Source organism: Argiope bruennichi, chromosome 11 (assembly GCF_947563725.1).
Source record: "Argiope bruennichi chromosome 11, qqArgBrue1.1, whole genome shotgun sequence".
Classification (NCBI taxonomy): domain Eukaryota; kingdom Metazoa; phylum Arthropoda; class Arachnida; order Araneae; family Araneidae; genus Argiope; species Argiope bruennichi.
Genome location: NC_079161.1, coordinates 40,540,293 through 40,661,315, shown reverse-complemented (window position 1 = coordinate 40,661,315; position 121,023 = coordinate 40,540,293). Strand labels below are relative to the sequence as shown.

Sequence of the window (121,023 nt, the reverse complement as noted above, 5' to 3'; positions counted from 1 at the left end):
AATTTTTGATTGTTTGTAATAATAAATTTTTATGATTTTGTATAACCACAAGTATTATTTTAATAAATAGGACACAAGAAAATGTGCTACTTTTTTTTTTTTTTCTTCTTAACACCCCCAATATAGGGTGATATTTTTTAGGAGTTTTGGGAATACAGTAGAAATGTAGCAGCAGGGGGTCTACCGAAAATAGTAAAACTTTGAAAGTGGTCCACGAGAAAAAAAAGTTTGGGGACCTCTGGTCTAAACACCTCCTATCTAGACACGTTTTAAAGTTTATGGGAAAATGCTTAGTGCTTTATATCTAGATATCTCTCGCACGTTTTTAATGATGTGCTCGGTTCCAAGTTGCTTATATTGAGTTGTTTGATTTTAGATTTCATTTAATCTTTGCTGTTAGCATACGCATGAGCCTTTTCAATGCAAAAACAGAAGCGATAACTCCTATCGCCGAGCATTCACATTTTGTTTCGGTTTGGCGGTGTTGACAGAATGCATCGCAAAGGATTCTCCTCTTTATCTGTTCTCTGGAGATTTATCGCCACTTTCTAACTTTTAAACTTGTATCTCCTTCGGTTCACTTTTAAAAATAAACTCTGAAGTGTGCGAAGAGGGATTTTTATTTCAGCTTCTGTGAAGATAAATTTAATCTTTATTTATGCTAATCTTCGGAGCATAGAACTTATTTATGAAACGAGATAAGCAAGTTGGTTCTTTTAATATAACGAGTATGAAGATTCTTTAAAAGAGTCTGCGCCAACGAACTGGTTAACCAGCAAGACTGTTCTCCCATCGACTTCTTCATATATTTATACAGATTAGGAGAAGCAAAAAGCATAAGCATATTGATTGCTTCAGAAAAGCTAAATACTCCAAAAACATTTGTTAAAAGCCATAGATCAGAAAATGTATTGTGAATAGGTTTCAAATAAATGAATTATTTCTTGATATTTAATTCATGCAGGCTATGTTGGTCATCTCTTAGTGCCTATAGTGCAGGGGTGAGAAGATTTTTCCAGGGTATGGGCTACTTCTTATTTTTTAAAGGTGTTGCTGTCCACCCACTCGCATAGGTGTGATGAACTAAAAAAAGGTATACAATATTTATTATAACTTAATAATAAATACGGAATATGGAAGTACCAACAAACATAATAATAAAGCAAGATAAGATACAAACACAATAATAATATCCCTAAATATAATAATATCAAATGATGCATTTAATATCAAACAATTCAAAACACATTAAAAAAATAAATCATTTTCATCTAAAGTTAGTGCACGTAGTTATATTTAGAAGAAGACAAGCTACATACTGTCCGCCGATCTTGAATATCTCGGTACATAGTTCCTAACTGCTAATCTTGCAGTGGATCCTAAGTGGTCGTCTGTGAGACGGGAACTATATGTTGTCTTCATTATATCCACCGTTGAAAATGCAGATTCACACAAGTAGATAGAACCAAAGAACGGTGTTAAATGATATGTAACATTTTTCAATTTGATACTTTACTTCGTCCATTAGATTCCAAAAGTTATTCTTAGAATCTGAGCAACGTGTTTTTAAAATTATACCATTTTGATAATGAAAAACTTCGTTTTTCTTTAGAGATAAAGAGATTATGTAATATATTTTTTCAATTATTTCTTCCACATCAACATTGCCAAATAGATAACATATGACTGTAACAATTGGTTCTAGTCTACTAAATTCTTGAAAACGTCCCTCGAATTCGGAGTGTAGTTTTATTATTTCATCATAATATTTCTCTTTGTTTAATGTACCTCCTTTTTTAAATAACTCGTCAGAAATATTTTCGTTGGTGTCCCATAAATATGTTTCTTTTAGTATGCGCATCTTAGGTCTTAGTAAAGGCGATCACCCCAAAATATCCTGGCGATCCACTAATCGATCGCAATCGATTTAATGCCCACCCTTGCTATAGTATCATTGGCAGAAAAATTTAGCTGTTTAAGAAAATTTAGCTATTTCTTAAGATCAATGAACATCCAAACTGGTTCATGAAAATGATTTTCGGATTAGCATGGCTACTGTATTATACTAAGCATACCATAAAATTCATCATGTGAAATAAACTAAGAAAAAGATAAAATCCTTAAGAAATAAATGTTATAATAGTCTCAGTTAATAATGGGTATTAACAATAACTAAATCGAGAATAGTAGATATAAATATGTGGACATTTTTATGTAAAATTTTCAAACCATTTATTAAACTCATTTTCATAATCTTCTGTATTTATTTTTACTTTCTCGTATATGCAGTAAGGAGAAAATCTAGTTATCATCGAAAAATTCAAACTCGACATTTTGACAAATCTCTACTTTTTAGTGCTTAAAATTCATTTTGGATGACCAAAAACCCTTTTTTGGAAAATGTCCCTTTGTATGTCTGCCTGTGACAAAGATAAGCCAAAACCTCTTTGAAATAGACATTTGGTATTTGGTATACTGTCTTTGTACCAAATTTGAAGTCGTCTGTCGAATTTAATAAAATCTCTTCAGAGAAAATCCGTCAGTTTGGCGCTTCGAATAAAAGTTAATACGATAACAATAAAACGACAGATAAGATTCGGTACAGAGATTTAACATCTACAATGTAGACACCTGTCAAAGTTTGGGAAAAAACAACAAAGAATTGAGTGTCTGTCAGTCTGTACTTTCAGAAACATGTAAACGCGATAACTCGAAGACGCAATGACTTAAATATATCAAATTTGGGATGGGATTTTGTGACTAAAAGTACACGTTGGTGTCAAATCTTTGTTTCAATTGGTTGATGCAAACATATCTAAAACTCAAATTCGATTTTTGGATACTATTAACGCATGCCAAGGATTAAACGCCAAAAAAACTCGCCAAGGATAAAACGATAGATTCAGTAAAAATGCTAAATTCGCGCCAAAAAATTAATATTTCTTAATCGAAGCCAATGTGTGCCAATCTCATATAAGGCGAAGCCAATGTGTACCAATGTCATATAATATCCCTGGCATGACAAGTTTATTAGAGAATATGTGAGAAAGTTTTGGAGAGACCACGCCCTCTGATTATTATTATTAAAATTCCCAGAAGAAGACGCTTGATAAAATTTCCACTTAAGCAACACCCTCGCAATATAAAGAAGAATGTAGGATATAAATGGCGAAAATAAGAAGAGGGTGGGTTGTTGCGCATTATATGTAGTGGAAAATTCCACAATGAATATCTCAATGGCTAATGAAGGCATTTAAAATCATTTTTAGTGAAAGTTGATATCATGCATTTGTTCTTGTAGAAGCTTCATAATCTTCAGAATTTGTGAAACGAATATTTTAATTTGAGCAATATTTTTGGTCGACAAATTTTTTAAGCTGGAGATGGTAAAAGGAAAGATTTTTGTTGAGTCCCAGGTTGGGCATCGTTGTTCTTCCATTGTTCTATCTGGGAGATGTGTGAATGTGCCCTCCTGTAAAAAGGGGTCGTTCAAGCGAATGAATGATGCGTGAGTAGCAAAGAGTTGGCCCTAGTTGGCGCAACTATAAAAACAGGAGACGCTCCCCCACCGGCTTAAAATCGCTGTCTTCGTAACAGCGGGCTTGTCCCTGGAAAGTGCCATAAGAAACAACAACAACAGAATTTGATTTATGATTTGATCAAATTCTTGTTTTAAGTGTAAATAATGGTTGAATAAGTTCATGGAAAATTACCAGAAGGCCACAATCATTTTTTCGGTAATATCAAAATAACGATACTTTTCAAGATACATATTTAAATTCGAAATTAGACTTGTGAGGAAAAAAAAAGAATTAAAGGAGATTCGAGCATTTGGTCCTAACATTGCGGCATGGTAATGTCTTAGACTTGATTTGTCTATTTTTATTTTATTTTCAAAATTTACTATTAATTATATAGAAGCGATTCATTTATTAAAATAGTAAAAATTATTTTAAAATTTTTTTATATCTATTTTTAAAAATTTATTTTCTATACAGAAAGAAATATGCAGAAATAAAATTGACTTCAATGAAAAGCTAATTTTTAAATTTTAAAGAATTGTTAAAATAGTTATGATGCAATTATATGCTCTTAAAAATTGATGAAAACTTTAAAATTTTGGAAAACCTTTCATAGTGAACACTTATTAGGCAAGAAGTAAATATCTGCTAATTCTAACGATCTGTTACTAAAGTTCCGTTCTTTGCACAATTTTTAATAATGCATTGCGTACTATGACATTTACAGATATTAAACAAAGTTCTAAACATTCTAAATTTCTTCCTGATTGTTTCCTTGTTGAATATCTGTTTAAAATACAAGCAACATTAAAATTGCTTTTTTGGGGGTGGAAAATCTTTCTTAATGACTTGCCATTACCTAAAAAGTAATTAAATACTAAATTTGATACCTCGCCGTAAAGTTGGGGAATAGTGAACCAACCTGATACTTTGTATCACTACACATAAGTACTAAGTACTCGGTATCAAATTGATGAAAAAAGTGTCTCAAAATTTACGCAAGATTTGAATTTGCCACCATTCATGCAGTAAAGTGCTAGCAACTTTATTAAAAATAACATTTGTCAGCTGATAGTTTAGGGTTAGTAAAAAGGGAGCGTTACACGATAGAACAATGTGTTAACGCAAGATTTGAATTAAATAAAAAACAGTTTTTTTCTTTAAATTGTTATATTTTTATTGAAAATCGTTAAGTTAGGATAGGGTTATGTATGGAATAACACATAGAGCAAATGTCATCCAGATTTTTACCGGCACATACGCACTATTTTGTCAAAATTTTCCATGACTATTTTGCATAAATGTGGCTGAATTTCGTTGAAGCAGTGTTGAATTTCATCCTTCAATGCATGCGTGTTTGTGGGCTTGTTGGCATAGACCTTTAACTTCAAATAATCTTATAAAAAGAAATCCCTTAGTATTGAATCACACGACCTAGGAGACCAATTTCAAATTTTTGTACTGTGGCTACTAGGCTTTCATTATTTTTGAAATATTGTTCAACAATGAAAACACGTTATTCAATTGTGTAACGCTGCATTTTTACTAACACTAAACTATCAGCTGTCAAACGAATTTTTTTTATAGAGTTTCCAACACTTTACTGCACGAATGGTGACAAATTCAAATCTTGCATTAATTTTTGGACACCCTTTATATTGTGGCAGTGACCCGAGTTGATATATCAACTTGAAGTACTGTCACATCACCAGTAAGGGAAGCAGCTCTCCCACAGAAGCAAAATCCTTATTTGGAATCATATTCGTATCTGTATTATGTACCAGCCTCAGCTAGGGAATGGTGATAACGTATCAACTCGATTCAAAATATCAGAGTGGTATTTTTATTAATTATATATCAATGCCAGATTTCCAACTAGACAGACTAGGTGGCTGGCTAAAGCTGATAGCCTGAAAAGTGTCCTCAACCAACTTGATTAAAAAATCTGTTTCTTTAATTGCTAAATAAATCATCTGTAAAAAATACAAGTTCTATGAATGATAAAACACTAGGGCAATATTACAGTTTATAAAATTTAATTTGTCAAAATTTCACTACACTCACTTATTACAATTTTTATGACATCAAACACCTGCTTCAATAATATTGTGTACAAACATGGATGTCGGAAAGTCTTGAGTCATATAATATAATATATAGAAAAGAATTTTTGTTTTTCGTATTTTATGCGCTGCCGTACCATTAATCGGATTGCGATAAAACTTTGCCAACTTATTGCTTACACTTGCGTGAAGGTTACTGGCATACCACGATTATTATATCTAATATATAAAAATGAATTTTTCTTTGTTCACATTTTATGAGCGGCTGTACCGTTCATCCGATTGCGACAAAACTTTGCCAACTTATTGCTTTGAACATAGAAAATCCATGTTTTTCACATGACCCATTGTATGTTGGATGCTCAGGAGTCGGACAGCCATGAAATTTATCTGTTTTTGCTAAAGATGGAAAAAAAAACATCATTTACCTTAAAGCCTTTGAATAATAAAGTAAAAAAAAAAATAGAATAAATATTATTTATACTTCTTCTTTATATATCATTCAATTTCACGCCAATCCATGCAAAGTGTTTTCTGGGATAACACTTTTATTACAGAGTATGCGAGAATGTTTTGTGGAGACCATTCGCACTATTTATTCTATTAACTTTGAAAATATGTATCATTTAATGAGAATTCTCCTAATGTGCACTGTCTATGGCCTCAAAATACCTCAATCCGCCTCTGCATGATGCTAGTTGCCGGAGTGCATTAGCGGCATTATGCATTATAATGTTATCTGACTACTTATATACATCATTTCTTACCATTGTATAACTTGTATTGCCGTTATCTGGAGTAATTTCTAATGAATTTGTTTGTATTTTCTACTAATATTTATTAAGTATACAAGACTGATGAGATTTTTAATGCATAAATAAATGTATTTTACTTTAAGTACCTTTCTTTATTCGAAATAAGTAGGTGACTCCAACAACAAAATTATTACAAGTAAATTAATCGTAAGCAAATAAAAATTAAATTTTAGTTAGAATAGAATGTTTAGATATAGCCGATATAAAAAATGTACTTTTGTTTACAGACAATATCAGGTACAAAAGTATCAAGAACAATCGAGTATCAGTATCAACCTGTACCTAATACAGCGAAGCAGGGTAGTAACCGAACCCTAGTTCGGACTCCAATGATCTAACCTGTAGGACAATTTTTGATTAGTTTTAATATATGATAAAATTAAACAGTTTTTGTATTATACCAGTTTTTCTATTATCTTATTAAAACAAAGTGTAAAAATTATATCAACAGCTATCGTACTGTATAGGATGGTTATTGAATTTGTTGGCAGACGAATTACACAAACCGTTTTGGCAATGGAAGAAATAAAAATGGTTGCTTTTAAATGGTTGTAGTGAAATAAAATCAAATAAGTTAGAGCAAGATTGTTTAAATGCATTTATAAGTAAAAGAAATATTATTATATTTCTTTGAATATAGAGCTTTTCAAGAAAATATACGTATAACAAAATTAATTCGTTTTACTTTTAAATAATATCGCTAGAAATCATAATTTAAGTATAATGGAAGATTTTGTTACTTATCAATGCTATTACACATACACAAAAATCAATATTTAATTTTGTAACTGGAAAGTATAACGTTATCAAAAAGTCAAGGCATAATTTAATTTATTTTTTTGCTGGGAATGTTAATAGTTCTGAATGATTATAATTTATTCCTTTTTGATAATTAATTAATTTGTTATGATTCTGATTGCTTATTTTATAAGCCTACATAATATGCTGTAGTCTAGGGGGAAAAAAACTTAGGGGCACCATATATTTCAGCTAACACACATTCTTTTCTAGAAACAGAAAAGAAAAAAAAATTAACTGTCTCTGAAATTTACAAGAGGTATACTTCCCAATCCGTTATTCACTTTTTAGTATCAGAAACCTTGCAATGCGATAAGATTGAACTGATGAGTAAAAGAAAACACAATGGCATTGCTTTGTTGCTCTAATCAGATTAGACACATCATTCTCAATAACGGAAAAAGAATTTTCTTGATAAAAAACGAAATACGATTTATCATCTAATTTGAAACAAAATATAAAAAATAAAAGCCAAAAATTTCACCACGCTTAAATCTTATTAACAAAAAGACACGCTTAAATCTTATTAACAAAATGTTTATTCGTTTCCGTAATAATTTATTAGCAGACGAATTTTCTTTCAGTTATGATAAGTTTTTCTAGTTTTATATATAAAATAAAAAATAATTCAATAGAAATTACGAAGATATTTTCTATTTTCTTATTATGTTCTGAAAGTCTTATTATGTCTTTCTTATGTCGTTCTTATTATGTCTTCGATTTAAAAGTATAAATAAAAATTTCGCCAGAAAACAAACCCATGATAAAACTTCAATAATAAAATATTTATTCTTTTTTACTTATAATTTATTGACAGACGATAATCATTACAGATTTTATTTAATTTTTTTTATATATTTAATTAAAAGAATTTTATAAATGTGCAAAATATTATATATTTTTTAATTTTACTTATTTCCTTGAATGCTGCCCTTTTTATACCAACGAAAATGTATACATTTTTAGTTATTGGACTTATTTATAAGATTGCCTATTCTTTTTAATAACAATCAGACGATTATATTTTTCATGCATTAAATTAAAAGATTTTACAGAGAAAAAGCTTTCCTTTTTTTATATAGAATTCAACTGATATTATTTAAAACATTATATAAATTTCTAATAAATGCATTTATCGCCTGAATTTTTCTTCTTTTCAACAAGGATGATATAAGCTTTTTAATCATTGCTTTTATACACATCCATATTGTTTCTTAATCCTCAAAGAATGTTAAACGCATGTATTTGTGTTAAAAGTATTGTATTTACAATAAAATAACTTTGGAAATTGGAGAAATAACATGATAAATTGTGTCTTATATTGCTGAAAATAATAAATAAACAACTGAAAAAAATTCCAAAGTTAAATTCTTTTTATAATTCCCCTGTCCTATTATCATTAGTAAAGTAATGACCTGGGAATAAAGCAAATTGCTTCGAATTTCATTATTTTAGGCCAATTCTTGGTCGTTCCAGGATGCAGCGTCCGCTAATTGAAGGATCTTTTCAAAATAGCATGTAATCTGGTGATATTTTAAACTTCATAAATCGAACTAGTTTTAATCGCAGATAAATGGAATTTTTTAAAATTTAATGTTAGTATGTTAAAAATATTTTGCTAAATATGACTAATGGAGTTGGGGAGACCTATAGAAACTTAGACATCATAATGATTTTACCTACCCATTTATTAAGTCGTGCACAGGCTAGTTCTTTTCGCCCTTTAGGATATTTTTTCCTTTGGAGGTATTTGTCTATCCTTAAGTGATTAAGAATTAGATACTGGGCTACGATTAGAGAGGGCACACACTAAATGTTTGTTAGTAAATAAGTTAGCTTATGCAAACAGTTCAATACGGTGCCACTGAGATAATCTCTCCAGATTCCAATCTTTATTTATTCCACATTGTCACCAGACTTAAATAAATATTTTAGTTTGTCAGAACCAGTTATTATCACGCTATTACATAAAGATTTTAAGGAGAACCTTCACTCTATGATTAAACACAGTATGATCCCTTAGATTGTAAGCAAATAATCAAAATGCTATCTTATTGTTAACCTGAATACCTTAACTAACTGGCCGCGTGAATTATTGCTGACCATTTGCTGTTTTGTACTTTGCTTACTGGACTTTCCAATCATCATCTTAAAATGAAGTTTAAGTAGAATGTATCTTGGAATTTTTCCACTCTTATCATCCATGTTGCCCCGCCATTTTAATTAATGCATGCTTATTTCAGAAGAGTTACTTAAAACATTTTGGTCTTGAATAGAGATTAATGAGATGATTAATGAATATTGACAGCAAAATTCAGTTAAAATAGAGGGGTTCACTGTAGTGAGTGTATGCAGAGCGGGCCTTCTGTTCAAAGGGGCCTGGGTGCAAGAAGTCTTTTGGGCCCTAATTTTTTTGTGAAGCAAAAAAAAAAAAAAAAATGCATACTTATTTAATGTGTGATTTTTTTTTAATACATCACTTACTTCAGAAAAATTACAATTTTTTGCAATTTCTTTTTCGATGCTTAATACAGCAAGTGCATTTATGCGTCCTGAACACATGCTTGATCGAAGATAATTCTTTATTAATTTTAATTTGCTGAAAGAGCGCTCGGCACTTGCTGTAGTAACTGGCAACGTAAAGAAAAGTTTTAACACAGTTAATACATTTAGAAATAACTCATTATAATTATTATTTAGTATGCATTGTAATATGTCTTGTACATTATTTACATCTCTTTCATTCAAAATCAAATCCCGTAACAAGCAGATTTTTTAGATTACATTTTCATCTACATCTGTGTTATAAAACTTTACAAAGTTTTTGGAACATTTCTCTAATTCATATTTTGTGTCTTGTGACAAAGCCTGACAACAACTAAGCAAACACCTTCAATATCTCTTAATCTCTCACTTAGAATACATTTCATTTTTTCTGGCATCTTTGTGGTTCCTAAGGGTTTAAGACTGAAATCATGTATAAAGCTTAAAGAATATATGTATTAAGAAGGTATATAAATTATTTATACTATCATTTTTCAAAATATTAAGTTTTTCATGTATAAAACAGATTCCTAATTAAAGATGAGTTTAACAGAGAATGAAAAAAGCCACAAAATACTAATTATATTCAATACATTCCATATTATTAAATTTTAACAAGATGAATGATTGCATTTCACTTTCCAGGTTTTGAGAATTATTTATGCCACTTGAAGCTTCAATTCTGTTTCTGGATACTTTTTGCAGTAATACACAATAATTAAAGGTTTGGTCAGACTTAAGATTAATGTCCAGTTACTTGCAAAGCATAATAAAATCATGCCAACTTTCTGAAACTCGTCAACAGTCAATCAAATAAGAATGGTTGACGGTGTACCGAGCCTGGACTTATAATAGTTAAAAAATATAGTTTATACATAATAGTTTAAGTTATAATTTATAGTTATACATTATAGTTTATAGTAATTATAAGTGCAAACTTTTATAGTTTGCATTTATAATAGTTTTTAAAAAATTTTATAGTTTGCATTTATAATAGTTTTTAAATAACTCCATATTTTGATGAATCAGCACGTTTTAGATCTCCCAGAATCTGAGAAACTTAGATTTTTAAATATAATCATGCCTATGAGTGAACACAATTATTCAAAAGCGTTTTCAGCTTGATGGATGGAATTTTACATATGGTTTCTACTTCAGATTTTTAATTTTTTATCAAATTTTGAAAGAAATGAATTCAAAGAAAATTTGTCAATTCGGTAGTCCGAAAGTAATTTAACACGATAGCAACAAAACGAAGAAGGCTAAATGAGTAATATTTGATGTATAGATTTAACATCTGATGATATCGTGCCCTCGTTACAACGAAAAGAGGAGTTCAGTAGCTTCTGAGGGTAAAGACTCCTGAACATCCGAAGGCAGAAGTCTGACTTCCAGCTCATATGAAGATGGCACTCACACACTCGCTTGCACAACCCCTTTTTATGGAGGTGGGCTCTTTCACACACCTCACAGACAGAACACTAGGGGAAGAACAACAATGCCCGAACCAAAACTCGAAGCCGGGAAGACGCGCTACCCCTGGGCCAGGAAGCCGGCGATTTAATATCTAAAGTATTTCAAATTTCCATAGACCATCTATCTATCTGCTTCGTTCACAAGCTTGTAAACGTAGTAACAGCGACTTAATCTGATAATTGATCTTATTAAAATAGTTTGGTATGGAATTTTGATTTTCATTTGGTTTAAATGAGCGCCCAAAATGCATATTCGGTTTTCTTCATTATTCTATGAAGCAGTAAACGCTCATGTAAGGGATTTTGAAAATTGGTGCTTCTTCAGTTGATGTTTTTTTCTGCATTAGTTTCACGGGAATTTTATCTTTCAGCATATTTTGCGCATTTCTTTTCTTTTTTTTTTTTTTTACCTTTCACTTCCTTTGTTTAACTAATTACTAACTAATATGAGATGGCAATTTACCTCTAATATAGCACAGGGCAGAAACTTAATTCTTAACATATTATGTAAAAAGGAAATTTGTTTTTAATTTTACTGAGCACATTTTTTACAAATTTTAATCAATTTCAATATCGATCGATAGTATTCGTTTTAAATCCCTCATGAAAAAATATTCGATTTAAAACCCACATAATTTAATTAAATATTAAATCCCCTCTTTGCTCCCCTCTAGTATTCTATGCTTGATTATTAGATTTATTCCATTGTTAACTTAGTAATAATCATTGGTTATATTTCAATTGTTATTGGATGCAGAAGGTTTCAACAATCACTCTTATTATTGTTGTTAGCAGAAATATTACTGTTTAATATCAAACAAACGCACAAAATATAAACAATATAATAGATGAAACAATGAATCCACCTTCTGCTGCTCTGTTAAGAATCATTTCTCTTTTTGCAACTGATCGTTGTGTGACTTTTTTTTGCTGAGCTATGCTTAGTGCGTTTTTTGAACATTTCAATGAGGCTACGGCCATCATTGGATCGTCTTTTGGATGATCTGGGAACTGTTGAAATATTACATGTTCCCCCACTTACCCTCAATCGGAGATCTGTTTTTCGATCCCGATTTGGATCAAGATGTTTATACACCATCTGATCCACCTGCGACTAGAGTGGAATCCGTCCCAGTGGTTCGCTCCTACACGGTATTTAGGATTTGCCAGGCTTTAGAACTTCCAGCGAAACTGGCTCCATCTGCAACCCAGAAGTTTGATATCCCTGTTGTAGAATCCTATACGGTCTACAAGCTGTGTTCTGCTCTGGGTTTGCCTGCACGGATGGCTCCTGTCGGAGTGCCAGTTGTAGAATCCTTTGCGATCTACCAGTTCTGTTTAGCCTTGGATATTCCAGTGAGATACCGGTCGCAGAAGGACGCAGTTTAACATCAAAACTGTCGTCGGCTGCCCGATGCAGTTTTCAGATCAGAACTGTCTTCGGATGCAGCGATGGACGAAATATAACCCACGAAAGTAGCCCACCTCCACGTGGTGTTCCCTGGGCAACGGTGCAGTTCTCTGGAACTGCATCGGCTAAGAGGCTACTTAAGAGTGAAAACAAATAAATAATGAACTTATTATTTAATTTGACAAAACTAGACACCTAATTTTTGATTTTGCGTTTTAATGCCACGAAATTTTATTACAAGCATCAAATTCAGGGCATGCAGAATGTGTATTTAAGGTAACAACAACTGCAATGTTTTTTAGATATATGTAAGAATTATTTTTTTTATCACAAAATAAATATAAAAAGAATTTAAAATATGTATTTGACAAATAATTGTTGTAGAACACACACATACAGAAAATCAGTAGCGTTAACAGTCATAAATCTGTTGGGGGAATCTTATAATGACTTGAATTTGAAAAATTATAGTGACAAAAGTTTACAAATTCATATCGTAATTCATTACAAATTCATATCGCCATATATTTATAACCGATTATGACAAAGTAGATTAAAGGCCTTATGGTCAGAGCAGGCCTTCTCTTCAAAGGGGCCTGGGTGCAAGAAGTCATTTGGGGCCCTAATTTTTTGTAAAGCAAAAAAAAAAAAAAAAAAAAAAAAATAGCAACCTGAACATACATTATTAATGCATATTTATTTAACACGTGATTTTTTTTCTTGCTAATACCTCAATTACTTCAGAAAAATTACAATTTTTTGCAATTTCTTTTTCGATGCTTAATACAGCAAGTGCATTTAAGCGTTCTGAACACATGCTTGACCGAAGATAATTCTTTATTAATTTTAATTTGCTGAAAGAGCGCTCGGCACTTGCAGTAGCAACTGGCAACGTAAAGAAAAGTTTTAACACAGTTAATACATTTAGAAATAACTCATTATAATTATTATTTAGTATGCATTGTAATATGTCTTGTACGTTATTTACATCTCTTTCATTCAAAATCAAATCCCGTAACAAACAGATTTTTTAGATTAGGTTTTCATCTACATCTGCGTTATAAAACTTTACAAAGTTTTTAGAACATTTCTCTAATTCATATTTTTCTAAAATTGTTATATCAGTGAGTAATTTGAAATCAGAAATACTATTTGGTATACTTTTAAATCCATCTTCTATTTGTACAATAACAGTATCAATTACATTATTTTATTTTTATTTTATTTATTTATTTATTTATATTATTATTTGCTTCAGGGAAGCTTGAAACGTAGAGATTCGTCAAAAGCTCGAGTTCGAATTTTTTTGACAGTTGCAACTTCTTTTCTTTATATAGTTCATGTACGAGAAAGTCAAAAAACAAATTCAAAATTCTTCCAATAAAGGAAGCATTGCTCTGAATTAATTTATGGGCGGCGCATGCAAAACAGCGGTGAATTATTCGCATGTTATCAATACAATAAAATCTAGAAGAAAATATGCACGTTTCTCAGTTCTTATCAGTGTGTTATCAGCTATTTCGATTCTTTCATTTTTTTTCTTGAATGCATACATCACTGATTAATAATCACCTACAACTATGATGATGAGGCGAGACGGAGTTTATGCCTTTCCTCGTGGTTGACAACGTGTTAAGATTATTTGAAATTAGCGGAAGTCTATCCTCGAGGATTTCGTGCAATTACACCAGGGATTCTCACGTGTTTTAAATTTTGTAGCGTATAAATAAGAAATAAAATTATATGTCTCATCTTAAAAGCATTTTCTTCAAATGAGTTTGTAATTGAAAAATAAAACATTTTAAATTTATATTAACCTCCTTTGGTTACTAACTATTCGCCTACTATCTATATCAAGGGTGGACATTAAGTTAATTGCGATCGACCAATGGACCACCAAGACATTTTGGGGTGACCGCCTTTACTAAGATCTAAGACGCGCATACTAAAAGAAACATATTTATGGGACATTGGACATGGGACATATTTATGAGACTCTTTATCTCTTAAGAAAATCGAAGTTTGCCTCCTTCAAAATGACTTAATTTTAAAAGCATGTATCTCAGAGCCTAAGAATAACATTTGGAATCTAATGGACGAAGTAAATTATCCTAATTTATAAAAAGTTGCATATCATGTAACATCGTTCTTTGGTTCTACCTACCTGTATGCACCTACATTTTCAACAATGAATATAATTAAGGCACCATATCGTTCCCGTCTCACAGATAGAATCTTGTGCAAGATTAACAGTTAATAATTATGTTCCGAGATATTCAAAATTGGCGGACAGTATGTAGCGTAAGTCTTTTACTTAACTATAACGACGAGAACTAACTTTAGACTAAGAGAATTTATTTTTTAATATATTTTGAATTTTTTAGTAATAAATGCCTCATTTAATATTATTATATTAGTGTCAATTATTATTATGTTTATAGCTATGTAGGTAAGCACATATTCCGCATTTATTATTAAGTTATAATAAATATTGTAGACCTACGCCACTGGGTGGACCGCAACACCTTGAAAAAAATTAGAAATACTCCGTACCCTGAAAAAGCCTGCCCACTCCTGATCTGCATTTTTATAATAATTGAAAAAAAAAAGAAACATTCTTCCAGCCACATACATTGTGACAATTTCCCCAATTTTCATGTTAAATTAATGTTTTCCTATCAAATCTGTGCAGCCCTTCTCTTCGATATTTCTCTGAGGAATTTCACATATATTACTTAAATACTCATTCTCGCTTTGAAAAATCTTTAACGGAGTTTGCTAATCAATAAATAAAAGATTTAATTTCGTTTTTTGTCTCTTTTTATTTCATATGAAATCTCATGGCTTCTCAAAGTATCATCAAGCATCACCTGTCTCTTCCACATCCCTTTTCGAGAAATATTGCAAAATAAAACTTAGACAAAGCTCCCAAACTCAACAACTGACATGATTTCGACATTTAGCAAGAGTAGCTAACCAATTAAAATGTTCTACCATTATTATGCAGTCATAATTCAAATTAATACTTTCTTCCATTCTGAGAAAATGTAATAAATCAAAATTCGTCGACACGACTACATTAATGTCATTAAATAATTTATTCATATCGATCAAGATTTATTAACTACATCTTATTACGAAAAATATTATAAACGAGTAACTACAACAATATTAGTTGTACAGTAATAATAGAGATTTATAGTCTGTTCACTATATTTCAAAGAGACGAAATCGTTCCAAGTGTTAAGGCTGGAGCCTGTGACAAAGTTTTATTTTGCAAAATCTCCCGAAATAAAGAGGAAGAGGTTAAACCACTATTGACTGATTCATTAGCATTCATATGAAGTAAAAAAATTTGAAATCGGTTCAGTGGTTGGGGCTGGCGAACTCTGTCGCAGTATTAGATAATGCACAACGAAATTTCGTTTCTTCCATTTTTTTTTTTTTTTTTTTTTCTTCTTCTGAAATTGGAGGGTGGTAGAATGCAGGCGACCTTTGATCGCATATCTAGGGATCATGAACTAATACGAAACAATTTTACTTTTGAAAGGTTTTATAATCCGCTAAAACAATTATTGGAAATTCTATAATGATGGTCTCAATGGCAGTTGCGATCGCCACAATAGGCACCAATTTAATAGAGAAGAGGGAGAGCCATACGTATATATCAATGTATGTATAGAATCCATGTATGTTTTAGAATAAGATGAAAACAAATGTTATCACTTTGCATTTATTTAAATCATTTTTTGGAAAAAGTATACCACCAAAAATAAAGTAATCTATCTTACTGGTACGTATTCCACAGTATTAAAAACTCTAATTACATAATTAAGAACGTTATATGTTTAAATTCAACAGTGTGCAGTTAGATTTGATATCATCAGCAAGTTGTTAAAACATACCAAGTAAAAAAAAAAAAAACCTGTATTAATATAGTATCATCAACGTCAAATATGAAACTAAAAAAAGGGCATATTAAAAAATATTTTGTTTATATACCAGCATACTACACATATATCGATACGCATTACTTTTTCCATTAAAAGGATAGTATTTTAAAACAAAAATGCATTAACTCGCATTTTTTTTTATATGATAATGCTTCAATTGGCATACTAATTTCCAACAAGAGTGGAAAAAAATCTTGCTAAGACTCTACAAGACAGAGAGATGGACAAAGAACTGTCAAAGTTGCTTATTTAGTAGAAAGTACTTAGTAAAAAATGATAATAAAGTTTTTTAGGGTCATATTTATATTTTTAACTAAAAATTACTTGAAAGTTTAATATTTACTCGTTTACTAATAATCTGAATAATATTAAATCCTATTATTACATGAAAACATTTTTATACCACTTTGAAATTTAAAAAGAAGTTTTCAACGTTATCAATTCTACTTCTAATAAATTTTCAAAATATTTTAAGTATATTTTACAACACTATTCGTTGACTTAGTAACTGCACATTGTGGCAATATTAAATACATCTCTTGTGTGTACTGCATCATTGCTATAAAATTAAGAGTCATTTTTTAAAAATAATATTAAGGAGAGGCAAATCAAGCCTACAACATTATCATCCTACGTTGTTTCTGAATGGAGGTTAATTTCCTTTAAAATTTACTTTTGACCTAGTAACTTTTATCAATACATCGACGATATGCGTGTTCCATGTGACTGAACAACACGTGAATGGACTTCTCGCTCTTGGTTTTTTTTTTTTCACTGAATGTCTTATATTTATAAATTCCGTATTTCTTCAAACGATTTTTTTTATTTGAAACACACACACACACACAGAGAGAGAGAAAAAAAAAAGGAAACCGTCAAATTTTTTGTGAAAAAGTGATGAAAGAAGAGATTTTATTTTTAATCCTGTAATTTATGGTGCAGGTTTGGAGTGCTAATTTATTATCGAATATACTTACAAAAATCCTCGTGAAATGTTTGAAAAAAATTAAATTGTTACATTGCATCAAAACGGGATATAGTTAGTTATATGGCTTTGTCGTAGAATATTCTTCCTAATTTAAAAAAATAATTTGCAAAAAAAAAAAAAATAATAATAATAATAATAATAAATCTGGAAGCATCTAAAAATGTTATTTTGATGAAAATTTCATTTGAAATTTATTTGTTCAAAATCATTGATAATTTCAAGAAAACTTCAAGAAAATTCAAAAATGCAAAAAAAAAAAAAAAGATCTTGTTGAATGATATTATCAATAAGCTCCGCTTTTTATAATAGGAACATTTTATAAACATTATATTTTTAAATATTAGGAAGAAATTAATAATTTTAAATAAATAATAATTTAATCCGTAAGCATACTTAACGTTAAATTGATTAATTTATAAATATCGGCAATAAGCTATTTTATCCTCTCTTGTAAGAATTATCAATTAAAACCTCACGATACCACAAAAAATGTTAATGAATACTTTGACCTCACTGTATGTTTTTAACACTTAAATTGATTATTATTTATCAAATTAATCATTAATTATTGTTATTATTTTAAGATAGTACTGTATCTAATGCTGAAAGAATTACTGACTTAAATTCTCGTAACCTTTTTAATTGAAACAAAAAAGCAAATGTTCCATTTTCTGATCTCAAACCATGGCGAAGGGCCTTTATTAATTATTAATTAATCAAATTTATTAACAAATTTAACTAAATTGAATGAATTTCTTTTCTAAAATCGATCTTTTAATGTACCGTTATAAGAAAAAGCATGACTCTTTAAAGATTTAAAGTTAAAATGAAATTTTTTTGTAATTAAAATTAGATTAATTAAATGGAGTCAGCTTACGTAACATTACGGTCACATGATAACCGTGCGCGCACACATTTCTAAAATCAAATTACACTGTGTATTACATTATACATCTTTTTTAAAAATCCTGTAAGTAAATTTTTTGCATAAATTCTTATTGTGTTAGTTTCTGGATTTAAACTCAAGCGCGTTGCAACCATATTAAATACTTTTTTGCATGTATGTTTCCATAATTATAAGCTAATTTTTAAAAATAATGTAAGGATGCACGAATCAATTTTAAAACATTATCACGCTATAATTTTTCAGGGTAGAGATTCAAAATTTCATTACATATTTTTTCAATTAATAGTAATAATTCTGTACTTACAGATATATCCTTTCAATTGAAAATTCAAATACAAGCTTCAATTCTCTACTCCAAAATATCCAAACAACTATGCATCTTCAATTTTAAATTCTGTGAAATCCGAGGAAAAAACCTTTTATACGCGCTGCATCTCGTAATTTCAGCCTCATTGTATGTATCTGCTTATTAAACTGGTGTAGAAATTTGATGAGCTAAAAATAGATTCAGTCTTCGATGTATTTTGATGCCATATTCAATCATTTAAAAATCGAATAAACTATGAGTTAGAACAGAAAATTTTAGAATAAGTCTGTCAGAAATTTGAATAATGGTACCACTTTCTCTCTCGTAATTCATTTACGTTTTCATTATCCTTAGCATTAAAACTTAGAAAGAGTTTTTTTCAAGCACATAATCGTTTTTTATTATGTTATCATATTTCATTAATAATATGAATAAAATTTTAATTTCTTAAAACTATAATTTTACTCATTTTATTATTAATTTATATAAAAATTTTCTGAATTTTTTTTTTGGGGGGGGAAAACATTTTTACCAAACCGGATGTCGGAATCTTTAAATAAAATGTGCTACAAAGAATACGGATTTTCAATATCAATAATAAATCTGAAGACATATTTCCTATAAAGTTCTAATTTCAAGTTGAGAGCTCTCTTTCGTCTATTTCAATATAACAGTTACCAAAAAGATAAAAAAATATTTTTAATTCTTTGAAAATTTTAAAGATCAGTCTTTAGTATAAGTTAAAACTCCCTTTTCTACAGTTTCAATTCCAACCTTTTGAAATTTCTTGATTTTTTTTTTTCTATTTCGAATAGAACTCAATTATTACTTTTAAAAAATTCAAGAACAAATAGCTGATTGTAAGAAAACCTGGTAGGTTTCTATAACTTTACTATTAACTCAAAGAACATAAAGAGTTAGAAGTAAATTAAGAGAAAAATAAAATTTTTCTTAAAACGATAAAATCAACGGTACGTGGAAACACTTGCTTACGGATTAGTTTCAGTGATTAAAATACTAATTTAATATTTTTGTATGAAACTTTAATTTTCTTGGATTTCACGTCCATTTAATGAATGATTCTGAGATTTTTTTTTTTCGAAAGTCTGCCAATAAAAATGATGGAAAATTAAAATCGTTTGGCATTTCCAAACCAATTATAGTTCTTAACCGAAATAAGATGCAATATTGTGTTTAATCTAATGACGCAGCTATTCACTAAACAAATTTTATTTGTTCTTGTTGCTAAGTTCAAACAAACAATAACAACACCTGGTTACATTTCATATTTTTTTTGTCTGGTTTCTAGAAATTTCGCAAGGTAAAAATGTCAAGTAGGTACTGTTTCCAAGAGAAGTCTCCCTCCTCGAAAACAAGCCGCTTTTGGTATGGCTTCTGAGCGACCACCTTATTTGGTGTATCGAACTATTGTTGAGGCCTTGAGGAGCTGTCCGATAGCATCCCCTTTAGGAAGTTTTGTGACGCTCTCCCTCCTGGGATAAACCTAATATGGAACATTAAAGGAGATAAAGAAACAGATTTCGAGTCGCATTGCTGACAAAAGACTCGAATCTTATCAGAATACATAATGCGAGGCATTGGAAATAAGATAAAATATCTGATAATAGTGTGAGTTTTTTTGCAGATTGCGAAGGAATTAGAAAATATCCATGGGCGGATTATCGGGTTATTTTGAAAGGTTGAGAAATTATTTGACACTAGACAAATTGTCGTTGTCTCAGACATTTATTATTCATTTCGCAAAATGATTTTGAAAGCAAAATGGCTATCAATCCAAAAATCAAAATTTTCAAATAAAATCAGCACTTTTTTAATGAACAAAAAAAAATTATTGATTAATTAATAGGATAAATACAAAACTTAGAAAAAAATTATGAAACACACATCAGGACATTTTGTAAAATTAAGACTTTTAAAATTATATGAGTCACAGATTTATTTTTTAAGAGCATCAAAAATCGTTACTGGATTTGTACAGCGGTTGCGTGTACAAATTGGACCAACAAAGAAGATTAACGATTTTAAAACTAAACATGTATCCTATTAAAGTTATAAAAGAACATTGAGCTGACTGGAAAATAAACAGTGTGAATGAAAATTGCATTTAAATATTCAGTAAGTAATAGTTAATTTCGAAAATTAAAAAATGCAAAAGATATATTGATGACCAAAATTTCATCTAAATATCATTTTCGAATATTAAAAATATGGATATTTTGCTGATTAAGAATTAATCTAAATGAATATCGTTTTCTTAAATTGAAAAAATATTTTAATAGATTTTGGCAAGATAGAATTCATTTTATATAACTTAATTATCGATATTTGATATTTGTGTTTTATTCCGATTTAATATTTACAGAATATTTTTAGAAAAACAAAATTATTCTTAATCTGGCAATAAAATAAATATTTTTTTCTAAAATTTTCTCTTTTACATGGATGACTAACAGTTACTCATAATGCATCGGATTATTTTCACAAAAGAATAAGAATGCAAGAAAAAACTGTTATATAATGTTCGGTGGTATTTTTGCTTTAACAAATGCATGTACTTATTTTTATGTTTATAGTTTATATCAAATGTCAGACTGTAAAGGGCATAATTTAATTAATATGATGCAATCTTTATATGATTTTTCGGTACCTATTTATTGAGGGAAAATTCTCTTTCTCTGTGGTTAGAATCATGGCGAGTTAAGCCTATTCGGCTGACAGAATTGACAAAGGTATCCGCCCTTTCTTTCTTACCAGGGTTTTATTTCGATTTCCATTAAAATAAATATCTAGTTGTTGTTTTCATTATTAATTCAGTATGACATTTTTCTTAACTACGAATAAAAATTTTACATTATTTCTAGGTAGACTTCTGTGTTTATCCCATTCTTTTATAGTTGGCCTAAACTGTACCATCATGATTGCAATACTTATTCCCAAGCTAATTTAATTATAAGAAATAGATCTTCATTGAGAAGCTAATTAGTTACTTTGCTATTGCCACCACTAACTAAGAGTTTGAATGGATCAAAAAATCTATTTAGTTTCTATGGCGTCATTTATTATAACATCACATTTTGAGACTACACTGTGGCTTTATTTTAAAACAGACTCTATAATTTTCAATAATTACAGAAGTCAATAATTACAATAATTCAAACAAAAAATCTATTCGTTACATTTTGCACCAAATTTTGCTTTTTACGAAATAATTTACTGAATTTTTTTAAAGATGATTAATGAATTAGAGACATATTTAAATGATTTTCGGAATTATTCTATTGGGTCATTTTCTCTTAAGATATGTCAAGCAAACATGCATCATCACATCAAGAAAATCCCTTTTTTCTTTTTCATTCCCGCAGTTTCTTCCTTTCTACAATTTAAAAAGTAGAACAACGGAATCTGGATATAAATTTCTACGATGAGTATTCATTTCTTTTTATCATGGCATCGTCACCCAAATGATAGCGCTATAATGTGAGTAGAAGTGGAATGACCTGATACGCCTACACGGTCTTTGATATTCTATTTTTTCATCCTCATATTTTGATTCCTTTTTCTTAAATCGTAATCGGAATTATAGAATTTGAGAAGAAATTTTTAATCCATATTTTAGAAGCTTCAATTTAAATTCTTTTTAATGGTTGAAATAACAGATTTTTTTTTTTTTTCAATGGAGTCGATGTACATATATATTACAGAAGTAAATGTTCAACTAAACTTGAAATCAAATATGCATAAAATGTGTTCAAACGGTGCATAAAAAGGCATCTTTTGGATATGCCTATATACTAATACCTTTATCATCATTACGTTTCAATCTACAATTACATTATATGATGTATCAATAGTACTCAAAATGAATGACCGAAATTCAATGATTTCTATATCTGAAAAACTAAACATGAAATTGACATTACTGACTGACATATAGTAATACTATTAAAAAGTTTAATTAACATCGAGTTGCAGTGTTATTCGGGGGGTCATTTCGGAAATGAATTTGTAATTTTGAGCCATGATTAGATAATGCTATTCCCCTTTCAAAATTTTCACATGACATCAGCGGGCGGACATCTGCCACCGTTTCACCTCTTATCAACACCAGACGATTTAGTTTTGAAATAACACGACGCGATTTCCGCTGAGTCGGCACATAATTTATCGTTTGGATCTTTTTATTCTGCTTTCAAATGTTTTAGCCCACAAGTTCGAAACTTACCTTCATCTTCTCTAATAAGAACGCTTCAGTTTTTCGGTGATTTGACTGCAGTGAAACAAGAGAGGGATTCTTGTGTATTCCCCCCCCAAATGTATCATTCATCATTTATTACTCATTTCCAATCGACAGGAAACCGTTAAAAGTTGATCACGTGGTTTAGATTAGTTAGCTTTTTTTTTACTTAGTTCTGAAATACGAACATGTCGGGTTTTTTTTTTTTAATTATTTGTTTCTAATTCTATTAAAATAAAGAATAGTCTTATATTCACTTATACTCTTAGTTTTATTATAAAAACAACTATATTTTATTCCTATTTTAAACTACGAAGTTGCCATAGTTATTCAATAAATTACTTTTTTCTTAGAATTCATTCAAGTATTTATAGAATAGTTCTTTTCTTATTACTGAGCAGACGAAAAATCTCCTTTTTTACCGCCATTCCATAATCTTTGCACAATTTAGAAAACATAATTGGGCAATTTTATGATTAAAATATGTTTTTTTATCATGATAACTCTCATAAGCTAACTTATCATCTTTGAAGTTCATAATACGACATACATGATGAAAAAAATAGCTCAAAACATTCTACAGGTTAGATTATTGGATCTAAAACTCAATTCTTGGGTAGCAGAAATTTAGAAATAAAGAATTTTTCAAAATTTTAATAAAATTTTTGATTAAAAATTAATCAAAACTTTAAAGTTTTCCTCAATAACATATTATTGTTATGAGAAAGCTTCGGAGCATATTATTGCACAAAACTCAATTTCATACATACTTTTTGAAATTAAAAAAATGACCTTTTAATCGTGCTAATTTTATTTTCACACATTTAAAAAAAATTTTATTTATAAATTTTATAATGTTATTTATTTTTTAATTTTATAAAAAAAATATGTTAATTATTTATTTATAATTTTCATTAATACTTTTCATTGTTTTAATTTTTGGATTTATATGCATTAGAGCTGTTATGATATTCAATATATTGTTTGGCAGGTTATTACTGCTACATAATTAAGAGTAAATTTTTATATATATATATATATATAAAGAGAGGCGAATCAAGCTTACAATATTATCGTCCTACGAGATTCGAATCATTTTTAAAATGCACTTTTATCGATATACCAAAGATATGTCAAATCTATATGACTGCGTTTGTTTTTCCGCTTATTTTCGACAGCTCACTTAGAATTTCTTTACAAATAATTTTATGTTTGCATCACTTCTTTGGTCTCGCTATTTTATAATCTACCACCCTACATTAAATAAATTAAATATTTCCTTTTAATCGGTTGAAAAATAATTTCTCCTTCAAAAAATATTTCGCGAAAAACTTCCATTTACAGTTGTCAGAACAATTCGAATTAGAAAGAGATTGCGCCCGTTAAATTATTTTTATTCAAAATCGCACGTTGTGAAAATAAAATTTGTTACTAATTTTATAGAATAATTACGATGATAGAAAATTAAAAGATAAAATCGTTTTCATCTTTTAATCACTAAATAAAATGAGCGAAATGAGAAGAGAAGAATATTTCAAACAGAATTTTACTTGGTGAGATATCTTCTGGCAACAAGCTGTAATGTTTCTGATTTTCTCAAATCATGCTTAATTATTACTATTTTTTAACTATTACTAATTATATTTTTGAATATGCTTAAATCTAAAAATATTTATGCAGAACATCATTGTTAATTATTTCAACTTTAATCTCAAAATTCTTGTCTATACTACTTATTCAATCGAGAATTTTCCCCCAACTCCTTGTTACTAATGGAATTTAAACTTTTTAGAGACATTAATCTTGGTGCAAAGCAGCACTTTTGAACTAAGACGAAAATCAAATGGACGATTCAGATTTATAATAACAATTAAGAGCCGATATGTCTATGATATTGATGGATAATTTTCAAAGATGTTGCCGAAAATGTTGCGAAGACTTTTTTTGGAGCAGAATTAGTGGTTTTCGAATGAAGAAAAGAAAGAGAGAAGATTCTAAAGAATTTTGTAGAAAATCTAAGTTATCTTTTTGGAAAAATTCAGCTAGGACATCTCTTGTAGAGTGCAAAATCGTTTTGGTTTTATAATTATTAAGCAAAATCTCGTTTCTAATTATAGTTTATATCAGCAGTGGGTATTAAGTTGATCGTGATCGACCTGTGGACCACCAAGATATTTTGGGGTGACCACCATTACTAAGACGTAGACGCATATACTAAAAGAAACATATTAATGGAACGTTATATTCTCTTTATCTCTGAAGGGAAACGAAGTTTTCCCCTTCAAAATGACATAATTTTAGACGCACGCAGTTCACAACCTAAGAATAACTTTTGGAATCTAATGGACGAAGTAAAGTATCCTAATTTTAAAAAACTGCATATCATTTAACATTGTTCTTTGGCTCTACCTGCCTGTATGAACCTGTATTTTCAACGGTGAATATAATTAAGGCACCATATCGTTCCTATCTTACAGATGGCCACTTAGAATCCAGTGCAAAGTTAGCATTTAATAATTATGCACCGAGATATTCAAGATTGGTGGACAGTATGTAGTAGTATGTAGCCTGTCTTCTACTAAATATAACTACGTGAACTAACTTTAGATAAAAATGATTTATTTTTTTTAATGCGTTTTGAATTGTTTGATATTAAATGCATCATTATATATTATTATATTTATGGTTATTATTATTATGTTTGTAGTTATGTAAGTTAGTACATATTTATTATAAAGTTATAATAAATATTGTAGACCTACGCCACTGGATGGACCACAACAGTGGAAGAAATTAGGAGTAACCCTGCCCTGGAAAAGTCTGCCCACTCCTGGTTTATATTCTATGGTTCCCTTCCAGTTTGTGCGTATATATTCGAATCTTCCTCCAGCGGAATGTTAATTATTCTCTCCTCGGAAAGAAAATCAATCGATTTCGGACTTAGCTTATCTCGCCCGCACGTGCTCCTCTCGTGAGAGGTTTGAATGATAAGAAGGGGATGATAAAACGGCAACAAACCTTATGGTGAAGTTCGTTTGCACTTCATCTGGCAAACACTGAAGGAGGAGGAACGTAGCGAGCAATGAACTTCACGCTTTTACTTTCTTTATTAACAATGCAAAGCTACGCATTTATTTTCATTCAAATTGCTAAATGAAATTGTTATCCTCATTCTTGTTAAAAAATAAATATTGTAGAACGATATCGCTATAAGTGGGTGGGATACAATTCTTATTATCTGCTAAATTCAAGAAGCCTAAATATTTAGTTAGGCTTTTCAATTCAATGAACTTTACTTTCTAACTAGTATTTTAGCTTATTTAGCATAGCTAATTCGAAAGATTTGAAAATTGAGCCAAAACAATTTTCTGAGGCACTACTAATCCCACCTGAGTTCGCATTATCAAAGTTTCGTAATAAGGAGTTTCGCAACAGGTGGGAGGTGCAGGGATTGCGCAACTGTTAATCTCTCAGTTTTATAACTTATATTTTAAATCTTCTTTGTTATCTGAATTTGTCATGATCACTTATGATTTCTGTATAGGAAAAAAAATTTCATTAATTTAACATTTACAAATTATCTATATTTGGAAATATCTATTTCTGTAATAACACAAAATGTCTTTCAATATTGTTACGACATCTTCATGAAATTTAGAATACCAAACAACGTTCTGAAATTTTTTTTTAAATAATATTTTGCACTAATAGGGCCAGATGTAATTGGAGATTTTATATTCTAGATCAATCAAGAGCTTCATTCAGAAGCTATTAGTCTTTGTTAACTTACAGATATTAAATTAAACAGAAAGGCATCAAAACATCTATTTATTTTCTCAAAGAAAATAAACTAATTTTAAAGAGGTGTTGCCAATTAGGCAATTGAAATATTATATGTAATCTCGTTTCCAACAGTCTCTCTCTTGTTGCAATGAATTTTGCAAATTTTATTACATTGTACATTTTCTTTCTTTGTAATGCAGTCGATTTTACAAATAATATGCAAGACATGTGAATCTGGTGAATGTTAAATCTGTAATCTAAGATCAAATATTCTATTTTTGATAGAACATGTAATTTTGATGAGGGTTTGAAGTCTCAGGTATAGTTCTCTGTTTTACTATAGAACAGCATTACGTTATTTATATGGTACAACATTAAATTATAAGGGGATTTTGGGAATGTATATAAACAAATTATGCATTGAGAATGAAAGAGAGTGAAATTTTTGCATCTTCCAAACGTTAGGAAATATATGCATACATTATTTACCTAACTACATGCTTTTATTATCTACCTAACTTTATTTCAAATATCTGACGGATTAACGGAAATTTGAACGATTAAACAGTGATTTGAGAACGTAAGAGAGTGAGATTTTTGTGTTCTTGAATTCATTAGGAAGTGGATAAACTTCTTCCCCACGAATACCTTATCTACCTAACATGCATACTTTCCATCTGACTTGGATAAATGGAAACGTGGGCGAGTAAGTGATGTATGTTATGAAAACGATAGAGAATGAGATTTTTGTATTCTTAAAATCGTAAGGAAATTGATACATTCGTTCCCCATGCATACTTTATTTACCTAACATATATGATTTTTTTCAAATATCTGATTTGGATTAAGAGAAACGGGGACAAGTAAACAATTATTTTAGAAAGAAAGAGAGTAAGAATGTGCCGTTCTTAAAATCGTTAGGAAATAGATATACTTGCTTCTATGAATTAATAACCTACCTAACATAATATTTTATTTTAAATATCTGACTTACAAATAAGTTGGGAAAAGTTTTGATGTGCTGATATTTTATTACTTTAATCTGATACTTAATTTCTGTACAACAAATACAATTATTATTTGGTTCTTCCGAGTTTGTTGTATTCATTTCTGAATGGAATTTTTTTCAAAGTCAAGGTCAAAATGAATTAAAACAAAAAAAATTCAAAATATGCTCTTTTCATGAAAAGCAAATTAATAGTTATTAAAAATTCAGTTGGGGGAAAGAAAAAATAAAATCCAGCGGGAGTGGTCTCTCTGAAACTTTCTCGCATACTCTCTATAATAAAGATGTTATATAAGAGAATGCTTGGCTTGGCATTGGAGTTCAATAGTTGCGAAATATTAACTTTTGGCATGAATTTAGTATTTTTACTGAATCTATTGTGTTAGCCTTGATGAGAGTTATCTGGCAATTATTTCCTGGCATGCAATTAATGGAATCCAAAATGCGAATTTGTATTTTAGATAAATTTTTCACTGCCGATAGAAACAAAAATTTTACGCAGAGCAACACTTGTAGTCGCAAAATCCTATACCAAATTTGATATATTTAACTCATTGCGTTTTTGAATTATCGCGCTTGTATGTTTCTGAGAGTTCAGACCGACAGACAATCAACCCGTCGTTAGATTTGGCTCAAAATTTGATTGGTGTCTACACTGTAGATGTAAAATCTGTGTACCGAATTTTACTCTTCGTTTTGAAGTTATTGTGTTAACTTTTATTCGGACAGCGGGACTGACAGACTTTGTTTAAACGCATTTTGTTCAAGATTTGATATAAAGACCGTATACCAAATTTCATCCCTCTAGCTGAAAGCATTTATTTTTATCACCGACAAAAATTTTCCAAAAATTGTGTTTTTAGAACTCACGGCAGTTTAAATGGTTCATCAAAATCTCGAGTTCGAATTTTTTAACGATTTCTCTATACTTGGTTTCGAAAAAGTAAAAATCATACAATTAGAAATTTAAGAATATCAAGAATTAGGCAATGGGGGAATGTTATTAAGGATACTCTTTGTTTTATTGTATTTATATCAACACCTGGAGCTTTTTTGTTTGGTCACTAGAATTTTGATTAAAAAATATTCTGCATTTCAATATAATAAAAAAACATGTTTTTTAAAAATCTTGTTTACTTTTACTATTTAAACATCATAATAATGAAAAGTAAGTATGCTATCTATAAACCTCAAAGTGCGTGATGAAAAAATCTTTGAAAACGCGTCATATTAACGATCATAAGTGGTCATACTTCATGAGTAGTCGATTCTTATTAAGGAAAGGACAAACAAAATTTTATTAGATTTTTAATTAAAAATTATTCAAAATGCAACGTTTTTCTATAATATTATTTTATATTATTACACAAAAAAAACCTATGAGGTAAAAAAATAAGCATTGCAGTTTTTACTTTTTCGTATGCAAAAAGAAAATATTGTAATCGTCAAAATACTCGACCTCGATATTTCGAAAAATCCCCATGTTTCACCTCCCTAAATCCGACAAACAAGTCTTCGGAATGGTGTTTATTTATTTGTGAACACGGTTACTCAAAAATACTTTGAGCTAATTTGGTATATAGTCTTTACACAAAATTTGTTGACTTCTATAAAATTTTAAATAAAATCCATTCAGAGGATGTCTGTCAATCCGGCTGTCCGAAGTACAATAAATACAAAATGAAGACCGTTACATCGATAAAGCTCGTTACACAGATTTAATATCTAAGGTGTAAATTCATATCAAATTTGCAGTTAGATCCATCCAGGAGTTAACCGTCTATCGGTTTGCATTTTCAAGAGCATGTAAGCGCGGTAACTCAAAAGCGTAATGATTTAAAGAAATCTGGTATGTAATCTTGTGACTACAATTGCAGTTCTGTGTCCATTTTTATTTCAATCGATTGGTAAAAATGTGTCCAAAATACACATCCGGTTTCCTGCTGTTGTATTGTAGTGAATAGCTTATAAGCCAGTTAACAACTACGCTCTCCGAACAATTGCTTTTGTATCATGGTCATGTTAATGGACTGCGAAGCGCAAGGTCCCAGGTTCTATCCTCGCTCATCACACTACCGTAACATTGGTGACCTCGGACAATGAACCTTCCACCTTCGTACAGCTTGTTGTGGCGCCATCTACCCGCAACCAAAGTCGTCAGACTCACTTGACGCAGCAACAGCAATCACTTACCCACACACGCTCGCCATAACGCTTGGCGCTACTGGAATGGGTACAGACGCATTAGAATCAACAGCTAATACATCACCACTCAACTCTCATATCGTTCGTCTCACCTCCAACTCACTGGAGGGAGAGTCTGTAGTGAATAGCTTATAAACCAGTTAACAACAACGCTGCCCTAGCAATTGCTTTTGTATCATGGTCATGTTACTGGACTGCGAACCACAAGGTTCTAGGTTCTATCCTCACTCATCTCAATTCACCACAGTGTAAAAGACACATCACAGCGATTAATCGTTGAAGGTTAATAACCTCTTTTTACTTTATTGTTCGCCAGTGTCATTCGATTAAAAATACACAAATGCGTTTAGTACAGGATATGCGAAAACGTTTTGGGGAGACCAGCTTATATCAATTTTATTATCGTAAAAATTTTCGCTAATTTTAACAATTTTTCCCAAGATATTTTTCAGCATATTTTACTACAATACTTTTCATTGTTTTAGTAGTTAGATATATGCACACGGGAATTTCACCAAAAAATAAATCTTTTTTGAGACATTAACGCTATCATAATTAAAACAGTGATGTACTGATGTATCATAATTAAAACTCCGAAACAAGTCATAATATTTATGCATTGCCATATTTAGAACTAGCAATTAGAATACCTTTTTTCTGCAGTTTAATGCTTCCTTTTTAAAAAAAATCTGAAGGAATATTGTTGAAATTCAACAAAGAAAAGCAGAACTAAAATTAGTCCTTCATTGTATTTGAACATCTGAGAGACACGTGTTTAAGTGACCGAAGGTTATTTTTGTTCAATTTTGCGTGCTAAAGATAGGCACTTCGTAAATATAAATAGTTGGAATTCTTTTTTTTTCCGATAAGAATTGGATCCATCTGAGTGCCAAATGCGTTTCAAATAAATATTATCTACTTTGCATACAAAAGATACTGATGATTATTTAATTGCGTTTTTTCATCGAGGAATTCAGGTGAAGGAAAATTATTGACGAAGCTCATACATTCCTTTTCAAACGAATTTGCTGTATTTGAATGGCAACAAGTACAGAAGAATAACAAAACCTCAAGGAATAAGATTCAAGTTTTATCTTGCTGGTTAAATCTCGAACACGTTATATTTCAAAACATATCAAACATATATATTTCGAACATGGTTATACTTAATTTCTGTTAAATCGTTTAGATATAAATTCATTGTCAAATTACCAATCATTAAAGATATGTTTTTTTTTATGGATTACAAATGTTTTGTAGACTGCGTACATGAATCTTTCTAATAGAGACTGACTTGGCATAAAAGCGCTATTAAAAATGTAAATGTCAAAATCAAAAATCAAAGTAAATATTTGAAGAAAATTACTTGAATTGCATTTCAGTAATGAAAAATATTGTTGAAAATATACTTAGATATTAATTAAAAGTTATTTAAATAACTGGTGTTATGAGGACGAATTTTCCATTGAAATCAGTCTTAGTTTTGTATAAAAAAATTTCTCGAGGTTATAAAAGGAAAATTCCAATATTTCATTTAAATTTTTAATTGATTAAGATTCAAATTAATATTTCGAAAAAAAAAATCCCTTTGAATTATATATTCCCATCCTCTTAAATATATTTGACCAGAATTAAGTAAATTTGGAAGCAACTCTAAATGCCTTGTATAACTCAAACGCACACACTTTTTCCGATATTATTTGGGTTGATTGTAGGAGATTAATTTACAATTATAGTTATGTCTATTTATTACTGGTGGATTTTTTTTCAGTCTGTATTCAATTATATTTTATATCAAATATAATTTTAATTATTAGTGCAGAATTACTTGTCTGTTATCCTGCGCTAATAATAAAAGAGAGGATGTACGTGCGTGTGTGTAATTGAAAGAGAGAGAGAGGGGAGGAGGAGGTATGCGATGGTGCTCTAAAGGGCAGATCATTTAACTTAGAATTAGTAAATGTGGTGCAAATATATTTTTGAAGGTGAAAATGCGCACCTTGGCACGATTTTTTAAAAATTTTATTTAGAATTTTATCTAAGTAAAGATTAAGCGCCATTTGTGTGTGTGTGTGTGTGTGTGTGTGTGTGTGTTTCTTGATATTACATCAGTTTATTATTCAACAAAAATAATTTTCATGCCGTTTAAAATTTAAAAAATTATTTTTTAGTGATGTCATTTTAAGAGCCATGCAAATTTTTCCTAAATATTAGCAACTTTTAAAAAATTGGGGTTTTTTTGTCTAATTTTTAACAATCAATTACATTATTGCCTACTCAGCCGAATTCAATTCAATTGTTTTCATTCTTTTAGGGAAATCGACAATCTATTTCTAATTCTTCAAATTTCCACACTAATGGATAGATATAGATATGGGTAGGCTTATATAAATTTAGCGTGTATCAAATCAACGTGAAAGACTGAGTTTTGAATTCCCAATCCTTCATTGCCAATAACGCTACTTTATCACCAGTCCATTGTGGCCCTCAAGTTCTCGCAAAATTAGGTTCCATTTCCTAATCACAGATAAATTTTAATGCATGTACGAAGGACAAGATGATTTCTGCAGTTTGAAATTAAGTAATCCTGGATATTTATTAGTTAAATGTGTTAGGAAGAACTGTTAAATAATAAATCTTGCCTTCCCTAACACTAAAAACACACACAAACTCACACACATATTAAAATTGGAATAAATATATTAAAACGTAGATACTTGCAGCCGAAACATATGAGTTGTGTCGGAACATTTAACAATATTAAAATGATTTTTTTTTTAGAAAATGGATATTGCAATTGACATTCTTTAACATTGAGAAAAACTACTTAATTCATAAAATAAATTTAATGTATCATGAAAACGATATTCGAAATTTTCCGGAACCATCTTATGACCTTATCTTCGGAACCATCTTATGGACATGTTTTCATTTTCATTTTTTTTCTTTTGGTTTTTAGATAGAAAACTATTTCAATTGTAGAGAATTTGCTGATAGAGTTATTAATAAAAAGTAGCATGATGGTATTAAGATAATTCATATTTTTAAACTATGGCATTGGTATATAAAATTTTTTTTAGGTTCCAGTGTTTAATTTTCAATAAAAAAAAATTATGATACAAAAATTATACTAGAAACATTAGTACTAAAATCGTAAAAGTACAATAAAACTTATTTGAAATTTTTCTAAAGAAATCTCAATTCTTTTTTGTTAGACAGAATTCCTTCATATTCAGGATATTCCATTTTTTTCGCAAAATGTTTTATTTGCTTATCAAAATTTCCTTGCAAGCTCCCCTCCCGAAATAGTTTAAATCCATAGAATAGACTTGAAAGCAAATCCTCTTTGTACTATAAATGATTTACTGTTAATCGAAAATGAAAATTAATATAAAATGAATTGATTCATTGATTGCGAAGCTAATTTCTGGGAGTTAATGTCTGCAATCACAAAAGGATTCTATCAAATAAACTAAAAAAAGTTAAGAAAAAAAAACCCCGAACTTTTTACTATTTTTATAATTTGATAATTTTCTTTTGTTAATAAAACCATCGCTTGCTGTTAATTCGGAATTTAAAAAAAAAAGAAAGAAAGAAAGTAAGAAAAATGATTAATGTGAAGATTTAAAAAAAAACACCTTACAAATATTTTAAAACAAATGCATTATTTAGAATTCTGTTTATAATGGTAAGTTTATGACATTTAAGTGTCATTACATTTTTTTTTTTTTTTTTTTTTTGTAGTCGAGTCTTGCAACTGCAAATTTCTGGCTCCAAAACTCAGACTCTACAGATGTCCGAAACCAATTCAAATATCTACTATCTCACTAATGAAGTACAGTAATTAAGGTTTATCTAATTTGTTATTGAAATATTAAATATAAAAAATAAATCATTTTATGCTTAGCTGGCTAAAGTTTTAATGCCGATAAACTATTCTAGAGCGACAGTAGTTAAATAAAAATAATTTAAATGCAATACTTGGACTGAAGAAGAAACATTTTCTGTCTCCGTATGTACTACTTCCGTTTCCCTCATGCGCCCTTCGTTATGAATGTAAACAAACATAAATTCGTACATGTGTTGCGATGCTTTAACTTTTGTTTCTTAATTAATTCATCATGCAAAATATATCTGCTGAAAAATAATCTGCTTTTTTAAGCAATATACGTGGAAGAACTTGAGCCATTTTTCATCACTTATAACGAATGAAAAGTTCTAAAGAAAAGTAAGTTTTATCACAATTATTAATTCATCGACGAACACTTCATTTACACTTGCAGATTTCAATGTCCGTAAATGCTATGCATTTCGATATTTTTTAAATACTTTTTTATAAGTAAATATTTTCCAAGAGCAAGGAATACGTCTGATTCAGTGAAGAAATCTGCTTAAACTAAAATTTTAAGTAAGAGGTCTTCTTATCGGAAAATGGAATTGATATTATCTTATTTATGACGTCAAAGATTGTGATTGATGATGTCATCGATTAGATTTCTTTTTATTCTGCAGCCTGCCTGAATGTGCCATATTGATGACAGTGATCACATTGTCAACGGTTCCACCATGGAAGTTATCCAGACTGTAAGTTGAACATGCTGTTTCTCTTTATAGTTTGGAATTCTACTCTGTTTTGTCTCTCGATTTCTTGATTTTTAGTAAGTTATTTTTTATTATATTTCATATTTAGTAATTCCATATTTATTTTTAGTACCCATTTTTAAAGTCATTTTTGGCTGGCTCTGTCAGTGGAACATGCTCAACACTTCTTTTCCAACCTCTAGATCTAATTAAAACCAGACTTCAGAATTCTTCAAAAAATGGGTAAGTGTCTCAAAAACTATATATAAAAATGTAATCAGTAAAATCATGCATATAAATAAATACCCGAGTGCAGAAAAATGGAATATAAACCCATTTATTCTTTATTTTGCTCATTGCCAATATTATTAATTTCAAACCACAAATAAAGCTAACAATAGTGTATGTGTCTTTCATGGAATACTTCTTATTTCATATCTAAATAATTCTTGTATCATAGATTTAGCTTTCATAAATTTCTTTTAAATTAAATTATATTTAAATTAGAAATTATGTGATTATAGCATAGATCTGATTTTAATATTGATGATTATTCCATTTAATGAAACATAAAGATCTTCCAATAATTTGCATTTTTAAACCTTAAATCCTCGTATTAAAAAAGCTCTATTTGATATAGAATTCTTGTTTTGGAAGTCACAGAATCATTCATATAAGACAATTCACTTTTCCCCCCCCTTCCTCTTGATTTTGTAAATTGAATGAGATAGTGTTGCTTGTTTGGCAATGATTATTTTTTAAATTATGTGATATTTAGCTATTTTATATATTAAATAATATAAAAATATTATTGTTATTTGGTGTTATTCATATAAGATTTTATCCTTTTGCTTACTAATGACTTTTTCCTGCAGGGCAAACAGACATGGTATATACCATTTAGTTGTGCAAGTTTTGAAAAATGAGAAGATGATAGGGTTATGGCGTGGTACACTACCTGTAAGTAAAAATTATTTTATCATTATATTATTTATATTGTTCAGTTAGATTTATTGTCAAATAATACTGATTTTTATTTTACAAATCAATTTATTTCCTAAGACTTAACAACTATTGGTGATTTCTGAATTAAGCAATTTGGAAAGTAAACAAGTTTTTAATTAGTAATAATAGCTTATAACAAAATGTCTATAACACATGTATTTTCATAGTTGACTTAGTAATCAGTTTGCCAATCTTAAATTGTGTCATCCTGACCAAAAAATGTAATACATTTTATATTCTTTTTTAATATCAAATATGAAGAAGTGGTGCAGAAATATTATAACTTAGGCCTTATTTATTTTAACCAGTAATGAAAATTAAGTACCACTAGTAGCACTTATTTCACAACCTCACTGTTTGTACTGATGTTGAAAATAAAGTTTAGTGTTTAAAAAGATAATTATATGTATAATTATTTTAATAGAAGCCATTTTTGTTGATCATTTAAAATAATTTATATAAATATCTATTTCTTTCATCCTGCTTTAAAATATGATTGTTTGCAATAAATAATGTTTGTTTCAAAGATAAATAATTAAATTAAAAGAAAAAATTTGTTTTAGTCCGTCATGAGGTGTGTACCTGGTGTTGGAATGTATTTTAGTTCCTTGCATTGGCTGCAAACAAATTACGGGTAAGCTTATTGTGTTTTAGCATTAATTTTTTTTTACCTATTATTAGTCTGTAGTATTATTTTATTGTGATATCTATAAGTTATTCAAAGAATCTTATTTAATTATTGAGATATTAAAATTAAAAATATGTGTACATAAGTGTCTTAAAAAACAAACTTATTATTAACTCTTAAACAAACTTACTTATACTTAATCATTTATAACTCTCTTATTGCTTTTATTGTTCAAATGATTCTTGAGAAACTTATGAAAAACTTATTTCAGTTTTAATCTTTATTTTCAGAAGCTCTTGACTTCACTTTAAAAAGTAATTTTACTTTTAGCATAGAAGTTTAAGCAGCTTAAAAAATAGTTTTAAGTTTTTATTGTTGCTATTATTATTATTAATTTTTTTTTTCAAAAGCATATCTTATAAAATAAAAAGTACAATTATTTATCTTTTTCTTGTTTCAATTTCATTTAATAATTACTAATGCCATAACTTATAGCTGACTACTGTATTATATTTTAACCATATTTGAAATTTTGATTTATGATTAATAAATCTTGCTATATCAAAAAAAAAATGAAAAAAATTATTTTATGTCATTTTTTATTAATATAAAACTTTTATGATTTTTTGAAATTGTTTAAATATATACTTATCCTTTTTTCAGTTCTAAAGACCCTTCCCCTATTGAATCGATTTGCTTTGGAGTTCTTGCTAGATCATTTGCTGGGGCTACTTTGTTGCCTGTGACAGTTCTCAAAACAAGATATGAGGTATTTACTAAATGCTTTTTGTATTTTTAAGTGATACAATTGTATAGATACTTAATTATCTATCATAGATATTACTTTCAGATATTCAATACAATATTTAGAATGAAAAAGTCATTAATAAGTTGTATGCAAAAGACATTTCATTATTTCAATCACACTTTTTTCATAGCATCATTATGTGTGTTTTTATTTTAGACTTGAAAATATATTGGCTAAGTTTGTTTCAGGAAACAAAATAAATCTAATTCAATTAAATCTCACCAATGCTACATATTTTTAGTTTTCACTTGCTCTCTTTTTAAGCAAAAGTGTTTTTATAATGTTAGATTATTTGATTTAAACCATTGATTTTGAACTTGCAGAGTGAGAATCATTAGGAAGATATATCATACAGAAAAGAGAGGGTTAAAAAATGAACCACAAAATAGAAGGTAAAAAAAATTCAGCCAGCTAATTAATACATTTTGTTAATATAAAACTAAATGTATAAAATAAAATCAGTTTGATATTTATTATTTAGAATTCAAAACTTTATTGTAAAAGACATTAAATTCAGTAAAAGCAATGGAAGGGTATATGAAAGAAATTGATATGCAATATCGACTCGAGCACTAAAAATGATTGGCTTAAATATTTTGTTTTATAATAGAAAAATAAAAAAATTATACAATGCAATGTTTTAAACCAGTAGCAGAATCATTATTTTTTTAGATATTAAAATACATCTAATTATATATTTCAGTGACATTGTTTATTTTTTATTTTTAGAGTGGAGTATATGCCTACAATAGCTTATCTGAAGCCTTATGTAAAATTTATCGATTAGAAGGAAGAAAAGGTCAGTTTTTTTTTAAATGAGTTTCTCTCTCTTTATATTATTTTAAATTAATGATAATTTTCCATTGAATGCAAATTCTGAATTATAATTTATTTATTTTTAGGTCTTTTCTCGGGTTTAGTTCCTACTCTCCTCAGAGACGCCCCCTTTTCAGGAATTTATTTAATGTTCTATACACAAACCAAAAAAATGGTGCCTTCATGTGAGTTCCATTGCATTTTCTCTGTTTTTACTCATACAAATATTTTGTTTTTCATATAAAAAGTGTATGTTCAGTAATTTGTATATGAGATAAAATGTTTATAAAATATCATTCAGATTAACTTTGCTAATATATATTCAAGTCTACTTTTTTTTTTTTTGATAAATAATAATACTATTTATATATTTTTTTACTTTGTACCTATACTTGGATATTTAAAAAAATAAAGATTTTTTAAGTGCAAAGAATTTTACAACTTGTATTTTAAATAAATTGTATTTGACCATTCAATCTAATAATGCTTTTATATTTTTCTTTTAATTTAAATCATGTAAAACATTTTTTTACAATATTTAAATTTAAAAAAACTGTTGTTTTTTAAAATGTATTATAATTATTTTTTAAAATTATGTTTCTTTTTAAATTTTTCCATATATATATGCTTTTTTTTGTTTGCTTCTTTTGGGCGTATTTTAATTTTACAAATTTCTTTACCAACAGCTGTTCGTGAGAATGTTTTAAATGCGCCAATCAATTTCAGCTGTGGGGTTGTAGCAGGAATATTTGCTTCAGCCATAACTCAGCCTGCTGATGTGATAAAAACTAAAATGCAACTCTATCCCCAAAAATACAATACTGTTCCAGTAGCTGTTACTTTAGTTTTCAAGGTAATTGTTTTATTGAACATTCTGTTGTATTTCTTGAATATAATAATTCCTCTATAACAAAAGTGTTTTTTTTTTTTTTTTTTCTCCTTCCTCTCATACAGCTGCAATCTTCACTTTACATTACATTGTTGACTTATATAAATCTGTATTCAGATTTTTAAAAATAATTTAATAAGTCACTCATATTTGGGGGAAACAGCAATAACTTTGTTTCTATAGTTCATATCAAAGTTTAAAACTTTTTTCCATTTACAATCCTTTTTTTACGAGGCGAGATGGGTGGACTTTTTATGATTTCATTTTAGTCAGACTTATTCTGCAGCAATGCCAAAATTAGTGTATGAATAAAGAAAATAAATTTTTAAATATGAATAGATTAAAAAGAGTTTTAATTTAAAATATTTATAACAAAACACAGTAAAATCTTGTGAGTTATAGTGATTTTCCTGGCAGACACTGTAGAATCTGAAAGAAAATTTAGAAAAAATTTCAACTATAATTTTTTTATACTCAAATTGACTTACTATTATGAAAAACATTGTTTTATATTGACTATAAAGTCACAAAACACAAGCATATACAAAAGAAGCCATTGCTGTATTAATATTTATATTATACATATTTCTATAAAGGTGGAAAGTTTTTAACTATCTAGGTTAGGTTTTTTTTTTTTTTTTTTTTTTTTTCACTTCAAAAAATATATAGTTTATGTTTATATGTATATTTTCTTGAAATTTTACAACTAGTATTTTTTTTAAAAAGATTTTGGAGATTTAATTAAATTTTAAAAAAGGTTGCTTTATTCTATTGAAGTACTAATATATCAAGCATTGAATCTACGAAAATAAATAGATGCTTGGAGTTAAGATTATTTTAATTAATTAGGATGAAAAATTTAAAAGTTTTTTTTTGTTATCAATAGACATGAACAGTAAAGTGTCAGAATCAATCTTATGAGTAATTATTGTAGTGCTTCATAGCAGGAGCTTGTTGATTTCAATTGCCTTGTTTTATATATATATATATTTTCTGGATTGTAATTATTTTTAGTGTTTTAAATTAAAATATTAAAACAATGATTTATAAAAAGGAAAATAAATATGTTTACTACTATTTTTAATTCAATGAATACATAAATTGTGATTCTAATATTTAATAATTAAATAACACTTCAACATTGATGATTATATTTTTTACTGAAAAAAAAAATGCATTTCATTCATGTTTGATGCAAATATAGTATATGTATAAAACCAACTGCAGAAAATTTTATTCCTTAAATGTTTACTTTTTGAAAATAAAACAGCATGTATAATCTTTTTCAAACAGCAAATGCTGTGCATTAAAAAAAATTCTCTCAATAAATATTCCAAGCATTTTAAACAAGAATGTAATAGGGAAAGAATATTTGCCTTTGACTTTTTGTCGATAATTTTTTTTATTTCATCATATTATTTCTTTTATATAGGATAATGGCATTAGAGGCTTTTTTATTGGAATGGTACCTAGGGTAGTAAGACGAACCCTTATGGCAGCCATGGCATGGACTGTCTATGAGCAGGTTAGTTATTAATATTATAATTTTGCTGTTAATTAATGTTACTTTACAATCTAATGATCAATTGCTATTCCAATGAATTCTTAAGGTAATAAATTGGTTTGAAATTTTAAGATTTCTTTTAAAAAGCATTATAATTAATTAAAGATCCAGCTGCTAAACATGTATGACTTTGCTCCTTTTTTACTATTTAGTAATTAATAGATATTTTTTCAACTTATAAAAGTAAACATAAAATAACCGAATTTATATTCGATGCTGTTATATATGTTCAAAATATACTTATTATATGTTCAAAATATACTTTGAATATACTGTTAGTAAAAAGGTTATAAAATATAACATACTGTTTCATAAAAATGTTTTAAATTATGAAATATTCTCAATATCATCAAAAATAAATATTTTTTTATTATAATACTTATGATTATTAACAGATGAATAAAGGATATAACATTTGTTATGTTTTTAAATAAAGCAAATTTTTAATAAAATTCAATAACTTATTTGTTTTGAATTTTGTAAATTAGTTTAAAATTTTGCAGTTGTTCATATTAAAGCTGTTGTGCTTATTTTTATTGAGTACTTCTGTACCTGAGATTAAAATCGTAGGCTGCAATTACATTATTTTTATGCTTACATCTGCATCTTATATTCAAGAAATATTTAATTCAGATAAAAAAATTAAATTTCATTATCTTGATTTTAATGTTAAGAATATAAACTTTGTTAATAGTTTTTTTTATGCTGAATCATATTCATTTTCTTTTTAGGTCATAAAGTATGCAGGATTAAAATGAGTTATACAAGTTAGATGCTTGATGATAAAACTTCTGTTGGAAACAGTGCAGATTATTAGCCCGGCAGCAGCTGCTGCTATTGTTCCTAAAAAGAAAGTTCATCAATTTTCTTGTTGGTTCAGAACCAAATCCTTGTTGCTGTGTTTTGTAAATGAATATTTTTTATCCAGATATTTGGATATGCTAGTGTAACTATATTGTAAGAATCAGATTCTGTATATGCTAATAAAAGGCTGTATGTTTTTAATTAGCCAAATACAAGAGAAGAGTTGATGTGCAACCATTACAATTTTTTTTAATGAAACTGATATTGAAATTATATTAAACTGAAAACTGATATTAAATTATAATCTTTTGTTTTACATCTAAGGAAATCTTTTTTTTTAGCCAAATAATCCATTTTCGATCAATTAAATTTTCCGTATTTATGTTTCTGTCTTATCAAAGATTAGATGAAGAATTATGCACTTCAGTATCAGAGTTTATAGATATTTTACTTTCATTGCCACCGAAGAAAATGTTTTGCATTAATAAAGCAAATATATATATATTTTATAGAAAATTAACAAAATCTAGTCACTATTTCAAAAGTGTATTTTTAATATTCTAAAGAATTAAAATGATCGATATATTTTACAGATATTTTTTTAATTCTCCATTTCTTTATAATCATTGCTTTCAATGAAGAAAGGAATTAATTCCAAATTTTATTTGGATGCTATTATATTATATGGAACTGATTCCATATAATGCATTCTGAAATATAGCTATTTTTATAAAGTATTACAAAAACTTATCATTGTATTTTTTTGAAGTTAAGTATTAAGTTGTATCATTTGTGAAATCTCAAGAATAATGTGAATATATATTGTTAACTTTATTATTTATTCTCTTAATAACAACGTCCAAATAATAAATGAAATATGGAATATTTTTGGAATGAATTCCTTTCTTCTTTTGTATTCATTAATTTTGTAGTTGAGTTGCTAGTGAATACTTAGCATAAGTTAATTCTAAAATATTCCAGCATAAGTTAAAAAAAATTTTTGCCTTGTTATATTATGTCTTCACATAAATACAAATAATTATTTCACAAGAATGGATGAAAATATTGTATTGCAAGTATGTATTGAATTCTTGTGTTACATTTTGTTATTGTGCATTAAAAAAGAACATTGAAAATGTGGAATGAAATGCATTTAAAATATTTTATGATTTCTACTTTTCTTTGAAAACATCTTGTGATATAATATTCCATTCCAATTCTTGTAATCAAAAATAATTAACAGCTCTGATAAATATGTCTCACTCGTTATTGCTTCAAAAGTAATTATTCTTCAGATGAATTATAGTGTATTGTTATAAAAAAAAAGTAAAATCCTCAAAATGTTATATAACTGTATATTTTTATGACTGTTTATATATTTATTGTTATGCTGACTTTTAGCTTTGTTGATATATTTATTTTTTAAATAAACTTTTTAAAAAATTCTCTTTTGTCATCTTATTTGATAAAATATTTAAGAAGTTGTAGCAAGTAAAAAATTTTTTTCGTTAGAAGCAACCATTGAAGGATGATGTGGATATCTGTATTACTATGTATTGGATTATGTTTTGAATTACTGGAAAACTATTAATAATTTTATATAAAAAGTAGTAAAAAATTTGGCTCGATAATCCTTTGGAATGTAAATCTATTTAAACCTCTAATTAGGAGCGTGCTACATTTTATTTATGACATTTATTGTCCTGAAAGATATAGGAATTATTTAGGACACTTAGTGCCCTAAATACATATAAGAACAAAATGGGCATTTGAGATACTTAAGCATGTTCAAGTGTTTATCTTGTAAATTAATTAATTTAACTATAAAAAATTTGTGTATTAAAATTTAATATACAAATCTAACATATTTCATGCAAAATATTAATAATAAGTTAAACTTGTACACTGAAATAGCAGATTTTGATTAATATTTCTTTTGTATAAGTTTGTGATAAATATCAGAGATTAGAGATACAATCATAAAATGCTATCACTACTTGCATGTGATTTTGGGAAATAAGCAAGTTTTTAGATTTTTTAGAGATACTGTAAATAGAATGCTACAATAAGTTTAAAAAAATATTAGAAACTTCATTTTATGTATAAATTTTTTCTTCCAGAAAATTTAGAAATTTCAGACTTTTCTTTCTGATTCTTATCAAATTAATTTCAAATTTGTATTTTATATAAAGAAAGAAACAATACTTTGAAAAAATAATTGCATTTGAATAATAAAAATATACATATGTTGAAGGATATCTACCATGTTTTGAATGGGGAGGGATCGTGTGCTTATTTTTAAATATATTTTAGCATGATTTAACAAACTTTTTAACACATATTTAATAGTTGCACGAATCTTTCCTGAATTTTCACAATTATATATATATATAAGTTTCAACACTAGATTACATTGTTGCCTTGAAATTCAAAGAGTTTTTATTGTTTCATTATATGTTTAAATGCATGATTTTCTTCCGCTTTTGAAAACCTTAGAAGAAAGATTGTTTAATATTTTTCAATTCATGAGACAAATGTAAAAAATGGAAATTTTTAACACAAACTTTACTGTATATACGGATTCAAAAAGTTCTATTGAAGCATAAGAAATATAAATTCTATCAGCCATCCTTTAGTACTTAAGTGCCCAGAGATATTCCATTATTTAACAAACAAGGGTAAGATTATTGCTTTTTGTTGGATTTCTGGACATGCAAGAATTTTGGGCTTCCAAAACTGCTTCACTAGTACTTGACAATTTTGTTCCTTTAAATGCTGCTCTACAGATTGTCAGGAATTTAATGGTGAAAAACTAGTAGAGTATATGAGATGAACAGCAATCCAACAAATTGCATGAGTTCCATCCTTCTGTGAGACATTGGAATAGATTTAATTTATATAGGTTTTTAGATGTTATATTGACTCGTCTGAGAATTGGTCATACCACAGTTACACATAAACATTTACTCTGTTCAGAACCTCTCCCTTGTTAAAATTGCCAGTGTATTCTCTCAATAAAATACATTTTAATAAAATGCCCAAATTTTGACATTTGCAGTCTCAACCATTTTGGTAAAAAAATCCCCGTAAAAGACTTGGTGGGAGAAGATCCCATCAATACCTCTTTCTTTTTCTTAAAGATATAGGTATTAACAAACTCAATTGAGCCCTATTTTATTAGCATACCTTTGGAAAATCATTTAAAACATGTTTCATACAATTCTTTGTTCCTTTAAATTGTCAATTGAAGGATGAAATTGCTCTATTATCTCGTGCTTGGCACAACATAGTTAAATATGGCTCTTGCACCAGAAAACACAGTTAAACCAAATTATGCAAGACAAATGAAAAAGTGAAATTTCAATAGTTCGTCAGTTAGAGGATTGATGAACCAAATATTTAAGCTTTTAATAATGCTATGGTGTCATGATACTGGCCTCCATTAGAAAGGTTCATACACACAATCAACGGAACTTAGATTGTGCACTTAGATAAAACTTAGAACTTAGGCATAATATAACATGGCTTTAATGTCAGATAATTTGGCAAAATTCTGGATATGAAGTTATATCTAAATTATTTACATGAACACAAATATAACCAATATTCTCAACGAACAAGCAGGTCGTCTGGCGCGACTAGTGCATGATAAAAGTGTAAAAATTATTTTAAATCAATATTAATAGAGTGACGCATACAATTCAGCAAATAAGAACTGGCTTTTAGCCGTTTAGAACGTGCTCCCGCTGGTGCGGCGTGGTGTGGAGAGGGGTGATGGTGCCAGCTCAGGTGTCGTCCTCATCATCTGACAGCGGTTCAAAATTACAAGGTCCATTCCAAAATACCCCTAGTGTTGCTTTAAAACAGGATGTTAATATAACTAAACTTCAAACTTTAACCGTTTGCACTAATTACTGATTCCAGAGGCTGCTAGAATGCTGTCTACTCGTAGCTCAATTCAACAGCGCAAGCTGGGTAGAGCAGCCTGATCACATGCAACAAAACCAGAGGTTGCAAAATTAAATTTAAGCAAGTAATTTTTTCTTAAAGTTTTTGTGCATGAAGACACAAACAGCAACTATTGTTATCATTAAAAATTTTGACATTAATATTTTGATGCATTTTTACATTTTAGACCTTCGCAAGTCCAAAAACACATTTGGCTTTTCATTAGTAAATATGACTCGAAAATATAGTCTGTTTCAAATATGCCTTTCGTATATGGCCCTTTCATTACATTTGCAGATTCTTGTCAGTCGGTTAGTGACAAGTCTGTTTGTTCGCCCATACTCATGAACACAATAACTCAAAATCACAAACAGTTAAATGAGTAGTGGACATTAAGTCGATCGCAATGGACAGCCAGACCAGACCACCAAGACATTTTGTTGTGTTATGACCTAAGATCTAAGATGCGCATACCAAAAGAAACATATTTATGGAACATTATACTCTCTTTATGTCTTGAGAAAAATGCGAAGATTTTCTTCTTCAAAATGACAATTTTAAAAGTAAGTAGTTCAAAATCTAAGAATAACTTTTGGAATCTGATGATCCTAATTTATAAAAAGTTGCATATCTTTTAACATCGTTCTTTGGCTCTACCTACCTGTATGAATCTGCATTTTCAACGATGAATATAATTAAGACAACATATCGTTCCTGTCTCACAGACGGCCACTTAGAATCCAGTGCAAGATTAGCATTTAGTAATTATATACCAAGATATTCAAGATTGGCGGACAGTATGTAGCCTATCTTCTACTAAATATAACTACAAGAAACTAACTTTAGATGAAAATGATTTATTTTTTTAATGTATTTTGTATTGTTTGATATTAAATACATCATTTGATATTATTATATTAGTTGCAATTATTATTATGTTTGTATCATGCTATTATTATTATGTTTGTAGTTATGTAAGTAGTACATATTCCGTATTTATTATTAAGTTATAATAAATATTGTAGACCTACGCCACTGGGTGGACCACAGCACCTTAAAAAAATTAAAAGTAGCTCATACCCTGGAAAAGACTGCTTAGTTAAATGAATGCAATTTAACAAATGGTTTCATCAGCAGTCTGCATCAAACTTTGGAACAAATTCAACAGATGTGTGATTGTATGTCTCTATCCTTTCATAAATATTGAACACTGTAACATGAAAATGCAGCTATCTATATAAACATACTAAAACTGTAGATTTGTATCAAATTTTGGTTTCACTCAGCAGTAAAGGAGACATCAAAACTATACTTTAAAATGCAAAATCCATTATATTGTGTTAGTGTATATGAAAATAAATGGAAGAAAGTAGACAAAGTTATTTCTAACTGGACCTTGGTCCTCTTTCGTTCAGATCTGCAGTTAATTTATTATATTCTTTATTATATTCTTAGATTCTTCTTGTGCAAGGCAAAAAATTAATGGAATAAAATATTTTTTTGACATACAAAATAAAAAAGACCCCCAATGGAAAACAAGGTTAAAAAAACAAACTTACACATAACAGCTTTATCATATCAATATTACTAGATTGTTATTTCAATATTAAATTGTTTCTCGGGACAAATGGAGCAAATAAATAATTATGTCCATTTTAAAAATTTTTTCGTCTGTGCACAAATAAGTATCTCAAAGACCATAATTACAAAAGACACTATAGTTTTAAACCCTTTTTATAAAATAATATCCAATAATTAATTAAGATAATTTAAAACATCATATGTCCCTGTCTTTACTACTAATAAAGGTGAGTGTACTTGACCTACAATTACAAAGGAAAGTGGAAATGTGCAACTCAAAAAGATTTGAAATTTTAAATGTGTTTTCAATTAATTAATTAAAAAATAAATACATTTGTAGTGTTTTTCCCCATGACAATTTCAAGCTTTAATTTTTTAAAGCAAAAAACAAAGAAAAATGTACTAACTGTTACCAGAAATGTAAGAGCAAGGACCATGTTTCTGCATCATCAGATTCCAAAAAATTTAAAATAATTTTGATATTACTCTTTTGTTACAGGCTAAAAGTAGAAGAGGAGGTGGGTTTCAAAGTTGAACTTTTTGTGCGAGTCTGATATAGCATTTATAAAACTGAGAAAAAAGAAATCTCATTTGTATACCATAACATAGTTACATCAAGTTGCACCGATATGACTGAAAGCAAAATCAGTTGATTTTAAATCACAAGAATTTAAGACTATAAATCACAAAAATTTCATGTTTAAAAGTTGTCATATGGTAGATTATGGTCACTTCAGTGTGAACACTCAAGGTATTATCTAAAAGGCATTTTTTAATGTATTATTGCATCCTCAAATTTTTTTGACTTTTTGGAACAAAATAATATACTTCTGTATTAAAATTTAGTCATTAAAAAGTCATAAAATGATTTTTTTTTGTCAAATTCTTAAAATTTTTAAAAGAAAATAAATTTAGAAAATTTAGACAAAAACAAGAGAATAAATCTTGCATTACATATCCAGGGGTGTTTGTGGGACCCCAAAAAATCCCCTGAAACTTTTACGTACTTACTACCGGCATTTTGGAGTTTCGAGAAGGGGGGGGGGGGAGAAATGAAAAATTACAATTATGAAGTATTGAATGACCTAATTATAAAAGTTCAATGAATTATTTATTTTGCAAAATTAATAACCATAAATTTTCAAACATATAAACTACTACATTTTATGCAAATATTTTAAATTACCTGAATTAATTCTTTTAAAAAAAATTATCTAATTTCTGCTGCTTTTTTTTATTTTCTGATGTTTGTGGGCTTGTCTTTCTTTTGTGGTGAACTTCATAATTGCAGGAAGGTTGGCTTTTATTTTCCTCATTTACAGTTGAAGAAATTTCCTCGAGAACAGCACATGCAGAGGTAGAAGCAGTTTGCTTTTCTGCTAATGTAGAAGGTTTTTCAGAGACTTTTATAGGTGACTCATCTGAAATACATGTTTTTAAGTCCTCTTGATATGTTTTCCAACTTCTGTTCATATTCTGTAAGAGATCTTTGTGAATTGGATCAGTCATTGGATTTTCTGAGCCATATTTTTCACATGAGGTTTCTTTAGAAGCCATTAAATCATATTTAATAGTCTGCACTGCATCTAGGGAATCAATCTTAAGAGAGGTTCTATAGTCAGTGACAAGTGTATCCATTAAGTTGAATGCACTTTCCACTAATGGGCCATGGAAGCAGCTAAGGCAGGCTTTGACCAATTTAGCCAATGTAGGATACTTATAATCATTTATGAAATCATCTTTTAAATTAAAAACTTTAGACCAATATTTATCAATTGTACACTTGACTTGATTTCCACTTTCATCAGATGTGTAGAGCATTTCTTTGGTGATATCAATATCACTCTGGTATAACCTTATTTCAGCTTCTACTTTTGACTTTTCATTATCACTAAAAATATGGGACATAAAAGATGATAATTTTTCAAAAGCTAATATTGTACTGGTTTTACCTCTTAGCTCTGGATCTAATGCTGTAAAACTAATTAGATATGAATTTTTAAGGGGTAATTTCTGTTTCATATGCTGAAATTTCAAAGTGAAATTCTCTTGCGTACATAAATAAAAAAATATTTCAATAAGCGAAACGAAAAATTTACACGTGCATCAATAAATGAAACGGAAATTTTACACAGCGGAGAAAAAAAAGTTGCGAAGCGATCAATGACAAATAGCTAATACAGCGAAAAATCCCCCTTCTCTACTTAATGGCGCCACGCCAGGAGAGACCTTTGAACCCAAAGTCACGTTATCGCACATCTGGTCGAACGAAGTCTCTCCCTTTTTTTTCTGCCGCGCCTACTTGCCGAAAAGAATCCAGAAGAGAATGTCCGAAAACCGGGGGAATGAGTCATAACTCGCAATAAGGAAAGAACAAAAAAGAAGTTTTTCCCCCCTTTTCACGCATTATCACTGCCTTTGGAGAAAGAAAGGAAAAGTTTTCACCACACACACTGACCTTGCGTTTTCTGCTTTCAAAGCAAACAAAATTACCCAGATCAAAATGAATAATTCATTATTATTCCTACTTCTTTTTGAACGACGATCCCCGGAAATTCCGGGTATCGAAGTTCAAAATCCCCGGAATTCCGGGGTTTCCCCGGAACACAAACACCCCTGCATATCTTTCATCAAAAAGATTTAGAAATTGTTGAATTTCATTACATTTGCTTTTTAAATAAAAATATTCAACATTATTGTAATTAATATATAATTATATTCTATATATTACTTTCAAATCTATAAAATAGTTTAAAATTTTGTAAGTCTAATTTTGTATAATATATCATAGAAATCAGAAAATAAAATAAAATTTTGATAGGTAGGGCAGATTATAGAAACAATTATAGGTATTTGGCCACCTATATCTTGTCTATACATTTATACATAATGAATATTATCTTTTTGAAATCTTAAAAGGTCTTAATTGCTTCTAGCAAGCAGAATATCTTTATCTAGTAATTAATATCTAATCTTTCAAAATTCATTGTTAAATATGCTCAACATATTATTGGCAAAACAATTACATGCTGCATATCTGCCAAATTCTCTTAGGTTATTAAAATTATAGAGCTTCATATTTTAAAAACTCAGTCCTCTTGCTTTCTTCAATTTTACACAATTTGCTATGTTGAAACATCCATCACCTACCAAAATTATTCCTCTTGTAATGGCTAGTTTTCTTTTCCTGTACTGTCAACAATGCCCAAATAACAGCTGTTTGTTTATATGCAACTTAACTAGTAGCATCTCTAAAGTGGGTGGGTATGCATCCCTGGCCATGGGGGAACCATTATCAGAAAACATAAAATTTGGAAACAATTAATTGCATTAAAAAAAAACACCTTTTTTTTTTTTTTTTTTAAACCAGATTCTTAAAATGGTTTTGACCAAATAAGGAAGAACATGAATTAATCCGGGTTGTGAAACGGACTGTAGAATGTAATCCTTTTCACAACCTGGGAACAAAATCAAGCTAAGTTTCTCAAAACAAAATAACGAAAAGAAAGAAAAAAATCTTTAACAAAGATTTGATAATCAAAACCTCATTTCCAAAAAGTTAAGGTTCTTTTCAAAGATTTGGATTCATTCAGGAAGGATGGTGTACTTGGTTATTCTCAAATCTTTTTAGAAAAGAAGAAGAGAGAGAAGTAAGAAAATCTTTTTTAATAAATCCAAATGATATTTCATAGTATTTATATTTATTTTATTTTCAAAGATTAGGGAGTATATGCTTACAAATAGGGTGAAGTTTTTAAAAAAAATTTAAGTTATGAATCTTTATAATGTCTGCAGACAAAAAACATATATAATTTTTCTGTTTATTCATATGCTTAGGATTATTTTCCAACTGAATTAAGTCCATTATTTATAATTTATCTTCAATTTTTTTTAAGTATAGGATCAATAAACTACATATTTGTTTTACATTTTTCTGATGTATTAAAATATTCTTATAAACAATAGTTTAAATTATTGTTTAAGTTTTTTTTAAGTGGTTAGAATGATAATGTATCAAATTTTCTGAGAAAATTACATTAAAACCTTTCAAAATAGTTTATAGAATTTGTCCTTTAAATATTTTTATTGTGTCCTTATGATGCCTTTTAGATCAAAGAGACACTTATACAAATATTCTACTAATATTGAAAATATTATATCTGGCCAGGTTTAAAACTATAAAATTTGACACAATGTTTTTGATATTGGAAATGGGTATCTTGATGCACTTTGTTTAAAACTTTAAACAAAATAAGAAAGTAAGAAGCAAGCTCAAATCTATTTCATTGTTTCATTAAGTCTTCTAAGGTATAAAATTCTATTTTAAAGGTGAAATAGATTGCTACATCAGAGATAACTTTTTTAATCAAAATTTCATTTTATTATACAAAAAAGTAGTTTATTTATATTAGAATTTATTTCTCTCTCTGCATCATTTGAAGTAATCATCACTTCATGATTGTATTCATCATATGATATTTATTGAGTGTACATGAATTATTTAGATTATCAAACTTTCTAAAGTTATAGATATTTTTAACTATGCATTTCATAAGCAAGTGACAATTTTTTCTTATTTTAAGAATGAAAAATGTATGTAATCTGTTATTCAGTTATGCAATATAGGTGTTAAATATGTAATTTTTAATCGCATAATAAATAGAATAACTGTAATAAGCATTTGAGCTCTATGGCTTTAATGGCAATATAAATTTATTTTTGCAAATAAAAAAATTGACTGGCTTTTTCTCTTATGTACATGTTATTATGAATATATAATCATGTACAAATTTGATCATATTTGGTAAGCTATGTAATTTTAAGCAACAAATTAATTCAGATAGATATTATGACTTTTTATTTTCTAGATGCTTATAGTTCTGCATCCCATTAGGCAAGAATTTTACTTATTTCAGGATTTAATTCAACTTTAATTAATTTGTTTTCAATCTTGCATATAATTTAAATATGTACTTTATAATTAATTATGTGTAATTATTGTATTTAAATTAATGCTAGAGCAAAAATAAATAAACTGTAAAACAAGAAGTATATTTTTGATTTTGCTTGTATCAATATATAATCCAAAAATTAATAAATTGGAAAAAGAATGCATTTATTTTCTATTTCTCGTTATATTTTTGTAGCAGGAAATGCTTCAGTGTACTAAAAATTAAATACATTCAATAACTAAATTAAAATTGGTTAGCAGTTTAAAATCAAAATGTTTTATGGGTACTTTTCCATTAGCTGGACGCAAATGTCGCCAATTGAGAACCAAATGCAAATTTGGCAATTTTACGCTTGTGCCCGGTTAACGGAAAAGTACAGTTAAAAATACATATTACTATTTAGGTTTCATTGAAATTTGTCTTAGTGCTACTTGTGTGAAGTTTCAGTGGAAAGGAGGTAGAGGAATCCAGAAAAATAAGAAAAGCAGTTTTGGTATTTGTTTTATATGCCAATATGATTCTGAAGTTATTTTCAATAAGTACTAGACTTTTTACCTGTTGCTATTTCTTCTCAGGATTGAAAAGGGTGAAAGAATTTTATTGTTTTCATCTCATTCTGCATCCGTTTTAGCATGATAATTGTTCATACCAGTCTGATGGTATGAACAATTATTATTATTTTTTTTTAATCATTTTTTTTGTACAATTTTTTTAAGCTGGGGAAAAAATGAATTCTTTGTGTTTAAACTTCCTTTATTTTACAGTCCCAATACTCAAGATTTCAGTTTCTGGTTCTGATCTTTCTACTTTTGCTTCTAAATTCTTTAATTTTTGCCCAAAATTTGTATAAAATTCAAAAAGATTTAATATATTACTACAATACCAACACCTAAAATGCCATTTTGTTACTGTTGTTAAAAATAGTTTGTTTCTGTTTTTCTTTAAGGTATTTCACTGAAAATAACTCCATTTTAATTATTCATTATAAAAATGACCATAATCATGATAATAATAATAATATTATCAAATAAGTGAAAAAATAAATTATTTTAAACATACTTATAAGTAAATTATCATTTCTTTTCACCAAACAGTATTTCAAAATTTCAGGTATTTTTAACTATATTTTAAAATAAAAACAACATATATTTTCTTGAAATTGCTGTTGCCAAATTTCTTGAAAGAGATGGAAGTGTTTATGAGTATAAGTAAATATTTTTTCCTTAATTTGTGGTTAAGTGTATAAATAAATTTTATGTAATATTATTGTAATATTTCTTTTTATTTAAATATTTGATTTTGTTATTAGTATATTGTATAATGACTTAAAAGCTATGCATACTGCAGATCTTAAAACCCTAAATATATAGTATTAATAACTATGTCACATCTAGAGAATAAATTTCTATTAGTTTAATAAAAAAAATTTCTTTACATGTAAAAAAATAATAATAAATGACAGAAGGAAAAATTAATTATTTTCTTATATACATATCATTTTATAATTTAAAATTAGTTTTTAATTATACATTAAATTAATACTCAAATTCCAGGTTCCTGAATCTTGTAACATGAACTTGCATATTTGGAAAACCTTTAAAAAGTGACTTAGTGCGGATAACAAACATCTCAGCATAATGTAATTTTTTATGTCCTCAGATGTTATAGGTAATTTAGTAAATATAGATGGTGCCCTAGGCATGACTACATTTTTTCATATCGTATTTCATTTTAAAAAATAATATGAACACATTAACGCTTTGTTCAAATGACATTGATAAGACTGGCATCCAGAGCAGCAATTGCCCTCTTGCTCCGTGGTTGTTATGCAACTACCTGTACCTCCTGTATATTGTCTCCTAACTTTAAAAAAAAATGTAATTATACATTAAAAGAGCCGAATACGCTTCCTAGGTGGCTGTAAGTGGCTTGCATTATGGAACCAGAGTCTTGTCTTTTTAAGATTGCTTTTGGTCTTGTTAGTTTTATTGTTTCCTTCACCTAGTGTTTTCATTTGAATTTTATAAACCTTCTCATATATCTTAATTGATTCTTCATAGTGTTTTAATGTTTCTTCTGGTTTATCCTGTGATATTAACTTGGCAAGTGTATTTCTTGTGTATGCAATATCATTCAATGTATTCAATACATACTCATGCTCTTCATCCAATATACTTTTTTGAATAAAAAGAAGTTTTTCATATATTTTGAATGCTTCATTATAATGTTGTATTGCCTTTTCTCGATTTCTTGATTGTTTCAAACCTCCAAGCTTATTATTTATATATGCAACATTACGCATAACTTTTAATATAATTTGCCCAGTTTCTAAAACAGCTGGATGTGTCTCCCACTTTTCTTGTGCTTGAATTTTTTTAACATTTTCATACATATTAAGTGCCTTTTTATAATCAGATAATACACTTTCTGCTTTTTTTATTTCTTTAAGGGCTTTCTTTTCATCTGATAACTTGAAATGACCAAGCCTATTATACATATATGCTATTTCTCGCATAGTTTTCATATTATCTTGGGCAGTTGTTGCACCAGTTTTTATCCCATAAACTTCTTCATAAATATTCAGTGCATTCAGATAATACTGTATCACTTCATTGAATTTCATTTCATAATCTGGTGACCCCTTTTTTGGCAACAATTTCTGTTCTGCTTTAGTTAAACATTTAAGCTCATTAGCCATATCACTTCTGATTTTTAAAATATTAAGGTACTTTGGAGATAATTCCAAAATTCTTTTATATGTTTCTGACTGAACAATACTGTTATAATGCTGCTTATTTAAATGAAATCCAGGTAAATCATCATTTGATAAATTAAGTGTAATTTTTATCATTTCATAATATAAAGTCTTATAAGTATCATATGCTTGATTACAATCACAAAGCAAATGATATGTATATGCTAAATCACTTAAAGTTAATAAAAATTGAGGTAATAGAATATTATTATCTAAGCTTTTTTCTAGATTTTTTTTCATGCCATCCAAGATTCTATATGCACTATAATAAAAATCTTTTGCTTCATCAGCATTTCGTTTCAGCTTTCCAAGCCTGATTTTGATTCGCACTATATTACGCGTAGCCTGAAGAATATCTAAATCATTTGTCTTCACTAATTTCTTAGTAATTAATATTTTTCGTGCATTCTGTGCACCTTTCTTGCTATCCAAAAGTATAAGTGCTAAATCAAGTTTATCTTTATTGTTTGTATTATATAATTCATTAGCTATATTATTTAATAATTTTAGCACATTTTTAATTAATATAACAATAGCTGTCTGATCAGCTGTTCCTATTTTTTTGCAAAATGCTTTCAGAATCCCTTCTGTATGGTCAGGCTCTTCAAATATAAGATGCATGTTTTCAATATTTATATCATTATTAACAATTTTATCACAAATATTTTCATATAATATTGGTTTTATGTTATTTTTATTGAAATTTTTATCATTAGGCTTTAGTATTCTTTTGAGTTTTTCCCCACTAATACCTTCTTTCAATAACTTTTTTAAGTGCTCCATGTATGAATCTTTCTTTAACAAATTCTCTAATGTTTCTAAGAATTCTTTATCTGTAATAATATTTTTGCTTATTAGTTCATCCTTTGATAATAATCTAGCAACATATGGCGTCATATAATTTATTTTTAATATTTTTTCAATAAAAATTTTACTTATACATCCATTCTCATGTATCAAATAATCTAAAAATACTTCATCATTGAAGGCTTCTTCTATGTTATTAAACACAAGGCAATATTGAAAATATGTATTGTTAAACACCTCAAATATATTCTTGGTAAATCGATCAGTATTTATCGAAACTACTTTAGATTTGTCAGTTTTTCCACTTGGAATCAAAATTTTTATAATTTTACCTTCAGGGATACTCTTAAATTTTTGTTCAAGTAATCTCTTACCACTTTTTAAACTCTTCCTTTCATTAAACTTACTAATAATTTCTTGATTGGAGATATTGGAATGATGTTTTTTAATAATCATAAGTGCTAGTAATGCTTTAACTACTTCATGTTCCCCATCAATGCTGGAATTATCGACATTTTCTACAAAAGATTTGATCATTGCATTGAAATCATCTTTTAATATTCCATAAGGACCTCTCAATTTTTTTAGTAATAATTCTTTTTCTTTTTCATATACATCTTCTATGTCTGAAATTCCTTCTCTTTTCATACTAAAAAGGATTTTTAGAAATTTAAAATCTTTATATATTTGTCTTTTATCGTTAGCCCTTAATTCCTTATATCGTGCAGGAACATCACTTCCTTGGTGTTTTTTCGCTCGCCATTGGATTGCTTCTTCATTTTCAATAATAGACATCAACTTAATATACTCATGTACACAATTTTCAAGATCAGCTTCATTAATTTCTGAATGAACTAAGGCAGAATCAACAAACTCAAAGCTATCTTCTTTATTTATATCTTCTTTAGCAGCAAGATAGATTTTTTCATTTTGAAACTTTTGCATTAAGCCCTTTAAGTTTTTATCAATTTTTCTTGCATCATGATGCCCAACTTTGCATAGTACTGAATGCACTTCCAGACTGTAATAGTATTTGAAAAAATAAGGTGCATATTTGCGCATAAAGTCTTTCAATTCAATACCTAGAAGTTTATAGTTATCCCCAAATTTATAAAATGTGTGCAGAAGATCTCCTCTGAACCACTTAATTTTTCCAAGAGGTTCTGCAGGCTTCTTATATCTCAGATCTATAAAAGGTATAACATTTACAACAAAAGTGAACATAATTTCATTTGCTTTTTGTAAATTTAACCTATCGTTTTCATAACACACTTTTGCAGTAGCATTTTTAAAAAATAATAATATATACTTTCTCAGTTGCTTTTGTGTAATAATATTGCCTATCAGCACATTTTCATTTCTATTTTCGAATAAATCTGTAAGTTTCTTGCAATCACTTTGATGAAGTATCTCTCCTTTAAGTTTTAAGTATGTTTGTTCTGCATACTTTTTGAGTTCCTGAAATAGTTCTTTTATTCCATCAACCTCTTTCAAATTGACAATTTCCTTAAAGTCAGCTGGTTTAATTTCACTATAAGCATCACGATGGAATATTTTATTTGTGCGTATATATTGCACACATTTAAGATCATCAAGGTCAATGATTCCTTGATCCACTAGTTTTTGTTCGTAGGGCCAAAGTTTTGATTTTGCATCTGGGCAACCTGAATCTTGTAATATGGGATCTTGTAATGCAAGTGTTTCAAGAAAAAACAAAAGAATGTTAACATTTTGGAAATTAAATTCTTGCATTCTTAAACGTTGCTTATTCAATCTTTCTAGAAACTTTATTAGAACTTCAAACTTATTTTCTATCTTATCTCTTCTAGATAATGCTCTTGCATATTCTTCTCTTATTGTCTTTAAAAGATCATCAGTTAATTGAAGATCCAACACTGCAGCTATAGGATCCTTTGATTTCTGTAATGCTTCATTGATAACTCTTGCATTTTCTAAAGCAAATATCCCACAATTATACCAATGATGTTGTTTAATTTTAAAATCCTTGATATTTTTAACTTCATCTTTCAATGTGTTACTAATATTATATGGCAATTCCTGTCCAAAGGAATCAATATAGTAGGCAGAAAACTGTTGCTGAAAGTAAGTAATAACTAATGTTACCCAATGGTAATTATTTAAATTAATAATAAACGTTAGAGATTGCTTTTCCTTTAATATATCTTTATAATGATCTAGCTGAATTTTAAATTGTTCATATCCAATGACTTTAAAAACTACATTACCACCCTCTCCACACCATCCATATTCAATTTTCGCAATATTGACAATATCTTCCTGTTTCAATAACACTTTATAATTACGGTTGTCCAACGTGTCTTCAACAAATGTAAATTCAGATATAAATTGGTCAGCAGGTTCCCTTGAAGAACTAGGCTGATGTTCACGAACCATTTTAGCTAACGCATATGTAACTAAATAATCGTAAATTCATCTCTAATATTTACTGTATCCTATACAAGAGCAATACACAATATATCAGTCAAATTCATAAAACTTGATTGATATTTGACCTACGTAATCATAACGTCAACGTCATGCGAGCCATTCCATGATTAAGCACGTCATTCCAATAATCTTTATTCCGCCTTTGTTTTGGGAGCAAAGAGAGATGCTGATTGTGAACTCTGAAGTTGCGTAATACAAAAGATTTCTTAAATGAACTTTCATATTTAATAAGTTTTTAAAATATGCTACCAGAAAAGTTTTATTGTTTACATAAGGCGATCGTTCAGCTAAAAGATACTTTGTATATTAATTAATTGTATTACAAGTACCGTGACAAAATTAAATTATATCCTATTAATGCAGAAACCTAGCTAAATTTTCGTATTACTGGTAGGTCGTTCATTTCGAACTGAGAGAACATCTGACACCGGAAAGTGAACGATTTTCCAGATGAGACTAGACAGTTTGGAATTGTGTATTCGGATGAGTGAAACGAATGAACGAAAAGGGAATGTTCTTGATTCCATTTCCGTTGCGGTATCGTGGTGGATCAACCGGGACCTCTCCCGAGAGAGGAATGAAATCGATTTAAATTATTTTGCTGAATCAACTCTTTCTGTAAATATAAATGCTTCAACTTGATTTTGAAAAGTGTTTTCGTCAAGAGACGTTTCGGAAGGATCCGTCTTAAACTTCGGGCAGTGCAGTTGCTTATATAAATGGCTTAAAAATAATATTACTTTGTAAGCGATAATGCATAATAAATCCAAATGTGTTTAGTAATTATTAAAACTAATTTTTAAAATAATAGAATACAATCCCTCGTTCATTACAGATAACTGTCTTTTCATGTGTTTGATTTTGCTTTCTCGTTTCCCCCAAAAATGTATTTTTTATATAAGCTATAATTTAACTCTTTTATTTCTATCCCCCATCAATTCTTCGCTGTCTTGTGTAAGGAAAGAAAGACTTTTATTTATTTTCAAACAAAAAAAAATTATTTATTTAAAAATTGAAAAGTGGGAGATATGTATTAGTAATGAAAAATTCCATAGAACGTTCGCTTCCTCTTCCACTTTTTCTCATTATGTCTATACCTGTAGAAATAGTTTCTTTTTTAGGTTAACTTTTTTTAACTTATTCTTTAAGTTTAATGAATGGGTAGCAGATATTTCTTACGAAAAATTACAATTAAATATTATTTTTACTTGGCTGGTATTTTTATATTAATTCAAGAATATGAATATTTGACACACATCTGATAACTTAAAAAAAAAACAAAAAAAACATGACCAACCTTGATTATTTTAATTATAAACTATCTAAAAATAAACCAGTTGAAATGTAAATTTGCATCAAAGATGGAAACATGTAGAAATAATTTCAAGATAAAATTACAATCTTTTCATATGATCTATGTCATACATTTACTTAGAAACAGATTATTCTTCCTTTCACGCAGTAGCTCATTCAAAAATTTCATTGGTAAATTTAGGATTATTACTCATTAGTGAAATCCATATACTGTTCGTTTCAGTATTCTGAGACCACCACTTTTCGACGATTCTATCTCAATAAGGGGTGAAACGTGGAAGAATTAGCGCATTTCCAGAATTCGCCATTTTTTTACCTTAATTTCCACCCTATTAAATACTTTTCCTTTAAACTTTTTTTTTTTGAGTGAGTATCATATCGCTTCTGGCCTTATTTTATTTTTATTCAGTCTGCGAGTAATCCAAGTTTATTTTATTAAATGTAAACATCTCTTCCTTTTATCTTTCTTCTTACCTCTATTTTGACTCATCCTAGCGCATGCGCAAAAGCGCAGAGGGTTTTAGAATCCGTTGGGATGTAATTTTGCAAGGGTTTACCGGCTTTAAAATTCTACTCATCACTTTGATTCGTTCTCTTTTTAAACGAAAACTGGAGAAAATATAAAAGCCATCTCTGCTACTAAGTGAATACGGTCCTTTTTTTCAATGCTAAGTTAACTCATCAGAACAACAACTCAATAGTTTTCAGTTTTATAACAGTACTAGTTCTATATTGTGTAACTTATAATCGTAAGTTCAATCTTGGAATATTTTTAGAAGATACATATAAAAAAAACTCTATCTATATACTCACTTGCGCATGCTCTTAAATTAAAGGTAAATTTTTCAAATTAATGGATGACTTTAAAAAATTATCATTATATTTTGTAAAGCACACAGAAAATAGCAGTCATTGAATGTCTTCTCATTCATGTTGCCTGAAAGTTTGGGAAAGGATCCATATTTCATTCTTACCATCTAACCACAGGTTAAAATTTAAAAGGCAAGTTTCAAAATAACTGCACGGAAACCAAAACATAAATAAAACTAGCCAGACAGTAATCAGCAAGAAATTTTATAAATGCAACTGTAACCAGATGTAATTTTTATTTAAATGTAAAATAATTTATATAACACAAAATGAGAAGCAGTATTTAGTATTTGGAATATTGCATTACCTCAAAAAAAACAAAAAAAAAGTTGATTTAGTCAAAGGAATTTTATTTCAAAGCTGTATGAAAAAGATTTAAAATTTCTGATAGAAAATTCATAATATCGATCCGGATTATTACCAATAATTTTATACCATAGAAAAACTTTTTTTTTTTTTTTACTTCCTAGTATAGGAAGTGTAGAAAAAAATATTGTAATTTTCAAAAAATTCCAAAACCGCGAGTTCGAAAAACACAATTTTTGACACATCGGTCTGTCCGTCAAAAAGATAACTCGAAAATGCTTGGAGTTAGACTAATGAAATTTGATATATGAACTCAAAAATGTTTGGAACTAGACTACTAAAATTTGATACATATATTTTAGATTAAATTTGCAGATTTTTATCAAATTTTAAGTGAAATCTATTTCGTGGAAGTTTGTCTGTCCGGCTGTTTAAATATAACTAAAAAGAGCAAAGAGAGCTAGATAGATGAAACGTTGATTCAGATTTAACATCTAGTGTTGATATTTATCAAATTCGGATTCAAATCCATCAAGTTGACTTTCTATTAGTATGTGGTTTCACAAAGTATGCAAACGCAATAACTTAGATATATGAAATTTGATATGCGGTTTTGTGATTATAATTACAGCCCTGTGTCAGATCTTGCTTTTAATCCATTGGAAACAACACAAAAATAAAAATTACGACTTTCGGGTACCTATTGCTAGATGCTAGGAATTAATAGCTAAAATAATTTTAGGAATTAGATATTATTTATTGAGAGTGACAAATCTAAAACAAATGCAAGCAAAAAAAAAAAAAATGTGTGTGTGTGTACACACATAATCAGATCATAATAACAAATAATCAGATCCACGGTGACAAAAAAAAAAAAAAAACTATTGTCAAAGAAAGCTCCAAAGAAAATTCTGGCAAAGCTGAAAATTGCAGAGAAATATTCCTCAAAAAAAAAAAAAAAAAAAAAAAAAAAAAATAATAATTACAGATTTCAATTTTTTTTTTAACATTTAAATTTTATACAAAAAAATTAAATTGCTTTTTGTACCAAAGTGACTAATGCTCAAAAGAAAACTATGAAATGTTAGTAATAGTGTAAGACCTGTAAAATAAAAGGGGACCAGTAATATGTCCAAGATATGTTACAAAGGTCACATAGCTTTAAAAAAAAGTTAACTAAAATACACTAGTAAGGCATATGTACAATAAAGTACTGGCTTTCCTTCGTGTTTGTTGTCTTAGATACATTTAAATTTATCCTAGATAAGCATATTCTATTGATTTCTTATTTATATAAATATTTTGAAATGAATATAAAAGCTAATTGAGCTGTAGGTTTGATAAATTTTATTGTGCATTGATTATTTAATTCATATTTGTTACATTTTTTTTCTTCGTAAATTATTAATAAAGGTAGTTGGTATAGAAAGAATAATACTGCCATTATTGTGTTTTTTAATTTCTCAAAAGTTTCATTAAGCTTAATATAAATAAAAAAAATAAATCATGTTATTAAAAATTATATTATACATATACATAATATTTGATAAAAAAATAACAGAAGATACTTAATAGGAAAAAAAAAACTTTATTGAACAAAACAATATTTAGCAACACAAAAATGCAAGAGAAAAAAAGCAGTTTACACATAACAGTATTACCATATTGAAACTTCAGAAACTATTTCAATATAAAACTGTTTCTCTGGACTGAAAAATACAATTCATCCAAATCTATTTTACAAACTAAGGCGATAAAGTTAAATATGCCTGTTTCACATATTTTTTTTCCAGTGCACAAATAGGTACCTAGAGGACCATAAATACAAAAAGCACTATAGATACATGGTCCCCTTTCAAACCCTTACATAAAAATGGGATTTTCTAACATTTCTACATGAACAAAATACAAAGCATACTCAAAATGTAATACAGGAAAAATATCAGCTAAAAATCATATGTTATGACACATACATACATCATCCACATTCAACACAAAAAAAAAGTTAGTACAAATTTCTTTGTTTTGTAGAAATGAAACCATTATCTATATTACATTTACAATCTTGATATGTGAAGTGTTTTGCTCTGTCTTCCTATGATAAAATAGGAATAATTAACTGAATTGATTTTGGGGATGCATATTTTCTTATAAGTATTTTCAAATAAAATTAATGATATTTTTTTAGTCATGTTGTGTATGACATTATCCTTACTCTCCAGAAGTAAAATGTAATAAAATATACATAATTTTATTACTATTTTTTCACAATGACAATTCTAAAAGACATATAAACTTTTCATTTTATCAAACATATAAAAATTTTAATATTATTCAGAATTAATTAGGAGAAATGAATTAATGATTTACCAACAATTCATTTCTCAGTTTAACATCATAATATTTTTTTTTTCTATAATATCATTGCAGACACACACAAAAAAAGAAATAGGGTAGCAGTTTTTGATAGTTAACTTGCATAGGGTCATTATGAAATACCAATTCTATAAATCTCAAATTTACAGAAAGCAGTAAAATAATAATAACAATCTATGTATACTAATTTACAAAGTCTTATAAAGGTGGAATAAATGAATATGTTTTTATTGTATGAACATCTTAATCTATTATACTACACACATATGTGTACTTGCAAATATCCCATGTCCAAAACAAAGGTCTCAGACAATGTAAAAGCTATGAAATTATTTAATTTAAAAAAAAAACAATTGGGGGTGGGAATATTTAATTTATTCAATATAAGTGTTTTTTTGGTGGTGGTGGGGGGATCCGGCATTTCATAATGTATGTATCTTTTAAAAAAAGGGTGAAACTAACATATATTGTGCTGTGACAAAAAATGATAAAAATTGTAATGTGTAAAACAAAGATGTCATCAACTTGTTAGAAATAAACTTATGAAATTTTGTCAAGTTCGAGAAAAATTTTCAATTCAAAGCTGAATAAACATTATACTCAGTATTAATTAAATATTTTGCTCATTTCAAATAAAACAGATTACAAGATACATATCTGTTTCACTATTTCATATATTTTTTTGAAAAACTAACATCCAGAGTAGAATTAAATCTATTGTTACTTAAAATATTAATTAACTGTATCAAAATGTTTGAATTTTAAATTTATTCCCCAAAACAGAGCATGCAAACTTGATAGGTCTCCCAATTTATATGAGAATAGTTGAAAGGAGAAGCTGTATCTAAAAATTAAAAAAAAAAAAAAATAATAAACATCTGTATTTTCCAAATAAAATTAATTTCAAAAATATATTTGGTTTCATTATGAGGTGTTTAATAATTGGAATAATTGAATGATAAATCCTTCCAAAATTTCCAATATTATTTTTATAACTAATCATTAAAGTAATATTTTTGATGACTGTTAAATTCAATATGAAGTAAAAGAAAAAGCAAGTTCATAATGCTGAACAGTTTTTATGAAAGAAAAAATACTTCTAGCTTGTATTATTCAACATACAGCAAAAAAACTTTTGTTCAAATCTGAGCAAATAACACTTCACACCTCTACTTATATCACGAATATGATGGCAGTAATAGCTGAGTGAAGACAAGACACGAGTATTTGTGAATTTCCCCAAACTTTCACTACATCTTTGTATATACGGCTATAGTTCTGCGACAAAGGCAACACCGTAAGGCAACAAAGCAGGGACAAGCCGTCAACCCAAAAAAACAGGGGGAAAATGGCAGTTCCATGAGCTGGTTAACTTTGTTGAAAGAAACAAACACACACACATTACATTCAAACAAGCTTCAATCACTGTTGTTATCATACAGACACAGGAAAAACTTTGTATTGGAATATTTTTTTACACAATTCAATTTAACAAATTTGCAATTAATATACAATGTAAAGTTCGAAATGAGACACCACTGTTAACAATGACACTCACTGTCACATCATCTAATTGCATCAATATTTCAAGAAAACAAAACAAAAGAATAAAAATGTTATATTAAATTAAATGATTTACAGAAAGTAATGTTCTAAACAGAGAATACAGAACTTAAGTTGTCTTATATCTTAAGGCAGGTAATCAGGGAAAGGCTATCAAGATTTTAAATCAAAGCTATTTAAATTTAGATGGAATGTGTCCATTTTGTGCTGAGCAACAATCATTAACAAACAAAAGATTATCACAAATTAGGAAAATAAAAATTAATGAGCTTTCCTTTAATCTTACTTTTATATATAATAAATAAATTACGAAAATGTAAGGTTTATGATATGACTTTACAAACATAAAATAATATCAGAAAATTTCTAAAATAAGAACAAAATCAAATTTAATTCAACTACAGACAGATAAAAGCAGAAATGAAAATGAATGATAACAATTTTAAATGATGCACTCTAAAGTGATGATATTACATGTTTATTTAAATAATATTAACTAACGATACGGGAAGAGAGAGAAAGGGAGTTAAATTTAAAAAATGCTGAAATGCTAACACATAACATAGAATTTATTATAATTTGGAAACAATATATTTATAATCCCTTATCATGTAAAAAAAAAATCAAATTATACCTTATGCAATTAGAGATCATGTTTAAAAAAATTTAATTTCATCACTCTGAAAAAAATTTCCTGCACTAACTAATTTGTAAAGAAAAATCCATTCTTATTATGACAAAAACTGAAACAAAAAGAACTATCTTTTTCTTTCTTCCTTTCTTTTGCAGGGGTTTTCAGAAAGTGAAAAAATCTCAAGAATTCATTTCAAAGTTGAAAGGAAAAAAACAAAACTAAAATTTAAAAAAAGAAAAAGAAAGCTATAGAATATTTGATGCTATGAAGACCATGAAGCTTCATCCCTGATCTGGTTGAGTTGGTGCATGGTGTGGTAGACAACAGAGGCGCTGATCAAACCATAGTCAAAAAGATTGCAGAGATGTAAGAGAAAGTTCCGGTACAGTCTCTGGACCAAGATTGTTTTCCCATGTTCTTCTATAAACATGGAGCAGGCAAGAGGAATCTGGCAGTCACCCACAAATCTACAAAAGAAAAGAGAACTCCCCATTACATTATACAGAACCACTTGGATTATGTGTTGTCAGTATATTTAATTTTTAAAATGCAATGTATAAAAATTTAATTGATTGAGAAAAACGATTCAGATTTTTGTAGGGGTTACATTCCCACTAGTGTTGAAAGTAACATTTTTACATTGAGGTGGAACATGGTCTGAAAAATGATTGATGCAGCAGAAATGAAATGATTTTATTAGATAGGGTTATTAGTCCATGTTTCCAGTCATATTCATAAGAACTTTTCTTCATGAACTCAGTTTGGGACTGCCCAATATCTATGAATCATTGGAATTTTGCAAATAAAAACAGAAAAATGACTGTAAAGAGAAACATTCTCATTTTGAAGTGGTCATTCGTGATTTTCCCACTCATTAGGGGCGGAATGTTATGGAAGATACTCTCATAAGGTTTTGAATCCATAGTCTAGTATAAATTTCGGCATATTTAATGATAGCAAAATATGCTGGAATTTATATTTTTTAAGATTAAATAACAAGCATTTTAATTAATTTTTTTATTATAGCTGAAAATAAGACATTTCTTATCACATATGAAAAAAATGGTTTTATTTTTATGAAAAGGGCAATTTATACATTTTATTATGTACTGTTTTATAAAATTTATATGTATTAGGCTAAGAAGGAGAGAAAAATGCCCCAGTCTAGATAAACAGTCAATGATTGTCAAGTGCTGTACTAAGAAGCTCTTCTTTTTGCATACATTCATCCCAAAGAGGTTAATATCCTCAATTCACTTTTACTGAATCATCAATATTCTAATATAATATTTGTATTCACAACACATATTTTTGCTAAACAATCAAGTTAAAGCAAGAAATGAATGACATTTTTTTATTGAAGACATACAGAGAAACCAACTTCCAATTCATGTTTAGAAGATAATTTATAAATTGGTAAGAGGCAGGTAAATACTTCCAGTAGAAAAATTGCCCTAAATGAAGTCAATAATTATATTTTCTGCTGTTACTGCTGAAAAAATAATACAGTCTAAATTTATATAATTCCTTGGCCCTGTAAGTTATACTTAATAAAATACTCTTGACATCCTTAACATTAAAAAAAAAAAGTAATTATCTTTTGAAATTAAAACTGTGTAAGTTAAGAGACTTCAAATTTCATTTTTCAACATCTGCTTTCTAAATAGTCAAAAATAGTGATATGTTTACAGAAATTTTCAAAATCTAAAAATTGATAGGTCCAATGCAATGAGTATGTAGTGAAACAATCCAGCAGGCTCAATAATAGATAGTGACATTTGCACCACAAAAGCAGCAAATCGATAATAAAAATCGTAATAGTACAAAGCACTCAAACAGAACTCCAAAGAAGAAAGGACCTTGCACAACTCTGAATCAAACAGATATTCGCCATTGCCTACACATTTGAGCTGAAATCCAACTACTAATTCACTCTCTGCTCAACTCACTACTAATTTGATTATACAACTGACAATTCAACACACAATTGATCAACTAATTCAATACTGAATACCTCCCACTCTATTTTCCGATTCTTTATAAGTTTCCACAACAGGACACAGAAACTTCTAGAAGGATCTTCATAATTCACTTCCTGTTGATTCTACAATCTTTGCTTTTGTCACCAAGACAAGGGGAGTCAATGATCTGGCATATGTTTAGCATTCTTTTAGAGATTATCTGCATAACTGTCTTCATTACTACTGAACTAATTGCACAGGGAAGCAACATTAAAAATTTGTAACTGTATCAAAACTTCATAATTCAGAAGAAGTAAGTGGAATTATTTTTTATTTAAAATACTAGCATATTAAGAATATCTTAATAAATATGAAAAATAGCACCATACAAAACTCAGAGTTCCAATTTTTTTTTCATTGGAATATTTATTTATTCAGACAATTCAACAATGTCTTTACATAATTTCTGCAACTAAAAACATATGCCTATCTTTAATGATTTAGAAATTAACTGCTCAGCCACTTTAAAAATGAACAGAATTCTGTTAGTTTTTTAGCTTTTAATATTTAAATATCAATCTTGAAAAATTTCAAACATATAAGGTCATTATATTTAGCAACCCAGAAACGTAATTTCATGTACTTAATTACAATCACTAAATAATTAATTGTATAATTTTCAATGTATAAACATTAAGAAATTATGAATCTCTTACCCATGTTTCATGATATGAAGGTTCCACATTTTCATTAATTCTTTCTCTCCTTCATTGACATCCGTAAATTCATCAATCATCTAAGTTAAATAAAATACAAATAATTATAGATTTCAACTTTTATTATTTTTACAGCAAATTTCTGTGAGGAAATTCATAAATAGTAAACAAGAATTCTCTTCTGCAGTTAAATTTAAGTAGAAACTTGAATACTTAAAAACATCATATACACAAACAAGAATAATAATAACAAAAAAATATTCCAAGTTTTCTGATATTACAATAAAAACATAAATAAAAACTCTCTCTCTCTCTCTCTCACACACACACATGCACAAATTCATCTTTATCTGAATTAAATAAAATACAAATTCTTCTGTGGTTTTCGACCATCATTATTGCTACAGAAAATTTTAAGAAGCAAATATACACTTTAAAAAAATCCTTTTTAACAGTTAAATGTTAAGGAGAAATTAAACAAAAAATAATTATGATCAATTAAGAGCCCCTAAAACATCATGTGTACAAAAAAATTGAGAAATAAGTAAATAATAAATAGTATTCCAACTTCTCTTATGAAATTCGTGTACTTACATGCTGTGTTTTTATTCTTAACCATAGTGGGTCATTTTCAGATTCACTGTCAATATCTATTTCCTGAGGTCTCACAGACAAGCAAGTGGCAGTATGGTAGTACAAGCTTAAATGGGAAAACAATCAACACATAATAAAATATACATATTAAAAAACATTCATACATGAAATAATTTTGCAGATACGTAGCCAAAAAGAAGACAAATTTGGAATTTAATCCAGTTTATTTTTCCAAGAGAGACATTATTTGTGCACAGGGAGAAGCAATAACATGTATACTTGTTTGCATTCCGACATATGATCAAAGTGTTTGAAATTTTTCCCTTAGGGATTTTAATAAGAGATTCTGATAAGGTTTTCTTTTGACACGTTTTGATTTAGAAAAGGGAATTTTAGGTATCTTTATAAAAGTGCAGTGGGAGTTAAGGATCTTGATCCTTTCACTTAGAGCATGAGAAATGCATTAGACATCAGTTTTTTTACAGTATGTGCTACACGTACATAAAGTTTAAATGTGCATTTTTTAAAACAAAATAATAGTAAAAGTTAATTTAAAATTATCATTTGACAATGAATAAGTTTTCATTGTATTAAAATGATTATATATATGACTAACCCATCACTACAGGATAAAAATCAATTAAATAAAACTTTTCATTTCTGTCAACTGGCTTAGAAGCCAAAAGTATTCAGATAAATAAAACTGAATACATATATTCTTTCTAGAAACAAGTAATGTTGCTTATATGATTACAATGAATCATATAGAATTCTCTCTCAGTCAAGGAAATGTTACATATAAGTAGAAAAGGAAAAGTAGTTTTTCAAAAAGAAGCCTCGGATAAAAGTAAAATAACCATGATTAAAAAGTTTTTAAAAACATTTTTATATCAGCTTTTTAAAAGAACAAAAGGCATTTATATTTCAAAGAACTTTTTAGAAATTAAAAATAATAGTAATAATAATAAATTATATGTTAAGTTTTGGATGCAAACGGTTTAAAAATTTACACAAATTCTTAAAAAAAAAAGCTTTAATAATATGCAAAGGAAGTTTATGAAGAGATTTTTAAAAAATATCTAATAAAAAAAACATTAATTATATATTACTATATTTTAATTATAAAAATGAAAGGCAAATGCAAAACTGAAAATAAAGTTGAAATTTTGTCCAATAAAGTAAATGCTTTTTTTTACAGTAAAAAAATTCTTTGATCAATATGTGTTCATGCATTGATTTGACATTAAAATTCTGAATTTTTACAAGGCTCAAAGTTTTATTCTACCATTTTGGTTTAAAAAACACCCAGGTAAAAAAAAATAATCCAATACTAGTTTAAGCTGCCAAAATTTTCTGCAATACCTTATTACAATGCTTGGAAAGCTATATTTATATAACATTATTTAAAATCTTATTATTGGATTACTGCTATAATTATCATTCTTAATTCACCAAAAATGTACATAAGACGAACAGTAAATTAATTTTTAATAAAATAAAAAGAAACACACCGATTGTGACCAGAAATGTAAGAGCGAGGGCCATCTGCTTCTGCATCATCAGGTTCCAAAAATTCAGATAAACTTGGTGTTGGTCTTTTAGGACTACAAAAAGAAAAGGAGTTAATACTCAAAACTAAAGATTGTGTATATGAAATTAAGGTAAGAAAAATCAACCTTACCGACACACCATAACATGAGTAACAGGATTACGTCGAGCTGGACCAGTGCGACTAAAAGCAAAACCAGTTGAATGTAAATCGTTAGGATTTCCCACATAGGAACCATCATATGATTCATTGATGGACACGTCAATACGAGCACCCTTGGGATGAGGCTGAAATGCATTCTTCAATTTATAATTGTATTTTCAAAAACTTTTAACTTTCAAATAATACTAAATAATATAATTTTTACAATCATATTCAATCAGTAAAAAGTCATAAAAATTTGAAATAAATTTTCTTAACAAATTTGAAAAAAATTTAAAAAGAGAAATCATGCCTTTCTCAGTTTTAGAAGTAGAAAAAAATAGAGAGAATAAATCTTAAGTTATCAATCATGTATCAAAATATTTAAGAAATTATTGAATTGCATTTCATTTTTTTTAAATAGAAGTGTTTATCAGTAATAATATTCAGTGAAAATTCAAACAATGTATAATTAAATTATATATTTCTTATAAATCTAAAAGGTTTGAACTTTTACAAATATTTGCTTATATGTCATATAAACCAGCCAATGAAGAAATCTTACAACATAGTTAAAGCAAAATCGGCTGTGGCATAATTTGAGATGCTTCAGCAAACAGTAGAGCTCTATACAATTGACTCTGCACCATGGGCACTGGAAATCATCTCGTGCCTCAGTTTGTTGTCTTGTGTTGTTATTGTAGAGGAACTGATAGAAAATACGCATTTTATTTGGTCTTTCCTGTAATGGGAACTCGGGATTCACATCTGAAAAGTACAGAGACATAAATTTTCAATGAGATTATGAAGAAAAATGATTTAATAACCATAACGGCTAAACAGATTTTTATAAGATTATTCTTTTACCTAGACAAAAACAAAAGCAAATTTTTTAGAGTTGTACAGGATTTTATTTAGGAAACAAACACATCTGATTGGATGTGTTTGTGGTGAGGATATAGTCTAACATTCCAAGATGGGGGTGGTGGTCAAGAATAAAGTCTTAGGAATGGAAATTTCTTGAAGGGTTAGGGGATCAATACAATACACTGAATTCATTGAGACAAAGACATTTGGGATTAAACTCTGCCATTATATGCTGTATGACTTTATTTTAAAGACAACATTAGAACTGACACTTTCAAAGTTTATAGCTATTTTATTTTGAACTAAATAAAATGAAGTATTAGAGCAAATCATTACTTAAAACCTCCATGACTGCCAACATTAAATTTATCCAGAGCTTTAATAATATAAAATAGAATATTCTACATATAATATAATATGTATATATATAATGATATTTTAACTCTAATTTCAATTTAATTAATTCCCAAGGTTTTATTTTAATTTAGCCCATAGTAACTTCATTCTAAAATATTTTCTTATTTCCTGATCCAATTCCATTGTCTCTACTTAATTAATTCAAGAGAAGTTTTGTAAAATTGCTGAATCGGCTAAAAGCCTAACTTTCTTACACTCTGCCCAATAATTCCCAAGGTTTTATTTTAATTTAGCCCATAGTAACTTCATTCTAAAATATTTTCTTATTTCCTGATCCAATTCCATTGTCTCTACTTAATTAATTCAAGAGAAGTTTTGTAAAATTGCTGAATCGGCTAAAAGCCTAACTTTCTCACACTCTGCGTGAAGGGCTAGAAGCACATTCTTTTTTAAAAGATCCCTGTGTACCCTGCCTCGTCTGCGCAAGTAACGAAAATCCCTATCAAAATCTCATTGTATATAAGCACTATGGAGAAATATTTTCCTTATCAATTTCTCAGGTTATATAAGACCATGGATAAAATGTTCAAGAGCTTTTCCCTCATTTCTTCTGTGTTATGTGTTGCTCGTCGCTCCTGCTTGTACATAATGCATGCTTCTCCTATATAAAATAAAACGACATCACGAAATCAAGTCTCTTCACTGTCTTCGAAACTGCATTCTGCTTCACATAAAATAAGCCTTATATATATATAGAGAGAGAGAGAGAGGGAGAGAGAGAGAAAAGAGAGAGTATATTACAACTACTTTGATAAAATATAATTATTACATGTATCTTGACTGTACAAAATATATTATCCACAATTCTAAAATTCATTCTCAGTTAATTGATTATTCATAAATTAAGTTTTCTTAAAAAGTTTTTAAAAAAAGATTGGATGCATAAGGCTGCAAAAAGATGGATTATGAAAATATATATATATATATATATTTAATTCTTTCACCTAATCAGTTTTAATGGAATTTTTTTTCAATGAAATAATCATATATAACCTGATAAATTGTTGAAATGCAATACATCCTATGGCAGGATTCTTTCTTTGCCTAAGGTTGGAGATTTGATCATGACAGCCCCCCTCCCCCCAAGTATCCATCCCTGGATGGAAATTGAAACTGCAAAATTTAGCTCTGTTATAAAAAATAAATAACAATGCTGTTTAAATAAAATCCATATTGAATGAAGATCATCTAAGAGCAAATGTATCAAAGCACTCAAATTAACTTCACAATGCTGAAAGGAAAAGTAAATATACAATTACTTAAACTTGCCTTTTAAACCATTTGGACAAAAAAGCTCATCCATTTTTGTAGCTGGTTGAGGACGATCCACAATACCATTTACCAGATTATCTCTCCACTGGAGATGAAATGTAACTAAGGGGCCTTTCCCAAACACATCAATGAAATTAATTGACTGTAAAAAAATAAAACAATAATGGATTATAACTCCTCATTTAATTTTGATGTAACATATTAACTTAATCTTAACAGTCTTAACTTCACATCTTAACAGTTATCTTAGTTTAACTGTAAATTAAGATCTTCAGTTAACATACAAAAATATGCAAGCAGTATTAACAAGAGATGTACATCATAATTTCCTTATGCAACTTTATGAAAGGGGGGAAAAGACGGAAAGCAAATGCTACACATTGAAAACAAATTATTTACTACTCAATATGAGTGGCAAAGCTTATTAATAGTTAGCTAACCAATTAGCAAAGAGAGATAGGTATATACTAGATAATGTTAGATCTAGAAAAGATCATATAAATTTTGATCCATGCAGAAGTGCACCTTTGTGCAACTTTAATTAAATTTTGCTGTTTTACTTGTGTTTCCATTCAAATACATGAAAACATCAAACATTTTTAAAATAAGGTATGATGTAATATATGTATTTCACATCTTCTTTTAAAAATCTATCAATTAACCTCTTTTACGATTACTTTGACTGCTATTATGTTGTAGTTTTATCTCTCACTTTAACAAATCTACAAAATATTTTCAATAAAATTGGTAATTTGTAATTAAACTATTTTTTTCTTTTATGACTTTTGAGCAATCTTTTAAAAGATTTTTCATTTTTTTAATTACTGTTTTAATAATTGCTTTCTAAAAAAGATTTATTATTATTATTTTGTTCTTATTTGTTTTGCCAATATGAATTCCACTTTTCTGACCATATTCTCTATTTTTCAATTTCTTCCAACTGCAACATTTTAGCATATATCATTTTATTTTCTATATAAGATGTCAAAATTCTAGACCTTTCTCTTGATAACTTCTATGTGGTTTCAATATCTCTTCAACTTATTTATTTAATTTGTTTATTTTCTGAGTCATTTCACATCAAATAAAATATTAAGAAGTTACTTTTATTTGGATAGGCAATATTACTCACTTCTGGCTGAAATACTTGTCATATATGAAAAATGGCACACAAAAGTTTTGAAAATTATGAAAATAAAATTACAGTAATTGAATCAAATAGTAATTATTGTATTAGAACATTAATAATAGCATAACAATGGTATTGTATTATGGATGCTCAACAGCTTTAGTAAAGCAAATAATACTGTATCAAAATCTTATATCTTTAAAGAACAATTCTTGCATATAGATATTTGTGTATCTCAGAAATAATGTATATCTATCAAATTTTATATTAAGATAAGGTTTTGCTTTTAAAGTTCATCTATATGGGTGCTTTTTCTGAAAAAATGCAATTTTACACACACACACAATTTTTTTTAAAACTAACTATTAGAATAAGTTTATTCAATTTTCACCTCAAAGTGTGAGCAGTGCAGTATAGTATCAGAACAACACGGTTGGCACATGTGTTGCAGATCCTCAGTCTGAATCATGCTTTTTGCTTTATTTTTTATTATGTATTTATATTCAATATTTTTGTATTTTAAGTTTATCTATATAACTGTCTTTCCTGAAAAAACCCAATTTTACATACACATGCACAAAATAAAATATTTTTTTATAAGAGAGCATTTATTAGCCCTATTAGAACCTTTTTCTATCTGCACTCATGTTGACAATGTCCTATACAGAGCCATCTCGGACCTCATTTCATCATGTAAAACTAAGAATAAGTTCAAAAATATAAGTGTTGATAGATAAACTGTAAACAATAATATAGCAAACTGTTCCAAATAACGTGTTAAACTAAGTGCATTCATAATTTTTTTTATTTAAATGTCCAGTTCAGATATAGGTAAGATTGAAAAATATCCATATGTAATCAGTATGTGATTCGTATCTAAATATTTTCACTAAAAAATTTTTTTTTAAAAACTGCCAAGCTAAATTTGGTCACCTTGGTACTTCTAAATTAATACTCGACAATTCTTTTACACATTATTTTAAATGTACAGCCTAGATTATTAATGGTCAACCAACAGTTAATTGAGGAAAAGTTTGTGCCTCCCTCCCTTTAATGCTTTCTAAATTACAGCACACAAAGCCATAAAAACTTAAAATTCAAAAAAAAAAAAAAAAAAAAGATAAATTAAATAAAAGTTATTTCATAAATAATCAGATAGCGTTCAAATACATTATACAGAATCCCCATGACGTTTAAAACTATTAATAATGATAAGGATTTAGATATTCGAATTTACTGAAAAACTTCGTTTTAGAATCAACATATAACCTGTTTAAACTGAAGTTTACCTCATATTGTGGTAAAGTCATATTTGTGTTCGATACCTTCTCTTTGCCTTCGGGAAAAGTTTCCCATGATGAGAGCTTCTTTGGAGAATTTCTCTGTCCGAGATCCTGTAGAACAAGTTGATATTCACCATCTGTTAATAAACATCTTTGGTGTTTATCATATACAACAAGTTCTGCTCCATAATAGTGGATGTCATCAGATGAATTCTTCATGCTTTTTCTTTTCTTCTGTGCTGGTTCATCCACTTGGGGGAATAAAAGGACAGCAGATTAATGTTTTCCCGTAATTTTAATACAAAATTAACTGTATGCATTAATTACAGAATTTTCAGAAATCCATAAAACTTTTCTTATTTAATTACAGGTGGTTTTTAAAAATATGGCACTGTAGAAACATTTAATATGATTTTGGTTTTTAGCACAATGGAATCTCAATTATTCGAGTTGATTGAGAATGTTCATTACTTTGGAAAATTAACAATTTAATTGATAGGGATTAAATTAATACCCTTATTTCTTTTCTTTAAAAGGGGTTTTCTAAAACTGCCCATTTGAAATTATGAAATAATCAAGCCAGTAACCCACATATCCAATGAGCTATTTTTTCTTGGAACAATAATAAACGCACATCAGAAAAATTGTTTAAAAAAAATCCCAATCTAAAATGAAAAGTAAAATAATTTTTTTTTTTTTTAAATTCAGGAACTTTACAGATTTACATTATTTCCTTTGACTTTTTTTAATGATTCTTTAAGGATATTTTCCTAAAAGAATATTTATCCAGCTCTGTTACATGAAACCTCACTACATTTTTTAAAAAATGAATTAGCTTACATCATTATTGAAATATTTAAGAATGGAAATAAATTTTTATTTATTTTTTGCCTTAAATAATTTTTTAAGTTATAAATGATCAACTACCACAGATAATAATTTAAAAATCTTCACATTATGAAAATCAATTCAAGTGCCAACAATTTTTCATATGTTTGCTGATTTTATCAGAATAATAATAATAATAATAAAATCTACTTGATTTTCTATTAGCAACTTAACTGAGAGAAATATTAGTTGACAGAGATCTAGCTAATTGCTGCTTTATTGTAATTATCTTTAATAATTGAAAAAAAGTGGCAACAATGAGGAAATTAAGGTAAATTTTATAAAGCATTATTTAAGCATATGAACTTTATTTATTCCATTTACTCTAATTGAAAGGTTTTATACATATATGTTCTTTAAAGGGCATTTTAAATAAACCTTAAATACATGATGCTTTCAAGCTACTTACATACATCAGAGATGTCACCATTACAATATCCATTTACTTTTGTTTTGTTAACAGGGCATGTGACTCGCAACAAAAGTACATAAGACTTGACTAGATGTCCATTACTGAGATTAAAATTGTCATTTGGAACAGAAATGGCAGTGACTTTGGCAGGAGGGTTTGTAACATCGGGGTTCCTGTGTACATCACATTTTCCAACTAAGAGAAAAGAAATACATAATCTGCTTAGTAATTCTCATACTGAAGAATAATTAAAAGTGAGTAAAATCAACAAATATCTACAAACATAAATACAAGATGCATATTTTAGAATCTCCACAGGAGAAATTGAAGAACAGTTGTACAATTTAAATAATGATGATGACATTTTTAAGTGATATTTTCAAATTTTTAATTAAATTCCTTAATCAATATGAAATTGTGATACTTTCACATGGATTTTTAATATCATGTCTGATTAGATCAATAACAGAAAATAATTTTAAGTCAAATTAAAAATTATTTTTAAATATAATTTAGATTAATATTTTACTGAAGTAGTATTTAAATGATTTTGACCAATTTAATTTTTTTTTCATTCTTACACATAAAGCAGAGAAGTTTGATTTAAGTAATGTGAAGTTATTCATCACATCAAAAAATTACTCTAACATCAAACGGTTAGAATAACATATTTAAAATTTTGTTGCCATTTTACTAAACCAATTTTCTTTCAATTTTCCTTTTTTTCCTTCCAACACGAATTCTCAAAATCCATCTTTTAGGACTAGAAGAATTTCTGCAACATACATTAGTGCCAAGCTGTTGGATTTATTACAATAACTTACAAAATGCAGAATATAGCAGAATATAGAAAAAAAATAGCCATTTCTCTTTTCGAAATAACCAACATCTAACCTGATTTTTTTCATGTTTTCAATAGCACATATTTAATTAATTTTTCTTAATTATTTTTAATGAATATAGTTTCTTTGGTATTAGTTTGCTTCTAATAATGCTATAAAAACTCACACATCATCATTTTTCAATTTAAATCTATTTATGGAAAGCAGATTCATTCATAAACTCACCAGATATTTGCATAACAGGTGATGACACATCTTTCCTTTTTTTATGACATATCTTTAGAAGTGTAGCTTCTACACAAACTGTGTCGCCAGGGCCTGCAAGAAGCAGATCTGAATAAAAAGTTTTAATTTTACAAAATTACTAATTTTTTACTGATACTTGAAAAAGGAAAGAATATTTTAGAGAAAGCACACATTTCTAATGTTTTGAAAAAAAAAAAAAAAAAAAATTAGCATCTGGAAAATAACTCACTTACCAGGTGAGACGAAATACTTCAATGAAAAACAAGCAGAAAATTTAAATTAATTACTTTATTAGATTAATAGCAACTAAATATTTTCCCTTTCAATAAAAGAAAAAGACGATAAAATTTGAAAACAAACAAAAATTAAAACAAGAATGATAAAAAAATATAAGAAACAAATAAAAGATGCATTTTTTAAATTTTTTTTCCTTCTAGTAGGAAATTCTGCTCCTCTTATTTTGAATACTACCAGATAATTAAAATTTGCTTTATATGGCAATATTATTAAAATTTGTAGTTAATATTAATAACTTAACTTCAAAATATTAATAAAATTTGAGACAAATTATATTTTAACTATAGGATTGAAATGTTGAAGAAAGAAAACTGAATGCTATTAACGAACATAATCAGCACAGATTTGCTAATATATAGGAGGTTAAAGAACAGATTAGATAAGATAAAAAAAAAAAAAAAAAAAAAAAAAAACCTTACAAAAAAGCATTTGATATATACTTTTGAATATTTAATTTTGATTTATTCCATCCTGGGAGGCATAATTTGTACAAGAAATGACCATAAAAGATGCCCTATTCTGCATCACACACAAGAGCAGAAAAGATCAAAATTTCCCCCTTTACTTGTTTTACAATGAGATTTTGATAGGGATTTCTTTTACACATTAAGATTTAGGAAAGGGAAATATAGGTACTTTTAAAAGAATATGGTAAGCATTAAGGATTTTTGTCCCTTCACTCAAAGTGTGAGAAAATCTGAAGTGAGCAGTTTTATAGAGGGCATGTTAAATGTAATTAAATAAAACAATGAAATTAGATCAGGAAATAAGAGAAGAACCATTTAGAATGAAGTTAATATGGTTTAAATTAGATTAATAGATATAATTACATATTAAACACCAATCTTTAAATTGCATTCTCAGCCTTTTCCAAACCATTACCATTTAAGAAAAACATTTTGCATGCATGCCTGTTCCTCTATGTTTCATTCTCCGCCATTCTAACTGAACATCACTGAATTAGTATAAACTAATAAAGCTGACTATTTTAAAATCATAATCAAAAAAGCTAGTTACTGCTATTCCTCCAAGAAAACATCACATAAAAAAAGTGTAAGCACACATAATTACTCACTGCTTATAAAACTGAGATTTAAATCATATAAATAATAATCATATCACTACATTCCAGAAGTTCTGGAATTCATTAAATATTTTCCAAATACAATTAATAATGCCATTTTCCATGGAACAACGGTAATTATTATGGGAAAATCAGTCTAAATATTTTTCATACAGCTCAAATATCTAGTGCACGTACATATTCATGTTCAAAGGCATTCAAAACTTCCTCTATGAGGAAAGTCAAGGTGTCCATTACAATAAGAAGGAAGCTTACAGCTCTCCCTTATTGCATCAAATTAACTATCAAAACATCAAATATTACCAGTATAATCCTCTGACAAACTTTTTTTGTTCTGTTTGTTTTTATAAAGAATCTGCTAAAGGGACGACAATTGTCAAATGAATACACACAAAATAGTTATTTTAAAAGAAATACAAATATACAGGTTCTATTTGTATTCATTCTTTTATAAGAAAACAACATCCAAAACTTTTTAAATACAGTAGTATAATTTACAGAAAGATATCTGCAAACTTAGAATCAGAAAATATTTTTTTATGTGCTTCAAACATTTTTAATTTATTTAAAATTAACTTGTGTCATAATTTAAACAAAACTTTTTAAACTTATCTATAATAATCAAGGAATAAAAATTGGAACAGCATACAATACCTTTATGTGACTTGTCATAGTACCCAGTGAATGTTATTATTAAATGACCAGAAGGCCTAAAATGGATTAAAAAGTTTTAAAACATTATTAAATTCAAAAATATTTCATTAAAACTGTCAAATATGCTATATTAAATGATTTTACCTTTCAGAGTCCAAGGCCCTTTGCTGAGCAGTAACTTTTTCTAAAATACTATTGATTTTAAAAGATTTCCTGCAAAAGGAAAAATGGTATAAAAGCTTACTGTAGCTATTAAAACCTTAAATATTAACCAAAAGAGCAATATTAGCATTTTAATTTCAAATTCGACTTTACAGCATCATAAATTCTGCCAATAAATTTTGTTAAACTCTATTGCAATAGCAATTCTGCCCCTGACAAAGAAGACATTTCTCTCTCTAACCCCACCATCAAATTTATATAGTAAATACTAAAACTAAACTATTAAATGATAAAAAAAAAAAATCCATAATAAATATTCAAATTACTCCTACATGAAAGCTTGAAAAAACAAGAGCAATTAATAAAATACCACGAAAACTGTCAGTCTAAATTTCGATATAATTTTCAGTCAATACTGGTTCCAAATAATGTACTTGTCAGTTGTAATGGCAACCAAAAAGTGCCAAGAAAAAATTTCGCCAATTTGGCGATTTCAATCATCAAACTATATAGCACGTGATTCGCACATTCAAAATTTTTCATAATAAATAATAATGCACTTGAGTATATTTTTATAATTTGGTGAAATTTTTTATACCAATATTTTTGGTTATCATTACAATTGAATGTCTGAAGTAAAACACTATTTGTTATGTTACACTTTATAATCTTGAAATTAAATTTATAACAATATATCTATAGGAGACAGCAAATAGAAATTTTCCAATTATAATATTTACATCACTTTTCAGGATCCAAACTTCAATATCTTTATCCTTTTTTTCGTCTTAGCTCTCACTCTCAGTCTTAAGATTATTTGAATTCAGAAACTTCTAAATATTGGAACTCCTCGGTTCCTCTTATAAATATAAGAAAAATTCACAACTCTTCAAAAATAGCAATGAAAATCCATGTTCTTAATGGGCAAATAAAAAAGGAAGATCCCAAGCTGATACTATTTAGTAAGTGTATGCTGGGGCATCACTTGAGATTTCTCCCAAACCTATTTAGGTGAGCTTCTCTAATGAACTAAGCAATCAATCAATCTTAATGAAAAAGGAAAGAACTTTTGCAGTGATTGTTAAAAAGGTTTTTGATACTTTTCAGTAAAGATATGGTTAAAAAATATATTTTACCATGCAACAATTCTACATTTAAATAACATTCTTCTAAACTTTTTTTAAATTTGCCATTTTATTTGTTGTTATTTTAACAGGAAAATATTTAATTAATGGCATTTAAATATTTTATATCATTAATATTTTGAATTAGCTGACATATTTCTTTGCTGAAACACTCCAAGGGAAATTTAATTAAATATGAGATTTTTATTACTAATAGAGAATTTCGCTCAAAGAATGCAACATTTAAAAATATATGAAGAAAAACAGTGCTATATTTTTTTTTATGACACAGAGAAAATTAAGTCATGAAAAAAAAATGGAATTAATATTATTAAAATTATTGGAAAAATGCATACCTTTTTGAATGGGTTCTTGACATTCGACGTTTCATGTATGTTAAACATCTTTGAAGGAATACAGGCTAAAAAATAAAAGTAAAAAAGAATCACAACCGCAGACCAAAAAATACAATCAGTCATAAAATTCTTAGAAAATAAGCTTTAACATTAAACACAATGTATTTTCGATACAAAATGAAGAAGAATTAATTTACAAAGTACAAAAATAGATATACATCAGATTCTTTGGAATGATAAACTTTTAGCAGAAAATATTAAAATAAATAAAAAATAATACAATTATATTGCATCAGCATTTAGTATTGACAAAATATTATAAATAAAAGTTTTCTAATTAACAGAATACTGAAACATCAGATTTTCTTAATCCGTAAAATTGTAGGTAAATTTTTTTGTATAAAAAACAATAGTTATCAGAAAAGAATTTTAATAAAACTAATATTTATACCAAAACAGAAAAAAAAAATCCTTAATAAAAATTTCCTTCCGTCCATTTGCATAGTTCCAAAATCATTGCATTGAATTATTTAAATCAAATCATGTATATGACAAAAATCAAATATTATGTTTAGAAATTTCAGTCCAAATGTTTTAAATGTCTCAAAATAATACTTACAGAATGCTGTTGTCTAGAACCTAAAAATCTGTATATTTGAGTAGGTTCTGTAAGAGAAGAAACAAAATCAAATATATAAATTTCAGCACAAAACTGGAATAAATTATAAACCTCAGAATATAAATTGAACATATTTAAATAATTTTCTGAAGTTTAGAGACATCACTTTTATAAATAAACTCAAAATATAGGAATATGTACAAAGACAACATTTAATTTAAATATTATATTATATATTCTATTTTTAAATAGTATAGATACCACAAATAGAGTAACTGCTTTTATTCACTTCATCAGATGGTATCAAGAATCAATTTTCAGTTTAATAAAACCTTTTTATGTATGAATTGATAAGTTAAAGTTTCTTTTCCCAAATATAGAATCTCTTTCTTTTCCTGGATCACTTTGATAAAACTTATGTGATACAGCTCATATAACACATAAGAATACATTTATTATAAGAATACATTTACGCTTCTATCAAATCTATTGCGAATTGCAAAAAGCCGGAAGATAGAATAGATATAGATATGAAATAATTCTGAATCTGAATTATATGCCCAGTAAGTTTAAAGTTAAATATTTTTTTCTCTTACATAACCAAATTTTTTAAAAAAATGTGATTGATCAGTGAAAGAAAATGGCAGATGAAAATCTGTAACATTTAATGAAAATAATTATGTACATGAAACATTTTGAATATTTTACATATTCATAGAACAGAAAAGGGGAAAAAACTGTATTTATTATTTGTAATCTTAACAGATGCCCATTGGTACTGATCGATCAATTAAATTTAAAAATTTCAGAGATATGTTTGTTTTATGTATATTATTCTTCGTTTAATTAAAGAAAATCGGTCTTTCTTTCTCTCTCTCTCTATATATATATATGACTAATTGTATATTAATGATAAAAGGATTATAAATCTTTTTGTACATTTCACTCAAACACATTCACTTAGAGAATGTTTAAGCTAATGAAGATCAATACAGACACAATTATTAATAATGTATTTTAATATCTCATTCATAGCTGAAAAACTGGTCCATTTTTTTTTTTAAAAAAAGCTAAATACTTTCCCAAATCAAAAAAATAAATAAATGCTGTAACATGTCACATGTAATTATAAATTAATAAAGCGATGAATGGTAAATGCTTTTTTTTAAGGAATCAATTAGTGAAAAGAAGTTTCTAAAATTAATAATTATTAACAAATCTATTATAATTTTTATTAAATGCAAATAAAACAAACAAACAAAAAAACTTGCATTACTGTAAAAATTAGTCAAATCACTGGCACAAAGGGAAAAAAAAATTAACCCATTAAGAAGATTTCTTTCCAATAATATTCAATTTTTTTAATAATATTTTTGATCATTATTTAAAATCATAATCATTTTTATAATAATTCTAAGCTATGATAATCGTTAACATACATCTCAATTACTTCGAATACCATCTAAACTCTGATTTCAAGTAAGTCTAAGGACAGAAACACTCCAAATTTTATAATTTATAGCTGTAAACAGTGGAATTATACAATTTATCAAGTTTTCATCCAAAGCAATTTGAACTTAAAGCCAATAAATCGTTTCTTTTTTTTTTGTGTGTGTGGGAGGAAATCTATTGAATAACACAAAATGGTAATTCATTAGATTTTTTTTTTTTATCACTTAACAGCTTTGCGATAGTAAAATTCCTACTAAATCCATCATTTCTCGATTGCCTCGGAAAAATATGACATTCAAGACTACCCCCTCCCTTATAGCGAACTTGACAACAGACATGAGTGCAACACCCCGAAATAGCCTCTATTTGTAGCCTATTCAATAATCTTTCAACACGCACATGGTAAAGATAAGAGGAAAGGGGGAAGGGATAAAAATTTCACTCTCGCTTTTTTTTTTTTTTTTTTTTACTTTTTCTTCTCCATTTTGTAAAAGCTCGGTTTCCATTAAAAGAACCTGGTTAAGAATATTTTGCAAAATCGCCCTTTCACAGATACATCGCGAAAAGTGAAAAGAATCGACCATCTTCAGTCCTTCTCGTTACGTGTTTAAGTAACAAACATTCGAGATGGAATGGATATGGGTGGGGGAATTAAGTGGAAGGTATTAATAATGAAATAAAATTCTGCATGATTTTCAGTACACTTCAAAACATATTCATTAGAATAGATCTCTTTATTAAATACAGATTAATCTTCTTTAGAAACAACATGTAGCGTTAAACGACATAAACAATTTTCTTTTTTATTAAAAAAAAGCAATAAGAATTTAAGATAATAAGTGCAATAAAGAAAAGACTGAAAGGATTAAGTCTTCATAGGGTTTTTAGGAAATACAAATATCGGAGCTTCTTTTCTCTACGTAACTTTGAAGACCAAATATTTTTTTTAACTATTTTAATTTAACACACAAATTTTGGAAAACTGAAATATCAAAGCACTTAACTGTCAATAACTTTTTATAAAAAATTGTCCAGTGTATCACATGTAAAAAAATGAGCAAATATCACATTAATAAGTTATTTTTAACAAATTGCAAAAAAAAAAAAAAAACTCTTTTTTTTAAAAAAATAAATCTAAAAAAAAATATTATCGAGCATTTTTTATCTATTAAAATACCACATTTTTTAAAAATTTGTAATAACATATTATAAAATTTGTAAATAAGAATTAAAAGAATTTTATTAGAATAATGTCACAAAATAAATTTAAACAATGATTGATTTTTGCTAGAAAAAGTTCGATTGCACGGTCTTGATAATCTTATAACTATATACGAGCAATTCTTATATATTTATTTTGTGTATCTAGGAAACGGCTCTAATAATTTGGATCAAATGTTATATGTAGATAAGGTTTCGTTTTCTAAATTTATCTACTATATAGGTGCTTTTCCTGAAAAAAAAATGCGTTTTACACACACACACTAAAAAAAATTATAACTAAATATTGACATGTGATTATACATGACTTGCACAAACGTATCAGAGATGGAGTAATGGTTAGGGCTTCGAACTCTTATGCATTTTTCTTATATTCAATTCCGCTTCCATTTTTCTTATATTCAATTGCAATTTAATTAGATTTCGCTCTTAACTTCAAACGAGCCACAGGATTGGATTTTATTTATGATAAAAAAATATACAAATAAACTGCCGAGCGAAGATTGGTTTCCCAGATATTTAAATGAAACTACCGAATTAAAATGTCGCAAACAAATTCAAGGTCTCGGGCCTCATAGGCAATTTTTCCTGTAAGTAATCCGGCCTTAAGAGATAAACAGGAAGGAAAATCCTAAACAATAAGCATAAGAAAAAAATGAAAAATATTTTTTCACTGCACTAAGTTTTAAATCGATACAAAATACATAAAAGCAGCAGAGAAGATTTAAGTTCAATTAACTCATGTGGACTGGAGATGCGATAAAGAAATCTACATTGTCTGAAAACAATTCTTTTAAAGAATTCGAAATTTAAAATCGAAAGGAAAAATATATGCGAGAACAAAGAACATCAAAATACGCAGACGATTTTTTTCAAATTAAATACGCATCTGTTGCTGAGTAGAAAGTTAAGGAATGCCAGTAATGTAAGCAAAACCTCAAAAAGTACTTTAAAAAAAATTAAACACTAATTAAAAGTTATTTTATAAAGTATAACATTTCGTGAACTGGCATAAATTTGTTGATAAAATAATAACTCATATTTAAGTATTATTTTATTCGATTAGCAACTAACAGTCAGGGGAAAGAGAAAATTCAAACAGCCTTGAGACTGCAAACTCGATTCTCCTAAGAGAATGCAAATATATGCTGCCGCCAGAGAGTAACAGCATAATGGTTCTGAAAATCATCGTTAACATTTCATAACTTCAGACAAATAATTTCAAAATCGAAATAGTCTGCCTTCATAATCAATAGTAGGTTACGAAAGAAACCTGCTTTAGTGTAAGATATTTCTAAACAATTTTTTAATATATAATAATTTTAGCAAAAAAATAATTTTAAATTCATTAGCAATATTTAATTGTTTATTTATAATTATCATATTAATAATTAACGAGCTTTAATTTGATATCATGATCTACAGTTCAAATAAAAGCAACCAAAACGATTAAAAAGAATAAAGAAAATAATATACGAACAGGAGAATTTAAAAACAAAGCTTGAAAATATAAATCTGCTATGACTAATTAACTATTAATTTAGTTTAAGTCTAAGCGAATGTATTACAAGAAATAGTAAAATCCACAAATTATTGGACGAAAGAATTATACAAAGCTCGCATTAGTTTGTTATCCTGAGTAAAAACTCAGTTTAGAATAAACAAATCTCATAAATCTACTGACTTCCTCTCTTGAACAACTATTTTTTTTAACCTACATTAAAAGGAATATTCAAGGGAAAAAAAAAAAAAAAAAACATCACTACCAATAATTTACTTATTAGCCACCTTTGGTGACCAGCTTTTTCGCTCGTACTATTGGTTTTCCTGATTGTTAAACAATTAATATGGAATGTATTTAATTAAAATTTCATCTTTGATAAGACTGAGATTTACTGATAAAATAAAATCAGTCTACTACAAATAAATGCGCGTGGAATTTAAAAAATATATACTACGAAATAAAAGCGGAGGTGGAAATCTACTTCGGAAGTTAAATATGTTGAACGAAAGCAATTTTGATAAAATCATAATTTTAACAGTGGTAAAAGGATATGACAGAATAATTTGATGAAAAACGAATTTAGTTCGAATTGAAATATAACAATAACTAATATCAATTTAATTTCTAGGGTACTAGGGTATTTCTAAGGAATTTAAATTTGTATATGATTACAAATTGAAATATAACAATAAAACATTGTACCAGATTGACATATTAGTTCTTGTTATTATTTATTATCAATAATTCTTTAAAAATTGCCAAATTTAATTCTTTCAGTTTAATTATATTAACATCTTTTTAGAAACACCGCAATGGCTATTTGATTTCTTAATTTGGAAACGAGATTGGACAACACTTGGACTGTCACTCATCTTTTCAAACTTCCCCACCCTACTAAGGGTCGAATAATAGAAATACACCATTCATTAAAAAAAAAAAAAATCAAATAATTTTAACCCATTAAGGTATCCGACCAGGTTTAGAGGATATTTAAAAAAAAAAATAAAAAGTATATATTGGTGTACATTTTAGCATTTATTCACAAAAACTAAGATTATTCTAATAAAAATAATTGCAATTTTTTTTATTTTTCTTTGTAAAATTACATATGTAAACATATCTTAGAATGTAACTAACTATTAATTAAGATTTTTTTTCAAAAATATTTACATTAAACAATTATAAAGCCACTTCTGGAGCATTCAACATCGAAACCATTAGTTTAATATATTCTGTATAACATAACGAGAATTAATTATACATTTCTCTACGATACCTTGATTATTTTTTGTGCTATGACAATATTCATATAGCTGAATTATGGGGAAAAAAAAAAAAAAGAATTTCTTCAGGAAATGCATAATACATAAGCATCACCGACATCCCAATAGTTTGCTACAACTTGGCTTCTAATTGGCAGAGACAGAATAAAGATATCACAGGAACAGAAACGTACCTATTTTTTTAAATAACAAGATTTTTAAAAAAAAATCCAAATTTATATTTTAAACCTAGTTGGATACCTTAACATAAAAATAATAAAATTTGGAGCTCTTAAATGTAATGTATGATGACACAATCAAATTATCTCGACGCATTTTCCTGTCATAAAAATTTTGGTTCATGATTTAAATTTTTAATACAAATAAATTTTCAGGAAGAAAATGCCATAAAATTAATGAAAGTGTTAAAACCTGCATTCTAAGGGCGACAATTTTCCTTAATGCTTTATCTTCCTAGCATGATAAAAATAAAGTGATAACATTAAAGCAATTAGTTTTCACATGACTTTAATTTTATAAAATAAAAATTATAATATCTATTTAATCTTAAAACAAAATTTTAAATAACCTTAAGTTTCAAATTCATAAATTCAGAAGCGAATAATGGTAACAATAAAAATATTATTGGAAATGCAATTAAATTTTTGAATCGGTATTCTAAATTCAACAAAGACACAAAGATTCGAATCTCCAGGCTGAAACAAGCATGAAAAAGTTCTCGATTATATTCGTTTTTCCTTGTGCGCCATTCAATGCAAAATGATTTTCATATTACAAAATTAATTGAAAAATTGACAATATATATATATATATATATATATATATATATAATGACAATAAAAAAAACAATGCGATGTTTTAAAATATGTTAAAGCATTACCTAGAAACAAACAGAAATAATCCAATTTATTACTTATTTCAATATATATATATATATATATATATATATATGGTACTGTAATTGTTAAAAAAATCATATCTGCAATTTTAATGAGTCACTAATTTCTTGAAACCAAAGAACTCAATTTAGCATCTAAAATTGTAGCTTTTAGTTTACTTATATCAATGCCCTATTTTAAAGCAACACTAAAGCTATTTAGAGACGGATCTCGTAATTTTGAAACGCCGTCAAATGACGAGGACGACACCTGAGCTGGCACCTCCTTCTCCAACCTTCCACACCACACTAGTGGGAGGACGTTTGGCCCCGACGAATTTAATGTGCAGCACACCGGTCAATAAGACGGTTCTTCGGTGGAATCGGGACTCGAACCTGAAACCCTCCGGTTTCGAAGACAGGACCTTACCACCAGGCCACCGCGGTCCTCTAAAATTGTAGATCCATATCAAATTTTCAATTAAAATCAAGGAGTTGATTGTCTGTCTGTCTGTACTTTCGCGTGCATGCAAGCGCGATAATTTAAAGACGTAATGACATGAATTAATGAAATTTGGCATGTGGCATTATGGCTAAAATTGTAGTTTTACATCAAATTTTGGATTCAATCGGCAGGAAAGAAAAGTGTTCAAATTTACATTTGGTTTTCTCTAGTATAGTACGAAGCACAAAACTCATGTGCGGGACACTGAAAATAAAAATCTGAACATTCGCGGCGTTCACGATCTTATCCAAGGTCTACAATTTTATGTTTGGAAGTGAGGACACTTTTATTAGACAGCAAACGAGCTATTAAAATATTTACATTGACAATTCACAATCTTGCTGTATTGTTGTAATCGGTTTTATAAAGGAGAAAGCATTATTACAAACCTGTGTTTAAAATTAATTTTGAAAAATTTGTTTAAAAAAAAAGGTGTATAATTTGTGAGTGTGTGTGTGTGCGTGCGAGTGGTAATATGCTCCGATGTCATTAATGGAGAGAAAGTTAAAATTTTAAAAAATTAAAAATTTAATTAATATTTTGGGGAACTCTGTCATAATGCGTAGCAGCCAAATTTGGTAGTTCTTGGTCCAATGCTCAGCCTTTAACAGTGTTTTGAACAATTTTCGAGCAATCTCAAGTTAAAAAAAAAAAAAAAAAAAAAAACGAAGGAATTTGTTTAGCTTCTCCGTACAATCCTTCCCCCTTTAATCAACATTTAATTGGTTTGATACAAGCACAACAGGCTAATATCCATTTAAAAAAATTAAATAAAAAAGATTTATTCCTGTTTTAAAACACATTTTTAATTTTAGTATTTATATAAAAATATTTTGATAGGAAATTATGCAACACATGATGACCGACATCACAGACATATGAATATTTCAACTCTAGGCTAAAGAAATAAAACAAATTTTTAAAAAATGATTAAAAAAACAAGCTTACATTTTTAGAAGTAGAATACATTGATTTTAATGCAATAGAAATATATTACAATTTATTAAACTATTGATCAAGTTGATATTAAATATCTTATAGATTGACTTATTGTAACCCAAAACTAAATCCATTTTGAAAGCAATATATAAACGACTGACTAAAAGAAAAAGAATGAATTTTCATAAGCAGCAAATACAGTAGACTCCCGATTATCCGCGGAGCGGATTATCCGCGCCTGCCGCACTAAGTTTTTATTTTGCTTCCAAGCAAAGAGAAAATGTTTCCAAAGCAAGAAGCAAACACAAATGATTGATTTCTTCAAAAAGGTGTAGTTTTACAGTTATGCTTTTGTAATTACATAATACATTATAGTATTAAAACAGTACATATGTATTCATTTTTCTGTGTATCCTTGACGCCTCTCGTAAGTACAAAGCACTTTTCTGTTTTCATTAACAAAATGCATTTTAGGTTAGTTTTGAGTGATACACTAAAATATTAAGCGTTAGTGAAACATTTCCTGCTGTTTATTTTACGTTTTATTGTACATAAAACGATCTTTCAAAGTTGGAATGACTGTTTTCTCTTTTGCTATACCCGTTTTTAGCTTTTTTCGGATTATCCGCGATTTTTGTTATCCGCGGCGGCCGCGCCACCCAATTCCGCGGATAATCGGGAGTGTACTGTAAAAGAAACAATCAGTCTGATTTCGAGTGTAGTAGAGAACGGAATGCAATAATTTTTTCGGCAGTATTAGATTCAGATGCAAATATACAAGTTTTCAAGAAAGCAGATAAGATTACGATACGGCTATTGAAAAGAATGAAATTGAAACTTATACTTATTTTAGGAATAAGTATAAGTTATACTTACTTTGGATGAGTCTCCAAAGCTCACCATTACATAAAAGAAAAATAACCACTTTACATCGAAGTGTAACTTGAGATATTTAAATGCGATCAATATTAAACAACAGGGATTTTTTAAATTTTTTTTTTTTATTGGAGATACCGTTAAGTTTGTCTAGATTATAAATATTAGAATGAATTCAAACATAAAAGGAGATTATAAAAATAGAAGATTAAGAATAGATAAGATAGAAGTCTTTTAATTAATCCTCAATTTTTCCTTTAACTTTCATGAGATTTTTTTTTGTTTCGTTTGATTATAATTAGTTTTTATACACTAGATTTGAAAAAAAAAAAAAAAAAAAAAAAAAACATTCGAATCATCAAAATAATAAATAATAATAAACTGGAGAAAAATTAAAATTAAATCTAAGATCGGAACTTTCAAGTTAACATGTGAGAACATTATTATTTTTAAGTCATTCTTTGTCTTGATTAATTTAAGTCATTAACCAGTTTAAACTGGTTTGAAACAATCACGAGACTTCTCTATAGGTCTCTATTCCACCCCCCCTCTCTCTCTGTGTATATATATATATATATATATATATATAAATTTTTTAACTTTCATTTTTTTCTAGCTGGCAAACAAAGTTTTGGAGCTCGACCGATTTTGAGATGAAATAACAGCTATGATGTCATAGTACTACGTCAATCTTTTAAAAACGCATCTGCTATCAAAGAAGCATGCGTAATAATAAAGCAATACTGGTAAAGCAGGTCAACCTTTTAAAAACCCATCTGTTTTCAAAGAAACATACATAATAATAATAATGCAATAATGGTAAAAGCAGGAAAAAAAATATATGCGATTAAAAGATGATGATGAAAACATCCATTTATGCTTTATTCATTGTCCACGCAATTTCGAGTTCCAATATTCATTTCATACGCGATTTCGAGCTTCAAAACCCCCTAACCAAAACAACATCATGTTCTCACATGATTAAAAAAAAAAAAAAAATGCGACCTCGAAATTTTGATGAATTTATACATTTAAAACCGCTCAATTCCTCAACCTCTCACCACGATAAAATTCAAAAAATTACACAAATGAAATTTAAGTCACCGTCCTTGCCTCAGACTACAGATTTCTAACAAAGGTTGAATGAAATTTGTCTTCGGAAATCTGTCGATCCGCTCCGTGAGCATGCGGCCACAACTCAAAAATGCCACCAACTAGATAAAATCTGGTATATTATTTTATCACCTAGATCAGTAGGTCTGTTTTAAAGTTTACAAATATTTGCCACACTGGCTGTCTATCTATTTATCTGTGCATATTTGATATATTCAAAAGCACGGTCAAATTACATATAATACATTTCAGAAAGCCGTCTTGGACGTTTTTGTTCCACAAAGGGGTGATACGCAATGATTAAGAAAAGCGCATTTCTTAAAAATATTTTGTAGAGAGAAATTAATTTTTACTATGCAAAGAAAATTTTAATTACGGTAGACTTTCTTTAATCCGACACTCATTATGCTGATATTCTCACTAATCTGACACACCTGTTGGGACATATGATTCAGTGATAAGTCAGTCAGTTTTTCAGTTAAAACTTGAAAACTTCGTTATTTTCAGCACATGATTTGTCGATTGAAAATGCTTCCATTCAGCATCTTAACATAGCAGAATTTTTCTTCCTTAAGAATACTTTTATGAAATATGGAATGACCCATTTTCCCATGCAGAAAAATGGCTCATTCCATAATTCAGTGACGTCTATATCATTCTCAATATAGCCAGGGCGCTAGAATTATTATATCTAATATATAAAAATGTATTTTTGTTAGTTCGTATTTTATGCGCTGCCGTTACTGTTCATTCGATGGTGATTAAACTTTGCCACCGCTTTGCTCCGAATCTAGAAAAAAAGTTGTTTTTCACATAGCCAGCTTTATGTTGGATGCTCACGAGTAGGACAACCACAAAATTTATTTATTTTTGCTGAAGACGGAAAAACAAAAAATATTGTCTACCCCAAAGTATACTTGAATAATAAAATAAAAAATAGAATAAATATTATTTATACTTCTCCTTCATATATCATTCAATTTCACGGAATGTAGTCATTATCGACAAAAAAAAAAAAAAAAAAAAAAAAAAAACTTTCTTTCTATTATTCCTAATTAAACAAGATTGCTATTTCAAATTTCAACGATATTTCCAAAATTATTTCTTCTGCGGCAATAACGCGCCGAGTACCAGCCAGTATTCTGTTATATATATATAACTCTAAAAATTATATAGAGTATTACATGGATATATAACTTGGAGTAAATTTAATGTCGATGGTGAGAAATCATGAAAGGTTTATGTAACAATTTGCACTAATAGTTTCTTTAATTTCCCAAAACTTTCTAATTCTTTTAATTCGAGTTTAAATGAAGTTAAAATTAATTAACTAAAGTTTTAAAATATTCTTTATTTACAGCATAAAATATCTCTCTAATTTTGGATCTAAAATAAAATCACATGGGCTTAGTTTAGTCCTAAACGTCTTATTTCTAGTCTATTAGGAGCATTTTATTGAGTCCGAAACCCACCGGAAAATGTTTGTATCCAAGGTGATTCTTGAGTATGACCCCATCTATATTCCCCCAATATTAGTTTATATTCCCCTCTGCTAATATGAGCCATATTAGAGAGAATCGACTGCAGATGGAGCTGTCTTTACACGAACTGATAAAATTAAAAATCTGTTTAAAAAAAAAAAAGATTTTTCGAAAGTTTCTCCCCCCTCCCGAAAAACGAAATTATTTACTGGTGAAAATAATTTGATAGTTCAAACTCAAAAAACTAATTTCAGAGTAAATGCAATAAATATATATATAAAAAAAGAAACTAATAGTTTTTTAAATCTAATATCTAGAGGTAAAAACAAAATCGTTTGGCATCTTTAGAGACGCTCTAAGTAACGCAAAATAGCAATCACGTTTATAATATATTCAACTTTTTTACATAATGAATGTTGAGAATTTTTTTTTTATCCTAATAATATCCATTGCGGCTTTATATTTTTCACCTGTTTACAGTCTTAGGACTTTTACAATTTTTGTTTCGACGTCGGGACTTTGATTTAATATTATTTTAATACAAGAAGGCATTTTTTTTAACTTTCTTTTTTAACGTTTTATAGTTTTTAGTTTCAAAAACATTCATAACTTAAAACAAAGAGCTTTCGTGCAACTTTCTTTTTCCGATATATCTGAAGGCTGATTTTTATTCTTTGAAAGCATCCAAATTTTAAAGTTACCTTCTATTACTACTCATAATTTCTAAGCATTCTATTTCGTACATAATCTATGAATTTAACATTTTATTAGAATATGCGATTCTGATAGAAATATTCTTAATAAATAATTTAGACTACAATTATAAATATATTTTAACTTTTATTAAATGTCAAGAAAAAAATTTCTGCTGATTGTGTCTTAATTTTTTTATAATAAAAATTTCGACTTTCTCTAAAAAATATTATTTCCTATTAAATATTATGTTAATAAAAGCGCATTTAAAAACTTTTTAATTCATGATTCTCTACTTTTTATTACTTGTTAGATTTCTAAAATTTTAAAATCAACGGGAAACAAAGAGTTGATCAAAATTTCAGAATTCCAATGCATCAGGAAACGAATGAAAAATTGACTACAAAATTCCACTCACAACATGAAATAAGTAAAGTTAGATAAAAGCGTTTTGAAACAACAATTAAAGTAGATTTTATTTTCGAAATATTGATTTAATCATAAAACGCAAAAGCAATAGAGATCAAATATCTGCAGCTGGAATCATTTCAATTGCAGTCCTTTCAAATCTTTTAATAAATAGTACGAAAGATATATGAAATCATAAAATTTCTTATTCTTCTTATAAAGAAAAAATTACTCCCAAATTTTTGAATTGGGAAGCATTTACCCCAAATTACAAGTTTGATAAATTTAATTAAAATGTTAAGTATTAATTTCGGGAATTTTCTCTTGAATAAAAAAAATTGATAGATAAAATTCTGAAAAATAAAATTTTAGATCTTTTTAACACCATTTTCAGAATATTTCAGAGCTGAATTCTTTTGTTGCATTCAATTTTATTATGATTACATCATCGCTAGTGGCGTTAAAAGTTGCAGACCGGGTAAAATATTAAGATAATTTTAGCACTTTATTAATTACAGAATTGGTTAAGTTCCTATATGTTATATTATGTTCACCCATTGGAATATTTATAAAATTTAACTGATCGTCTTCTGCAATAAATTTGTGAACATATGAGACTGCTGGACATTCTTCATTTTATAACTATTACATGGCATTAGCATACAATAGTTATAAAATATTTTTTGGTGTGAATTTAGCATTTTTACAGAATCTCACGAGTAAACATTGGCGATTAATCCCTGACATGCGTTAATAGTATCCAAAAATCGAATTTGTGCTTTAGACACGTTTTTCTTAACCGACTGAAACAAAAATGTGACACAAAGCAGCCCCTGTAGTCATAAAATTCGATACTAAATTTGATATATTTCAGTCATCGCTTTTTGAGTTATCTTTTACATGTTTCTGAAAGTCAAGACCGGCTGACAGTCAACCCATAGTTGGATTTGGCTCAACATTAGACAGGTGTACATTATAGATGTTAAATTTGTGTACTTAGTTTTACCTTTCTGGCTCTCTTCGCTTTTTAATTATCGAGTTAACTTATATTCGAACAGATGGACTTCCTCTGAACTGATTTCATTCATAATTTGACAGAAATCAACAAAAATTTGGTGTAAAGATCGTATGCCAAATTTCAACCGTCTAACTCAAAGCAGAAAGACAGACGGACATTTTCTAAAAATGTGTTTTTCGAACACAGAGGTAGGTCTAAAGCGAAGAGATTCGTCAAAATCTCGAGTTCGAATTTTTTGACAATTACTATTCTTTCTCTATAGTACGTATATGAGGAAGTAACAAAAAAAAGTACATATTTGCAAAGTTAATAAAATAAAAATAGAATAATCTAAAAATAAATTATTAACATATTAAGTTAAAATGCATTGAAATGTGAAAATAAACTGACCATCCTAATAAAAATGAAACCTCATAATGTGTCATTGTCTAGGGCAGCAAAATATCAGAATCTGCCACTATTACGTGCATAAATAAAAAAATTCATTATTTTTAAGAAATGTGATTTATTAAACAGCGAATTCAGAATTCAAGATAGTATAAGTCAATACGGGTTCAATGAAAAGTTTCAAAGCATCTACATTCAAATTTAATACTTGCAAGCAAAAATAATACAGAAATTCATTTCAACGAAATATCTTGGCGCCGAAGCTTAATATATCACAAACTGAAAAAGTTCAAGTAACTTTACCTAATTATTTTTAAAAACTATCTCAAACTTCCGATAGTCATAACAAAATTATATAAAAATTCTTTACCATATAATTTTCCGCGGTGACCTGAAAACTCCAAACAATCTAAGAAAATTAAAACAATGGCACAATTGTCTATATCTTAAAACTTTTATAATATCATATCAACGTAGCCCGCTTTTCTTTTAACCCGCATTTCCTTACGACAAACAATAGTAAATCCATTCATACTCATTAAAAATCCGTCCTTCTTTTTTCTTTCACTTTCTGTCTGCATTTTGGCTCAGTCGTCTGGGTTGATGTTCTTCATAGTCTCGTGAGCACACAGAAATAAACCATTTCTAACAGGTTTTTTACTACGCCAATGACGCGTCGGTGAATGCCCGCTTTTTCGACATGAGAATTTTTCACGAAATTATAGGTATCCCAAAAAGATTTTTTTTAAAAAAAAAGAAAGAAAGATAAGATAAGATAAATAAGATAAAAGAAATCCTAGGTAATGACTGCGAATTCTTCAGACTGATGAGGAAGTCTGGCTCGATTCGATAGAATTCTTCAAATCCAGACAAATTTAAAACGCACATTCAAGGAAATTTCAGTTCAAAAATTCAAGTTTAGTTTTTCAGAATTCCGCATGACTTTTTTTAATCCAAAAAAAAAAAAAAAGTAAATCTGAAAATTCATTTGGGTTTGATATAATTAAAGGTACAACGGACGGTAAAAAATGTGAAGATATGACTTTCCTCCAGCGATATTACTACTATAATTTAAAAAAATTCAAAAAAAATGTTAAATAATTCAAATTTTGAAATAAAAATAGTATTTGCAGTGAATTTAAGCATACAAAATATTGTGTAGAATTAAAATCTCGGTTTAAAAAAATCGGAAAAAAATAGATTAATGTTCTATTTTAAAGCGAGTGGAACAATTTGAAGTTTTATAATATTTTAATGCCTTTTTCCCCTATTATTTTTATCAAAAAAAATATCAATAAATTTTGATTTTTTTTACAGTATTAGACTGATATGATAAAACTGCCTAGAAAATTTCAAAACAATAATCTCGGAAAGTGAGAAATTTTAGCTTCGAAGTCCAATGTATCCTTAAATGTTTTGTTAGTTTAATGCCTTATTTTCAAGCTGCACGTTGGATGTTTTGAAATCTATTTGTAATTTTGAACTATAATCTGATATATAAGGTCATAGATAGAGCTAGGAAGGCTTCATAGCTGAGACATAAAAACGGTGGATATTTTCAGGAATTCAGTCTCAAGTCGAGGAAATCGAAGTCACAATGACCATGACTATTGATTTCATACAGAAGCACCACCTACAAGAAGACTATTTTGTTCTTTTTAAAGCAATTTAAAATCATTAAATTCCAATTATTCAATACCAATGTCAAATTCCAATCATTTATGGCATTTTCATCAAATGGATCCACCGATCTGTTCATTATTGATTATCATCCATTGATTTTTTCAAATAGACCTCCCCAAAATTTTCAGACATCCTTTCGAATAAAGAAATTATCCCCCTCCTCCTTGTATAAGATTATAGACTTCGAACAAGGCCGTGAACGCCACGAGTACTCCGATTTTTATATTCAGTGTCCCTCATATAGCATTTTGTGCTTTCTTAGTAGAAGCGAGTGAAGAGAACAGAGTCTTAACAGAACATTTAAGGTATCCCGACTAGGTTAAAAACATGAATTTGAATGAAAATTCGCATTTTTTAAAATTATTTTTTGCAAAATAATTTTTATTTTGAAAAATTCCATCCTAACCTAGTCGGATACCTTCACTTATTGAAATCAAAACTTAGCACAACAATATAATTTCAGTTATAAGGTTACATACCAAATTCCATTTATCTATGTCGTTGCGTATTTGAGTTATTGTGTTTACATGCATGCGAATGTACAGATCAATGATCGGATTTGGTTTAAAATTTAATATAAATATATACTTTAAATGCTAAATCTGTGCACCAAATTTAATTCATCTAGCTCTCTACAGTTTGAAGTTATCATTCGGTCAGCCAGAAAGACTTCCTGTGAATGGATTTCGTCCAGAATTTGATGGAAATTTACTAATTTGATATACTGGCAACGAGCAAAACGTCAAACTCGAAGTAATTTTCAGTTAGTGTGTATATTGAAATACAGAGCGACACAATTCCAGGATTGTGTTTTTCGGATTAAGGTAGGTCTGAAATGTAAAGTTACGTCAAAATCTCAAATTCATTTTTTTTTTTTTTTTTTTGACTATTACAATCTACATGTAATTTTATACATGGGAAGAAACAACTTTCAAGCTTAATTCACAAACCTTTACTCCTTCAGATTTATTAAGTATACATTATTCTTCAAAAATACTTAAATGTCTTAAAATAATTAACAAATGATTAAAATAAATAATACTATTTAAATATCTTAAATACTTAATAAAGAAGACTCAGCATAATCTGAGTTAGTAAAGATCATAAGCAATCAGATATTTAAAAAAAAAAAAAAACCCTCGTTTAATAGAGCCCAAATTTTAAATCGTGTTATTTTTTTTTCTTTCAAAGAGCCTACACGCTTTTTCTCCCATCAAAATTTCACCCCTTTGCATGACCTTTGGTATCGGATTCCTTTGAACCTTCATTGCCATCGTAAAATGAAAAACTGGCATTTGATACTTTGCGACAACTGTCAAAGCTTCTACGGACGAGGACATTAGCCCAGATTTTATAATCTATTTTATACATGTCGCATAAATTGATATACTATGCTTCTGTAATTAATTTAATATTCTTTATTTTTGATGCCTTATAATCAAACATTTTACGACTTTTTATGTTCTTATAATAAAAATAGAAAATATTGTTAATAGCAAAAGAAAAAAAAAAAAAAAAAAAAGGTCAAACTTGAGAATTTGAAGAATATTCAAGTTTCAGACCACTGTCGAATCCAGGAAATACATTTTTGGATTTATTCATTTATTTAATGTCTGTCATTCTTTCTGCCTGTCTGTAGACATGGCAACTCAAAAATGCTCTGAGCTAGACGGATAAAATGTGGTGTGCGATTTATTTTGGTATTATGTCTATCTGTCAGTGAACACAATAATTCAAAAGCGCTTTGAGTTAGATAAGTAAAATTTGGCTATACCAAATTTGTTAAATGTTATCAAATTTTGAACAAATCGATAGACAGGAATTCTGTATATCTGTCTGTCCTAGAATAGGCGAACATTATAATTACAAAATCCAAAGAGCTAGATGGATAAAATTTGGTGTACAGTTTCAGTAACTAATTGTAAATACCAATAAACTCTTTTCAATCTAATCTGCCAAAGAGCTGCTTTCTCATGCATGTATACGCGGTAAAATTCAATGATGTACATAATTAAAATTTGATATGTGATTGGTTCTAAAATCTCTGTGAAATTATGGTTTTAATCAATCGAAGTAAAAGTCGACTTATCAAATGCGGGATTTTGACAACACAAATCGCAGCATTTACAGCGTCCACGGCCTTGCATCAGCTTAAAAATTTCAAGCAGGGAAAATCAAAAATTTTTTCGTGGAAACCAATACAGTTTAATTTGTAAATTCAGTATAATAAAAACTATTTCATAACAATCTACTACGTATGTGTGCGTTTGTATTTTTTTATACAAATCTATAGCTTTTGTTCGATCTTGTTAAAATTGTTTAAAATGCTTTTTAAGATGCGAGAGAGATCAACAATCAACGTTTCAAAAACACAAAAATTAATTAAAACATAAATTAATTAAAAATTACACAAGTTTTGATTGTTTTTCGTACGTTTTTTTTTCTCAAATTTTAATAAATTTTTTAAATTTTATTTGATACACAATATGTAACAATTTGTTTTCTTTTTATAACGAAATTCTAGCTAATTTCAATACGTCAAAATATCATTCAATTGTGTGCTTATATCGACTTGAAAATAAATATAAAAAAAACTGCTTTCACTCTTAAATAAGATTGCTACTTTTGATTTTATTTTGTAGTATATACTTTTTAATATGCAAGCGCAGCAATTATTAGCAGTTTCATTTCATTATAATTTTATTTGCCATTCTCATCAAGCAGCAGGGTAAAATTTTTAATAAATGCATTTCATATTAATTATCAGTATGAAAAGTCAATAATCCGGAGAAATAATTTGATTGCTAGGCTGCTAATCAAATATACAGAAGCCAACATACTTTTTCCCTACATCACTCTCACATGGCGAAAATCGTCATCAATATAAATGTGGCCCATTTTTCTAAAACAAATCATTAATTTAACGATAAGAAAAGGGGGGGGGATACTAGTTGTATATCAGGAACTAGATCGTTTAACAGCGTAGACAGACTAAATAAACAGTGCCTAGAGTCAATAGACTAGCCCTGCAGACAGATAGATAATCTATACTACTAAGAAAGATGAATAAGTGTGTGTGTATGTGTGTGTGTGTGTGCGCGCGCGTGTTAACGCTTTACAGGCGAGACCGTTTGAGCAACCAAATTTGGCACAGACATGTTTTGAAGGGTGGTAATATGCACTTCAGGGTAATTTTTTTTATTAATTAGAATTTTAATTAATTAAAATTAAGCCAGATTTTGATGTTTTATTGGGATTACTTCCAAAATTATTCTGATTCAAAAATTATTTTTACACCGTTTTTAAAGTTTGAAAAATTATCTTGTCTATGATGCCAATTTAGTTGCGAAAAATTCTCTAGTCTAGATTTAATTAAATTCCAAACAAAAGTATATGAAGGGTGGTAAGTATATATCAGTATATTTCACAATAATACTTTCATTGTTGTTAATGAAACGCAATCCCACTTCCAGTTATTTCATCAAATATTTAATCGCATGATTTTCTACCATTGTTGAAAGAATAAGAATAATTATGTTTAATATATGCGAATAAAAAAAAAAAGACGCAGTTACAATATCGCGATATTTAGAAGATAGAGGAACCGCACAATTACTTTTTTAACAGCACTATCATGTCATGGGACTGTCTTCATTTCAAAGGTCTATGTACTTAATAAACATATATTTAAGATATTTAAATTAACACGGTTTTAACGGCAGATAATTTGAAGGAATCATGGATATGGAATTACGTCTGAGCGATCTCACCAAAATTAAACATAAATGTTATCTCCAGCGAACCAGCTGGTTGCCAAAGGCTACTAGTTTAAAATAAAATACTAAAATGTAGATAAAATTAAAAATGAAACTAAATTGTCCAGTTTAGTAAATGAAAGGGCCTCATAATGTGCACAGCCTGGAAATGCAAAACGCCTAAATCTGCCACTAGTTAACAGAGGCCTCAGTTGATAGAGACTTAAATAATTAAGATTTTATTGCACTAACATTATACTAACAGTGAGATGTATATGTATGTATTTTACTCTGCATAAATATCAATAACGAGATAAAGCATTCGGTTCCGATCGTTTTAAATTTAAAAAATAGAAATAAAAGAATGAACAGATAATAAAATATTTTAAAATAAGAAAAGAATCCAAGAATGTTGCTTGAATTTTAATTGTGCAGCTAAATTTTTAATATAGACTAGCAAGAAGTAGATCACAGAGGTATCAATTGACAAGATTAATTGAATTTGAATTGATTTCGGTAGCTTGAGGCGGGAAAGATCTTTTTATAATGGAATTATAAATATGCATGTTTTCCAGAACTTAGTGAAGAAGTTTGATTATCTATTTAAACTATTGTATAACTACTTATGGTAAACAATAACATAAGTAAAGAAATAATGCAAGAATTTAATTTTTATTTCACATATATATTTTTCAAATTAACTAGAATGTGATAGGCATAAGATAGAAATTATTAAAATAAATAAATATTTTAGGAATATTTAAAGTTGCATGACTAGGTGAAGCTATCTCAAAATAAAAACTCTATTACATTCTCAGGAATTTTTGACATATGAAGTCAATTTTATTGAATTGTTTGCAAGACACCACGTTTTCCAAGACCTAATCATAGTAAAATAATCATTCTTCAGAAAACGCACTTAAAAATATACTTGCACATAAATTTACCTAAATACATAAAAAGTAAATGCTGTTTTTAAGCCTTTTTTAATAGACCTGCCTGAAGTAATAAAATTGTGGGTAAGTAGGTCAAGAGTCAATATAGTATTTTAAATATTGTTTTTGGGGAATTATACATAATTTTTTTAAACATTCACTTCAGATTTTAAAATATCACTATTTCTGGTTTCTTTTCTACTTGTGCATGTTACTGAAATTGCTACATCTATTATTCTATCTTAAATGGATTAAAAATAAAACTGTTTCAGAAGTCAAAAAGTTTGGTCTTTATTTTTCAATCATTAAAAAAAAAATCGAATTTTTCAGAAAAAAGCAGCTTTATAATTTCATTTGGATTATTAATAAAATAATTTGAGAAATATTTGATTCTGAGATCTAAATGAAATATAGTTTTTTTTGTTTTGTTTTGTTTTTTTCCCTTAAAACTTTATTTTGGATTAACTGAATTTTTTTATTTTGTAGGAGTAATGCATTTCCAGATTAGGACTGCCTAAATTAGGATAAGTCTGGGGATTTGTTTGATGAAAAATACTTTGTTAGACATGAGGAAAAGTAAATACCAGCCGAGTAGAGGATGCAGGATATTGGCTTTGCCCTTTAATATATCGAATATATTAACGAAACTTTAGTTTATTATATAATCAAGTCATGATATTTATCTAATGACGTTTAATAATAGTTTTTTCGAAGAGCTCAGAATTTCTTAAACCTCATGCATCTTGAATATGAAGTCAGCGCCGATGTAAATGTTATAAAACTACACGCACATCTGACATAGAGTAAATATGCAGTATTCCAAAAATGTTAATCTTCGAAGACTAACGTCATTAAAACAACAGTATTAGAATAAATCTTCTATCCGAACATTCTTCGAAATAGTGACCGCCAATTTAGATCGCCATATTTCTTCATTGGGGAAAATTTCGTGTTCAATGAATTTAAAAGATAAATAAGAAAACGATTTTGATTAAAAATTGCTTACTTTATGTTTAAGACAGAAATTATTGCGCATAATTGAGCAAAAATTTATTTATCGTCTGACGAAAACTTCATCCACTGAGTGGTTATTATGATCGAATCTCGGCCATTGGGTTGAAAACACAACCGCTGCCATTCTATGCAAAGTAATAAATCACAATGAAATAATGCTGTTCCCATTAGATAACGAAAAGCAAGAAATACTAACGGTAGCGATATATAAAATGCATGAAATATAATTAGAAAAAAATCTATGTCCGTGCTGAAAGTTTCTATAGTCGATTATATATACAGAAAGAACGTTACAGAGATATACGTAATTAAAGAGATTACGGTATTTCTTAAAAGCATACACAACACGTTGATTACGGAGGAATTCTGAGAAATGTAAAATCGATTGACGAAGATTTGTCAATTTTATTATAAAGTTGCCAAATTTATTTTTACTGATATTCTAACCTTTAGTTCAAAATATTTTGAATCGTTATCTTTTCTTTCTATGGTTATTCTTAGAATTTATTTTTTATTGTATAACAATGTTAACGTGCACACAAAATATGTACTAAAGATCGCGCTTGAGTTTAAATCCAGTAACTAGAGCCATGAAATGTATTGCTGCAACAAAAATATTTTGAAAAGTTTATTAATATTTTTAAAAAAATTGTAAGGAAATAAAATCGGTACTGCAGAAAGATTTATTTAATTATTCAACGTTAAAGTGGTGTAAAAAAAGTTTTTGTCTAATAATATACTTCAAAATTATTAAAAGAAAAACGTTACATTTTTCGATTGATTTTTAATTAAACTTTTCAGTGAGCTAAACATATTACGAACTAGAATGTAATATAAGCATGCCAACCTACAAACACTGTCATGCTAAAAATCTGGAAAGATAGCATCGATGCTTTTATAGCAGATGGAGATTTCTTATTGAACAATTATAAGAATGAGTAACAAATTCCAAAACATTGCAGTAGTAGAATAAAACACGGAAAAGAAAGAAAAAATGCATTGTAAACACCAGTAATCATCGCACGAATTAAAACTTCCCGAGTAACAAATTGATTTCTGAAAGCGGCAGATGTTATTACGAAATCGGATTTAAAAAAACATTGGAATAATAAATGTTTAAGAAAAAAGACAAAGATATTATGTTAATGGTGATGTAATTATTTTTAAATATGGCATAATTTTAGTTTATTAAAAGTGTTTGAATTTTATCCGAAATAGTTATTCGATATTTTTAACACTTTCTCTATTTTCTCGTATACGAAGTAATCAAAGAACAAGTAATATATATAAAAAAATTAAGTCAATTCCTACTTAGGTCAACATTTTTTTTTTATTTTAGTTACTTTTTATTAAATAATTACAATTAATATAAATATGTATATACATATGACAGAATTACAATATTAAGTGGCAAAATAGAGCTTGGCGATAAACATGGCGATCATTTGGCAACATGGCGACGGATTTGGCGACCAAATAGAAATTACTGGACAAATCTAATTAATTAATTAATATTTGAAAAAAATGTATTGTCATCCATTACAAGTTTAAAAAAATGTTTTTGAACTTGAGTGGATGAATAAAAAGTATTTTATTAACGATTGAAAATTTGAACAAGATATATAATATAGAGAGAGTGTGAGCTAATAGTAGGAATTGAAAAAGTATGGCAGTCGTCAAAAAATCTAAACTTGAGATCCCCACGTTTTAGGAACAAATATTTTTGGAATTGTGCCCGTCTGTCTGTAAGTACGGTAATTCAAAAATTTTTTGAATTAGTTGACATTTTATATATATATTATTTATAATTAAATCATATTTGTAGATATCTATAAAATTTCCCAGAAATCCATTCTAAGGAAATTCGCCAATCTGTCTGTCAGAATCCAAGTTTCTGCAAACCATAATATGCAGGAATTTGATATATAAAATTAAGGCACACAAGTTTAGCATCTAAAATGCAAATTTTTATCAAATTTTGAACCAAATCTGTTTAAGAGATGACCGCCTGTTTGTCGGTCGCACTTTCACATGCATATAAAAAGGCAACTTAAGTGAATATTGAATAATGAATATAAACTTAAATGAATATTTTGTATGTGATCTTATGATTACAATTACAGTTTTGTGCCAAAAAAAAAGCATTAATAATATAAATTCTATTTTCGATTAACATGAATAACCTGCATGCCAGGGAGTAACTGCATTGCCATACAACTGCGGCCCTACACAAGACCAACAATTTTATGGAGGTGGAAAGGACATCATATTTACTAGGGAATATGCGAGAAAGTTGTGGGGTGTCTACTCCTGATGGTTCATGTGTTTCGCGCAAACGAATTTCGTCCAAAAGATGATCTTATACCAAATTTCGTCCGTCAAATTTGTTTTTTGAGTTTTGTGTTAACCAACAGACAATAATTCCAAAAATGTATTTATAGTTACAATATTTTTTTTCTTTGTAATCGGCTGAATTACTATATGCACAAGAAAGTAAAAAGTATAAATAAAAAAAATTGTATCTTCCATTTTCCTAGACGAATCATAGGATCTGACAGAGTCGGTAGAAATGATTCCCTATTATCTCTCAACATCACATTACTATTTCAGAAATCTTTCTCAACATTTTGGAGAGTCAACATGCAAGCAAAGCGTTTTTTTTTTGTTTTTTTTAAATTTCAATTTATTAAAACTTAAACGAATTTGGCGATAAGTTAAACGAAACTGGAGAAAATATTGGGAAATGTCATCCCAAATAAAAATTTTATACCATCTGAAAATGCGAAATATTTTGATTTAATGATATAACGCTTGATTAATTTTGACTAGCTATTTCTTCTTTATTCCAACAGTTTTAAAAATAAATTTTTAATTTCATGTTTACTTTCCATTGTTAGATTAAAATGCATAACAGTTTTGCTGTTTCATCGAAATTTTAATCAAGCATTTTTTATATTTTTAAAGCTCAAGAAGAAAAAGAAATTTTATTCTAAGGTCAATAATATATATATATATTCATTCGATTCTTTATTTTTTTATAACGTAGGATAAAAAATTATCTGCAATATATTCCAAATGCAAGGAAAACTATGAACTCGTGTATAATATTTCTTAAATTAAAAACAAATCTCGAAGATTTATGAAAAATTTTTTAGTTCTTGCTTCTACTTTCTGGGGGGGGGGGAGGGAGAGAGTGGCACTTCAATTTCTTATCACGTAGAATTAACGAATGCAGCTACTTAAGCACGGTTTCTATACCTTTGCTATTCTCGAATGCTTTGCCACAACAGAATAATTATTTAACATTCCAAAATTCAGGAGAGCGATTTTTTTTTCTCTGAATGTTTTGGCAAACGGGATAAGTTCGATATTTTTAAGTGTTCGGAATGAATGATTAATCTTCAAATTATTAACCCTTTTATTACTTGTTTACAATATTCTTAATATATATACCATACTTAACCTATGTGCCTTATTCTATATACCTTTAATAAACTTTTAGAACAGTTGATTGGATTTATTTTCTAACCAGTTGAAATAATCTCACATTGCTCGGATGAAAATTTATGTAAATTTATACATTTTTTCACACCACCACCTTAATAAATAATTAATTATTTAAACAATTATAATAAACAATAACTTCTTTATTTATCAATATTTTTAAATCACAATTTGAATTATTAACCTACTGTTTTCATCGTATCTGCAGCAATTGTCAGTAAGTTATGCGACTACATTCAGGACGAATTTTTTGAAATTTTTTCAAAAATAATTATATTTTTTAATATTTGCATAAAAAAAGCTTGAAAAAACATCTATGAAGCCAAAATATACCAGTTAAGAGGCAAAAGTTTTTAAAAATTTGAAAACCTTAGGAAGGATAGTGAATAAAAAGAGGCATAAAGCAAACATCTTCCAGTTTTGAGATTTAGCAAATGATTTGCTTACAATTTTGCAGATAGCCCAAGAAATATATAATCTAGTTTCTGAACTAAAAAAAAAATGCTGTATTTCTATCCATTCTTGAAATATTGGGATTCAACTGACAAATAACACGAAATTTTCAAATTTTATTCATATTATGTAGCAATAAAAAAAACTACAAAACATTTCTAAATGAACAGATTACTTGTTCTCCAGTTCAGAAAGAGCAGAATATATTGAAAAATTATTATGCCAAATTGGAACAAAAAAATTTGCATTAGTTTTTAATTTAAGAGTTTTTTGTAAAAAAATTCTATCAATGATTGGAATTTGAAAAAAATAGCATTAAAACATATGTAAATGCAAATATGAAAATTAGTACAACTTTCTAAAAAACAGACTTAGAAACAAAATTCTAATGATTTTATAGAGAAACCTATTCAAATATTAAGAATATTACATTTAAAAAAATGTCAGAAAAAATCGACCTTTTAACATAGTCGTCTATTTTAAGTGGTGAAAGTGTCATTTGCTAAAAAATAACAATGTATTTAATAACAGCTTATTTTGATTTAGATATTCGTTTGAACATCATTGAAAATTCCTTAAATTGAATGGAAAACGTGATCTAAAAAACCCTCGAAAAATTAGTAAAAGAGCATTTAAGTCTAGTTTACGTAATGTTTGACTAATTCTGAAGCTGTAGTAAACGACTTCAAACAAAAGAATTCAAGGTTATTTAAAGAAATGGGTCTATCTGGTAGTGGCATATTGAGTATACATTCTTCCTTTCATTGTGGTCGAAAAATGTTTGATAACTGATGTCTGGATTAGAAAGACCCTTGAATTGGTTAAGATACACTTCTAGATGTAATCTTCAATTTTATCAATTCAAGTCATTATGTAAGACTTTGTTTCTCACGTACTATGAAGCATTCATCGTCATACGAAAGAATAAATTTTGAATTTCCTTTCTGTGCATTCTTGCTGCAAACTTTCAGTTTAACAATAGCACTAAACGAAAAGCAGAATGCATGCAGATAAGCGTCTATCTTTCATATAAAAAAATACTTTTTTAATATAATACTTTCTGTAAAATAATTATCCTACAAAAAAATTCTCTTATCGTCTGTAACTTTATCTTTAATTAAAATTAATACATGATTTGCAAAAAATAGCTTTTACATCTCATTAATTTCAAGATAAATTACACATTAAATTTGAAAATAATTACAATTGAAAATAATAATTATTAATAATAATTTATAAACGAATTTGAAAAATCGCAAAAAACTATTTTTTTACATCAGTTATTAATTATCTTAAAATAAAGTATAATTTACTTCAAATATACTCAGAAGAAATTTCAAAACAAAATAACTTCTTATTAAAATTTTCTGTGTATACGATACCATGTCTAAAAGAATCTAGAAGGAAATATACTAATGCACCTCAGATAAAATAAATAAATAAAAAAAAATACTTATCGTTTCAAGTTTATTTGGAAATATCAATATTTTTATAATTAACATACAAGATTTTCAGATTCTTGTATATTATTAACATACAAGAAATTCCAACACAGAGCGAATATACATATACAGTGGCTGAAACAATTGAGAGTACGTTTTACTTTTACTTGATAAATCCGACTTCCAATATAAATAACATATTACCGAGAAGTGCAAACATGTTTTTATTTTTACACATAACAAATAGTTTGATTTAGAATAAAAATAAAGAAAAATGAACGAAAAACTTCTAAATTGAAAAATTTCAGAAGCATTTTGAATAAACATACTCAGATTTTTGCCTCAAAAAATTGAGAGTACAACAATGAAATTTTTGCAATATCTCACATTGAAACAAAATGTCACTGATAAGTTGCATGTCTTTTGGCTCTTAAGATGACCTCTAAACTTCATGGTACCGATCAGATCAATTTTTGGCGGTAACTGAAAATATTTTATCCAATTCTTCTTGCAACATTTGTTTTAAATGGATTTTGTTTCTAATTTTGTGTTTTTGAACTACCTTTTCGAGTATGACCCACGAATATTCAATGGCATTGATGTTGGGGTACTGCGGTGGTGTGTGTAACTGCTGTTTACAATGAAAAAGCCACCATATTTTGACGTTATGTGCATTCTGTTTGGGGTCGTTGTCCTGCTGGAAAATGGAATTTCCATCTAAACCCAAATTTTTAACACTTTCCTTTAGATTGTTGCGATCATATGGTTCTTCCAACTTGCGGCAGAAACTTCTCAAATCATAGGCAAAAGTGTAAGTGCTGAAACTGTGCGAAATGCCATTAGACAAGCTGGATATAAAAGTCGCCTTTTTAGATAGAAACCGTTCATCAGCTTGCAAATTCAGATGAAGCATTTAAAGTTTGCAAAAACTCATCAATTGAAGACTAATAACTTTTGAAAGAAAGTTATATTTAATAATGAAAGAAAACTCAACATTTCTGGCAGTGACAGCCATCGTACTGTATGGAGAAAGCCTAATATTGTTTTGGATCCAAAAAGTTTACGTCCTACAAGTAAACATGGTGGTGACTAAGTCATGATTTCAGGTTGCATGGCTTCATCCGGGGTAGGAAATTGAATTCTTATAGATGGCATTATAAACCATATGGTTTACTTGGATATACTTCGCAGTAATCTAAAGGAAAGTGCTAAAAATTTGAGTTTAGATGGAAATTTCTTTTCCCAGCAGGACAACAACCCCAAGCAGAATGCTCGTAAAGTCAAGACGTGGTGTCTTTTTCATTGTAAACAGCAGTTACACACACACTTCCACAGTACCCCGACATCAATGCCATAAAATATTCGTGGGCCATACTCGAAAAAGTGGTTTAAAAACACAAAATTAAAAACAAAACCTATTTAAAACAAGTGTTGCAAGAAAAATTGGATAAAATATCTTCAGATACCGCCAAAAATTGATCGAATCGGTACCATGATCGTTTAGAGGTCATTATAAGAGCCAAAAGACATGCAAATTAACAATGATACTTTGTTTCTATGTGAGATATTGCAAAAATGTCATTGGTGTACTCTCAATTTTTTGAGACAAAAATCTGAGTATGTTTATTAAAAATGCTTCTGAAATTTTTAAATTTAAAAGTTTTTCGTTGATTTCTCTTTATTTTTACTCTAAATTAAACCATTTGTTATAGGTAAAAATAAAAACATGTTTGCACTTCTCGGTAATGTGTTATTTATATTGAAACTCGGATTTATCAAATTAAAGTAAGGTGTACTCTCAGTTTTTTGAGACACTGTATATTTTAATGAGAAACCAAAACCATATTTTTATTCCTACTAAAATGTTCATTTAAAAAACAAACCAATACACCAGGAGTTACAATGGATTAAAAATATTAGACATGAAAGTATTTGAATGTAAAAATTAATGTTAAATTAATTAATTTAAATTGATTAATTTGTCTAAGATATTAATAAACACAAAGATTTAATGGCCAAAAAGGTTTTTTTTTTAAATGTGAATATCAATTAAACAGAAGACTTTTAAAACCGCAGATATCTGATTTTATCCGTAAGTTATCCGTATTAGCTAGATAAGTACTGAAGAAAGTCTTTAATGAACGTTTTGAGATAATTAATTAAACGGCTAAATTTTCAATAATAAAAACAAAACAAAACATTAATTCTTTGATATGTATTGTCAGACTTCCGATTTTAAACTTTTCTTTTAGTATTCTTCCAGAATGTCGTTAATATGTTCTTTATTTTTATTTATTATGTATTTATTTTTATTCTTCAAAAATAAATATGATTTAACAAATAGAGTATAAAATTTATTTTGAAAAATGTATAAAAATGAGAGAAACAAGTTACACAGAATAAAAAAAAATACATATCTAAAAATATGTTAAAAAATAAATCAGAGATATCAAAAATAAATGTTGAGTAATGTAAAGCCTTAGCGTTGCTTAGCAACGGAAGATTTATAAATTTCCTCACTTGAAAATCGTCTGCGTCTATTCAATTATTGATTAAAAATTTGAAAAATATTACAAATTTAAGGAACAATTTGATGGATATTATATTAGAATTACTGAAAAGATAAATTTTGAACTTTAAGATGGTATAAAAATATTTCTTATGAAATAATGTGATCCGAAGCTACTACATATAAACGGCTAAATTTCGAATAATTTCTAATAGATTACTTAATTAACTTTCACACTTTGAAAAGTCGGTAGTATTCTTTCTCTTGTCTTAAATAATAAGAGTGCAAAATTTTGTTGAATTCAGTTCAGTCGTTTAGAAGATAAGGTCACAACATTTGAACATTTTGGTCTACAATGAATTTGTTTATATTAAGATTTATAGAATTCTTCATAAAATATTAAAAGAACCGACATAAAAATATATTAAAATGTTATTTCGCAGAATTTTACAAGAAACTGTAATATAATTTATGGTTGACATTCAGGGATGCAGCTTTAATTCTACTTTTATTTACCTTGATGTTCAACACTTAAGTGAAATGACATTCCGATTTTACAACTACTGGATATAATTAAAATTGCAAGCATCATTCCGATAACATACAATTTTTAATAATTACTCGAGATTAAATAATAAAAGACAAGGAATAAATATAGTGAAAAATACTAATTTTAACCCTTGGAAACATGGCGGCCCAAATCCTAAGACTGTCGTCAGCTAAAGAGGTCAAGGACGGTAGAAAAAAGAACCGCGTCTACAATATAGGTTCTTGGTTATCTCGTGTTTCATTGGATTATAAGATTGGTATCGATCTATATTGATACTTTCAATCTCTGTTATGTTTTAGGAACGCTTAAGTTAGCTTCTTTTCTTCCCAGATTTATTAATACTACATTTAAATGTTTTTTCAATCATAGTCCCTTTCAAATCAGCACATCTTATTGATGTCTTAAGAATTACATTTTTGGAATTTAACACCTGAATGCAATTTAAATAAAAGCATATATAAGAAAGTATTTCAAGGTTTAAAAAAAAAAATGGTTAGGTGTTTTTAGGTTTAATAGGTGTTTCGCGTGAGTATCATATATTTGGAATTCTTGTTACAAGAGATTCTTTCTCTACAGTGCTATGAACAAAGAAATTTCGAATCTAATCATCCAATATAATGAAATGGGGGGGGGATAAAAACTTTTATTTAAATAATTATATCGGAGAAAGTTGAATTAGCAAAATAAAAATAAAATAAAAAATTTTAAATGAAATCGATTGGTATCTGCTGATAAAGTATGTGTCTCAAGTTTTAAATATATAACAAAAAACATTTTTTGGTTATTTTTTTTAATTTATGGCAATTAGAAATATTAAGAAATCTGTCGATTTTTTTTTAATTCAGTAACAGGCGCCACAGATATGAAATAAAAATTTAATTCAATTAATCATTTAACTGAATAACTAATTATAAAAATATTAAAATATATTACCATGGAAGCAGCACAATCGAACAAAATTTCATAATTAACATATCAGAAAGTGAAAAGTCAACTGCAAAATTCCATCTTAAAGAAGTTTAATTAAATAAAAGTTCAAAAATGGGTACAAATCGATTAATTTTCTACAATTTTTGAAATAGAACTTGCTATCTGACTATTGTAGTTTATTTGTTAAATATGCAGGTTCCGAAAAATAATAAAGTAATACTGGTTTCATTCAAAGACTTCCAGTCACAAACCACTTGAGAGACAAAGCAATAAATTGAAAATGAGTGGAGGAGGGGGGGATTCTAAGCCATATGGTTTGCAAGTGCATACAATTTATACTTCCCTCAACCCCATCTTTCCCTCTTATTCGACAGCTGGCCTAGAGAAAACGATTAATATCTAAATGACTTCAAAATTAAGGAATCTGACATCAAACAAAAAATATTCAGTAGGGAACAATCATATATTGATATTAAATTCCTTGTCTAATAAAACCACAATGTTAATAGTTTTGAATAGAAATTTAAGTAAGTAACAAGTTGTTTCAATTTTTTAATACATATTTTAAGCCTATGTAAAATAATTCCCGATTTCAATACTGAACCATTGTGGTAAACATGAGATTAATATATATATATATATATTTTAAATTAGCATGAAGGTTCTAGTTATACTTTACCAACATCAAAATGATCGAGATAGTTATTCCGAGTATGACAAGTCAGAATAATAAGCAACCAAAGAAAAGCACTTTTCTGATTTTATTACACATTAGCCACCTTTGGGGGTCAAACTGTTCAGTGATGTATAAACTATAAAGTTTTTTAAATTATTAATACAGAAAATTATTGAAGTATTAAAAACTTTTCATCTATTACCTCAAAAATATAAAAATTATTTGCTTGTTTCAAGGCTTACTTTCAAAATAAAATCCTTTTAATATTAGCTGTTGTGAGTTAAATGTCGTTGCATTTAACAAAAAAAAAAAAAAAAAAAGTTAAGAAATTGGAAAAAATCAACGCCAGCATATATATTATATGAATAAATAATATGATTTAAAAAAAACAAATAATAATATGAAAATAAAACTAAAATTCGAAAAATATCAGCCTAAAATATAAAAAAATACTTAAAATATACAAATATACAAAAAAAAAATGAAAAATAAAATATGTAACTGCACATCAAACCAAAAAAACAATTTCTCATAATTATACTAATAAAAAAAAAAAAAACCACTGAACGAAAGTTATAAAAGGAGATACAAATTTCTTCATTCAGTGAGCTTGAATTGAAAAACATGCTTTTGAAAGCGTAGAAGTTTCATTATATGCAGGGAACTAGAAACATGTTTGATAATTACTGTAATTAATGTATCAAAAAGTAATTAATTATAACCACAGCTTTAAAACTATTTTATCAAACTCAATTAACCCTAGCATTAAAATTGAAATATATTGTCACTAAATAATTTTAAGCTATGTTCTTTAATTCAGTTAGGATAATGAAAACTATTGTTCCAAATCAAATTTAAAAATTCTTAAAATTTTAAAAAAAATGGGCGCTTATTATACTGGTATTATTACAAAAAAATAATCATGTCAATCTTTTCAATGATAATATTTATTATAAAGATTTTAATTTTAAATCGAAGCTAAAACCATTTTTGAATATTTTCGAAATTTATCAATATTAAAAGTCGAAACTTATCAAGAATATAAGTCAAAATTCGCTTATTTAAAATTTTATTAATTTTTAAAAAAATGCTTTTTGAAACATATATTCATTTTCCCAAGTAAGTTTGCATCGAATTTCGTAGCTCCAGGTTGAATGGTTTGTTACGTCGATCGGCAAGACGTACATATTCTCTTATATTATTAAGAGAAGTTATCATGATCTATAAAGTAGATAGCATCGTTTCTTGAACCATATCGAGGACCTCGCGATCGTTAATTTTGATGACAACCATTGTGTAACTTTTCATGCATATTATATCTCACGTACTTAGCTGTTTACATATTGCAGCTAATTTTGCAAGGGGAAGGAACAACGACCTGTGAAATATTAACCACTCTCTCTACCAGGGTCTGGCTAAAAGGAAGAACAGCGGAGGGGTTAAGCCATCACATATCCTATGACTAGAATAGCTTAATTGGGTTTATTTTCAACTATTGCATTATTTCACAACTGATGCAAGACTAATAGGTTTCGCCCATTTATACCTTACTTATTAATTATATTGATAATCAGATAGCGAAATACTGAGGAAAAGCAATCGATCGATATTCAGTCATTTTTTTAAAGTCTGAAATCAAATTTATGGCGATATACTTCATTTAAACCCATTTTCATCCCCCCCCCCATCTTAGAGCTCGCATATTTGCAAATATTCTGAAATATCTTTTTTTTTTCAGTCCAATCTACCGTGTATGCCCAAGACACCAAAAAATATAATGTTAATTAAGGGTGTTTTTTTTAAAATATGAATGGCATGAACTTACTCTGGAAATGCACTGAATTAAAATCAAAGAAGGAAAAAATAATAATAAACGCTGTCGAATACTCAACGCATTTTACTTAAGTTTTAACACCTGTTTCACAAGAATAGGAAGATGCTAAAAGTAAAATAATTGCGCCAGCATTAATATTATGAAATTGTTACAGCATTGTTATTAGGAGTGAATATCTGGTCTTAATGGAAACCATATCATTAACATTTGACGGTTTAATAAATTTTATTGACATGCGGAAAATAGTAAAATCTTGAACATATTTATAAATTACAAAAATAAAATACTGGTATTATCTTTTTTATTTTAAAAGTTTTAAATGCGGCAAAAAAAAAAAAAAAAAAAAAAAAAGCATAGAGCCTCATCAAGTTTAATCTGCATTGCTCAATTTGTTTTTATCAGCCGTACAGTAACTTCGAATCAACAAATCGAATCATCCGAAGAATTGCAGCAGAAGATTCAAGTACATTTAACTTTAAGACCGGGGAGGGGTGGGAGGCTCCTAGTAAAACACAATATTTAAAATTTTTCTCAATATTTTCAAAAAAAAAAAAAAATGTCCTAGTTTATATTACATTGTGTGATTGGATATCGAATCTGGAATCTGTAAAGTAATAATAAAAACAGATTGTGTCTTATACATACCACATCACTCTTCCATACTTTACGAAAATATATTTTTAAAAAATCATAATTGAGTAAAAGTAATATTTAAATACTATTTTTTAAAAGATTTTTTTTTTTTTTTTTTTTACTGCGTATGATAATATGCCTCAAATAATGAGCCCTCATAAACCTTAGATCATCATAAATTAATTTATGGATGATCTACAATTTTCTAATAAATATATGATGATCTACAACAAATCTCATGCGGACAAAGTTACAATACAAAATAAAACCAATTTAATGCATTGCGAAAGAGAACTACAATTAATGCCAAAATTAATCGTATAAAAATTAACTTTTGGGGGGAAAGATTATTAAAAAATTGGGGGAGGAGGGACTACCTATATTTCGAAATACAGATTTTGGAATTGAACCCATTCTGCATAAACATCATCAACTTTAGGTTTATCAATTTTTAAAATGATTTTTTTCTGATCACTGTCTAGGATAAATTCACGTCGCGTTTACAATGGAAGACTGCTTTAATTTAATTTAATGAATATTTTTTTCTTTACTATGATGGAAATGTAATATTTTTTAGATAACATATCAAATAACTATTAATTAAAAACTATGCTTCCATTTTACATGTGCAGTATGAAACATGGCTACGCTCAAGGTTTGCTTTATAAATTTAATTTAAAGCAGCCAAACATAGGATAAAGAAATAATTAAATAAAAATGTTTTTATCTTAAGATTTCGCTTTCCCCCACACCATTAGCTTGGGAAATATTTTGCGTTTTTCTGCTACTTAGAAACTGATTCAAAAAATTTGACTATTTGCATTTAACAATAGACTGAAATGAAAATTAGAATTTGAAAGTGTTCATAGTAAAGTATTGCAAAAAAAAAATATTTAATTTGCCATTTACAATGTTTAACTTAATTGTGTATCATTCTTAAATAATTCTTAACAAATGTTATTAAAAAAATAGCTATCTGTAGTTTTTAAAAATCGTCTGAAACTTTTAATCTAAATACTCCGAATTATATTATTTTTAAGATTAATTACAACAATTTGAGATATTTTCATTTTAATCAAATTAAATATTTACCAACTTATAATTAAAAAAAAATAGATGGTTAAATATTATAGTGATAGATAAAGCAGGAATCATTATATAACTGTTTCTATCTAAAAATTTATAGCTTATTTTTCTTTTTCGTTTGCTTATCTTAAATCTCTTTTCTTGCGAACAAGCGAAATGAAAATAATTGCAGGATAGACTTCTAAATAAGAGATCGATTCCCTAGCATTTCCACTTCAGATTAAATCTCAATTATTCTTTATAATCTACGGGTTCGTTAGATAAGCACCAATCGAAAACTCTTTAGCTGCGCAAAATAAAAAGAACTAAATTTCCTCAAGAAACTTATGTGATATTTATTACAATTGAAAATTTTCTTGTCTCAGTAATTTATATTATATAAAAATCTAAAATAAGATTTTTTTCCCCTTTCCTATTTTATATTAAGAAGTTGATTTTCCAATCAGTCTGAAATATACTGACTTAAATTAGAAATTAAAAATTATTTTAAGGAAAGAAATATTACTTTTATTACAGATGACTTTCTTTTACACATTTTTTTAAAAAATTTTTATAGAATTTTATACAGAAATGCTAATTTATAGAGTTCATAGAACCGCCCATCTTCCTAATATTTCATATGGAAATTATTCATTTTGTGTTCATCATATAGAAAAAAAAAAAAAAAAAAAAAAAAAAAAAACAGCAACTTATTTAAATGTCCAATTATGAGAAAAATTATAAAAATGTTATCTTTCCTTTTATTATTGAAATATGATAGTTCTTGCATGCTAATTCCAAGTTTTTTTGTTGAAGTGCTCTCAACTTCTATCAATAAAAATTAAAAGTATTAACTATATATGGCATATTTATTGAAATCAAATTTTAACAGGGTACAGAAATTTAAAAGATTGACAAACAAAAGCAAGATTATCACTTAAAGAGTTTTTTATTGCTGCTTGCTGCGTATTTAAAAAGTATATCTAGCCATAAGCAAATAGGAATGCATCATTTAAAGAATGAATTTTTAAAAGTATTATTATTAAAAAATGAACATTAGATTATGCTTTGCTTCTGTAATTATTTTACTCCAAAAATATACAATGAATTAAAAATTTGAAAATTCAGTTAAAAAATTCTCAAATTATTCTAAAAAAAAAATCTCTCACAGCTATTTCAAAATGAATATAAGATCTTGAACATTTTTAAAAGTATATCATTTAATGGTAAAAAGTCTTTTTAATTTTAAGAATGGAATTTAGCAAATGTGGAGAAAAAGATCTTATTTTTTCATTCAAATTTTTGAAATCAAATTACTAAACAAATATTTTTTTTAAAATCTTCATTTGAATAAAAAATTATGTAATTGAATCTGATTAAGAATAGCCAGTTATTTCAAAAATTTAATATTATAAAAAGTTTAATATTTTACTCAATGTAAATTTTTATACTTAAATCAATAAGTATATTATATAATCCACTAGTACAAATTATTTTTCTTTTATTTATCAATTGAGATTTTTTTGACTAAAACAAAGAATCTAATCAGAAATAACCCTTTAAAAATCTTATTTTAGCACACTAAAGTAAAAGAAAAGAAAAAAGTCATCGATATTAAAAATAGAATTAATTTCTTTATAAAGTTATATTACTTATCAAGCATTTAGTCTATCTAATTGTCTAATTATAGAACCTTATACAAACTAGGCATGATTATTTTCAAAGTTGTTTCCATAAGAAATGTCTCATTGTATATTTTATTGTAGTTAATTAGTAATAATTGTAAAACATTACATCTTCTACTTAAATTATGTACACACAAAATTATATATTCTACTGAATTTAAATCAATTTCTGATCATGCTATAATCAAATGTATGAAATACACTAAATTAAGGACACTTTAAGTAATAACGATATAAGAAGCCTCCAAGTGGTAACTTATGAAGCTCCTTAGTCTGATATGAGCATTTCAGTAACAGACTGAAAAAAAAAAAAAAAAAAAAGATGGAAATATTTCCTATGATATTTAAAAAGAAAAACGAAAAAGTTATGTCTCAGTAATCAATGCAAATACATAAATTTTATGTCTTGGTTAAATTAAATTAAACCCTTCAATATTTTTCTAAACAGGGAAAATTGATTTACTTATTGCCAGTTATTTCAGCATAGGAAATATTACCTTTCCTTTCAATATATTGGCGATAAAAGTTTTTTATATGAAGGGGGTTTAAAAATTTGGTATGTTCTCCCCCCCCTTCAGTAGCTGGCTTGGTATAAATAAAGTGATCATTAATTTCATAAAAATGCACCTCAGCCTGAGTATTTAAAAATAAGTTTTCAGTTATGTACACAGAACAAATATTAGTAAACAGTTAAACTATTTAGTTTCTACCTAAGCATTTATACTATTAGAAATATGTATAATAAATTTTACATGCATGAAACAAATTGATTTATAAAAAAAAAAGTTAAGTAGTTACAAGTACAAATATTAGCATAAAGCTAAACTTAATAATCATGAAACAAATGAGAAATTTTCTAACAAGACATAACAATTTGGCAAGAATGCCTCTAATTAATAATATTTACAGACTTTTGTGAGTATGAAAGATAAATATGATTAAAGTTAAGAATCCTATAATAACTGCATGTTTCTATTTAAATTTATAAGTTAAAATTAAAGTTATGTAGTTAAAAGTAAGAGTCCTTATCATTCATTCTGCCAAAGCATTTCGAGTTTCCTTTTCCTCAAATATATCAGTAAATGTTTCATCGCTTGGCATTGTGTTACAAAAGCAATACAAAGGAACAACTAACTCGATGTGCTTTATTGGAATAACTGCATAGCAATTTAGATTTCAATCAATATGCTTTAGATTTTAAAAAAGTAGGAATAATCACAAATAAGTGAATGCTTAACTAAGAAATCCCTTTTATGTAAGGGGGCAGTTATCAATATGTTAATAAGTTCTCAATAGTTAAAATTGTTTTTTATGTAATTATACATTCATAGATTTAAAAAAAATAAGTGTAAAGTTTTAATTAGTATAAAAACTAAGCATTATAATGAATATTTCTGAAAAATAATCTTCTATCTAACAGTAAATTTACATTCCATAATCAGAGTTATCAAATATGAACTATAGCGTACTACTGAACTATAGACAATAGAACAAGACTCTATAGATAGAACAAGACTCCAATCATTATAATGGGCATAACCGGGGAGTGTACAAAAATCTCTGGATATTTACTACAATAAATAATGCACCAGAATGCATTTTGATATCATTGTTGTTTTCAGCATTCTAAAACATAAATAGACTGAAATCATTCTAAATAACAACATACTTATAATTCAATTCAGTTTAATATTTACTTGAAAGAGATTATCACAACATGTTGAGTATTAGTTTCCAATTAGATTTTAGGACTTTAATAATTAAGATACACTAAACATATCAATATTTATTACTATGAAAAGATGTGATTCAACCAAGTAACTACATAAGTGTTATTTATAAACAGATAATTACAAGAATAATTACAGTTTGAATAGGGATTCATATTGATTGCTAAAAATAGTTATAAAATTAATAATCAGCAATGATGCTTAAACTAAATGAAACTTAAACAGATAAATTCATGTAATAATAATTGAGATGATTATAAAATATTATGAATAATAAAAGCATTAGCAGTATGATGAAAAGAATTTAAGTATTTAAATGAATCCATCTTAAATACGAACGAATCCGTTTTATATTTTAAACAGTAAATAAAATTTTCATTATTATATTCTTATAATACACAAATTTGAAAATAAAAAAAAACATTTTTTTTAATATTTTAACTTTTAATTAAAGAGTATGTGAATTTTATTAAATCCATATGATGAAATAGTTTTAAGTATGTACTGGCTATCCATTTTAAAAATACAAAGATGAGTTTGTCCAAATTTTAATCCTTTTAAAGCAACAATATAAAAACACTCTTTTAATCAGTGAGAAAAACTATTCCATAAAACCGTTAACAATCTAACAAAATATTGTTCTATAAATGATAATGAATTAGATACAACGTGCGATAAGAGTTTCGCGAGATCGAACTTTTAATTAAGATTAAATATTAACAACCGATGAGTCGTTGAATAATCGAAATTTTAAATATAATAAAGAAGATATAAACTTACTTTCAAATGCTTGTAAGAAGAGTTCGCGATCTGTTTTTATTTGATCAGTGTTGGATTCTTTTTCAGTTGGTTTCTCCCGTTTCCGAGGCGGCATTATCAAAACATAAATATCACAACGCTAAATACAAACGATAAATAAAAAAAATCTCGCGCGTATAAAGTTTAGGTAAATTCAATCATGACTTATAAAAACTAAAAACAACACAGTTTGCTCACACTTCTGCCCCGCGGTTTCTTCCTTAGCCCTCTGTCCGTTAGAGACGGAACTAAAATCTTTTGTGCTTGTTATGTTTTTTTGTTTACACCTCGTTACTAGGCAAAAATAAAATTTCGTTCCTTAATTTTTTTTTTCATTTTGTTGAATATCTTTGAAATTACAAAAAAAAAATTCCAGCATTATAAAATCACCAATAATTTTTATTTTATTTCAAACGCAGAATTTATTAGCTTCTTTCTTCTTCCGAACAACTATCATCTCGAAAATGAGTGCAAAACACAAGAAATGAAATTTTTAATAACAAGATAAAAGCCCATTAACAGAATTTTCCTTTCCATTCTAAAAAGATATAAATAATTTTTTAATTTCATTCTTGAAAAAAATTCTAAGATTCAAGTTATTGTGAAACGAAGTGGATTGAGATAGATTATTTAATAATAATACTTTTTATATAGTAATAGGATCATGACTATAGATTATCTTTTATGGGAAATATTGTACCTGAAGTACTTAAAAAACGGAATATATTACTTCATATTGCATACTATGCTACAATA

At 27.8% G+C, this 121,023-nt stretch overlaps 2 protein-coding genes across 3 annotated transcripts; one reads left to right on the top strand and one right to left on the bottom strand.

The window, feature by feature from the left end:
• The first annotated feature begins 34,063 nt into the window (after positions 1–34,063).
• Positions 34,064–42,511, top strand: LOC129957592 (mitochondrial glycine transporter-like). Its single transcript, XM_056070007.1, has 11 exons — positions 34,064–34,259; positions 34,544–34,615; positions 34,743–34,855; positions 35,488–35,572; positions 36,181–36,251; positions 36,909–37,014; positions 37,783–37,852; positions 37,956–38,054; positions 38,556–38,722; positions 40,191–40,283; positions 41,054–42,511. The coding sequence occupies exons 2-11, from the start codon at positions 34,553–34,555 to the stop codon at positions 41,078–41,080; spliced, it is 894 nt and encodes a 297-aa protein (XP_055925982.1). The 5' UTR covers positions 34,064–34,259; positions 34,544–34,552; the 3' UTR covers positions 41,081–42,511.
• Positions 42,512–61,743: 19,232 nt separating this feature from the next.
• On the bottom strand, positions 61,744–120,497 carry LOC129957156 (polycomb protein SUZ12-like). 2 transcript variants are annotated; one of them, XM_056069331.1, is made up of 15 exons: positions 120,250–120,497; positions 81,315–81,361; positions 80,696–80,760; positions 79,198–79,266; positions 79,054–79,109; positions 76,998–77,105; positions 75,928–76,125; positions 74,637–74,881; positions 72,216–72,360; positions 70,228–70,430; positions 69,654–69,808; positions 69,484–69,576; positions 67,973–68,078; positions 67,379–67,458; positions 61,744–65,168 (listed from the first exon to the last, which is right to left on the bottom strand). In XM_056069331.1, the coding sequence occupies exons 1-15, from the start codon at positions 120,341–120,343 to the stop codon at positions 64,964–64,966; spliced, it is 1,869 nt and encodes a 622-aa protein (XP_055925306.1). In that variant the 5' UTR covers positions 120,344–120,497; the 3' UTR covers positions 61,744–64,963. The 2 variants fall into 2 exon arrangements, with proteins under 2 accessions (XP_055925306.1, XP_055925307.1); XM_056069332.1 differs by having other exon boundaries at positions 76,998–77,090.
• Positions 120,498–121,023: the final 526 nt, after the last annotated feature.

Excerpts from the sequence above, each read along its gene's own strand:
- LOC129957592 (XM_056070007.1), top strand. The coding sequence starts at position 34,553 with ATGTGCCATATTGATGACAGTGATCACATTGTCAACGGTTCCACCATG. Across the intron at positions 36,252-36,908 it reads TGGCTGCAAACAAATTACGG|TTCTAAAGACCCTTCCCCTA; the intron begins GTAAGCTTATTG and ends TCCTTTTTTCAG. Across the intron at positions 37,015-37,782 it reads TTCTCAAAACAAGATATGAG|AGTGGAGTATATGCCTACAA; the intron begins GTATTTACTAAA and ends TTTTATTTTTAG.
- LOC129957156 (XM_056069331.1), bottom strand. The coding sequence starts at position 120,343 with ATGCCGCCTCGGAAACGGGAGAAACCAACTGAAAAAGAATCCAACACT. Across the intron at positions 77,106-79,053 it reads CTATGACAAGTCACATAAAG|ATCTGCTTCTTGCAGGCCCT; the intron begins GTATTGTATGCT and ends CTTTTTATTCAG. Across the intron at positions 76,126-76,997 it reads ACCTGTTATGCAAATATCTG|TTGGAAAATGTGATGTACAC; the intron begins GTGAGTTTATGA and ends CTTTTCTCTTAG.